Source organism: Xenopus laevis, chromosome 9_10L (genome assembly GCF_017654675.1).
Source record: "Xenopus laevis strain J_2021 chromosome 9_10L, Xenopus_laevis_v10.1, whole genome shotgun sequence".
NCBI classification, from domain to species: domain Eukaryota; kingdom Metazoa; phylum Chordata; class Amphibia; order Anura; family Pipidae; genus Xenopus; species Xenopus laevis.
This window is the reverse complement of record NC_054387.1, coordinates 38,630,084-38,751,979: the sequence shown is the minus strand read 5'-3', so window position 1 is coordinate 38,751,979 and position 121,896 is coordinate 38,630,084. Positions and strand designations below refer to the sequence as shown.

At 42.1% G+C, this 121,896-nt stretch overlaps 4 protein-coding genes and 1 long non-coding RNA gene across 11 annotated transcripts; 2 read left to right on the top strand and 3 right to left on the bottom strand.

The window, feature by feature from the left end:
* Window positions 1–2,947: 2,947 nt before the first annotated feature.
* On the bottom strand, window positions 2,948–12,101 carry tgif2.L (TGFB induced factor homeobox 2 L homeolog). Of its 2 annotated transcripts, none has more exons than XM_018241212.2 (3): window positions 11,621–11,990; window positions 7,505–7,734; window positions 2,948–7,000 (listed from the first exon to the last, which is right to left on the bottom strand). In XM_018241212.2, the coding sequence occupies exons 1-3, from the start codon at window positions 11,631–11,633 to the stop codon at window positions 6,440–6,442; spliced, it is 804 nt and encodes a 267-aa protein (XP_018096701.1). In that variant the 5' UTR covers window positions 11,634–11,990; the 3' UTR covers window positions 2,948–6,439.
* Window positions 8,487–15,119, top strand: LOC121397900. The gene is made up of 2 exons (XR_005964021.1): window positions 8,487–8,821; window positions 14,807–15,119. It is a non-coding gene; the product is annotated as an uncharacterized LOC121397900 (long non-coding RNA).
* Window positions 15,120–29,066: 13,947 nt separating this feature from the next.
* On the bottom strand, window positions 29,067–38,267 carry myl9.L (myosin light chain 9 L homeolog). Of its 3 annotated transcripts, none has more exon segments than NM_001093547.1 (4): window positions 29,067–29,668; window positions 29,969–30,130; window positions 31,939–32,143; window positions 38,214–38,267. In NM_001093547.1, coding segments are annotated over 3 exon segments (519 nt in total). In that variant the 5' UTR covers window positions 32,123–32,143; window positions 38,214–38,267; the 3' UTR covers window positions 29,067–29,495.
* On the top strand, window positions 38,110–58,077 carry lpin3.L (lipin 3 L homeolog). Of its 4 annotated transcripts, XM_041577424.1 has the most exons (21): window positions 38,123–38,188; window positions 41,267–41,370; window positions 46,315–46,509; window positions 47,495–47,590; window positions 47,673–47,908; window positions 48,115–48,210; window positions 48,628–48,733; window positions 48,842–49,034; window positions 49,307–49,391; window positions 49,476–49,627; window positions 49,789–49,882; window positions 50,039–50,108; window positions 50,196–50,279; window positions 50,714–50,769; window positions 51,069–51,153; window positions 51,396–51,544; window positions 53,627–53,713; window positions 55,342–55,494; window positions 55,798–55,909; window positions 56,872–56,975; window positions 57,587–58,077. In XM_041577424.1, the coding sequence occupies exons 3-21, from the start codon at window positions 46,318–46,320 to the stop codon at window positions 57,738–57,740; spliced, it is 2,304 nt and encodes a 767-aa protein (XP_041433358.1). In that variant the 5' UTR covers window positions 38,123–38,188; window positions 41,267–41,370; window positions 46,315–46,317; the 3' UTR covers window positions 57,741–58,077. The 4 variants fall into 4 exon arrangements, with proteins under 4 accessions (XP_041433357.1, XP_041433358.1, XP_041433356.1 ...); XM_041577423.1 differs by lacking the exon at window positions 41,267–41,370 and having other exon boundaries at window positions 38,110–38,188; XM_041577422.1 differs by lacking the exons at window positions 38,123–38,188; window positions 41,267–41,370 and adding an exon at window positions 41,551–42,183 and having other exon boundaries at window positions 48,631–48,733.
* Window positions 58,078–60,310: 2,233 nt separating this feature from the next.
* Window positions 60,311–73,631, bottom strand: emilin3.L (elastin microfibril interfacer 3 L homeolog). The gene is made up of 4 exons (XM_018241229.2): window positions 72,849–73,631; window positions 67,714–67,836; window positions 66,557–66,819; window positions 60,311–65,552 (listed from the first exon to the last, which is right to left on the bottom strand). Exons 1-4 carry the CDS (start codon window positions 73,031–73,033, stop codon window positions 63,766–63,768), a joined length of 2,358 nt encoding a protein of 785 aa, XP_018096718.1. The 5' UTR covers window positions 73,034–73,631; the 3' UTR covers window positions 60,311–63,765.
* Between the last annotated feature and the right edge of the window lie 48,265 nt (window positions 73,632–121,896).

Sequence of the window (121,896 nt, the reverse complement as noted above, 5' to 3'; positions counted from 1 at the left end):
TTCCACACAGACACCCCAGGTTTTGTGCAGCCCGATTCCCAGCTCATTTCAGCTGCTTTTCCCTCTGACAGATCTGTGTCGGATCACCCTCGTTTCCTGCAACATCATTAGGATGGGTTCATCCATTTTAATTGGCTTTTCAGAGGCAGGTGCACTGCTGAGTTTGATGTATTCTTTCTTGTTTCGTGTGGCTCTTTTATCTTGGGGTGACGAGAGCGGCAACCACTGCATCTTTCATGCTTTTTATTTATGCTAAATTCTCATTTCTTCTTCTATAAGCAGAGAGATTAAAGGGGAGAATTGCCAGCAGATGGCAAACAGCATTCCACAAAAGCCCCTTCCTTCATCAGGCATAAAACAGGACATAATGGCTCTTTCCCCTGCTACAAGCCTGGAAGCCGGATCACTTACAGTGGCTTCTTTTAACAGTCCACTCTATCCTTCCATTATTGCTCAACCATTCCAAGTAGGATTTTGTGTTGGTCCCTCACATTAGGGTGAATATTTATTTTCCTGGATATATGCCTTCCTATCCATTATAACAATCCCTCCTCACTTATCTGCAGGCATATGATAATTAATTTTAAGGTGATTTAGGGCCCTCATTTCTTGTTAGTCACACTTGTATTGCTGTTTGCTCTATTTACTTCAGATCTGCTCATACTAAAGCCAAGATCCTCTAGCTTGGCAAGGTCCCCAAAGAGACAGATCTCTGCCCTTTTTGGTCAAGTGCTGGGCCAAATCAAGCTTATCCGATTACTGGATCATAAATCGGACCTATAGAGACCTGTTGGGTAAGGAATGCATTGATGCCCTGATGCGGACCTCGTCCAATGGGATACTTTTTGGCAGGATATCTGCCCCAGCCCCCCTTATAAAAAACTTTTATCAACCTGTGCATGGCCAACTTTACTCTTAAGGCCCCCATACATGGACAGATATAAGCTGCCAACAGATTAAGTCTACCAGAGCTGCTTTAGAAAGGTGAAAAATTAGACTTTATGCCCCCATACACTAAACGATAAAAGCTGCCGACAGACCAAGTTGTCAGCTTATTGGTGTTGGGCCATCCGACGGGTGTCCCCGATCGATATGTGGCCAAAAGTCGGCCAGGTGCCGATCGGGCAGGTTAAAAAATCCAGTCGGATCGCGGACTCATCTTTTCGTTAATGCGGTCCTGGGATCCGACTGCCCATTTGGCCTCCATTCTGATCCGATCGTTGGGCCCTAGGGCCCACGATCAGCCCGATAATGCCCACTTCATTGTGGACATATCGGGGAGAGATCTGCTCGTTTGGTGACAGGATCTCTCTGTGTAAGGCCACCTTACATTCAATATTAGAAAAATGGTCATTCATAGAAAATTGAGATTCTATTTCTATCTGAAACCAACCGAACTGAAAATAGTGTTGGAAGGTGAAAACCCCCTTTAACAGATACAAGTCACTTTATCTCTTTCCCCATTCAAAGTGTAATTGTGGCCATAAGAGGGAAAGGCACCTGATGCAATTGCAGCCAAATACATTTAAACACGTGTCTATACGTGAGGAACCCTTGAGCTTTAGGGTTCTATACTCTCAGCAGGTAGGCATGGAACCCGACCGTGCGGAATTGCAAGGAGCAACTTTGGGTGCAAATACCTCTAAGGGGGGTGGCAGATGAGGCTACTGGGGGAGATTAGTTGTGTAGTGACAAATCGCCTCTTCTTCGGGAGACTAATCTCACCTAAAATGCCTTCCCACCGGCTGGAATGTAAATCGCCAGTGGAATAGCACTCCGATCGCTTCGGCTTTCCGAAGTCGCCCGTTTCGTTGTGAGGCAACTTTGGGTGACTTCGGAAAATGAAGCGTTCCAATTGCCATCCCACCAGCGATTTACATTCTAGCAGCCAGGAAGACAGTTAAGGGGAGATTAGGCGCTGGAAGAAGAGACGATTTGTCGCTGGGTGACTAATCTCCCAGAGTAGCCACGTCTGCCACCACCATAAAGGGGTTGTTCAAGTTAACTAGTATGGCGTAGAGCAGGGATCCCCAACCTTTAGAACCTGTGAGCAACATTCAGAAGTAAAAGGAGTTCGGGAGCAACGCTAGCATGAAAAATGTTCCCGGGGTGCCAAATAATGGCTGTGATTGGCCATTTAGTAGCCCCTATGTGGATTGTCAACCTACATTGAGGCTCTGTTTGGCAGTACAATACATCTGGTTTTTGTACAGCCAAAACTTGCCTCCAAGTCTGGAATGCAAAAATAATCACCTGCTTTGAGGACACTGGGAGCAACATCCAAGGGGTTGGAGAGCAACATGTTGCTCACGAGCAACTGGTTGGGGATCACTGGCGTAGAGAGTGATATTTTGAGGCAATTTGCAGTTGGCTTTCATTTTTTATTATTTGTGGTTTTTAAACTATTTAGCATTCACCAGTTTACAATTTCGCCAATCTGGTTGCTAGGGTCCAAATTACGCTAGTAACCATGCTTGAAAAAAATCAGAAGGCGGCACAATTAAAAAACCACCAATTGAAAAGTTGCTTAGAATTAGCCATTCTTTAACATACTGAAAGGAAACTTAAAGGTGAAGCGCACATTTAACAGGTGACAACAGTTTCCATTCTAGCATGTGTGTTTGTGGGTGAGTGGGGGGGGGTGCTGGGTTTAGGCTATGACCAGGGTGGTGGCCCTTGTGGTCAGATTCTCTGGTAGGCCCCAGATACCCATGTCAGACATTGGCTTGGCATCCTCAGATCAACCACTCTAGCTCCGTACCTTAAGTCTCCCTTGCTAAGAGCAGTTCTAACCAATTGGACACCAGAGATAAACAGTTACGCAGGCCCCGTAATTAGTACACTTCATCGAACTCCACCCCCTGTCTTATTCCACACGTAGGGTGGTCTTACATAGGCTGTCCTTCCCGTTAGCCGAATTGGCAAAATAAACAAAACGCTGGTCTCATTTTAGCTTTCCAAAACACTTTTTTATTACAAATCTTATAAAAAAAAAGATGCACACAGACATAATCTGTTAAAACATTCATACAGCTTGTACCATAAAAACCAATATATGAGATTTGCAGGCAACAGGGCGTGCGATCGCCGGATGAAAGACACCCCGATGCTTCACCCTATGCTGGCGTGCCTAAACGTCTCCCGGTTTATATAATTTAATGACTTAACGGCATGAGAAGAAAAAAAAAGAAGAATCAAATGTTTATTCTGAAAGAGGTAATTTCAGAGGAACAATGAGATTTGTTCCTTTTCTGATCCAAGATGCAAAACTATTCTACCTCATCCTATTATTACCATTAAAAAAAAAAACACACATTGCACAGACACAGACCCTTTATCAACAGCCTTTTTAGAAGAGGGGCTTATGATCCCAATGGTAATGAGTGGCCTTAGGTGTGCACAAAAGTCCTTCTCTGCCAGTGAGTAAGAGGGGCTTGACTTAACCATGGCATTCTCTTTATAGAGGTGAAGGAGGGACTGTAGTGCTCAATTAAAGCTCTGCCATTTAAATCCATATTCACTGCAGGGCAGCAGTAGAGTTACAGCTAGCAATGCATTGTGCTAGGCTTCCTGCATGCTTGCAACTCCCAGCATGCTTCTCAACGGCTGTCATGGAGGTAGTGGGAGTTGAACTTTAACACTTTCAGGCCAATTCTCTTTTTCTATAGCTCATTCTATCCAAGAGGAAACAGATTTAAATGTTACTTGCACAAGCCTGTATTGCTAGACTTCACGCTCCATCTAGTGACCAATATTGGGTAAAACAAGTACATTGACTAGGCTTATACCCGCTTACAAGGAGTCAAAATGGCAGAGAGCTGGATGTATTTTAGGAAAGCCAGCCTTTACTTGTGACTCGCCATTCTGGCTATAGCAAGACTACAATTCCCAGGAGCCACTTGGGTTACTGCGAGCTGTAGCTTTGCAGTTTGATTGACTTGCCGAATGTTGTGAAGCCCTCTTTTAGTGTTGTGAAGGGTAAACACACCCTGTTTATAAAGGCAGACAATAACATGAGGATAGCTTGTTTTAGGCAAAGAACAGACCTACTTAAAACATGTAAGGGAGCTGCCACATTACTTCTGCTATAGATCATACTATTTAGCACCCGGAAAAAGCAAACGTAGAAAGCAATATGGCAGCTACAATGAATGTATAAATACAAGTATTCTGCAATGGCATTAAACTCACACGGAAGAAAAACAAAGGCTACTGACAGACGGGACATTCCTGCTTAAATTTGGTGAAGGCGAGAACCTTTAATATATATCTCTGAATGTGAAGAACACTACAAGAAACACCGTAACTATACATCTCTGCATAAAAAAAAGGCATCAACAATTCATATATGATGCAGAACATAGAGGGCGAGTCTAATGGGAATATTTTCATCCTGTTACAGGTTAAAATGATGCTTTTTGGCAGTAACAATTAGGGATGCACTGAATCCAGGATTCGGCCTTTTTCAGCAGGATTCGGATTCAGCAGAATCCTTGTGCCTGGCTGAACCCGAATTTGCATATGTAAATTAGGATATGCAGATTAGGGGCAGGAAGGGAAATCAGGTTACTTTTGTCCTAGTACTCAAAAAGGTCAGTCTAAGGACTCGTGTTACCGGGAAATGTGCTGCTTCCCAAGGCACACTTCACAAATATCTCAAAAAAAATTCCCATAACTCAAACGTTGTAAATATGCTTACAATTTATTCAAAAAAATATATAATAAAAACATTTCTGAAGACTGACCCCATGCTCCTACACCTTACGCATTTCGTTCCCTCCGATACTTACTCAATCACCTATGAGTAAGTACCGGAGGGTACGAAACACGTAAGGTAGAGGTGCATGGGGTCAGTCTGCAGAAATGTTTATTATATATTTTTTTAATAAATTGTAAGCATATTTACAACGTTGAGTTAGGGGAATTTTTACTTTTCGTCACATAACAAGGTAGTAAAAAAAAAAAAAGGTTCCCCACTACTTCTGTTCAGTCCCCTAATTTAAATATGCAATTTAGGGTTTGGATCCGGTTCGGTATTCTGCCCGAATCTTTCACGAAGGATTTGGCCGAATCAAAAATAGTGCATTCAGTGCATCCCTAGTAACAATCAATAACATGCTGCTCCTGGGAGTATTTTGGGAATCCAATTCCACCTTGGCAGAAGCAATGCAAGAGGGGGTTCTGGGTATTATTCTACTTAGTAAGAGCAACTCACATGCAGTGAAGGAAGCACGTAACAGCGCCCCTAGTGGTCAAGATCTTGTTCTACATCTTTATAAAATGCTGCAAACAAGAAATAAACTGCACCTTCATATGTGTCTTTTGCATGAAAAATGACTTGGGACCCTATACCTCCCACCCTCCCTTTCCCTAATCCCTTCAGCTGTATATATACCCTGCTGAGGAGGCAGTAAATGACATATAATGTAAGGCAGCAAAGGAACTAAAACATTCCTCTGTCCTGCTTTCCAGTCTACATAAAGTCAGAAAGCAAATTCACCTTCTCTGCACCAAATACTGGATAACATAGATACGGAGTAATAGATACACTGTATTTACTACATATTCACAGTTCAAAATAAAAAAAAAAGGTAAACTCAATGTTTTTTTTTAAGACAACCTTGATCACCCTAACTGTTGGGAATCGACAACTCCCAGCATGCTCTCTGGGATGCCGGGAGCTGTAGTCGTTCCTTAACAGCTGGAGAGGCCAATGTAGTCAAACAGTGTCAGGAAGGAAGTTCATTTAAATGAGGAATAGTTAACAACATCAACATAAATCTCATCCCCTTTAAGCACACTCGGGTAATTACCAAACAACTGTGTACAGTGGTGCCAAGTATGACGGACTCAGCTCAGTCATTATAGTGTGCGGTCTAAGCAACTCTGGAAATCCAGCTGTAGTGGTGTGAAAGATACTCCATAGTCTTAGTATGCTGCGTAACTGGCGGCCATTTTGACCTATAAAGTGCACAAAAGGGGAAGGGGGTAGCAGCATATTAACACAGCACTGTGCACTTTGTTGGGAAGGAGTAAGGAAGATGCCAACCTGCCTGTCTTGCCCCAAGGTGCCTTATTGCCCCTAATCCCAATCTCCCCTCCAATAAGCAAAGTGAAAGACTGGGGATAAATACTGTAAACAGATAAAGTTTCTTTTATGTGAAAATATATTTGGACCTCTTTTTCACCTCCCAAACCAATGTGCAGCAAAGGTTCCCCTGAATTTCATTCACATCAGGGGATGTGCATTCTTTGCAGACATGGAAGCCATTTTTGGGCAGCATCTTTGGGGCCGGAATGTCCTTCTTGGTCACAAAATGTTTAAATTGTTATTTTTCCCAGCATCCATTGTAAGTGCCCCCAGCAAAACAGTCAATAAAGACGGGGGAAATTTAGGAATGTGACCCCCCCCATCTTTATTTAGTGGGACAGCACAACTCTAATTGAGGGTGCTGGTCGTGATTGGTGCAGCCTTGTACAATGCATTAAGAGCAGAGCGGGCAGCCTCTCTTTTTGCCTCTTCAGCTTCCATTTCTGCCATGCACATTGTTGCCACTTGGGCCAGAATGTTTAGTCGGCTAATACTTGCCCCTCCGAACAGCAGAGGGGGTGAGGGTGAAGGAGGTGGAGTGTTGACAAGTTCATCTGTTGGGCTCCGGGCCCGTTTCTTGGGCAATAAAACAGTTGTGCCACACTGTTCAGTCTTGATGGTGGGCACCATATTGGGCAAGATGAGGTCATGACTAACGGTTGTCAGGTTAGTCAGCGACTGTGCTACGGGGTACAGCAGAGGCATAGACACTATCCTTGCGGGGACAGTAGTTGTAGGGGGCATCACCAAGACACTAGGCAGTTGCGTGGGTGTTCTTGGTGAAGGTGAAGACATCTCTGGTGACTTCCCGCCTTTTCGTGAAATTGTGAATTGGTTTGGGTCTTTCCCATCCTTGCGCAGTAGCTCAGGTAAAATGCGTCGGCGGGCGTTTATAAACCAGTTACAGATCTGCAAAGGTAGAAGCACAACATGGATTTTTAGAGCTAAATTCCACTGACCTGTTGAAATTAAAGGGCCAAATAACAAACCGAATTCTAATTTGCATAGGCAAATTGGGAAGGGGAAAACATTTTTAACTTCCTGGTTTAGTGACAAAAAGTCACACGATTTGACTCCCTGACCCTAATTTGCATATGCAAATTAGGATTCCGCTTCGGTTCGGCCGGGCAGAAGGATTAGACCGAATCCTGCTGATAAAGGCCGAATCCTGAACCGAATCCTGGATTCAGTGCATCCCTATTTTTTTACCCAACTACCTCTTATCCTCTTCTTCATACAAGTCCTCAGTACCAGGTTGTTTGGAAGCCCAGCTTCCAGATTTAGCCTTATTCAAGCCACCACTAACTACAACTTTCCTGATCACCACCCATGGATATCCTATTGTGTTATAATCAGAAATCCAGGATTCAAAATGCCAACAACTGGCCATAACCCTACAACCAGGCCACTCACCTGCAGGACTGTGAGGTTGGTTTGCCCAGACAGACTCAGCTTCTCTTGCTCTGATGGGTAAGCGTTGAATCGGTGCTCATAAAGCCAATCCCTCAGGATTTTCACAGCCTCCTTTGGGAGGTTTCCCCTGCGTTTCCTCTTGGCACCTGAAATATCAAGCTCTGTACTGCCTTCATCTTCCCCGCTGTCCGTATGGAGGCTGGGGTCCATCTCGTGGTCTATCACTAGGCCTGCAGGAAGACACAAACAGTCACTAAATATATGAGCCATTTCAGGGCAACCGGTTTGAGATGGAGGAACTCTAGAAGAAGACTGGCCTAATTTAAATTTTCGTGCCAACTTTATTGTCCTGACATGCTGGCTGAGCGGTGTGATGCTCCCCAAGGTAGGTCTGTTAAGACTTTAGACCAAGCTTTCTAATGGCATTGAATCAGGCTGTATACCTTTAAAGGGGCCTTAGTAAGTTAGTGGTGTGCACAAAAGAATCTGCTGCCTTCGCTTTGTCCTCATTTATTCAGACTCTAATTTGCCTGCAATTTCATTCATAAAACACAACTGCTTGCTTTTGGCAGGAAGGAAGTAGGTGTTGCCTCATGGGTACCAGGAAATCAAGGTCTTCATGAGTGCTGAACCGTAACGCACTGTAGCCACACATCACTATATGATTTTTGCCCGAGTGTGTTTAGTTCAGGTATGTCATTTGCACGGCATCAGTCCTGCGCCCCCATATGCCTCCTATTGTATGTATTGCCACATTTAAAGTGAACTCGTGTATTATAAGGGATAATATACACCCTACTGTAAATTATTAGAAGTCACTGAGGGGGTTCTGTGACCATATTAAGGCTGAGTTATACAAGTAACTGGGTATTAATTGTGTAGTATAAGGGATAATGTACCCCCTACTGTAAATTATAAGGATATTAGAAGTCACTGAGGGGTTATGTGACCATATAAAAGCACAAGGCTGCAGGCTGAATATACAGGGAACTAATGTATCCCCTACTGTAAAGTACAATATTCAGAGTTCCTTGGCTTTCAAAATAAGTTTTGTTTTTAGTTTTTTGCAACTGCTGGCAAAGCCCTGAAAATGTCAATAAGAAGGGACAGTGGAACCCCCAATAAAGGAGTACTCTTTAATATTATTATTATGCTTTATTTATAGTGCACCGTCATATTTTGCAGCACTTTTACAACATTAAAGCTGCCCCTACGGTACTTAGTAAATGGATTAACAGAATTGCTTGACTATGCCGCATCTTCATTAAAGGCAAGTTTCAGTGTGCAGACACCAATACACAGAGCAGCATGGAGTCTGTAAGTAGAGATACTGCACTATTGTCTTGTGTTTGTTCGGGGGCTGGGGGGTTGGAAACCTTTTGGTTTAACACTGCATTTTATAACTCTCTGTCTCACCTTCCCCCCCACCTCTTCCTCTGCACCAGGGGGCGGATTTAGGCTAAAGGCACATATACAGATTTGGGACATTTTGTGTTTTCATTGAATCGTGGGGCACAGTTGGGGTGGTTTAAGCATTAAAACTCGCCAGTACCACTTTATGCCATATGCCTTAGGCTAGGGCAGAGTAGCCGCAATATTATAGGGTCCCGGTTAAGGTAATGTCTATACAATTTGCAACATTTTGTCACACCATTGGTTTCTGTAGGTGGGGGAAAAATGCTAGAAATCTCCCCCCATTCATAAGGAATGGAAATGGCTGCTATGCACCGGGTCCTGCCTCGTCAGGCCAAGGCATGGCCAATAGTGGTGATTCCCATTCACTTTAAATGGGGGAAAATTCTTGAAATTTTAATAGCATTTTACCAGAAAATGGAGCAACACTATTACATTAAAGGAGTTGTTTGCCTTCGAGTTAACTTTTAGTATGATGTAGAGAGTGATACTATGAGACAATTTGCAATTGGTTTTCATTTTTTATTATTTGTGTTTTTTGAGTTATTTAGCTTTTTACTCAGCTGCTCTCCACTTTGCAATTTCATCAATCGGTTTATTAGGGTCCAAGTTACCCTAGCAGCCATGCATTGATTTGAATAAGAGACTGGAATATGAATAGGAGAGGGTCTGAATAGAAAGACGAGTAATACAAAGTAGCAATAGTAATACATTTGTAACCTTGCAGAGCATGTTTTTAGATAGGGTCAGTGACCCCAGTTTGAAAGCTGAAAAGAAGTATCCACTATTTAGGATTCGGCCGAAGCCCCTAATCCTTCGCAAGAGATTTGGCCGAATACCGAACCCAAATCCTAATTTGCATATGCAAATTAGGGGTGGAAAGGGGAAAACATTTTTACTTTTTTTTTTTTAAACAAAAGTCGCGCGGTTTCCCTCCCCACCCCTAATTTGCATATGCAAATTAGGATTCGGTTCGGCCAGGCAGAAGTATTCGGCCGAATCCTGCTGCCCGAATCCCAAACCGAATCCTGGATTCGGTGCATCCCTAAAAAGAAGGCAAATAATTCAAAAACTATAAAAAAATAAAAAGACAAGTGGAAAAGTTGCTTAGAATTAGCAGAGACACATGTGGAGATTAGTCATCCGGCGAAAAATCGCCTCTTCTTCAGGTGACTAATCTCCCCAAACTGCCTCCCGTCGGCTAGAATCTGAATCGCCCATGGGATGGCACTCAGATGGCTTTGGTTTCCTTGTGAGGCAACTTTCAGAAAACAAATCGTTCCGAGTGCCATATCGCCGGCAATTTAGATTCTAGCCGACAGGAAGGCAGTTCAGGGAGATTAGTCGCCTGAAGAAGAGGCGATTTTTCGCCGGATGACTAATCTCCACCCACGTGTGCCTCTGCCCTTTATGTCTGGTTCTCCGTTAAATTAACTTTTATTATGTTATGGAATGGCTAATTCTAAGCAACTTTCCCACTTTATTTATTTTTTTTATAGTTTTTGAATTATTTGCCTTCTTTTTAGGGATGCACCAAATCCAGGATTCGTTTCAGGATTCCGCCTTTTTCAGCAGGATTCGCACTCCCGATATTCACTCCTACCGCAATGGCGGTGCTGGTCCTCCGTTGACCCGGCATGGTCCCTTAGCAACAGCAATTTCGATTCACAGATCCACACACACAATTCTCTGCAGCCGGGGAAGTGGCCCCTCTTTTTATTGTTATATCACCAACAGTATAAACGTTTCGAGGGGTTTAACCTACATTCATCAATGAAGGGAGGTTAACCCCCCCCCCCAGAACGTTGATACAACATTAAAAAGAGGAGCCACAGAGAAGTGTGTGTGTGTATCGGTGAATCGAAATTGCCGTTTTCTTTACAAGAAAACATTTATCCCCTAGAAAATAATAACACCTCATAAACTACATTTTTTTTGTTCCCTTTAAACTGACTGAAACATTCTGCCTCACAAATCAGCCTCCCCTCCAGGACAAATACAAAAGTGTGTGCATAGGAGTTGGCTTCCTGCAAACCCACAACAATCCCATGCACAATCACAATAGAGGACCCCCACACTCTCTTGTCTTGCAAAAGACAAAAAAACGCTTCTCCCTCCAAAACAAGTAGAACAGAAGATCAATGCTGCCAATTCAGGAGCAAATGGGAGATTCCATTCTCTCCAACCCACCCCCCTATTCTTAAAAAGCATTTGTTGTGTACGTTCAACGAGGAAACGAAAGCGTTAGTTGTAACTTGTCTTTTACCTGATCCCCCGGGAATAAACAAGGGCCCCTCACACCTCGTGACTAAAAACATGGAACCCCTCCATGTCAGCAAATCTCTCAGCTCCGTCAATAAGAAGAATAATAATACAAGTTCAATGTGTCACTGAGGAAACTCGATGCAACGGCTGTGATCTTACACACACCCCAAACAAAACAATAAATATTTATTTTTTTTATTTCCACAGCCCGTGTCCATGAAAGCAATAACTGTAAATACAATAAGGCAAGTAGTTTCCCGAGCGTCGGCCGCGGGCTCTCAAAGTAGCGTTGAACAGAATGGAACAAAGAGCACATGGGAAACTATCAAAGCTGCCTGTAATCAGAACATCCCTCCTCGCAGTGCAAATAGTAACTTCCTAAACCAAACTCCCGCCCACACGCTCCCAGGCCACAATACAAACTTCACATCCACTTACTGGTCGCCTCCATGTCTGAGAGGGGGGGGGGTCCGCCGAGTGATTTGTGCGAGGGTTCCCCACTTGTCCTCTTCCAAAATACTGTGTATGTGTGTGTGTCCCCTTTATAACTGACTCTTTTCTTTGTTTCAAACAGAAACAGGAACTTCAGGGCTCCCCCTCTCTCTATTCCCTCCCCTCTCTCTCTCTCTCTCTCTCCAGCTGTCAGTTCTGAGATCCAGCCTCAAACTAACTTTAGGATGGTTAGAAAAAAATAAATGCACGCAGACTGCCCCATTATGGTGCAGCAGGTAAGCAGCCAACTTGGTTGCACCCATGTTTCTGTTCAAATAAAACAAGGCTATCAGATTTCACACTGACCCTTTAACTGCTGCTCTCCATTATATCCCCCTTTAAAAGTGAAAACTTACTGTCAAAAGTAGAATTCATCATCCTTGACTCCTTCCTGGTGAGTTGAGCTTCTTGTCACCTGCCCCTCAGGTGAGTGAGTAGGTAGGTAGGTAGGTAGGCAGGTAGATGCAGCTGTGAGCAGCCAGCAGACTTGTGAGTTTATCTTTTCATGAAACTGCCAGACAGTGACAGATATACCCCCCTCTCCATCCAGGCTTCTTTGACAGGGGAGGGGCAGCATTTGAATTTAGGGTCTGGATTGGATAAGGAATGTGAAGGGGTGAGGGACAGTCTCAAGTTTCTGTCACTTGCTTCAGAATGAAACCCCTTTTTTCTTATTTAATTAGCCTGGATGAAATTGGTGTTTTTTAAGGTGGTGTGAAAGCAATTAACATCTTTCCTGGCAGAAACTCTGCTTTCCATATTATATTATAGATAATAGTTGCATATAGGCTCCCAGAGTGATGACATCTATCTCTCTACGTATCGCTTTATCTATCTCTTCTTCGCTTGTATTCTATATTAAGAACTATGGGATCTGTTATCCGGAAACCCATTCTGCGGATTACGGGAAAGGCCATCTCCCGTAGACTTCGTTAGAGACAAATAATTCACATTTTAAAGATATATACTTTTTCTCTGTATAATAAAACATATACATGTATAACTCCACGGGCGGTTTTGGCGCAAAAACACAGGCGTCACGTCGGATGCGACTGAAATAAGGTAAGTAATAGCATTGTCAGATGGTGTCGCATCGTTGATCCGACGAGGTGCGACTGTTGGATACAGACGATGCGACTTCATCCGACATTTCCATCTCTTACCTTATTTCCATGGCATCCGACGTGACGCCTGCATTTTTGGCGGAAATAAGTTAAGAGATGGAAATGGATGAAGTCGCAACAGTCGTCATCTGACAATGCTATTACTAACCTTATTTCAGTCGCATCCGATATGACGCCTGCTTTGTTGCACAGCGCGTCGGATTGCGCTGAAATCGCCCGTGGAGTTCCTCCCTTAGATATAATTCATCCGTATTGGTGTCAAAACAATCCTACTGGGTTTACTTAATAATTAAAAATTCTTTTTTCAGGAGTCATCAAATAAACGGACTGTTGGCTATACACCCATAAAACCCTTTATAGGACTCTAAACTTTTTTTTCAGCTGAAAGTTTAAATTGTTGTTAAATACTGTTGAGAACTGATGTGCTTCAATTCTTAACTGTATGGAAAAGCATAATGGAAACAAATTTATAATGTGATAAAAATAAATAAAAACATGAAAAATTATTTTTTAATTATGGGGATCCAAATGACAGAAAGATCCCTTATGCAGAAAACCCCAGGACCTAAGCATTCTGGATAACAGGTCCCATACCTGTATTTAAAATGCAGCAGCGCCCACTAATACCCTGTATAAAATGTCTAAATATGCTCTCTATATACTGTTGTTATTCCCTAAAATGTGCCTTTTTTTAAATTGCTTAATTCTGTCATTGTATCCTCAATCTGTGTGTGCTGTTGGTTGGACTACGACTCCCAGTATCCATCAACATATAACCAAGTGCTGAGGCATGCTGGGTGTTGTAGTGCAACAGCTCTGAGCGATTTTCTCCCCAAGTACCCCTAAGGGCAGAGCCACAGCCCAGCGACAAATCTCCTCTTCTTCGGGGCGATAATCTCCCCAAACTGCCTCCCGCTGGCTAGAATGTAAATCACCGGCGGGATGGCTATCGGTGCACTTCTTTTTCCGAAGTCGACTGAAGTTGCCTTTACAAGGAAACTTCGGGCGACTTCGGAAAGCGATGTGAGTGCCATCCCACCAGCGATTTAGATTCTAGCCAGCGGGGGGCAGTTCTGGGAGAATAGTCGAAGAGGCGATTTATCGCCGGGCGACTAAATATCCCCGAATCTGAGTGTGTGTCTCTGTCCTAAAGCAAGTCTGTTTAGAGCATTGTTAAGGGTGCATTGTTTATTGTGGGACCCACAAAGCAGCATGAGGGTGGAAATAAACTACTCGGATGTATTTCTTTTCTAGGAGGGGGCTGCAGTTGTGGGAAAGTGTTTTTAGCAAGGCAAGATGGAGTCAAGGGAATGGGCTGTGGTATAGTATGTATGAGATACATCTGTGTCCCCCTTAGTAAGAGCATGCTATAGGCGTGGGAACATTATAATGGAAAATCCAATAGGAGTAGGGATGCCAACTTTTCTGGAAAAAAATACCAGCCTTTCTATATATTTATCTTTTTTCCCTATTGATAACATTGGGATCAATCATCATTTTTACCGGCCAGGCTGGTAAAATACTGGCCAGGTGGCAACCCTAAATAGGAGTAATAAACCTGGCACACTGTCGTCTGAGTGTGAGAGCAGAAGCCCTAAAAAGAGATGCACTCTGTGACAGTGACAGCAGTCAGCCATGTCAGCCCCCCCATTTAGCATGTGCCTGCAAGCCCAGGTCTGTTCTAGTGGGGGCAGGAACCCGAGCAAGTGCTAGAAGAGGAAGAGTGGGATTAAACTCCTCAAACCTAATGATTTCCTAAACCAGCCATGTGTTACACTAATGAGCACACACACTGGGACATCTTTTTATGTACTGATTTTGGTGTGTATTCTGTCACACTTAGACACTTTATGGGTAACATTTAGCCCCCACTGGTTTTCCTTCTTTAATAAATCATATTTGCATTTATATATGTGAGTAGGAGCTGCCACACTGTTTCAAAGCCACGGCATCTACGTGTCATGTTAAAATGTCTGTCTCTTCTTATAAACACTGCTTTTCTTTATAGATGATTTCCCTTGTTTGGCAACCGGTGCCAAGGCTTCCACCATCGTCCCCCCTGCAATATGATTGTCATGAGGCATGCTGCCAACATTAGCAACAGAGAAGCAAGTGATGGACAGACTGGCATCCACAATATTCAGAGCTCCAGTCCTGTTGGATCTCCCAAGCTAGAAACTGACATTTTAATGACAGTTATTTTCTTTCGAATACAAAGTCCTTTTCTCGTTGGGCAATAATTGTTTTCTGTGCATTATCAGCTGCACAAGACTTTGTGTTTTTCCCTGTGGAGGGGGAAGACATTAAACATGCTCATTTCACTTCCTGCTGTCTTTGCTAGAGTTATATGTAACCCGGAAAAGACTGGACAGTGTCTCTGTGCCTCTAAGGCAGTGGGTAAATAGATATTTTGTAATATGTTCCTTGATATAAGAGAGCACACTATGCAATTGCCATATTCCCTTTAATTTCAGGTGGAATGCTGTGCCCTCGCCTCGCAGCTGGGTGCCCACTTTGCCCAACTTTCTCAGACAGTTGACATAATTCTCCCTGTCACAAAGCGGAAGGAGCAGTCAAAGCAAAGGGCATGGTGTGATGGAAGACTGGAGGTGGGAGAGATAGTCGCTAAATGTAGCCCCTGGGTGCAGGAAGCTACAGTCCTGGAGGGAGCAGAGGCAAAGACTATCTACTATCAGTGCTAGTGTCAGATTTCACATGTACTCTGCTCTAGGCATTATTCCTACATAGGAGGTGGGCAGGGGGGGGGGGGTTGTGTAAGGGAATTTGTTTGCTAAAAGAATTTGGGCTTCTTCATCTCCTGGCTGGACTAAACCGGTCAGTTGGAGGGTTCTAGTGATAACCCCTGAGGGGGTAGGAAAAGGCCTTAACTCCTTTGGTGCCAAGGGTCAGAATAAAGAAGCCACATGGAAACAAAAATAATGGCTTCCGTGCAAGCCACTGCCATATCCAGAGCAATGTCAGGCTGCCATGCCACCCGTTAGATGATTCCAAAACTAAAGAAGAGAAAATAAATAACCATAATTGTGATTTGACCCATTGCATTTCTAGCTTTTGTGACCCCCCATGACTTGCATAGTATATTGGTCCTGGACTATATGGTGACATTTATGCACACCATATACCCATACAGTTGTTATGACATTATTCTGAAAATAGAATTATGGGGAAATCCCCAGTAAATGTATATTTTTGTATGTTGCTGTATGTATATATATATTATTTTTTTTAAATATATCTCAGGCCTGCTTATCTTAGTCCCTGAAATAGCTGGGGGTTAGCCCTGGTATGGAAAGGGTTAACTGTCAACTCTCTTTCTAACTAATCCTTTCATGGGGACTTTTGTGTGTGTGTGTGATTCAATTACCAGCAAATGGTCCCTTCCCCCTCTCTATAGTCCCATGGTTCCAGTACTTACTGCCTGGGTTTTTTTTCTTTTGTAAATCTTCATGTTCTGATAGTGGAAGGAATGTCCCAGCTGCAGCACCTCTGGCAGACATTGATCTGCAACTTTGTCTATTGGTAGGATGCTGGGAGTTGTAGTTTATTGACAACTGGTCAAACAACTTCTCCCTTCATATTAGAGCTCCTTCATCGGTACTGAAAGCAAATCACTTTTAATTTCTTTGGCTATTAGTCAATTATTTATTTTTTTATTCATGGTAAGTAGGTTGGAGGGATGCTGGGAGTTATAGTCCAACAACAGCACAACAGCTTGAAGGAATGACCAAAATAATTACTATTTGCTTAAATGGATAAGTGTGAGATGAATAGTAGTATGTAATATATATATATATATATATATATATATATATATATATATATATATATATATATATATATATATATATATATATATATATATATATATATATATATATATATAATAGACAAAAACCATGAATATCTTGTAAATTATATCCTTATAAACGGTGACTTCTGATGTCATCGGTTATAAACGGTGACTTCTGATGTCATTTCTGTCACATGACTCACTGAAATTTGTGTATTATAATAAATAAAGTACCCCCAGTTGTAAAATATGAGGATATTAGAAGTCACCTCGGAGTTCCATGACCCGTATAAAAACACTCGGCCTTCGGGTAACTTATAACCTCCTTATGTTTTACAAGAGGGGGTACTTTATTCAGTATATATTGTATTGCAACTAGACAACTCTGTGATCTTTACTATAAAGAATAAACATATAATTGTACTTCCTGTGGTCTCACGTCACTTTGTCTAAAAGGGGATTCCATGCTACTACTACCCCTTCTGTGAGATAGCACAGAAGAGGCAGTAGCACACCTTGCCATGACACCCTTTAACTTTAAAGAATCATTATGCATATCTCTGCCTAGAATCATATATCCCAGCATGCTCTTGAAAAGACAGTTGCAGTTAAGACGACATACTTTGAAGACTGCCCCAAAAGTGAAAATTAGATGACACTCCCAGTTACTTGCATATTTGGCCCATTTCCATAGGTAGAAAAATGGGGGGCTGGCAGTTAGGCTTATTAGGTTAGAGGACTTGGTCACACTTTGTACTGTCTCAGTACATAAACTATGCTTGTTTCCATCTTAAAGGGGTTGTTCACCTTTAAATTATTTATGATTATTATTTGTAATCTCTTCCTTCCATCACGGACATTTACACCACTCGCTGCATCCGTAAAGCCACCAGCATTGTGGCTGATCCAACACACCCCTCACACTCACTGTTCACCAGGCCCGGACTGGCAATCTGTGGGTTCTGGCAAATGCCAGAGGGGCTGCTATAAGGTCCCATAGAAAGTAAATGTTTAGTGGGCTGGTAGGGGCTGTGTTGGGCCTCTGTGAGGGCTGATTGGGCCTCTGTGTACCTGAAATGCCAGGGCCTATTTTAATTCTCAGTCCGGGCCTGCTGTTCACACTCCTGCCATCTGGAAAAAGGTACGGAAGCATTAGGGCCCTCACTACCAGACTGTGTAACAGTTTCTTCCCCCAAGCCATAAGGCTCCTGAATACTCAGGGACCGGACAGATCTCTCTCACACACACACTCCATCTGACCTTACTATATACCACAACGTTACACACTGTACGCCATTGTATGGCTGAATACCCATTGGATATCGTTGTTTCCTATGAGCACATCTGCACTTTATCATGTTCTTGCTACTGTCATATCACAATGATACACCCATCATGTCTGGCGTTTAGCATTATTTACTTAATATATTACATCTGCTGAGTGTAATATGTCCCTGCACTGTCCTGTTCTGTCTTGCAGGAGTTGCATATTTTTGCACTTTTTGTCTGGTACATATATGTTGTGTTGTGTAGCACCATGGTCCTAGGGGAACGTTGTTTTGTTTCACTGTGTACTGTACAAACGTATATGGATGAAATGACAATAAACTCACCCTTGACTCTTGACTCTCTTAACTTTTGGTGTGATTACAAATTGCAATGTGTTTTAATTTTTGGTTTTTGAGTTATCTAGCTTCTAATTCAGCAGGTTTCCAGTTTACAATTCCATCTGATTGCTAGGGTAATTTGGACCATAGCAACCAGATGGCTGAAATTGTAAACTACATTTATTTAAATGAGAGACTGGAATATGAATAGGAGAGGGTCTGGATAGCAAGATATGTAATAAAAAGTAGCAATAACAATAAATGTGTAGCCTTACAGAGTATTTGTTTTAGATGGGGTCAGTGACCCCCATTTGAAAACTGGAAAGTCAGAAGAAGGCAAACCATTAAAAACTATAAAAAAATAATGGAAAAGTTGATTAGAATCGGTCATTTTATAATATACTATAAGTTAACTTAAAGGTGAGCCACTCCTTAAAAAGGGGCAATTCCCCTTTTAATAAACGTTTAGCATGATGTAGGTAGAGAATGCTATTTGAGGTAATTTGCAATTAGTCTTCATTTTCTGTTATTTGTGGTTTTTAAATTATTTAGCTTTTTTGGAACAGCTCCCTAGTTGGGAATTTTGACAGCTGTCTGGTTGCTATAGCCCAAATTACCATAGCAACCAGGAAATGGTATGAATGAAAAACTGAAATATGAGTATGAGGGTGTCTGAATATAATGATAAGTAATGATAAATAACTATAACAGTGAAATTGTAGCTTCACATAGTAACTGTTTTTACTTCTGGGGTCAGTGACCCCCATTTGAAAGCTGGAAAGAGTCGAGGAAAGCAAATAATTAAGAAACTATAAAAAAAAGACCAGTTTAAAAGTTGCTAATAAATGGCCATAGTAGGGGAATGCCCATTTAAGATGGCCATATCCTGGCTATATATATGTATGTGCCTTCCCCAACTTCCTTCCTGACAGATATCTGTCCAAAAACAGCCACATATCTAGCAGGCAGGTTTAACTTACTCATTAGACAACAACTGTATTAGTGCTTTGAGGATATGATAAGACTTTTGCCAAGAGAGAGAGTAAGAAACTGGACAGATTTGGCCTGGTGACAAGCCTTACATTGGCCATAAACAGGGAAAAGTATTATTTGTGACTGGAACAGGTAGGTCAATGAATAAAAACACATTTACAGTATGTAAAAAATAAATGCTTGCTACAGCCCAGCAAACATCTTTCCTTTTAATAATGGCAGCTTGGGGAATGAAAGCCATGCTGTTATTAGATTCTGAGAATTATAAATGATAATACTTATAATACACAAAAGCCATCAATATCATGTAAATTATATGCTTATAAACGGTGAGTTCTGATGTCATCAGTTACATGACTCACTGAAACTTGTGAATTATCATAAATAAAGTACCCCCAGTTGCAAATTATGAGGATATTAGAAGTTACCTCAGAGTTCCATGACCTGTATAAGGGCTCTTACACATGAGCGTTCTGACCTGCGCTCCCCTGCATTCTGTTTTTTGGCGTTCAGCCGCAGGGGAGCGCAGGAATAGACGCAAGTCATTATTTGAAATGGGGCTGTACTCACTCAGGCGCGTGTAGGCGCCGAACGCAGGAAAAATGCAGCATGTTGCGTCTGAACCTGCGTTTGGCGCCTACACGCGCCTGAGTGAGTACAGCCCCATTTCAAATAATGACTTGCATCTATTCCTGCGCTCCCCTGCGGCTGAACGCCAAAAAACGGAACGCAGGGGAGCACAGGTCAGAACGCTCATGTGTAAGAGCCCTTTAAAGGCCTTCAGCCCTGTGCTTTAATATAGACATGGAACTCCTTGGTGACTTATAATATCCTTATCTTTTACAATAGGGGGTACTTTATTCACTATATATATATATATATATATATATATATATATATATATATATATATATATATATATATATATATATATATATATATAAAATGGCAGAAAGGACCAGCACTCCGTGTTTCAAAAAAGTCAAAATGGTTTATTCAAAACTCACAGTGTCTCCAACGTTTCGACCCTCTTTGGGGTCTTTATCCTTGATAAAGACCCCAAAGAGGGTCGAAACGTTGGAGACACTGTGAGTTTTGAATAAACCATTTTGACTTTTTTGAAACACGGAGTGCTGGTCCTTTCTGCCATTTTCTATATAACCGTATTTGACCATGCACCCGGCATAAAAACGCATGTGAAGGAGTGCGGGTATTTTCTGTAATCCTGCTATATATATATATATATATATATATATATATATATATATATATATAGCCATGAATATCTTTTAAATTATATCCTTATAAACGGTGAGTTCTGATGTCCTCATTTATAAACAGTGAGTTCTGATGTCATTTCTGTCACATGACTCACTGAAACGTGTGTATTGAAATAAATAAAGTACTCCCTCTTGTAAATTATCAGGATCTTAGAAGTTACCTCTGAGTTCCATATTAGAAGTTACCTTCGGCCTCGTGTTCTTATATGGTCATGAAACTCCTTGGTAACTTATAATATCCTTATATTTTACAAGAGGGGGGTACTTTATTCACTATATAACTTTGTAATACTATAAAAATGGAGCTATGGAGAAAAAGAACACTCTCTGTGCAGAATAATTTGCAGCAATACTTTACAATAATCGTAGATCGTAAATGAATGTTATTAAAACATAGGGAGCATATTCCATTTAAAACTGGCACAATATAGAGGTTTTTATTCAATTTAATTGCAACTGCTCTTGGCCCTGTCCCATGACCTTATTCCTACATAAACCTGATATGTCTCATATAGCTGACATTGCACGTGCTGTTATTTCAGCAGTTTTTATTCCCAAACTGTGTAGGTAACACCTGTACTTCAAATGAGCCTTTCTGATACATGTAAATTTGTAAGGGGCTGACAAAGGCTGTAGCGCAGGGGGGGCATAGTGATACAAATGCGTGTGTATTTACAGAACAAAAGGCAGGTAATGCTGTGTAGATCTGTGTTTATGGGTTGAATACTGGGCTGTAGTGACACCTGACCCCCCACTGTTCTGTCTATTGCACCTGGAAAGGTGGTTGGCATTTCAAGACACACAACCAACGGGACATTGTCACCTTCTGTCTTGGAACCTTCAGCTCTATTGTTGTGCATGACAGGAGTTGGGGGTGCGAGATATAGGAAGACAATCAACCCTCTTTCATTCCTTACCTCCCTCTGAGCTGCCTCTGATTGAATTAATGTGTTAATCATTAACCCTTTCAGCACCAGCACAGTTACCTGTCACCAGTCTGGAAGTTGTCATGTGTACTTACAATCACTCCATACTTTTCATTTTCTAAAGCTGGCCATCGATGCAAACATCCGATCGTTCAAATCCTCGAATGATCGGACTTCCCCATTTCCCGACCTGCCACTAACCTTTCAGATCAAATAAAGTAGTAAAAGAACAGATCAGCCGATGTTCTGCCCCTGACAGCAATCACACGAAAGTTATGTCCGACAAAAGCTAGTGACAGTCTCCCACTGAAGATCGTCAAATACATGCAGAGATATTATCGTCAGCCGACAGAAATGTTCTAACCTGTGCGATCAATCGGTATGGCACTACAGAGGTCGGGACACTGCACACGCGATCCGAAAATCGTACGAATCGAGGATTCGTACGATCGGATATTTGCATCTATGGGCAGCTTAAGCCACGTTTTTATTTTGAGAGTAGTTTTTCGGGAATATTGTAGGAATAGAAGTTGCCATGTCTCTTGCCAGACACATTCGGCACCTCTACTGGTCGTATCTGGGTGGCAGATGTTATAAAATGGATCATATATATATATATATATATATATATATATAATATCAAAACAGGGGGGTTGTGGGAGCACTCTAAAGGCTTTAAAGTATATATATATATAAGTATAATAAATGCTATTGCATATGTACCCAAAACAGGGGTTATTTTGTTACAAAGTTATGATCATAAAATTGATAAGCCACCATACCACGTCAAGGTAAACCCTGAATGGCGGTCCCTAACTTGTTTTATATTTTATGTGCATTTTAGCATTACCTGTAATCAATGTCCGTTGAGCGCTGTTTTTTCACTGAGGGCTAAATCCTCCCCAGCCAGCAATCAGGCTTTTAAAGGAGAGATATTCCCAAAACAAACGCCCAATTTTAAAAGCATAGGATCACCACTAGTTAAAAGGGGGGGTATGGGGTGCTACAACCACTGAAGCTATGCCACAGCTCCTGGCGAAATATACAATATCAAAACAGGGGGGTTGTGGGAGCACTCTAAAGGCTTTAAAGTATATATTTATAAGTATAATAAATGCTATTGCATATGTACCCAAAACAGGGGTTATTTTGTTACAAAGTTATGATCATAAAATTGATAAGCCACCATACCACGTCAAGGTAAACCCCGAATGGCGGTCCATTTATATATATACTGTACATATATAAATACAAACCGTGAAGCAATATTCGTTACACAGAAATCTATAGCCTGATATGACATTGTCTGTTGAAGGGAAATCATATGGAAGTTAAATGCCTGTTTTTATATAGTTTACATTGACAGTTAATATTTAATACGGTATGTAACCATGACAAGGGGAATTTCATATTGAAGCAAGTTTGCTCTAGATAGGTGCTCCTTTCATACACAAAGGTTTTTGTTTTTTTTACGAAACCTCGAATTTATCTAGTCGGGCTATATATGGGAAAAAAAATTCTTGGAAAAAAAAAAACTTCACATTTTTCTAGATTTACTAAATCCGCTATCTCAGCCCTGTCAAGGTCCTGTATAAGTCAATGGGTTTAGCCCAGAAATCGAGCAAAACCCCTCCAAAAAATCAAACAATTCGGGAAAAAGGACCAAAAAAATCAGACAATTATGGTTTTCGCGCAATTTTATTGTTTTTTCCCCTGATCTGATTGATTTGAGTTTTTTAATTAATAAATGAGGTCAAATTGGGCATGGGAGTTTGGTTTTGGTTTCTTAATAAAATAATGGGATAAATTCAGAGTTTAGTAAATAACCCCCAAAGTTCCTTTAATACATAAAACATTATATCCTGACATTTTATAACAAGTGGTATTTTAATAATGCACATGTGACACAAAAGCACCAATTTTAATCGATGACTGGTCAATGTCCATGTGGAGATCACTGAGTCTGTCTACTCTTTTCTCAGCTACAACATTGCCCTCTGCTGTGTCTATTCAAGGATACAAACTTCTAGCCTCCCTCACTATACAGGACTTTCTATGACCGTGTCCTGCTATGAACATCAGCAACAGTTATATATGCTTATAGGTCGTATAGTTTTGTATTATATTTCCCTTCATGGTATTTGTTTTTTTTAAATTCTTTATTTTATTTTTTTTTCCAGAAAAAAAAACAATACAGCATAAAATATATCATATCAATTTACACCGTCAAAAAAAAAGAAAAACAAAGCAAAAAGGCAAGAAAAAAATACCAGATAATTAAATAATATACATTAATATAAAAGCATATGCTTAAGCCAGAAGTATGTTCCATATTTAGTTCCATATAGCACAACAGTCTATCCATTCTTTCAAGGTCTGATTACTAGATATGGGATCTGTTATCTGGAAACCCGTTATCCAAAAAGCTCCTAATTATGGGAAGGCCATCTCCCATAGACTCCATTTAATCCACATAATCCACATTTTTTACATTTCCTTTTTCTCCGTAATAATAAAACAGTAGCTTGTACTTGATTCCAACTAAGATTCCAATTAATCCTTATTGGAAGCAAAACCAGTCAATTTGGTTTATTAATGTTTATATTTTTTTCTAGTAAATCCAAATCCAAATATCCAAATTACAGAAAGATCCGTTATCTGGAAAACCCCAGGTCCAGAGGATTCTGGATAACAGGTCCAATGCCTGTATTAAAACTCTTACAGACTGTATGTTGTCTTCTCATAAATTCTGAATATCTTTATAGATACTAATAAAAAAAAATCAGACCAGTCTTTCCATGTTTAATAATGTTTTGTTACTCTTCCTCTCTTTTTTTGCTATGATCTCCTCCATACATCTTAATTTGTCTACTTCTTTGATCCAATTCTCCTTATTAATCAAATGTTTTTGTTTTCCAGTCACGTGGGATCATATTTTTAGCAATTGCTATCATAGATTTAGTCATGGGATCAGTAATAATTCTCTTATTGACAGAGTCAGATAGCAATAAGACACGGCCAACGTCTATATGTAGCATAGATATCTCCACCTTTTCAAAAATGTATCTTTACGTTTTTCTATATTAGCTTTGCATATTTGATTCTACTTTTAATCTGATTCAAGGAGAACTAACCCCTAAAAATGAATAGGGCTAAAAATGCCACACTGTATTCAAACTTTCAAATTCAAACTTGTCACAGGGGGTCACCATCTTGGAAAGTGTCTGTGACACTCACATGCTCAGTGGGCTCTGAGCAGCTGTTGAGAAGCTAAGCTTAGGGGTCGTCACTAATTATCAAGCAGAAAATGAGGTTGACATGTAATAAAAGATGATGCTACAGGGCTGATTATTAAATGCTGATGTTAATTGCATTGGTATCTGTATTAATTACCAGCCGTACAGTATATTGTGACATTTATATTCTATGGGGCAAATTCACTAACCTGCGGAGTTGCACTAGCGCATGCTTCACCACACTTTGCCGCACTTCGCCAGGCGCTGCTAATTTACTAAAATCCGAAGTTGCGCTCAGGGAGGTGTAAGGTAGCGAAGTTGCGCTAGCGTTAATTCGTCAAGGAAAGCGCAGTTACGCTAGCGATGCCAAATTTGCATACGGCACCAAGTTAAAGTACAATGGACGTTTATGTAGCAGCAAATACATTACACTACACAAGCCTGGGAAAGCTTCATAAGATAAAATAGAGTTGTTATTTTGCCCTACACATGTGCCCACTGTATAGTTTAGGTGCCATATATTAGTAAATGTAGGGGGGAAGGAGGGTACCCCAAAAAATGTATGATCTTTTTCAGCCCTTAAAAAAGGAAAAGACGCCAGCGTTTTTTGGGACATAGAAAAAATGTCAACTTTTTTTGAAGCAATCCCTATCTACTCTATTGCACTTCTCCTGGTCTGAGGTGGCGAAGACAAGTCTGGCGCAAGAGGTAATGTTCAGTAAAATGCTCAAGTTAGTGAATTACCGTAGTTACGTCCCTTCGTCATAGTGCAACTTCGCCTGGTGTAAGGGTGCGAAGTAGCGCTAGAGTAGGTACACTTCGCTAGCGAATTTACACCAGCACCCGTTAGTAAATTGGCAAAGTAACAAAATGACGTCACGCTGGCGAATTTGCGATAGCGTTAGGCACTTTAGTGAATTTGCCACTATGTGTACTGTATATTGTGAGTGGGTCCCTAAGTAGGTGACAGCAGCACAGAACATGTGCAGTGAATCAGCAGAAAACAAGATGGGGAGCTACTGGGGAATCTTTGGAGACACAGATCTTTACTACTAAAGGGCTGTGGTTGCCTTGGGCTGGTACAGAAACCCAAAACATAATGTACAACATTTCTATCCTACTTCTTTAGTTAAGCTTTAGTTCTCCTTTTAGATACATATATTTCTTCTACATTTTGCAAAAACCCTGGTCTACTATTGTACTGTTTCATTAATTCACTATAGACTTGAGAAAGGCTCGGTTGTAGTATAACTCATTTGTCTATACATTTTTCAAATCAGGTAAAAGGTCTCAATTTATTAATAATTTTTAAGGATTGAATAAAGTGAGTGATCTGATTACGTTTCCACTCTAACCTAGGATGATGGTCATATTTACATTTTTTTAAGATCACCTTTTCTTTATCTATAAAATCCCTAAGCCTTAATATTATTATTATTATTATTATTGTCTTCTTGTCCCGGCAAGGAATCAGGATTATTACATATGGGAATTAATACAGAAGGGTATGTAATAATATTTCATTTTCCATTTATTCTTATCCATATCTTAATTGTAGGATTCACTGTTATTTCATCTGTATCTCAGATCTAATTTATTCAACAATATAATGGATTCATCTTCAACAACCCATCTTAATACCTTTGATAAACAAACAGCTTCATAATATGTAAAAAATATATGAGAAACCTAACTCCTCTACTTTTTTTATTAAGTTTGAGTGGGATATACTTGGTGATCTATTTTTTCCATATAAACCATGTCAGAATGCCCTTCATTTTATTAAAAAAAACTTTAAGGTATTTATATCCTGGGGAGAATCATCATTTTTATTATATTCATTCTTCCAAACCAGGATATACTAATATGTTTACATGTATTCTCATTGTACCATTTCAAATAAAGGAGCATAATTCCAAACATATATCGGTTTGTCTTGTACAGTAATTCGGGTCCCAAAATAGTCAATAGCCATATAAGTCCTCTTTAGTGGACTTTTATTTTTTAACATCCACTTCCTCCTTATTTAGATTCATGTTTAATGATTTTTATTATAATTAATTTTGAAATTAGATATCAATCTAAACCTATCTAGCAAGTCATAATATTGTGAATTGTTATTATTGGTTGTGTTACATAAAATACGAAAATGGATTGTCAGCAGATGCCGCAACTTTATGATGATTATTTCTAATCTTAATACCTTATATATTTTTTTCCCTCTAAATGCAATAATTAAGGTCTCAATAATTAACACAAATAATATTGTGGACAGCGGGCATCCCTGCCTGGTACAATTTAAAATATTAATTCTGTCGGATAAGGCACCATTTACTCTAGGTGCTAGATGTTGGTAAAATGACATTATTTTATTTAACACTGATCCCCCAAACTGCATATATTGCAATACAGTTTCCATAAAGTCCAATGATAACCTATCAAAGGCTTGTTTAATCAATTGATATAATCACTGCTTTCTTTTTATAAACTTGAATCAAATTTAGAGTTCTATTTATGGTCTTATGCCTTCTCTTTTAGGTACAAATCCACACTGATTCCAATGGACCATCATTGGTAAGTATTTTTGTAGCCCATTCGCCATAAAGTTGGCAAACATTTTTCATGGTATTTATTATACCTTATATTTGATTATATCAGGGTTCCATTAGATATAGTGGGGCCCCATACACCTACCTGGCCATATCCTTGAGCCACCCAACTCCATTCCTGATGTGACCCAACGGCACCCCTCTGCAGTTGCACTGGTTCCCTAGTTAATGTGCATTACATGATTATATGACACATTATTCATTCTGGTATACCACTTGGTATGACAAGTTTGGCACTTTTTGTTTATTATACTTGTAATTTAGTAACTAAACACCTTCATTTTGGTGCCACTTCTTGGGAACTGTTTATCATCTGGGATAAACCTTTCTATATCCTTGATAAAACACCCTGGCACTAAAGGTGGCTGCACTCTGTCACCTTTGGTCACCCAAGTGCAATGTTATCAGCTATGGATTATACAGTAGGTTCCATGGGGGTCCGTCGGACAAGTACCAAATCCTGTAATGGATAAATAAGATGTGAGGCCCCTAAACTGCACTTTCCACATGCCCCCCTAACAATGCTATCTGGGTCTGGAAGTATAAGTTAGATATGGAAATATAAGTTATATATATGGAGTGGAACTTTATAGCCCATGGAGCCACTTTTATAGTGCAGGCAGGGGTGGATTAATGCACGGTGAGTAACTCCCTCTTGAGCCGGGTCAGGGTTCACGTGTGCACCTGGAGACCCATCTAGCTTTTATTTTCAATTATCATTTGTATTTTCTTTTATATTCTTTTCTCTCTGAATCCATTGATAAAATCACTGCTTTCTGGTTTCTTTTTTTTGATACTTCAATCAAATTTATAGTTTAATTATGTTATTTTTCCCTTCTCTTTTAGGCACAAATCCGCATTGAAAATTTGCAATTGGTCAGCACTCACCAAACATTCATGGAAGAAAATCAAAAGGGTGCAAGTGTAGAGCTGTTCACTTCATCCGACTTACCAATGATGGTCCATCAGGATCAGTGTGGCTTTGCATCAATAGATGTCACAGTACCTTCCGTAGGATCAATTTAAAAAGCCTTTATTGTTTTACATGGCTGGGATCTCCAACAAGCAACAACGTTTCAGACCCAAACACTGACATCTTTTGATACAAATCCACACTGATCCTGATGGACCATCATTGGTAAGTATTTTTGTAGCCTATTTACTATCAATTTGGCAAAAATGTTTCGTGGTATTTGTTGTACCTTATCATTGATGATATCAGCGGGGCCCCATACACCTACCTGGCCATATCCTTGATTCCTTAAGTGACCCAACGGCACCCCTCTGCAGTAGCACTGGTTCCCTAGTTAATGTGCATAAGATGATTATATGACACGTTATTCATTCTGGTATACCACTTGGTATTACAAGTTTGGCACTTTTTGTTCATTATCCTTGTAATTTAGTAACTAGTTATTCACGTGTACACCTTTAGACACATTTGTATTTTCTTTTCTCTTTTATATTTATTTGCATCTGTGCTGTGATGGGTCGTTGAGCGCTCTGGGCCCCAAGGCTATAGCGTAGGGTAACCTATTCATTAATTCCCTTCAGACGCCATCAATACGTTGATGTGGTCCTTGTGTGGAGGGATTTTTAAACCTGCTTGACTATGTGCCTGATTTTAAGGCAGATATCGGACAGGCAGGCCCATTTAGTGGGCCCTGTACATGGGACAATAAGCTGCCAACTAGGTCTGGAGGGACAGAGTCAGCCATTTCATTAGCCGTGTGTGGCAACCTTTAATTTATATCTGTAATATTTTAAAAGATGGATTGACCAATGGATACCATACAAGTGCAAGGATACATTCTCACTTCTGTTTATTTAGGTGGAAAACCCAAAAATCAGAACTGCAGGAAGAGGGGATGTGGCAGATACAATGGTGCCGTCAATTAAGATAAAGCTGAATTTACCTTATGGGGCTGTTTTTGGTGTTAGGAAGGGCACATGGTAACAACAGAGCAGGCTACGTCCTTGTTCCACACAACTCTTGAGTAAATTCATTTATTTATATATTAATATGACGTCTTCCCTTTAGAATGGCTAAGGTGACAGGGGTGAGGAGTGGGCGCATTACAGTCATTTTTGTGGAGGATTTTAAATATGGCCACTGCCACAATTTGCTTAGCATGGGAAAGCTTCTCATATTACATAATTACAAATTTGGAGACCTAAACGCTGCCCATCATTTGTAGAGCATCTCTTTCATTTAGGGCCGCAGGGCATTGCCTTCTAGTCGTCTTTATCCTTGGCTCCATGTTTCAGGATGCGGGTGAATTCCACGTAGTTGAAGTTGCCTTTCTTGTCAATTGGGGCCTCTCTGAACATCTCATCCACCTCCTCATCTGTGAAGCGGTCTCCCATCGTAGTGAGGAGCTCTCGTAAGTGGTCTTCATTGATGAATCCTGGATTAAAAGATGCGGGGATGAGTAAATGACTATTTAAATGGTATTAGGACAGCGCTTTGCAACCTCTTTCCAGGCAGTTATCCAATATGGACAATATTAGAATAATTTTAACAATGAAATTAGAGAAGGAGGAGCAAGTATATATATATATGTTTATATATATGTGTATATATACTGTATATGTATATATGCATCTCTCTCTCGCTCTCTCTCTCATGGTAGACCACTAATATCTTCTCTAGTGAAGATGATGTATTCTAGGTCATCAAAATGTGTCTCTTTGCTTTTTCTTTGTACCTGAAGCCTCCTCATCAAAACAGGCAAAGGCATTTCTGATGACATCCTCAGGGTCTGTGCCATTCAGTTTCTCTCCAAACATTGTCAGGAACATAGTGAAGTTGATGGGTCCTGGGGCCTCGCTCATCATTCCATCCAAATATTCATCAGTGGGGTTTTTACCTGTGAAAATCATCAAAACACTCAGTCCAATGAACGTCATAACAGCCCTTCTACATTAGCGTTGGGCTATTCAGAACTGTAAATCAGCAAGCACCCAAGTTCTAAAGTTGTGTGTGCAGACTGTAATATTTGGGAATGTAAGTGACAGCTAGTGGTATATATACTAAGCACCTGATGAAGGACATGTCTGTCCGAAACATGTTGTGTGTCTGAATAAAATACACTGAATTCAATTTGGCTCTCCAGAGTGAATTTTGCCTATACCTTGGATGTTGTGTGGCTGGGACGGTGCCACTGACTCTGTTTGATAGAGCCCTGATGTTTCTGGAGTGAGGGACCACCCGACTAACAATTGTAGTAGATATACTAAAACATACATATACAGGCTATAAGATCTCATTCCAGCTGAGCCAGAACTTACCCCATCTTCTCACATCCAAAGGCATGGGGGATTTTATCTTTGCTAAGCCAATTGGAGAGACCGCACACCTCACAAAACCCAAAGCAGCGTATCCTGGTGCCCGGTGGTAGGGGAATCGGCAACCTCCCAACCAAGGTACGTAGAAAAATCACCGGCACACAGGAATTCAGTAAGCAGGGCAAGCCCTTGCACATTTTATTAATGCATTAATAAAATTGCAAGGGCTTGCCCTGCTAACTGAATTCCTGTGTGCCGGTGATTTTTCTACGGATTTTATCTTTTGCTACAGACAGAGAGCTTCAGGCTGAACGTCCCTCAGAATCCTGTAACAAAAGCCTAAGTGAAAAATGTAAATTTGCAAAGAGAACAAATTGCGAATAAAAATGTGCAATTTTATATTCTCCATTAGGCTTTTATTGCATTTTTAATTGGGCGCATTGCGAACTGTTAACACCTGCTTGAAGGTGGAGTAAAGTTTCGGAGCATATGTAACAACTTTTTCATTAAGAAGTTTTATTATATACACTGCGCACTATCGCAAACTATACAATTTGCAATCGCTAGCTTACTGTCGTGTAAGTGTTCGAAAAAGGCAAAATTGTTCACTTTGAGAACATTTATTTGCAATTTTTGCGTTAGCGACCAATGTTACATTCTCCCCAAAAGGTGCCCAAACACGAGCCGATAAAAGCTGCTGACAGATGATGTTGGCAGCTTATTGGCCCATGTATAGGGCCCTCCGACAGCCTTCCCCAACTGATATCTCACCAGATATTGGACAGGTTACAAAATCCTAGCAGATCAAGGACCGTATCGATTTGTTGATGCCGACCACCTGCATAGCCATTGTTGAGGCTAACGGACACTTTACAATATCCGGATCTTTCCCTGATATGTCTCAAGGTGGGTACATTGGGGAAATATTTGCTCGTTTGGTGAGGTGAGATGTTCAAGTATATGTCCAGCTTTTGGCTGGAGGAAACCTGGTATGTAATATCAGACAGTCATGTTACTAAGGGGCACTGTGTTTTTTACATATCTCCTACAATTTCTTTATAATATGACCTACTGTCTTGAGCCTTTATGTGGGTCAGAACTCCTTCTAATATCCTTATAATTTACAGTAGGGGGTGCATTATCCCTTTTAATACATGACTGATACTCAGGAACACTGTAACTGTCAACACCCTACCAATTTATAGTAGAACATGCATTATCTTACATCCAGTATAATACAATATTATGTTTAGTTGAACCCTGTATTTCTGAGCTGCTTTCTCCCAACATGAGCATATGCAGTTAATAGTGCCTTGGACACTGTGTTGTAGTGTATTTGCCCATAGGTCCAGCATCTGCAGACATTAGTACTGTGTAGTTGTGTATTTACCCATAGAGGCCAGCATGTCGTGCAGATCTTCCTTGTCAATAAAGCCGTCTCGATTCTGGTCAATCATGTTGAAGGCTTCCTTAAACTCCTGTATTTGGGACTGGTCAAACATAGCGAATACATTGGAAGTCGCCCTCTGTGGACGCTTCTTGGTAGTCTTGGCTTTTGTCTTCTTGCTGGACATGGTTGCTTGTGGTTATGGAACCTGTATATAGGCAGTACAGAGTGAGGAACCAAGTCTCTATAAAACATAACTGTCTATTTCTTACGGATGTGTTGGTACAGTGTGTGCAGGATGGTATTACAGACCATTCTCTGTTCCAACCATTATACCCCATTTTATGATGTTGATTTCTTATAAAGAGGTGCTGAATCCCAGCAACATGCTTCCTTCTGCCACTCCTGCTGGAAACCCATTGCATGAATTCATTGCTATTTCTGTAATGCTGCCCTTCCAGCCATTTCCCCTGGGTCTGCAGACTCTGATATCAGACAGACTCTTACAAAAGCAAAAATATCTAGGCCCTGAGCCCAAACTGAGTCTAATGGAACCTAGGGGAAATATTTCAAATGGGGACGTAAGGGTAGATGCTTATAACTAGATATCCACAGTAGGGGTGCACCGAATCCAGGATTCGGCCTTTTTCAGCAGGATTCGGATTCGGCCGAATTCTTCTGCCTGGCCGAACCGAAGCCTAATTTGCAAATGCAAATTAGAGGTGGGGAGGGAAATTGTGTGACTTTCTGTCAGAAAACAAGGAAGTAAAAAATGCTTTCCGCTTCCTACCCCTAATTCGCATATGCAAATTAGGGTTCGGATTTGGTTTGGTATTCAGCCAAATCTTTCGCGAAGGATTCGGGGCTTCGGCCGAATCCAAAATAGTGGATACGGTGTATCCCTTATACACAGTGATGGGAGTAGCCTTTATTTACTAGAAGCAAACCATATAATGAACTTTTAATGGCTGTAGAATATAAATTTTGCATGATTTTTCTTGTCCAAGGAGAATATTTGGGTTATCATTGTTTAGGATTCCAGGAATGGATGATCTTAATATACCTGTACCCCCATAATGGCATGCACAAGCAAGGTGACAAAATGCATGTGGATTTTGCACTACACTGCAAAGGAATTTTTCAACAGCCATAGATGGCACCAACCTTGAAAGGCTTACATCGATCAAACACTTTTAACCCAAAAACAAATACCATTCCTTGTGGGTCATTATTTACCACAATTCTAAAAGACAGTAATAAAGCTGAAAAGACAATATGGAGCCCACAATGATTACTCCCCAGTCAAAAGTAGACCAGTTCAGAAATATGAACAAATGACACTTGCGGCTGAGGACAAGAACATTAAAATCTAAACCTATAGCCCTAATAAAGTTGCCGACTCCTAAAACGTAGATAGACAGAGTACCCAAATGGCCACTGAGGTGACTTCTAATATCTTCATAATTTGCAACAGGGGGTACTTTACTTATTATAATACACAGGTTTTAGTGTCATGTGACAGAAATGACACCACTAAGCTCTGATTATAACTGATGACATCACTAAGCATCGTTTATAAGGATACAATGTTTCAGTGGGTGTGTGCTGGGTTTCATTTGGAAGGGTTGAACTTAATGGACTTTGTCTTTCTTCAGCCCAACTTAACTATATAACTAACTATGCAATGCAAATACCATAGGGCTAAGGGACAACCTTGTTGGTTATTTTCTATGATCTCTCTCTCTCTCTATATATAATAGCAAGCCTATTCATTAAAGGCCTGCAAGAAGGTTGCTATCAAAAAATTGTTTGGATTGTGTCCTGGTTCTTTCTGGAGAAGAACTGGTAGCATGAATGCTGAGGTTTCACAATGGAACTCCTCTGTTAGGTCTTTAGTTCTGTTGCTGCTGGCATAATTGTTTTGTACATTGTTCTCCACCTATCTAATTTATACTAATCCGGTCGGATCACTTGACATTAAATATTCTTTGTTCATTGTATTCTATAGATGTTTTATATAAAGCCGGTCTGATCACGCTACCTTAAATTATTCAGGAAGGGTGTGTATAGCTTGTACACACTTTTTGTTAGTGCTAGTGCCGTGGATAGGCTCAAGGATGTGTGATAGAAGAACAACAAGGCTGCTTGCTAATGGTGGTCATACACTGGGAAATCCTGGACAGTATCTGACCAACCAGTGTGTAGATGAGTTGGCAAACAACCACTTTCATGGTCTCATGCCAATCAGATATCAGTCCTGGAGGCCATTTTTGGTCACATACCAGATTCAATAAGCTGCTGGTGTAGTCAACAGTCACTATCAGCCCTTGTATGGCTTAAATCTTTAAAGAGTCACATGCCAGCTCTTATTTTCCAGATTTTAACTGGTCGTTTATAAAAGCACCAGAATAACCCCACATTTAAAACTGTTGTTTTTGGAACAAATTTTCTCTAAATAGAATGATTTTCATTATAATAATGTACTATTTTATAGTACTAACTAATAAGGAGAGATTGTGCCTGTAGTAGCAATGGGGATAATAGTCTCTGGGAAGGGACTGTGGCATAGCAGGTATAGTAGGGAGAGATGGTTCCCTTTAGTAACAGTGGGATAATAGTCTCTGGGAAGGGACTGTGGCTGTGAGATAGCAAGTATAGTAGGGAGACATGGTGCCTATAGTAAAAGTAGGATAATAGTCTCTGGGAAGGGACTGTGACTGTGGGATAGCAGGTATAGTAGGGAGAGGTGGTGCCTATAGTAACAGTAGGATAATAGTCTCTGGGAAGGGACTGTGACTGTGGGATAACAGGTATAGCAGGGAGAGGTGGTGCCTATAGTAACAGTGGGATAATAGTCTCTGGGAAGGGACTGTGACTGTGGGATAGCAGGTATAGTAGGGAGAGATGGTGACTATAGTAACAGTGGGATAATAGTCTCTGGGAAGGGACTGTGGCTGTGAGATAGCAGGTATAGTAGGGAGACATGGTGCCTATAGTAAAAGTAGGATAATAGTCTCTGGGAAGGGACTGTGGCTGTGAGATAGCAGGTATAGTAGGGAGACATGGTGCCTATAGTAAAAGTAGGATAATAGTCTCTGGGAAGGGACTGTGACTGTGGGATAACAGGTATAGCAGGGAGAGATGGTGCCTATAGTAACAGTGGGATAATAGTCTCTGGGAAGGGAGTGTGACTGTGGGATAACAGGTATAGTAGGGAGAGATGGTTCCTATTGTAACAGTGGGATAATAATCTCTGGGAAGGGACTGTGGCTGTGGGATAACAGGTATAGTAGGGAGAGATGGTGCCTATAGTAACAGTGGGATAATAGTCTCTGGGAAGGGACTGTGGGATAGCAGGTATAGTAGGGAGAGATGGTGCCTATAGTAGCAGTGGGATAATAGTCTCCGCAAAGGGACTGTGACTGTGGGATAGCAGGTATAGTAGGGAGAGATGGTGCCTATAGTAACAGTGGATAATAGTCTCTGGGAAGGGAGTGTGACTGTGGGATAGCAGGTATAGTAGGGAGAGATGGTGTCTATAGTAGCAGTGGGATAATAGTGTCTGGGAAGGGACTGTGACTGTGGGATAGCAGGTATAGTAGGGAGAGATGGTGTCTATAGTAGCAGTGGGATAATAGTGTCTGGGAAGGGAGTGTGACTGTGGGATAGCAGGTATAGTGTGGAGAGATGGTACCTATAGTAACAGTGGCATAATAGTCTCTGGGACGGGACTGTGACTGTGGGATAACAGGTATAGTAGGGAGAGATACATGTTCAAACAGAAATGGTGCCTGACAGTAAATACATAAGGTCACTCAGCACTGTCAGGTGTGAGAGAACAATAGTTTAGAAGGTGCAGAAGAGATAAAGTGAGTCCATTCACACCCTGCAGCCCTATTATATTTCAAATACTCCCCCCCCCCCACTGGATTGGTGCCATCTGCTCTGGTCTGACTTATAGATATAAAAGCACTTTGCACTGCTATCACTGAACTGAAGCTTGTACGTTGCACCCCCTGCTGACCCAGTGTTAAGAGGCCAGTACATTAAGTAACTGGTAAGTAGATACTCATAGCAGAATTACATAGGGATGTTATACAGTGAGAGTGGCTGAGGGAGTGGCAGTTTCTGCTTGTGGGCGCAGGTGCATTAGGCACAAAGTGCCTCCCGTTTGTTCTTCATAGTGTGTTGCTATAGAAGAGCTGGTGTGTGGTTGCGCATGACAAACTCTCTTATACAGAAGTAAATGATGCAAAAGTACACACTAAAGTACACACTTACGCAACAAATAAGTATGAATTTTTGATCAACCTGGTGCAAACCGGGCCAGTTATCTGATAATTGCGGGCCTGTCTAAATTAATTTCATGTCATACAGATGGAAGCCCTGGCAGGGAGGAGGCATAGAATGCAGTTGAGAGCCACATACTGCCTTCTCTATGCAACATGGCACTTCCTCCTGCTAAGTACTGGGTACCCTGTTATTGCTATATACGCAGATATGGAATTTACAGTAGGACTGCACTTATTCCCATATATGTACATCCTCTGTTCTTGTATGTAGGGGGACCCTGCTTTGGGAAAGGCACAGAAATGGTCCCTAAGGAGCACAATAAGAGGAATGGCTTATACAGAACCGTGGGTGTTATAGTTTAGGTCCCTACGTATGGGTAATGGCATATGGGGTTATTCTGCACTTTTGTTTCCCATGCATGTAGTGGGTGCAGGCGATTTGCATAGGAATTGATGTGTGGGGGGGTTGGAGTGGGGCACAGGCCTCATCATTTTATACATATTATGAAATGAATCATGACACATACAAGTGACATCACTAAACATTAATTGTAACGGATGACATCACTATACCATTTATAAAGTTATTGTGTATTATAAATCTATATGGCACAGCCCTATTCAGAGCTATACTCCCCCTAAACTACAAGAGCCTCTTGCGCAATCATATATCAGTAGCGTGTATTTTTCCAGGCAGCATCCTCCCCGCCCTAAAGATAAATATCTACTCTCCAGCTGCTTTCATACTCCAACCCCCAGCGTTGCTTGGCCCTGTCCATAAAAGAGAGCAAATCGGCCCCTCCAGACCAAAATCGGCAGCTTTTAGATCTGAAGGGGCCTGCACAACTGATATCTACCCAAAAAGCCGACAGATTTAAAAATGCCATCTGGCAAGGACCACATAGCCGTATTGATGCCCGTGTTGACCCACCGAATGATCCAATCACTCGTCCCTTAAAGGAGAACTAAAGCCTAACTAATGAAGTAGCTAGAAATGTTGTACATTATGTTTTGGGATTCTATACCAGCCCAAGGCAACTACAACCCTTTAGCAGTAAAGATCTGTGTCTTCAAAGATGCCCCAGTAGCTTCTCATCTTCTTTCCTGCTGATTCACTGCACATGCTTTGTGCTGCTGTCACTTACTCATACACTCATACAGTATGTCACAATATAAGGCTGATTAGTAATTAATACAGCAGCACAGAAAGCAGTGCAACTAGCATCAGAATTTACTAATCAGCCCTGCAACATCAGCTTATATGACAGGCCAACCTCATTTTCCGCTTGATAATTTGCAACGACCCCTGAGCTTAGCTTCTCAACAGCTGCTCAGAGCCCACTGAGCATGTGAGTGTCGCAGACACTTTCCAAGATGGTGACCCCCTGTGACAGGTTTGAAGTCCTGGATCATTGCTGCTATTGAGAAGCTGAAACTTTAGGCTGGTGCAATAAGTTCAATATATAAAATATGGCATTTTTAGCCATATACATTTTTAGGGTTTAGTTCTCCTTTAATTTGCACCTCTAGTATTAAATTGCATGGAAAAGATGGTTTATACGGCAACAGAATTCTGATTAAAGATGATAACCATATGTGAATATTCCTTTAAAAGTCTGCTGAAAGTAACAGTACAAGGGTTCAATGCCCCCAAGCACAGTGTAACTACACCTGGGAGCAAATAGACTTACTATATATACCCGAATCCCTGACATTCCTCCTCCGACCCTTAAATTCTGCTCTATGCAACCCAGCATTCTGCCATAGTTCTTGTTACCTTCTTTGCTTGCAAGCCGAGGTGTCAGGGATGTGAGTAGTTGTAGCATGTGAGTAGTTCAGCAGTAGTGGCAGACAAGAGCTGGGTGAGTAATATTAGTGAGAATGAGGAAGTGGAGGGGATCCAGTGGAGGGAGAAGGCGGAAGGCAGAAGAGTGTTGTGCTCAGTACTGAGCCCAGAGCCGGTGAGTACGTGCCAGTGAGTCTTACCTGGGGTAGGTGTGAGTGCTGCTCAGAGTGGCTGCCGCTCAGTAGCCAAGAAAGATCTGCACTAACTTTCTCCGCTCCTAATAGCAACAGAGGAAGGCAGCCAATGTGGGATGTGGCCCTAACTCTCCCCCCCGCCTGCCCTCCCGCCTGGGATTTGGCCATACAAGGAGAAGGAATTTGAGGAGGATGCGGGGATATGAGGGACAGGGAGATCCAAACCCAAACACAGGATATTCTGCCTTTTATAGCTGTGTCAGCCCCACTCTGGCAGCAGGGGGAGCCCCCTATACAAGGCTGTGTAACGGCCGCTGCGCCTTATATGGGGCAAAAGTGCGATCCAGGCGCAGCAGTCCTGATGTACAAGAGGCGCAACTGTGCAGTGATTGTGACTTGTACTAGTGCTACACGTGTACACAAATGTCACAGCCTGCTGCAAGGGACACACAGATGTGTATTGAGGGATGGGGCCCCTCTATTTACAGGGGGTACATTTTTTGGTGTGGGTAACAGCTGTAGAGGAGGGCAATGCCGCCTGGCTGGTATTCTACTGGCCTGGCCTGTAAAAATGATGGCTAATCCTAATGTTATTAATAGGGAAAACAAATATATATAGGAAGGCCGGTGTTTTTTTCCGGAAAAGGTGGCAACCCTAGAGGGCAGGCAGAACTGGACTGGCAATCTGTGGGTTCTGGTAAATGCCAGAGGCAGGGTCGGACTGGGGGGCCCTGTGGCCTGTAGCCTCAGGCCCCCCCTACACCATCCCCATGCCCCCTGGTTCTGTGTCTCAGATACCTCCTGCAGCGTTCCCATCCCCCACATGCGAGCGGGCACTCACGTGCATACCTCCCAACTGTCCCTTTTTCAGAGGGACAGTCCCTCTTTTGACAGCTCAACCCGCAGTCCCTCATTTGTACTGGAAAGTCCCTCTTTTCTCTGCACTGAGCAGCCAGAAAAAGAAACAAAGTTTCTCACTTAATTGGCTTTTAGCAGAGAGCCCAGAACAGCCACAGGTGCAAATAAGATACTTTGTAACAATTTTGAGACACAAAAACACAGTTTAGATAAGGAGAAATATTTTCAAATTTTCATAACCTGCCAAATTTTGTAAAACGAAAATGGTAATTAGGGGGTGTGGCCACAGAAAGGGTGTGGTCAAAAAAATTGCTGCGCTACGTGCGGGAAAAATTTTTTTGTCCCTCTTTTTACTTCCAAAATGTTGGGAGGTATGCTCACGTGCGTTCTTACCTTTACCAGCGCTGCAGCGAGACCAAAGTGAGTGTAGGAGCGGGTCTGGGCCGGCCGAGGTATCTGATACCCCCTGCTCGCACGCATGTACGCTCACGCGTACCTTTGTTTTCCAGCGTTTCCGCATGAGTGAGTGCAGGAGCAGGTCTGGGCCAGCAGGGCCCAAAAGACTCAGAGCCCACCGGGTTTTATCCCGGTGTCCCGCCAGCCCAGTCCGACCCTGGCCAGAGGGGCTGCAATAAGATGCCATAGAAAATCAGTATATAGTGGGCTGGTGGGGGCTGAATGAGCCTCTGTGTACCTGAAATGCCAGGGCCTAGTTTAATTCTAGTATGGACCTGGCAGGGCCCTATAGTGCGAAGGGGCAGTTTTACAGGAATGAAGTACCAAGTCACAGAGCTCAACTCTCTGTATTGAGATATCAGGGGACACAGCAGCATAGAGAGCTTGTGGGGGCACGACTGTCATTGATAGGGGTGGGACACAGCACTCTGGGTGCAGGGGGGCACACAGTGTTGTTTGTACAAGGGGGTACACAGCTGCATAAAATGTGATGGCCAAGCACAGTGTCTTGTATGTGTGAAATGGTGAACACAGCTGAGTAAAAGATGCTAGGGACAACTATACTGTGTGTGCAGGAGGGAGGGGGAACACAGTTGTATAAAAGGTGCTGGGGGCACAACTATGCTCTGTATGTGTAGGGGAACAGATTTGTATAAAAGGTTCTGGGACACAACTATAATGTATGTGCAGGGGGCATAAACAGGGCCGAATTTACATAGCGGGCGCCCCTAGGCCCACTGCTGTTCTTCGCCCCTGTAACCTCCCCTTTATTCGTGCAAATTGTTATCATCGGAACCGGAGCAATTTCAAAAAAATTATTGTATCTCCAGCACATCCCTAATGTTTTTGAACTAATGTGGGTGTGTTTAGGAAGCATGCTACCCCCTAAAATACTGCCACCCTAGGCCCGGGCCTTGGTTGCCTTTCCACAAATCCGGACCTGGGCACAAATTTGTATCAAAGTTAGGGGGGTAGAACAATAGTATGTTGCAAGGGGGCATAGTTGTACAGTAAAGCAGAACGGGAGAACTACTCTTTCCAGCCCCCATCAGGCAAAATACTTTGGTAGGTATTGGGGTACAGGGGTATACACAGCAGGAGCAGTGGGGGACGCATACAGAAGTAAGGGAGTTGCAGCTGTATATAGAAGTACATATGGCGGGAGTACTGCTGTTTATATAGATAGACAGAGCTATATAGAAGTTTATTATAAGCATGCACTGCCATTGCCCAAGAAATACAAATACATACTGCGTGCAATGGATTGAACTAAATGATGCCATAAACTGATCCCTCCTTATGTAAGCAGCGGCTCTTTCCATTCATTACTGCAGTCATGACAAACTTACAAGCCTCCTGCTGTTTAAAACTACAACTCCCAACATCCCCTAACAGCCAAATGCTGAAAAAAAACCTCACCTGTTTAACATAAACACCCTACTGCATTTTGCAGTACAAATGCACCAAGGCATACTAACACTCTATATCGAGAGTGCCGGCTTCTTGTGGATTTGTTTATATATATATATATATATATATATATATATCGAAAAAAAGACCAGCAACACTGGGGTTTTCATACAAAACTCAATATATTATTATGTTATGTGCATAATTCAACAAGAAACTATATATATATAGATATATATATATATAGATATATATATAGATATATATATATATAGATATATATATATATAAAACACAAGTGCACACACACAATACCTGTGTTTCTTTTCCGGTAGGGACAGGAAAGTGGGACGGGGCTGGGTGAGATCACCTGTGACAGGTAGAGGGCGGGAACCAGGAAGAGACAGGGTGCTCTTGCTGAGCTCAGGCACACAGACAGGTAAGACTTTAACCCTATGTTACAGGGGTGGGGCAGAAGGGGGTTCATTGTTTATTTAACTTCTACAATGTCCTAGTTCTGCTGTAACCCTTCTATGCTAACATTTCATTTCATCATTGAACAAAAAGGAGAAAGACCTCTGGATTAATTCCCTAATCCAGTGTGGTTCTGCACTGCATGTGTTGTATGTTTTTCTGTGGTTGTCTTGCTGCAGTTTTGTATTTCCCACTGTTGTGCCCTTTATGAGTTTTCTGTGAACGTTCAGTATTAAAGTGAATGTGTACCTATTCCACTACTACTAGGAGCTGCATGCAGATTTGAGGGTAACTGTAGCTTTAAATTCTCTGAGCTGCAAATAATAATTGGCTCAGGGTTGTATTTGCATTATAGTGATGCCTCCCCCAAAACAGAGTTGTGGTGATCCTTCGAATAATTACGCATGCATTATGGGGTTTCTCCGTTTACACAGCTGGATTATAGTCTCTGCTATGGGGGTGGGAAAAAAGTGGGGATATTAGGCATGTATTTTATTATTTTCTAACCTCCAGCCCTATAGTATAAGTGTAAAATCACCATGTCGCCATGGCAGGTACCCTGGTTATTATCCTGTGCAGCATCACCCCATTAGAAAAAAAGCCTTTGTAGCATTATTTAGATAAAGGCTGAAATTCCACCTGGGGTAAGACGATCCCCCTGGCATCAGTACTGGGCCTTTACTCTGTGCTTGGTGATGTGAATGAGCTGGGCAGGCTCAGGCACAGGGAAAGGGAAGGCACAATGGGATGGAAGAATTTCAGGAATCTGCGGGTGGAGGTCAGTAAGGCAGGGTGTGACTGTAGCTGGGGGTAAGATTAGATAATGAAGCCCTTAGGCCAAAGGATTCTCCTTGTAGTAACCATACAGGATGTGACATCCTAATTATAATTATTATTATTAACATGTATTTATATAGCGCCAACATATTGCGTAGCACTGATATGATAACTTTCATTTTTAGTTCCCTTTAAAAGGGTTGTTCACCTCTGAGTTAATGTTTAGTAAGATGCAGAGATGTAATGAAACAATTTGCAGTTGGTTTTCATCTTTTATTATTTGTGGTTTTGGGGTTATGTAGCTTTTTATTCAGCAGCACTCCAGTTTGCAATTTCAGCAATCTGGTTGCTAGGGGACACATTACCCTAGCAACCATACATGAATTGAATAAGAGACTGGAAAATGAATAGGAGACTGAGTAGTAAAAAAAGTAGCAATAATAAATCTGTAGCCTTACATAGCAGTTGTTTTAGATGGGGTCAGTGACCCTCCCTCCATTTAAAAATCCGGAAAGAGTCAGAAGAAGAAGGCAACTAATTAAAAAACTATTAACATTAAATAATGAAGACCAACAGAAAAGTTACTTAGAATGAGTCATTCTATAACACACTTAAAGAAAACTTAAAGGTGAACCACCCATTTAACATTATAGCACTGCAGCCAAAATACTAGATGAAGGGTGCACACAAAACAAACACACATTGGTAACTAAAATGTGATAATGAAGTGTCTGTTTCACTGGAGTGTATAGACTTGGGCAGCATGGCAGCACCCACACAAGACAAATGTAGAGAAATAATCTCTCCTAGCTATGTAGGTATGTCCTACCACCTCCCTGGATGTTATATACATTATGCTGACTGTATGGGAATGCTGGGGATTGTAGTGTAAGTAAATGCAGTAGTGTGCTTTAATCATGGCAAGCTGGCAGATAAACCTGCATTTGACTAAAGGGAATTCTCTGTGCTTTTTGTTTTATTGAAGCAATTTGCAAACCCAGGCGCCATGGACCGGTCTATAGGAGGCAGCTAGGCAAGCTGGGTAATGTAGTTCAGTGACAATAACAGTGTTAAGCTTCACCCAGCCCCTCTTTTCATCCTCCTGCTGTCTGTAATGATGTAATACACAGCAGTCGATGTAGTCTGCAGGCAGGGGGCCATAATATAACTTGGGAGGGGGCACATCCGACCCGGTCCTTTAGTTGGCCAGCCCTACTCCCTTCCTGTTGGGCCCTTTGATGTATTCACTTATCTGTCCCTCCCCTGTGCTTTCATCAGTAGAATGTCTTGCAGGGGCCCTCTAGTTGGGAAACATTTATTAAGCAACAAATGCGGATTATGGTGAATTTCCTAGCTTGCAGCACCCCCTGGTGGTTAATGTCAGCAGTATCCAGCAGAGGGTGCTATTTCTCTGTTACATTTTTTTTTATATATATATAATTTTTAGGTATTTGACCGAAACCATCTGTTTCACGCTATAGAGATTGCACATGAATTGTTGAAAAATCATTGGTTGATGTACTCTTTAAGTAATCTGTATCTACTATTGGAGTGCCTTCCAAATTGACTGGCAGACCTATCTCAAAATGATTAACATTAAGACAATTATTTTTTATTGTTATTATTATTATTATTATTAACATGTATTTTTAGAGCACCAACATATTGTGCAGTGCTGATTTCTTATATGTTTAAGTTATTATAACCGAAATTAACTTTGTTGTGTCCCTTTTACTGTATTATATTGAACTGTATGTCTTCCATGCTTTCTATGCACTAAACCTGTGCCAGGGGGTGTTTGGCACAGTATCAACCAAAATGCACACTTTCTTGCCAGCGTATTGCCTGATGCTAATATATCCCCTAAACATCTATGCACCAAGTGCAACAAAGTATGGGTGCGCCAAATATCTGCTATCCCTGACTGATTGCTCAGCTGCACGCCATTACCCAGCACCCTTTGCAAGAGGCACAGTCAGCGTGATCACAAGGATTTCTAGCATATCAAGTGGTGCTGGCACAGGTTTAAACAATTTCCAATCAAAATGCTCAAGAAGCATAATTCCTTCTGAAATACTTCAAACATGTTGGCAGAAGAGAAACCGGTGGCGTATCGACAGCCATATATGACCACTGATTGGATAGGGATTCATTAAAGAACCCAACTTTTTTTTTCTTTATTTTGGGCAGAACAATTAATAGTGCCACGTCTATCTTTTCCATTGGTAGCCATTCTTTCCACAATAAGGCCATGTGCCGTGTTCACTTGGGATGGCTACTCCACTTACAGTGTCTCCCCAATATTTCAGCACACTGCAGTTCTTTGCCTGTAAGATCTTTTGGTTGTGCTTGTTTTGTCCCTTCTATTACTAGTACATACCTTGCTGACATTTTGGCCACACCCACTATGTAACCACACCCCTAACTAACACGTCTGAGGTGGGTTGAGAAACCCCCAAATTATTAGGAATAAAAAAAAATGCCTTGTTAACTTTATGAGCTGAAATTCCAGTTTTTAAATTGAAATTTTGACTCTTCTAGTGCTAAGAGCACAAGTGGTTCCTTGTAATAATGATGAGGCCCCCCTCAACCTGCTTCAGAGCTTAGAAAGTATGAGTGGAGAGGGGGCACTAGGTGCAGGATCGGTGCTGGTGGCACCAAGATCTTATGATGTACACAATATGTGACCCCCAGCATTTATGACTGACACAATATGGCACCAAAATTTCATGTCACAGCCTAGCACCCCAGCATTTCATAGGATCGGGTACCCTCGGCATTTCATGGCACAAAGTAACACCAGCATTTCATGAATTCTCCCTGCCCTTGACATTAGTAGAGGTCATTAAGCACTCAGCCAATAAATACTGCGGGATGTAATCACAAGACAGTGACGAGACTTGGGTTTACGAGGAATTGGGCATTTATATAACTATCTGGGACCGTGAGAGGGGGGCTTTCCAGACTATGCAGCGAAAATGAGAACAACTGGGAGAAGTCTGGCTACATACCAGGCAGATCTGAGTCGGCAGCATATTTGGTCATGTATAGGGCCCACTGAAAGGCCTGCCCAACTGATATGTGGACAAAAATCATCCAGATATTAATCATCCAGGTTTGTAAATAATGTCTGATGGGCTCTTTGTGGGGCGGGTCTCCGTCTCAGTAGGCCCAAATGGGTGATCCAACTATTGGCCCTATATCAGCCCGATTTGGCCATCTTGATTGGATCTGGGCCCTGTATGACCACTTTTATTATATGCATTTTATAACTGTGTTGCCCTCCCACCATATAACATTGACATTGAGTCAACATTGATTTTTGGCCATGTCCCATTATGCTCAGAGCATTTCACCTGACTACACCCCATTCTCAGCCCCCATCAGCAGTAAAGAATACGTTTGACCAATGACAAATACAGGTCTGTTATTGATTTCTTGGCCCCTGCAAATTAAGATATATCTGGTGAATGTGCCAGTATTTGTACTCCGCAGTCGGTAGGGCACCAGCTTGGCTTTGAGTAATTTTGGATCTTGATTGTAACAGACATTGCAGCCATAATGCTCTGGGGACTGGGAACAATTTCACTAAATCACAGACATTTAAATGAAAGATTGTAAGCCGTCAGCTGAAAATGGGAAACATATAAATCTTCCTTCCCCCCCTTTCATTTTCTAAACAAGGTCTTACTAATCAGTTTTCTCTTCCCAGAGCCCCAGCAGCCAGACACATGTAGGTTTTGGAATGGAGATGGCTACAGGTCACGTCTGGAATTAAATGGTGACACCATAACTGTAGAAGCTGCCATGTTTCCTGTGTATCTTCCACCTGGGGATCAAGCACAAGCATGGACAACCTTTGTAACTCAAAGCAACCATTCAGCAGTTGGCTTACATTGGTCTAATGCAATAATGGTAGAAAGCATCTGATTGGTTGCTATGTAGTAGTACAGTAAATCCATGGTTTGCTAAAGTTGGCCATACACATGCGCTGATGTTGGGAGGTTACATTCACTCTGGAGAGAAATAGAATATAGAATATTTCACTTGCAGTACCAACTGTCACCTGTTGCCAGTGGGAACCCAAAACAGGTATCTTGACCATGCTGCTCCTTTCTCTCACTATTCTTAGAGAATGAATTACGTTGGACAGCTGGCTGGCTCTGTGCTGGGTCGGGTACGGGAGCTGTATAGTGGTGTCAATCCAGCCACACTTTCTGGCGCTATTGATGTGGTGGTCGTCAGGCAGCAAGATGGCTCTTTCCGTTCCTCACCTTTTCATGTGCGTTTTGGGAAGCTTGGAGTACTGCACTCTGCAGAGATTGGGGTGAGTGTGCAGGATATCTACTGTCTAGGTTTGGGGTCTCCAACCTTTTTTACTCGTGAGCCACATTTAAATTTAAAAAGGCTTGGAGAGCAACACAAGCATGAAAAAGTCCATGGGGGTGCGAAAAAAAGGGCTGTGATTGGCTGTTTGGTAGCCTCTATATGCACTGGTAGCCTACAGGAGACATCTGTTTTTTAAACAACCAAAACTTGCCTCCAAGCCAGGAATTCAAATATAATCACCTGCTTTGAGGCCAATGGGAGCAACATCCAAGGGGTTGGTGAGCAACAAGTTGCTCGCGAGCTACTGGTTGGCGACCACGGGTCTAGGTTGTGGTCTAGTATTGCCTATAATACCTATAGAATGTGATAGCACACATCTTCATTAAACTAGAAATGGGATATTTAGGTGAATTTTATGCTCAAAAGAGTTTAAAACAATAGATTCTCAAAAATGTTAATGCTGGTCAGTGACACATGATCATCTGTCAGTAACACAAGGGGTATAAGTTAGTAATACAGGGAGTGCCCATCAGTAATACAGGGGGTATCATTATAGTCTGTAAGACAAGGAGATCAGTCCATAAAACAGGGGGATCAGTCTATAAGAGAGGAAGGATCAATCCATAAGATAGGGGAATCAGTCCATAAGATAGGGGGATCAGTCCATAAAACAGGGGGATCGGTCCATAAGACAGAGGGATCAGTCTGTAAGATAGGAAACACTTTGTTATACAGGAGGGATCAGTTTGAAAAACGGGGATCAGCCGTATCACAGGGAGATCACTCAATACCAAAAGTCTTACAGATTCTCATTAGTCTACTTATTTACTTGATGGTGGGTCAGATGACAGCTTTAGAAAAACAAAATTGTACTGAGATGATGGAGACATTGCCTTAGAATAATTCTTCATTTTATTTAGGGTGCAGTGTTGAACTAGTGGTCACTTGAGTCCTTTCTTATAAGCAATTGTTCCTCTCTGCAGGTTGATATTGAGGTGAATGGGGAGCCTGTGGATCTTCAGATGAGACTTGGAGAGAATGGAGAAGGCTTCTTTGTCCAAGAGGTGGATAGAAGTGAGGTAAGAAAGGAAATCTGAGTGGAGAAAACTGAACTATTGTCATTTGTTGATGACATTTCCTGCATGTCTATATCTTTTATAGAGCACAGAAGCCCCCTCTGTTTCCATCACCATACCAACAGTGCATCAGCCCTCAACGCTGCTTCCAGAAAGGAATGAATCGTCACTGGCCCCCATAACCCCCAAGTCCATGCACACAACACCTGTTTGTGACACCCCCACGAGGAGGCAGCACTGGGTAAAAAGTAGGATGAGAAGGAAACAGGATGAAGCAGCAGGAGAAGTTGATGATGTTGGCGAGTCCACACTTCCAGCTTGGTGAGGGACAAGGGCTTTATCACTGAGCTTTGTGTACAAACAATACCAGAGGAATAAATGGTGGGAGAGCACTGGCATTTCTGCATTTCTAGTTTTTTAAATCTGTTTCACCCATTAGAATGTAGACTTTTAATGTATTTATATACTAACATGTATATTTTTTACATAGTGGTAATGTTGCAACTGGTCTTTTTTTCCCATATCAGTGATTCCATATATTTCTCCTTTGTGGATATGCCAGAAGACATCTCTCATGAGCCATGTGAGGGTTCCTTCCCAGATTCTGAAGAAGAGCACAGGAGGTAATACAAGAAGTAATTGTAATCTGTGACATTTCTATCACACCAAAGCTTACCCTCCCATTGGCTGTTCCGTTTCCTCCTTGTTGGGTGCTTGAACCGCAGCGTCCCCACTGCTTTTACACCAAAGCCAAAAAAAGTAGACGGCACTCCGTTCAAGGAGATAGCAGGTTTATTGCAACTCCCACAAGGATCTCACACCCTACTCGTTTTTAGGCCTATGATTAAGGGATTGAATCCCGAAACGCATAGGGCGTGAGATCCTTGTGGGAGTTGCAATAAACCCGCTATCTCCTTGAACGGAGTGCCGTCTACTTTTTTTGGCTTTGGTGTAATCTGTGACACTTCCATTATGGGATCATAAATACATTAATTGTTTAGCAATCATGTCCTTGCAGTAATTCACATTCTGTATCTCAGCAGCCGTTCGCCGTCTCCAAAAAGTGATTCTGAGCTGGAAATGAGACCCATTCATTCTTCCACTTCTGAGCAGTGCATGGAGTGGGACTGGGGAAGACTGCCACAGGTGAGATGGAAGAAAGACAATACGTACACATTTTGTGGATTTAGCCTCTGAAGAACTTTCCAGTATGAGTCAAAACAAATATCAATTCTCTATCAACCTTCTTTTAAGGTCAGCTGGTCTGATTTGGGACACCAGAAAACCCAGTCTGCTCCTCCAAGTCCCACCAGCAGAGTGGCCCCTCAACTCCCTGGCATTGAACTAGGCAACAACATCACCTCTCCCATAGTGGAGCTGATAAGAGAAGGAGCACCTCATTTCAGTAGCCAGAGTGACATCTTAGGGCTAGAGAACCATAAAGAGGGTCAGTGAGAAGTGTCCTTTTATATTTCTTGTTCTTCATCTCCCTTTCAGGCCGCTCCTCATCATGTCTCTCAAGCTGGCCTTGTAGAACTACTAGAACTTCTTATTTTATTTATCCTCAAGATGATTTCTACATCATAGTTGGTCAGCCTCTTTGTCTCACACACTTAACTGTTCTTCTGTACAAAGGATCATGTTAATTTCCACCTACTTCTCTAGAGGTTTCTCTCAAAAGGCTTCTCTTAATCTTTATCAATTCTCTCCTTTCTTTAGACCTCTCCAATGGGCCTCCAATGCTGGCTCCAGATGATGTCTTATCTCCAGCTTCCCAGGAAGTCTCTCTCTACTTCCCAAACAGGTTAGTCTATGAATCCAGAGAAACACTGTAAACCATTGCTTTAACACTGATATTAACACTTTCTGTTTTTTTTTGTTTGTTTAGTGATCCATACCCATTGCCACCACCTGTTCAAAATAATGAAAACAACGATAAACACATTAATGAGGACCCAGAAGAACTAGGGGAGCCCCAGGAGGACTGTGTAGCTCTCTCACTATGTGGAGGTCTGGCACAAAGCTGGGACATTCCAGAGGGTGAGTATGGAGAAGTGGAAGAATGTGTATGTAAGAGTGCTGTGGGTAAAGGACAGTAGAAGAGAATACTATACTGTATATTTCTCCAATTTATATTCTGTAACATCCATATGTCATTTCCTGTCTTTTCCTGATCCTGATTCCCCCTTTCCCCCATCCAGACTGGTTCTTGAAGCATCAAATCTCCTACTCTGAATTCTGCCAAAATCCCTCAATCATGGAAGATCCCAGGCTGGTGCTGCGGATACACAACAAGTGGGAAACCTAATACTTTTCCTAAATTTACCCAGTGTCTTTGTGTACATGTCTCCCTTCTCTTTTAACTGTGCTGCTATCCACTTCTTTCTGTGCATCCATCGGGTATCCTATTTTTTAGCCCAGTTTTCACCCCACCCCCTTCTCTTTCTGCAGATACTATAACTGGGCGACCGCGGCCCCTATTATTTTGTGTATGCAGGTGTTTAACCGAGAGCTGCCACAGGTAACATCACTTTTCGCCTCAAAGCAACTCAATTCAGCTCTCTCACACTCGCTTAAATGCAATATCTTTACTAATTGCCTTTTTTAGGAGGTAATTAATCAGGTCACACAGCAGAAGATGCCCAGAAATCGAAGCTGGTGGTTTTCCTGGCGCAGACGCAACATTGGTCCGGTATGAAATGCATGAAAGGGATGATGGGAAGGCAGATTCCTGAGGAGGGGGGTAGGGTATACTAAGCACTGTCAATGAACTCTTTACTGAACTTTGGTATTTCCTTAATTTTAACATTCCACCCTGCTTCCCTCCTTTCTTTGTTTTGTTGAATTGCTCTCATGCCTATCTCTGCTCTCCCCTTTTAACGTCCTTCCACCCTATCAAACACCTGCTCAGAATCTTGTCAGCTGTCCCCCCACTTTCCTTGTACTTTTGTTCTTCTCTGATCTCCAGCTGTTCCTGAGCTTCAGTAGCCACCAGCCAAGTTCAACAACAGCTGGGCAGCCACATGTTGGGTACCTTCCCTTTAATTTCCTTGACACGCAACCCAGCTCTTTCTCTTATCCCTTCATCACGCCATCTCACCCCACTCTCTCTCTCCATCCATGCAGCCAGTCTCCAAACCTCCAGAATGTGGGGAGCAGAAGGTGGAGTCCAGCTCCAATCGGTGAGCCTTTGTATTGTGCAGTCTTTCTCTTTCTATTTTATCAGGCCCCCCTAAGGTGCTGGTGGGACCAACAGCCTAGAATAAGTTTTTTATGGTACTACCATCACCCTTCTTACTACACACACATAGCTGTATATGTATATTAGGAATGTCTTCTAGAAAATCTGAAAACCTGAGCAAATGGTTTCACCCCAAAAAGTTTACATTTGTGTCTGAAAACAAGAAATAAATTGTAGTGAAATAGAGTCATTTTTTGGCAACCCATGCATAATTGCTTTGGTTTTATGTCTTATTTCCAGATTAAAGGAGGATGATGAAGCCAGAGAGGCTCCAGCACAACCTTTAACATATCAGAGGTCCTTGCGCTTGACGTCTGAGCAAATAGTAAGAAAGGGAGGCTGTGTTCATTGACAACCTTTTTAGAGGGAGGAAATGATCAATGTTCCATTAGCGGGGTGAGTTTGTGGGCTCCTTTTCAAACCCATTTCTATGTAGTGGGGCAAGTGTTTGCTTTCTGAGGAACCCCTAATACCTGCCAGGTTAGGACAAGATCAAACAGTTGGCTGTCCACAGTGTGTAATCCTTGTAAAAGGAGAATCAGAATCATAATAGTCTTTCTCATACAGAAACGTTTAAATCTACACAATGGAGCCAATGACGTAGTGTTCAGTGTCTGCACAAAGTTCCAAGGGACGTGCCGTAGTCGAGCGCAGATCTACCTGTGGGATAGTGAAGACCGGATCATTGTCAGTGACATTGACGGTACAGTGACAAGGTCAGAAGCATCCCCATCTTTATTAACATTAACCTGGACCTCTTGTTCCCAGACCATTCTTTTCTGTAACATCAGTCTCCTTGGTTTTGTGTCTCTTTCTCACCTTGGTCTCAAGTTGTGTGGAGCTGAATGTGAACAAGGCTTTGATAGCATCAGGCTACATAACACCAGATTAATGGGAGACGAATGGGGGCAGGGCATCCCAATTACAAAAAAGAGAATAAATTCTCATTCCAATGCCGGAAGACAGTCAGAAAAATGGCATAAACTGGGTGCCATTTATCTACTGGGTGGTGCTAGGGTTCCCCCGAGTCAATAGGTGCACTAGGTGCACATGATTCATGAGACAAGAACAGCGGCACTTTTAGCTGACACTTGCAGTATCGCTTTCTACCACTGCCTGCAATAGAATAGTACCAAAAGTGTCAGACTCCTTGTAACCAGATGCAAGAGCTCTCAAACGTATATTTTCAGAAAAATAAAATACCCAATTCATTACACATTATGTTTATGTTTCTTTGTTTTTGTTATTAATGAGTTTTGTGCTTGGCCAAAGCAAACCCTAATTGGAGCAATTTTACATTGGTCTCTAAATGACAATTTTCACCCTGCATCCTGCTAATCAATCAATGGCACGGGCCTTCATAGGATTCCGGGTTTGAACCCATGGTGGGAATTCAATCTTTTGCCTCCTACAATGCATTCCTTTCTTTAATACATAATTTTTCTCCTGCCCTGCTGTCATGTTCTTTGCTGCTCAGATTTCCCCTCGACTTTAGTAATGTAAACACAGCGCATGTAATAGGCAATTACCTATGTACGGCTCCAGTACAGCAGACCATATTTGGTTGGGAGCATGGGATCGAATGAGGTCCTTTAGCAGCAGGAATTCCATACTGTGATCTTGCCTTAAGCCTTATTGCTAATGATTTCCAGCCGGCAAATCCTCCAATGGGACTTATGGTTTATATAAAGGGAAAACAGCCAGCAGAGTAAGTAAACGTCTCTTGTCTGTGTGGCTGAAGGCTTATGTACAGGTATAGATAAAGGGTAGAACAGAGAAAATATGTGTCTTGGACCCCCAGGGCTGATAGGGGAACCCTTGGCCTTAAAATCCCAAAAGCAAATGTAGATATTACATTAGGGGTCATTTACAGATCCCCAGGGCTGATTGCAGCTTTTATTTGCTTACTGGGTTCTGCTTTCAGATGACCCCTATTATTCACTAACTGATATCCATAGTAATCACCTTGAGGGTAACTAACCTGCAGCCCAGGTCCGGACTGAGAATTTAAATAGGCCCAATCAGCCCACACAGAGGCCCAAACAGCCCCACCAGCCCACTAAATACTGACTTTCTATGGCACCTTATAGCAGCCCCTCTGACATTTGCCAGAACCCACAGATTGCCAGTCCGGGCCTGCTGCAGCCCCTACACCCAAATCTAACTAATGCAGAATAGCATATTGCTATTTCCTTTGCCATCAGTGTGCTCTAGTCAGGCTCAGTGCTGATGCTCATTTTTATGGTAATGTCCTGTCTCTTTAGAAATGCAATGTCAAAAGGATCCACATGCTGCAGAACTGAATAATAGTGTTTTTGTTTAAAAAGCAGTGACGCCTAAAGCATGCATTATATGTGATTATTAAACAGACCTGCAGCATGGTCATAGGACCACTCCATTACAATCCCTAGCAGTTGATAGAGGCTCCACTCAATTTTATTTGGTGTGTGTTCACTCCTAATCAGAGGTGAAAACCCTGCAAAGCAGGTACAGTTTTCTCTTGGAAAATGACATCTAAACAAATAAGGCAGAAATCCGGAGTAGCAGGCAGAGGTTTAACCTGTTTGATCGAGCTTACAAGCATTTACTTACCTGGTTTTAAAGGTTATCTTAGATAGACCTTGTTGGAGGTATTATACATTCTACTTGGGCACATTATGCCAAACAGTCTAGTTTAAACTTACTATCCATCTAGAAATGTGTTATTTTCTAAAGCCCCATCTACAAACCCACATAAAATTCTCTGTTCTGCTTTTTCCTGTCCTCCCCATAATGACAAACGTATCTCCCCCTCTCAGGTCAGATGCTCTTGGTCACATATTGCCACAGTTTGGAAAGGACTGGACACAGCCAGGAATTGTTCAGCTATACCATGCCATCCACACGTGAGTGCCTAAAGCTGCCCATAGATGTACAGGTTTTAGCCTCATATCGTACAAACAATCTTTAGACCTGCAATTAACCATTCAGATTAAATACAGTGCTAGGCCATTCATTCAAAGACAGCAATCGTACGAATTTTATGTTTGACAAATAGTAGTAATTGATATCATCAGATAGGCAATACATGCAGAGATATTATCATTAACTAACAAAAATTGGGACGATCCTCACACGGTCCGAAAATTGCACAAAAGAATTTTCGTGCAACTTTATCTTTGAGTCTATGGTCAGCATTACATACATGTTTATGTCTCACACCTTGGGAAACCCAGCCTAGGATTTTCAATATCACTATATATCTTTAGTTTTGTATACTGAATGTATCAGTAGTTTCCTGTGATGGTGATACTATCTCAGTTTGCAGTTTTGCAAATTGGGGTTGACTTGCTACAGCTTTCCTTATCATCTCCCATAGCCCTCCTATTGTGTTGTAATTCCTTTACCATAAAGCCGGAAGGGCTGTGTCCTGGCAGCACTGGTAACATGGTATGATAGTGTGGGGGCATGACCAGACGAACAGGGCTATGAATTGAATTCTGAATAGCTGACATAATCCTCCTTAATGTGGCCATACACGGGCAGATAAAGCTGCCGATATCAGTCGTTTAGACCAATTTGACAGCTTATCTGCCCGTGTATGGAGGCTTCCGACGGGTCTTGCAGATTGATACCTGGACATGATATCGATCGGGTTTGATTTTTCTCCTGGGAGCCCATTGTGCTCGTCGTAATCCAATTGTTCGGTCATAGGGCCGAACGTTCAGATTACCACTGATATAGCCCTGCCGTTAGTGGCATATCGGGGAAAAGATCCGCTCGTTTGGTGATGTCGCCAAACGAGCGGATCTTATAGTGTATGGACACCTTTAGTTTGCTCATGGCCGGTGCAGAGAGATTGCTAGATGGCCAGGCTGATAAAAAGCTTTTGTGGCTTTACCCAGTGATTGTATTTGACTTGCATACATATGGGGCTACCCTTGTCCCACTAACAAGGACAGAACCATACACAGCAAATAAACAATATCAGTTATTTCCATGAAATTACTTTTAGGGCAGAGACACGTGGAGATTCGGGGAGATTAGTCGCCCAGTTACAAATCGCCTCTTCTTCAGGCGACTAATCACCCCTGAACTAGGGTTGCCACTTGGCAGGTATTTTACCAGCCTGGCCGGTAAAAATGATGCTTGATCCCAATGTTATTAATAGGGGAAAAAATAAATATATAGGAAGGCTGGTATGTTTTTTCCAGAAAAGGTGGCAACCCTACCCCGAACTCCCTTTCAGCCGGCTAGAATTAAAATCGCCAGCGGGATGGCACTCGGATCGCTTTGTTTTCCGAAGTCGCCCAAAGTTTCCTTGTGAGGCAACTTCGCGCGACTTTGGAAAACGAATCGCTCTGAGTGCCATCCTGCCGGCTATTTAAATCCTAGCCAGTGGGAGGGCAGTTTTGGGGAATTAGTTGCCCGAAGAAGTGCCGATTTGTTGCCGGGCCACTAATCCACCCGAATCTCTATGTGTGTCTCTGCCCATAAGGGATCTTGTAGAGCTGTTTCTTCTTGTCTCCCCTAGGAATGGCTATAACTTCCTGTACTGTTCTGCACGCTCGGTGGGTCTGGCAGAGCTCACAAAGGGTTATCTCCGTGGGGTGAGTGAGAGGGGCTGCACTCTACCCCCAGGACCACTACTGCTTTCCCCCAGCAGTCTCTTCACTGCCCTGCACAGGTGAAGCCAGTAAAGAACTCTGTCTGCTTATTTGCCCTTCCGACTGTTGTTTGTGGGGTGGGCAGAGGGGCATTTGCTCTGTGTCCTTTAGATGGGTCTCTTCAGGAGGGACAGTGATAAAAGCAAGATGACTAAATGAGTCCAACAATAGGATCACATAGGGAGGGGAAATGCAGCACTGTCAGCCGAAGACCACATCCACGACCAACTATGATATCCTCCTCTCTTCCATGCTTCCCTTCTATCTCCTAAGCTTCACTTTCCATTGCTTGTGCATCACTGCTGTTCTGCTTCGTTCCCAAGGGAAGTTATAGAAAAAGCCCCTGAGCGCTTCAAGATTTCGTGCCTCTCGGATATCTGCCAGCTCTTCCCGGAGCCCCAGCCATTTCACGCTGCTTTTGGGAACAGACCCAATGTAAGTAAGCAAGAGGCACACCAGTATACTAAGAGCTTTGGGACATGGGTGAACTGAAGTGTGTGTAAGTATGTGGGGGGTAAGTGAATGCTGACATTTCTGGTGCTTGAGCAGAGAAAATATGACCTTCAAGGCCATTTGCTTGTTCTCCCTAAAGATTCAGTGAAGGTATCAGCTTTGGCCTAACTGCCATTGTCTCAGACCGGCTGCCCATGTTTCCTTGTCATTTACCCTACTGATCCATTTGTGTCAGAATAAAGTCAGAATAGGGGGTGACCAAGCAACTAAGGGGGAGTGGCATGAAGCCAATGGGGACAGGCAACCAAATGAGTCATTAATGGTACTCTTCACAGCAGGGGGCAAGTTTCTTCCTAGTTTAGGGCTTGTACAGAGGGAAACATGTAATAAATATACGAAACACAGGAAATGATTTCAGGAAAATGTAAACATGTATTGGCCCTGGTTTTATAATGTGAATCTGAATTAATTCCTAATCAGTCTTGTATCCTGATTTTATATTCTATATTTTATATATGTTTTATATTGTGAGTGGGTCCCTAGAGAACTCTGTGTTAGTGACTCCCTAGAGAACTGTGTGTGAGTGACTCCCTAGAGAACTGGTGCACCCGCTTAATATTTTTCAGTGGTGGACGAGGAGTAGGCTGCTTATGAGGTACGTACCTGGGCCTCCAAGCTTTGCACCCTAGTCACATGCCTCTTCTGCCTACCCCTAGTTCCAGCCCTGGCAGCAGGAGATTCATGGTGGAGGACCAAACATCATGATTGGAAGAGGAATGAGCATTTGTGCTTATGTATATTCTGATACATAATGTTCTGCCTACTAATAAGAATATATTTTTACTAAGATGTTACTAAGATTTTCCTGACCTGTATAATATACCCTGCACTATTTACTCTCACCTACCATATTTATAAAGATACTTCTCATCCAATCCCCGCAGGACGTCTTGGCCTATAAGGAGGTGGGAGTTCCGGAATCTCGAATCTTTACTGTGAACACAAAGGGAGAATTAACTCAAGATCTGAATCCCAGTTTTAAATCCTCGTAAGTTGGTGTATCTGGTTAAAGGATTTTATTATGCCTTTGAAGTATTCCTCCTTCTAAAAAATCCCCTTGATCCTTCCCATTTTCTTCTTCTGGATACAGATTATTATGTAATAGATGTTGGTAGTGGTGTACCAGCCCACCAGCTATAACTGTCAAGTCATAAAGAAAACATGTGTTGGTGAAGTACAAAAAAAAGACTGTTGAATTTTGATTGGGCTGTTAGCTCTACTGGGCCAATATTTAGAGCAGAAAGAGGATGATTGAAGGGCCTGGGAATTAAAAGGGAGAGCAATAATTGTAACTATAATTAGAAGGAGCGCTTAAATTACTTTAGAATAGAGCAACAAGAATCAATGCTTGTAATGTGGGTATTAGAATATAATACTGGTGCACAGGTGTATCACTGTAATGGGCACATACAGTATGTAACAGGTAACTATGTAACAGGTAACAGGCAACAGGGTATTGCATATCTCTCTCTGATAGGGGCACTGATAACAATAATATGTGTAACCACTTTCCCCCATATTCCTTTATTCTTCTTTCTTATCCTATCACTAATCTCTTCTCTACTCTCTATTTATTCTCACTCACTATTCTCCCTCTAGGTACTCTGCATTAAGTGAATTGGTCAATGTCATGTTTCCTCCAACCACGTGCTGTTCTGTTTCTGCGCTGCTTTCCCCAGAGTTCAGCCACTTTTCCTTCTGGAGGGATCCACTGCCCAGTCTCAGCGAGGAGGAATTTACACAGGTTTCCTAGCACTGAGAGATCTGCCACCTGCTGATACACCTGTTGTTTTACATAAGGACATGTAACTCCTCATTTATATAAACAGACTTTCCTATCAATGTGCAGCATGGCACCTCCATTGGACATTGTAGGGTTCTGCAGGCAGGGCCAAGATGGTGCCATTTGAATGCACAGTTCTGCTTGAGGTCTTGTGGAACCTAGTAACATTACTGCCTCCTGTTCTGCAGAAAGCAGAGCTGCTCCTGGCTTCCTGTGTCTTCCCTCTGTGCCCCTCGTGCTTGTGTTGAGATGCGGTCAGGGGTAAACAGTTATTGTGATTTTGCACTATAAATACATATCTGCTTTATATGGCTGTTGATTGGTAACTGGTCCAGGGGCCATGAAAAAAAATATTAAAGGAACACACACCATTTATAAAGCTATTTGTTCCCAGGGTTGCCACCTAGCAAGTATTTAACTGGTCTGGAAACATACCTGATGCCTGTATAATTTATATGGAAGTAAAATAATAGAGTTAAAAAGTCTGTTTTGGAACCTAGTCTTACAGGTTCAAGCACTGTGGCTGTTGGATAGCAGGTTTATTACGGAGAGATGGTGCCTTTAGTAGCAGTGGGATAATAGTCTCTGGAAAAAGACTTTGGCTGTGGGATAGCAGATATAGTAGGGAGAGATGGTGCCTATAGTAACAGTGGGATAATAGTCTCTGGGAAAGGAGTGGCTGTGGGATAGTAGGTATAGTAGGGAGAGATAGTGCCTATAGTAAGAGTGGGATACTAGTCTCTGGGAAGGGACTGTGACTGTGGGATAGCAGGTATAGTAGGGAGAGATAGTGCCTATAGTAAGAGTGGGATACTAGTCTCTGGGAAGGGACTGTGACTGTGGGATAGCAGGTATAGTAGGGAGAGATGATGCCTATAGTAACAGTGGGATAATAGCCTGTGGGAAGGGACTGTGACTGTGGGATAGCAGGTATAGTAGGGAGAGATGGTGCCTATAGTAGCAGTGGGATACTAGTCTCTGGGAAGGGACTGTGACTTTGGGATAGCAGGTATAGTAGAGAAAGATTGTGCATGTAGTAACAGTGGGACAATAGTCTCTGGGACGCAGGTCCGGACTGAGAATTAAAATAGGTCCTGTCATTTAAGGTACACAGAGGCCCAATCAGCCCACACAGAGGCCCAAACAGCCCCCACCAGCCCACTAAATACTGACTTTCTATGGCCCCTTATAGCAGCCCCTCTGGCATTTGCCAGAACACACAGATTGCTAGTCCGGGCCTGCTGGGAAGGGAGTGCGAGTATGGGATAGCAGGTATAGTAGGGAGAGATGGTGCCTATAGTAACAGTGGGGTAATAGCCTCTGGGAAGTGACTGTGGGATAGCAGGTATAGTAGGGAGAGATGGTGCCTATAGTAGCAGCGGGATAATAGTCTCTGGGAAGGGACTGTGACTGTGGGATAGCAGGTATAGTAGGAAGAGATGGTGCCTATAGTAACAGTGGGATAATAGTCTCTGGTAAGGGACTGTGGCTGTTGGATAGCAGGTATAGTAGGAAGAGATGGTGCCTATAGTAGCAGTGACATAATATAACCAAATACTTTGCTTAATACAAGTAACTCCTGCAACAGAAATGCCAGAATGAAAACATAATATTCAATGTGCACAATAAGCTTTGGCCAAATACTTTCTTGTCATTCTATTAATAACCCCTGTCTATAAATAGGACATTATTTATCCTGTATGGGGCACTTTCTGCTCATCTCTCACCAGCCTTTCTATAACACTGACTCTTATTACATTATAAATAACAAACGCTGAATTGCGTTAGTTTCACCAAAGACATGTTTATTTCAAGACCAGAGAGACACTTCATATGAAAACATATTTAACAAAAAAATACAAAAAGAACCCAACATTTCATGTAAATTGTTTTTAACAAATAATATTCAACATTTTGTAAAAAAAAAAAAAACAAGAGAGAGAAAACCATGAAACCCACAGGATAAACCCCATGGCTCCTGTGTTAGTTGGATATTCAAGTCTGAGAGACTGGCATTTAGTGGAGTAACGTTGCGGGGTCCCTGCTAATGAAGGGACTGAGTGATCCAGAGCTTCTTCATATGGCAATATTCTAAGGTCACTGTGTCTCAGCCATGGGTTTGACACCCTCTGCACATGCCCTTAAATGCAATTAGTCTTTTTTATTTAGCAAAAAATTCCAGGTGCTCTCCAGGTTTAACACTGAAACTATTATCTGGTTGCTAGGGTTCCCCTGACCCTAGCAACCAGACTGTTAAAGGGATACTGTCATGGGAAAACATGTTTTTTTTCTAAACGCATCAGTTAATAGTGCTGAATACTGCACTGAAATCCGTTTCTCAAAAAGGGCAAACAGATTTTTTTATATTTCATTTTAAAAATCTGACATGGAGCTAGACATATTGTCAGTTTCCCAGCTGCCCTCAGTCATGTGACTTGTGCTATGATAAACTTCAGTCACTCTTTACTTCTGTACTGCAAGTTGGAGTGATATCATGCCCTCCCTTCCCCCCCCAGAACAGCCTAACAACAGAACAATGGGAAGTGTAACCAGATAACTCCCTAACACAAGATAACAGCTGCCTGGTAGATCTAAGAACAACACTCAATAGTAAAATCCAGGTCCCACTGCGACACATTCAGTTACATTGAGTAGGAGAAGCAACAGCCTGCCAGAAAGCAGTTCCATCCTAAAGTGCTGGCTCTTTCTGAAAGCACATGACCAGGCAAAATGACCTGAGATGGTTCAAGAATTAAATTTTACATGGTAGAGTGAATTATTTGCAGTGTAAACAGTGTAATTTAGAAATAAAAACGACGCCATAAAAGTACCTATGGCACATGTGGTATTTTGACCACTGCAGGGCTCTTAAAGGAGAACTGTGGAAGTCCAAACACCCTTCAATGTCTGTCATTGCTTCCTGCTGTAATATAATGGAAAACACTTTGCCTAAAGGTGGGTTATATGCTCAGGTTTGGCCGCTTTTGACCATGCTGACTGTTCATCTGGGCATGTATGGCTTGTCGTGGGACTGATAATTCTGCAGTGTTGGTGGATAGAGGATTATCGGCCCTTACAGACATTTCCTGCTGGGGTCAGCCGCAACCCCAGTGATAAGGTTGCCATGCAAGTGTATAGTATCCACTCATTTGTCCAGCATGTCAATCTGTTGGATACTATGCCAAAGGTAGTAGTAATGTACAGCTTGGGGAATCTCCCTATCATCTATTGTAATATCAGAGATTATATCAGAGGGGTACGGCCTTTCACAACACTAAGGAACAGGAAGACCAACTGTGGAGCACAGATAAAAGTTACTGTGATCTCAGCCTAACCCAATGTAGATGCCAGGGCATCAGGCCAACCCACTCAATCCTTTGGTATTGAGCCAGCAGTTGCACGCCTACAAATTGTGACTTCCCACCTATTGCTGATCTATAAGTCCTAGCATCGTCCTACAGTAACTGCTGGAAGCAGTATTCAGTATTCAACTCTATATTTACATAACTGGCTTTTTGTAGAGAGAACTGAGCTTTGGTAACAACCATTCATTATTGTGCAAATTAGATGCCATCAAGCATTCACTCGGTTCATCTTTGGGTCAGGGATGCATTTGACAAAGGGAAAGCCTAATGTATAGGGCTGAGAGAACCCAGGCTTCGTTATAAGGGATTGTGCCTTGGGTGCTCTAGTGGAGTGACTTTCGTGCAGTTGTTGAACTGCAACTTCCAGCATGCGCCAACTGAGGAAGACTGAAGGACTGCAGTTAAAAAGTGATGCTAAGAATTCAATGTTGGATTTGTACATTGATTCCTGGCTTTGGGTCTTTTACAGATAACCAAGTGAAGCCCATTACCTGATATCTCTAGTGACCTGCTCAGATCTTCTGCATTTATTAAGTGACCTTTCTGGTTTAATATCAGACTCTCTGTGTACAAAGAGTGATATGCATCTACTTGCAGTCCATTTGGCTTTCTCCATAGAAAACACTGTAACCTGTTTTTCTGCCTGCAAGAAATCAGTTGTGTAAATGCTTCACTTAAAGGAAAATTATACCCCCCTGAATAAATACTTAACTAACAGATTATATCATATTATATCATACTAAGTGACCAATTAAACAATTTTACCAAACTGGAATATATATTTCACTAAATAATGCTCTTTTTCCTTGAGCCAGCATTTTGTGTTGGTCTGTGTGCTCCGTCAGAGATCACCTGATCAGAAATTATGCAGCTCTAACGGTAACAGAAAGAAGTGTGGGTGTAAAATACTGAATTTTATTCAATAATTAGCTCATGTGACCTTGTGTGCACTGTGTATAGTATGGTCTCAGAGGGCAGCCCTTAGTACTTATAATGGCAGTTTTTTTTAGGATTGCCCAATGGCACACATAAGTAAAAAGGTATATTAGTATGGAATTATTTATTTAGATTAAGCTGGGTTTTACATATGAGCTGGATTATGCAATATTTTATTTATTGAGACCTAAATTGTTCAGGGGTTATAGTTTTCCTTTAAAGGTATGTTATAGTCTCTCAAGATAAAATTGTTACTTAAATCTAGTGCGACTATGAAGATTTTTTTTTTACCTATACTAGATATTAAATCTAGTACATTCAACAGACAATGGGGCCCAGTTACTAAAACAGGGCAAATTTGTTCCTGGGCAGTAACTCATAGCAATCAACCAATCAGGAGGTACTGGCAGCCACACCTGATTGGCTGCGGTTGGAAACTTGAGCAGTTTAACTTATAGGTAAATGGGCTTTATTACATGATATCCACACAAGTACTCATATTGATATGGGTTCCTGAAAACTTGGAATGTCAATGTTGTTGATGAAATAGGATTTTCCTATTAATTATCCTGCATCGACAGTAAAATCTAATTTAAAAGTGGGGATGCTGCTCATTAATTAATTACCCTGTGTCCGCAGTAAAATTTAATTTAAAAGTGGGGATGCTGCTCACTAATTAATTATCCTGTGTCCACAGTAAAATCTAATTTAAAAGTGGGGATGCTGCTCACTTTGAATAAACAAAGGCTATTCTTAATAATGCAGGTCACTTATGCATACTGTATAGTCTTATGTTCCTGAGGGTTTAAAGAACATTACATTAATAAAATGCCTCCATTGTTTCAGATCTTGCACAATCCAAATACATAAAGAGAAAAGGGCTAATAAAAGGATTTGTTTGGCCCAGCTCAGGTGATCAGGAGGCAGTAGGGGTGGTTACCCTTTGGCCTATTAAATAATTAATCCAACTGCCGCTCCAGGCACACAACTGTCTGTTTTATCACATATTCCAGCAGGGGGCACCTGTGTTACACAGAAAGATATGAAATACAGATGAATGCTATTTATTAGCCGGACCTGAAGCTACCCATACGTTGCTGAGGGTGCTGGGAGTTCTATCTTAGCAACAGCTGTAGAACTATGGGTTTGGCATTCATGGTCTTTATGATATAAAGAATTACAGACTATGGGAATGTGCAGAATGGGCTGATAGTGATCTATTATCTGCAAGCCTTCAGCATGCCAGTCCTGGCACAATCCCGGCGTCACTCTTTTGTTTCCCCCAGACGTGTTATTATATCTGAGTTTCCTTTTGCATTGTGCTCCCCAAGAAAAACAAGCTCATTACAGCACAGTGTTCTAACAAGGCACCGTGCATTAAAGTTTACTTTTAGATAAATAAGGGGGCAGAGAACCGCAATGTGAGAGTCTATAGATAAAGGCACAGCTGAGAAATACCCCTTTATACAGATGTATAATGCCCTAGCACCAAACAGCACTTAGAACCTCTTCTTTCTCCCACGCAGCAGGTCTGTCTGTCCACTCAGTCTGATATTTCTAACCACAGTATCAATGTATGTTTTCTGTTTAATGTTCCCTCCTGTGTGCAGTTCCCCACTGGTGCCCATCAATGCATAACCCCATAGTTCTTTCTGAGGCACTCAAGAATGTTACATCCACCTGGTTCTTTCCAGCTACTTTTTCCCTGGTGTGGCAGCAGTGGTAGGTGGCAGTGCCAGGCTTGGTGCCTGCTGGTTGACTGAGTTTTGTCCCTTTCTGAGGGAAGCCAAATCATGCTCATGGGAGGCCAGGGTACTGTTAATACGGTCCAGGAAGTTTAAGAGGCTTGTTTCTTGCCCATGGCAAGAGCTCTCCACTTCCTTTAACCTGTGCTCAACTTGAGACACCTCTCCCTTTAGATCACGAGCAATGACCTGGCAGGTTCCCATCTGCCCTGCAAGGCGAGCCTTAATCCTCTCCATATCCCCACGCAGACCCATAAGTTGTGTTCGACTTGTTCGGATCTGTGAACCTTGCCCTTCTACCTGGCCTTGCACAGTAACTAACTCTTCATTTAGACGGCTTCCCCGTTCCTCTGCTGTGGTGTTTACCTGGACAACAGCATCTGCATACTTAGTTACTGTCTCCTCTAGGCCGTGTAAGGACCTTCCAACACTCCGCAGGTTTACCTGTAGGAGAGTGATTTCTCCTTGCATAGCCTCTTCCTTCTGAATTTCAAGATGCCTTTGAATACCCAGAATAGTGTTGTTTAGGTGGTTCAGTTGGGTGCGAAGGTCTTGACCTTGTTCACGGCATTGCAAAAGTTCATTGTGGATGTCAGTGATGGACTCGCCACCGGGCACAGAGCATCCAGCAGCACACAGTTCCTCTACAGCAGTCAACCGACTCTGAATTCCTGACATGCCCTCCATACCCTCCCTACGCAAGTCAGAGATCTGAGCGTCAAGCAATGGCATCACAGCCCCATCCAGTGGAATTGTGGCATTGCCCAGCTCTCCTACTGCAGTAAGCAGCCTCTCCTCCAAAACTCTCATCTTGTCATCTACAGCGGCTTTTACTCCATCCAGTTCAGCCAGGAAATTACCATTCTCCCCTCCTTCTTGGCAGCACCTCCTAATGCCTTCCTCTGTAAGGTTCAGTCTGCTTTCAACATCATCTAATCTCATATTAACTTGAGGTTCTACCATAATTCGTGCAATCTCCACATCCAATTTTTGGCTCAGGCTATGGTGCTCTTCAGTGAGCTGTCGCAAGCCACGTTCTAATTCTTCTACACGTTTGATAAGACTCTCAACTTGTCCACAACATCCTTCAGGGGCGCTAAACCCAATCACTTTGGAATTCAGAGCGGACATCTCCTTTCTCATCTCCACTTCCCTTCCATCCATTTCCTGCTGAATCCTATAGGATGCAGCCTGCTCCCCATCTATGCATTCTTTCTTCACTGTTTGCACCTTAACATCGCACGCCCCCTGGAGGATCTGTAGACGTGTCTCAAGTCCTTCCAGCAGTTGTGCTCTGGACTCAGCTAATTTACCCTCTAAATACTGATCCAGTAGTTCAGTGGAGGTGAGAGGAGATGGCTTTGCTGCTTCCAGCAGGTGCTTTAGTTGAGCTTCATGTCCCATCACCATTCCATTGACCTCATCCAGCAGCTCAGTCTTGGTGCGCAAAATATCAGATACTTCAGCTACCTTTCCTGAGATGTCTCCGGGTATGTGGGGTGCTTCAGCAAGTGCATCAGGGATCACTCCAAATCCCACAGAGGACTGTGAGGCAGAACTAGCACTGTTGATAAGGGTACCAATCATCTTGTTTGTATCCTCTTGGATAGAAAGGCGTAGAGAATCTCCCAAACCGGAGACCACTCCCTGCAAACTTTCATAGGACTGAGAGAGGCGTCGGACCTCTTCCTCTATGCGGTCCATACGTTCTCCAAATACAGAAGTCATCTTTCGACCTACAAGGGGGAAAACCAGAACCTTATTAACAACACTGTAGAAATGTGGTGATAAGAAGGGATTTGTCACAGGTCTATATGAAAAAGGAATCTACAGCACACATACACAAGCAACAATCATATCCACTTTAATTTTTTTCATCAGAGTTAATTTGTTAATGTATTTATAATATTAACAACAGTTTATCTCTAGCCTTGTAGTGTGGATGTCAAGGGTGCTATATTATGCTATACTGTACATTATAGACCAAGTTGTAAGTAACCATATGCTACATCTCACATCTGGAATTACAAGACCATACTTAGTGAGACAAATGCTAGGAACCTTGGTAGTAGTCTATAATAACTTTTGCTCAGGGCTCTTTAGTGCAAAATGAAATTTAGTATGGGCAAATTAAATAGAAAGATGATATTAATCTAACAAGTCTACTGAGTGGGTCACAGGTTGTATATTGGCAGGGGAGACACTTTATGCCTGATTACATGATCCCAGCCATGAGGTTCGGAGGTGTTCTGATGTGGTGTTAGCTTTCGTGGTATGTTCTGAATCTGCTGGCTGGGTTACTTGGATCCCTGAACGTAATGTTGCACATCAAAGCGCTAGACAATGTGGAGCTGTCAGTACTGGCCTGAACTCGTACTTACATGATCAGACATGGCTTGAAAAGGTCAAGGCTGTGAGAGCTCAGTGTACCAACCACAAACCCAGGGTCCTTTTGTTGTAACCACAAATCCAAACATGTGCCACACACATTGCTCTGAGTATGGCCGAAACATGAGAAAGAAATGAGAGGCTCTTTAAGTTTGCTCACATTTTGGGGGTTTATGTCACAGAGTCTCAAAACTAGCTAAGAATTTTGGGAGGATGCAGCTACCAATATCCTGACTGGTTGGGGATACTGCAAGTTTCAGTACAAAAGAGTTTGAAGTCTCCAGGAGAGCTAGTGCTTCACTAATTTAACTTGTTTACCAAACCAATAAGTTGTGTGCATTATACTACTTACCAAAGCCGTTTTTGCTTGGTGGAATGGGGGCACCGGGAAGACCCTCTGGCTGCAAATTATTGTATGTTGGAGGGCTCTTGGGTGGAAGAAAAGGTTTGTGTGCTGGGCCAGCTTTAGGTCCTTGGTAGGGAGGCAGGAAACCAGACTGAGGGATGGATCCATCTTGGCATGAATCTCCAGTGTTTCCAGGGCAGCAACGCCACTCTAGTTCAGTTACCACCTTGTACCCAATCTTGTACTTGGGCCTGTAGAGCGTCCTATACCTTTAAGTGAAAAAAATTATGGGAAAAGACATTAAGGTGAAGAATTCCTTCCCTATATATATAATCATTTAAAGGAGAACTAAAGCCTAACTAAAGAAGTAGGCAACCTCTAAGCTTAGCTTCTCAACAGCTGCTCAGAGCCCACTGAGCATGTGAGTGTCACAGACACTTTCCAAGATGGTGACCCCCTGTGACAAGTTTAAAGTCCTGGGTCATTGCTGCTATTGACAAGCTGAAACGTTAGTCTGGTGCAATAAGTTCAGTATATACAATATGGCATTTTTAACCATATTCATTTTTAGGGTTTATTTCTCCTTTAAATATGCAAAGCCACAGATAGCTTGGAAACCATTTGAATGTGTAAGGTTTATACTGGCACATGCTAGTCTAGGGACAGAACCAGTCAGATGTTTGTTCTCATTGCTCCGACTGGACTGAATTTCTGATTATGTTATGTTGAAATGGGGAAACTTTGTACATCCCCAAAGAAAAGAGGGTTGTAGTCTGCACAGGAAAATTATTAGTGGTGTATTAGTGGTGTTAGTCTATTATTCGCACTGAACATCTAGAGGAAGAAGGTGGACCTTGATCTTATTATTATAACAGCTCCCCATTCCTTTGGTTATAAGGCCCAGAGACAAATTGCTTGCCCTTTCCCACAATTCCATGGTGTAGGAATCCTATATGCATTGGCTTTATTGTGGCCATGTTGGTTTTAAAGCAACATTGCAAATTCCTTTTTATTTTACAGAAGGCCCCTTTGTATTTGTGAGAGGGGTGAGTAAAACTACATATATCGGCACCTGCTAGAGTGGAAGGAGCAGTTCTTTACATGGTTACCTGGGTTAATTGAGAAATCCTTTGCAGGTTAGTTGAGCAAATGTATGTACTCACACAACGGTCCCTCGACATTTGGGTCCCCAGGTACATTTGAGATACTCGGCCTTGATATATGGTTCCGTTCCATCCTGCTGTGTGCAGGTCACATTCTTCTCTACAACATACACGCAGAAATTCCTGGAACAATAAGAGAGTGTGATGGTTACAGAGGAGGTAAAGAGGGGAGATATGCAAATGAGGATGCTTGGGTATTGGTTACTGACCAGTGTACTTAAGGGCTCTTACAGATGAGCGTTTAAAGCTGTGCTCCCCTGCGTTCCGTTTTATACGTTCAGCCGCAGGGGAGCGCAGGAGTTGACACATTCAGTTTTTTTCAATGGGGCTGTACTCACACAGGCGCATGTAGGCGCCGAACGCAGGTTGAGACGCAACATGCTGCATTTTTCCTGCATTCGGTGCCTACATGCGCTTGTGTGAGTACAGCCCCATTGAAAAAAACTGAATGCGTCTACTCCTGCACTCCCCTGCGGCTGAACGCATAAAAACGGAACGCAGGGAAGCGCAGCTTCAACCGCTTGTCTGTAAGAGCCCAAAATCTCAGACCTTAAGATGGGCAGGGAACATTTGGGGTAAAAGCTTCATATGCATCAGACTAATGTACATGAGCACTATGCAATAAGTAAAAGCAAAGCCAGACTTTAATAATACTGGGGTACATATACACTGGCATTGTGTAACAATACTGGGGTATGTCTGTACTTAAAATAAACACACCGCTCAGTGAAATTAAACTGGGGTATGTATTACATTAAAAGATACCTGGGTACTTATACATTCAAAATGAACGCACTGCTCAAAGAAATAATATTGTGGTGCCACTAAAATTGGGGTGCTTATATACTGATAATGTATATACTGCTCAGTCTACTGATACTGGGGTACTTATATACTGATAATGAATACGCTGCTCAGTCTACTGATACTGGGGTACTTATATACTGATAATGAATATGCTGCTCAGTTTACTGACACTGGGCTACTTATATACTGGTAAGGTATACACTACTCAGTCTAATGATAGTAGGGTACTTGTAATAAAACTTATCATGAACACAGGGTTTCAGATCAGATCAGCACAGCTTTACTTATACAATGGGTAGAACACCAGATCCAGAGCATCCAGCTGTTCCTGAACTGTGGTTTTGGCATAGTGCATTATAATGATACAGGAAATAATACATCACTTGCCAGAAGCCAGTTTAATATATAAACCCTTACTATTGCATAGCCTCCCCAATGCATTATACTGGGTTCTCTATGTAGCTCAATGCTCTGCAACGTTAACCTGCCAGCCCCACTTGCATTGCACCAGCCAGCGGCTGCATGAGAGGGGTTCATAAGGGCTCAGAACACCTGGAAGACATTGGAATTACAGTGCTCGACCTGCAAACAGTCCAAAGTATGGATAATGGACATGTAATGTGATGATAGGTATCTACACACAGCAACACAAACATCAGTCCTTTACTTCTAGTGATTAGATCTTAATCAGGAGCATTAAATCGTTACCATACAGCTGAATGCACTTTCATCAAAATTGCCCCCTTCTGAGTTTAGAAACTGATTGGTTTCATTAAGGCAAGAAATAATATTTGTGTAATGATGCCCAGGGTTTAAAGGAAGAGAGTCATTATGTATTTATGGGGGGTAGAGGGAGAAACAGAGCACTTTGTTTCTTGTTTACCCTGGACCTGGCACTTTATACAAAGGTGTGAAACGCGTGGTTAACTACTCAGCTTTCTCCGGCGTCTGCTTTCTGCTGTGATCTGACATTGATCTTTGAAGAAAGGAGGCATGGAAGATTGCTTACACCTCTTAATACAATGGGCAATTTTAAGTCAAATTTGTTTGCCAAAGGCTCTTTCATCTTGCTGCGCCCATGTTGCTCCTATACATGAGTGAGCAGCGATGTTGATGAATCCCATGTCATTAGGGTGATAATGATCCAGTCCTGGGTCACACTATGTTCTAAGCCCAGCATAATTTTTTCTATTGAAAGCAAGCATCTAAAGGGTAGTTAAAGGGAAAATATTCATCATCAAAAAGTGAAGTTTGCTACATGAGAGATTGACTGTGAGACATATTTGTAAGTATTACAGGTATGGAATCTGTAACCCAGAATAGTCTGGACCTGGGGTTTCCAGATAAGTGGTCTTTCAGTAATTTGGATCTTCATAACTCAGGTCTACTAAAATTTTTTAAAGAAAACATAATTTTTACCATAGTAAGGATTCATCATAACTTTGTTGGGATAAAATACAAGGTACTGTTTTTTAATAATTTGGATCTTCATATCTTAAGTCTACTAGAAAATCATGTAAGTATTAAATAAATCCAATAAGATGGTTTTGCTTCCAATAAGGATCGCTTATATCTTAGTTTGGATCAAGTACAAGGTTCTGTTTTATTTTTACAGAGAAAAAGATTATTTTTGAAAAATTGAATTATTTGATTAAAATAGAGTCTATGGGAGATGGCTTTCCCATAATTCTGAGCTTTCTGGATAACAGGTTTCCTGATAAAGGATCACATATGTGTACCATGAAAAGGGGCTACCCTACTACCTTTCCTAGACTCTTTTACCAGCTGGAGTTGTAGGGGGCTGATCAATGACACAGTAGAGGTGAGAATTTAACATATTTGGTGAAAGCTGCTTTACATTGCTGGTAAATTTGTAATTCTGGTAAATTTGCCAACTAGGCTGGTGAATTATTGGCCTGGTGGCAATCCTACAAGTTAGGTCTTGTCTGATGCACAATTTTAATGTGCAAAATAGATCTTCCCCTAGTATTTGGGGTATTTGCTGTTCTAGTTACAGGGCTGGGTCAGCCACGAGGCAAGGTAAGAAATTGGCACCATTATAGGAATAGAAAATAGTCCACACTTGGTGCACTTCTGGATTTAAACAGTTAGCTTGGATTGGAAATATCTCAGCAGCAGTCCCTCCTCATGAGACAACTACTACCCTAAGCAGAGGAGAGGACAGAACTGCAACATTCATTCAAACTAATTGCAAATCATCTACACAAAATCAGTGAGTCCCAAAAAGAGGCTTTTCAATATGTAATCAAAGTTGACATAAAGCTCACCAGTAATTACGTGGGGTCTGGGTGCACATCCCCAAAACCTACAGCATGAGGAGGGCATTCATACCACAGAAGAAAAGGCAGGGATTCACAGATCCCACAAACAGGCTTATTAAATAAAAATGCTAACTTTTTTATTATGAGTCAATGCAATATACTGTACATAGCCTTATGTGTTTCGTGCACTGGGCACTTAATCATAGGCCAGCCTGTTTGTCGTATTTGTTAGTGTTTGCAATATACAGTAAGTTGCCAGTGTTAAAGCACTGCCACTTATAATTCATTTTCAAGCTATTAAGCTATAATGCTAAATATACAGTGTATATATATATATATATATATATATATATATATATATATATATATATACAGTATATATTCGTGTGTATCCCTATAAGTCTCTCTGAAGTGCAGCTGTGTCTCCTCTCATTTCTACATCTGCTGATGTTCCATCCACGCACTTGGAAGAGGCACCAGCAGATAAAATATTAGCTGGTCATACACCCTTGTTTGGTGTGGCCAATAAGTTACAGGCCCAATAGCCTATACATGTCCATTATCTGATTCAGAAGAGCCCAAGTAGTCTGATGGCAATGCAGGACAGTCTTTGGAAACTACCACCTGAAACAATGTGTATATACAAGCCTATGGTGTATATACAGTATGTGTGCCAAATACTTTGCATACATTCAGTGGGCATGCTGCTCTGCTCTGTATGATACTAAGAATATGATGTTGAAGAACTCCGAATGAGGATAATGAGCATAAATTGTGACTAGATATAAGTGTCCATTGAATTTATGACCGCAAGTGCAGTTGTACTCCCACAACTTTTCCTGCAGTGAGTTACCTGTTAAACTCCAATCTTGTGTCAAAATACATAAGCACTTGATATATATAAAACTACAACAAGAAGGTCTGCACTCTCAGGACTTATAAAAAATCTTAATATTTCTTATAAATGACTAACGTTTCGGATAGGTCCCTAGCCTTTCTTTTGAGACCTAGCCGAAACGTTAGTCATTTATAATAAATATTATGATTTTTATAAATCCTGAAAGTGCAGACCTTCTTGTAGTAGTTATGGATAATTTATTGGCACTGCACCCAGGCAAATTTAAGCAACTTTATCGAGAGTGCTGGCAACCCTTGGACTTATTTATATATATATATATATATATATATATATATATATATATATATATATACACACACACACATTAAATATATTTGCTTGCTGAATGGACACGCTGCTCTATAAAAGGAAAGTTTATATACAGTGAGACCAGACATGTTGCTCTATATAAAGACAGTACATATACAGTGTGACCAGACATGTTGCTCTATGTAAGGACAGTATATATACAGTGAGACCAGACACACTGCTCTATATAAGGACAGTATACTGTATATACAGTGAGGCCAGATGTTGCTCTTTATAAGGACAGCACATATACAGTGAAACCAGACATACTGCTCTGTATAAGGATAGTATATATACAGTGGGACCAGACATACTGCTCTGTATAAAGACAGTATATATACAGTGGGACCAGACATACTGCTTTGTATAAGGACAGTATATATACAGTGGGACCAGACATACTGCTCTGTATAAGGACAGTATATATACAGTGGGACCAGACATACTGCTACGTAAAAGAATAAAAGAATCTGCTCTGTACAACACTAGCAGTGGTATAACTGTACACTGATAATGGATTCCCTAGATGATGAATGAAGAGTACATAGATGTATGTCCAACATGTGACTCTCCGGCAGTTTTTGTACTACAACTCCCACCAAAGCCAATACTGGTAGTTGTAGGTCAACAACAGCAGAAGAACTACAGAATGTACATTCCTAGTATATATACTTGTAATGAACATGTTCCATTCTGTTAGCAGCACATACACCTACAGTATTTCCAATATATAACTGCACACAGTTGGTTTCTGCATATTCGAGAATTGAAGGATCTGGTAAGTACATTGTCAACCAATCAAGCTAATAAAGGTGCTAAATTGGTTCCCAGTCTCTTACCTGTGTTTCCCAATAGGCTTGCCATAGTGCTGAGGCTGGGAGCCGGAGGTATACAGGTTGTGAATGAATCTTCCTGCGGCTGGTGGTGGGTAATATAAGCCTTTGCCATCCACTAAGGAAGGGAGAATGGCTAGCCAGTAAAGGACGGCAATGCCAAGTAAGGGTCTTTGCTCTGTCTCCTTCATTGTGCCTGAAAGTGTAGGTACTCTACCTGGCACAGTCCAGAGGTTTGGGTTCTTGGACACCCCTGGTAGTTCACTAGACCCTTGCACAATCCAGGGACTTCTTTTCCTTGGAGATGCTGGGAGACACTCTATTCCCTTTGGCACGCTTACAGAGTCAGGGTTTTGTCCTTGATAGTAGCCTCAGGACTCCAGTGGTGAGCCAGTTGCCAAGTACTCTTCCCAAACTGCAACTGCTTGTGTCCTTGGCTCTGGCTGACAGTCTCTTAGTGTGACAACCTTGGTTAAGGTTGCTGGCTCATGCAAAAACTATGTGCATCTTTTTTCTTATCCCCCCCTCTCTTTTTTCTTTGCTTCCCACGTTTCGTTCTGTCACTATGTCTGTTCTTACTTTTACTCTCCAAGTTAATTTTGAATTCTCTCTTCCCCTCTCTTTCCCTCTCTCTTATTACACTTGCCTTATGCCTTTCTAATCAGCCTGCTTCCCCTCTCCCTGATTCTCTACCTCTTCTACTAATTTTCTCCCCTATGTCCTGTGTAACTCTCTCTTATGCTACCTCTCTCCTTCTGTCCCTGTGTCCCTGTCAGCTCCTCACAGCTCCCTCTATACCCCAGACCCAGTGTAGGAGGAGGGGGGATTGGGGTGGGATAGAGGTGGAGCCTGCACGAGTAGAATAATATACCCCCCCTACTCTGCCCTTTCCTGAAGCTGTATTACCTCTGCCAGCAGCAATATGAGAGCTGACACTCCATGTCACATTCAGGCGTCCTACAAGCAAATGCACAGTTAGAATGCACCAACGCATGCACAAGTATATATTCATGCACACGTAGACAAGGAAATTTAGACAACATATGTATAGATGCTCATATCTGCCAAGTATCCTAAATTTCCAGGAACTGTCCTGAATCCTGGCTCCCTGCCCCAGAATTCTCTTGTCCCCGGCCCAGAATCCTCTTGTATCAGGTTTTACAGAAGGATGCTAACCCCAAACCTTATGTAGGCTGCTGTGAGCCAATTTGGGGGAATGTTAAGTAGAAATCCCCCTTTTTCCAAGGCACCTAATAAACACATACTTGTTGCGAGTCTTTGTTGTTCCTTTAAGAAACCTTTGCTTCAACCCCATATTTATCACTCTATAAATTCCCCCTTAGCGCTTGTTATTAAACGATTCATAGACTCGTGCTCTTCCCGACACAGATTAACAAAGCAGTCGTGATTGCTGTAACTTTTTTCATTGGTTGGTGCTTCATAGTTACACATCATAGTAATAGGTTATGTTTGATTATAATTAGGACAGGTTGGGTAGAAACTGGGGTCTAAAGATGCCAGTCTAGAATGAGTTTTTTGGCACCCACCTATCCTTTTTTTATGCCGCCAACCCCTGCCCATTGGCTGCATTGCCTTCCCTGTGAAGGGATCACCTATAATGGGAATTAACTATGAAGCCCTTAAAAACGCCTCCCCACCATGATATTATAGAGCAGGTGGGGACCCTCTCACCCCCATGAAGTCTATCATGGTACTAAGCACTCTTAATGTTATGGCAGCATTGAAAAAAGTTGTGGGTAGATTATGGTCCAAGCACAGTTTGAGGAACTCTTTTTCCATAGACATTTTAGTAATAGAGTATAGTTTATTTTGTGCACAGAACAGACCTGAGAGTACTAACCAATAGCCAGTTTCTTTATTCAACCTTTCGCCCCCTACATTTGGACAGTGAGTGCAGTTATTGATTAGTACTGTACAGTATATGAAATAATTGAAACCGGCACCCAGGTTATTTGTTTTTCATTGTGCACCATTTCTGTGTATGTATGTGTGTATATATATATATGTATATATATATATATATATATATATATATATATATATATATATATATATATATATATATAGATATATATATATATATATATATATATGTATATAGTTTCCAGTTTTCAAATTCCTTAATTTATACTGCAGGCCATCGTGGCACACAGTGTGAACTGAACATTCCTTATTCCTATTTTTGTATTTATACAACAGTGGAACTTGGAAGCTGCTATGCTGCTTACTTTGGCAGGGCATTTTAGTTTTTCTAATAGAAAATAATTAACAACAGCGTCCCTAGCGGTCAGTTAGATGCTGCAGTTGCTTTTGCAGTCTATAGGGCAAACAGGATAGCAGCTCCCTATCATAGTCATAAAAGAAAATATGCAGAGAGGCTTGATTAGTGCATGATTTACAGCCTATTTGGGCAGCATTAAATGGAAGATAAACTCTTCTTATGAAAAAATGCTGCATCTGACACGATGTTGCCTTATTCTATGAAGGGGCCCAGTCAGCATCACTATAAACAGTGTATTCTATAAAAGTAAATGAGTCTTTCACTTTCCCCTGCCAGCTGCAGCACGGTACAAAAACACGGTGGCCCGTTTGTTCCAAGGAATCAGATTGTGTGTATGGGTTGAAAGGTGTAACACTGCCTGGTATCCACAAGGAATTAAGGGAAACACTAGTAAAATGCAGCTACTGTATATGTCAGTGGAACCTGAAGAAGCCACCCCTCCAACAAAAAACTTTGGGGGGGCCATCGTGCACCTTCAGGCAGTAGCCCAATACCTTTTGCACAATCTGTTTCCTCTACGGAGCATAGAAATAAAAGATAAGTGCAGGCCCGGACTGGGAATCTGTGGGTTCTGGCAAATGCCAGAGGGGCTGCTATAAAGTGCCATAGAAAGTCACTATTTAGTGGGCTGTGGGGGCTGTTTTGGGCCTCTGTGTGGGCTGAGTGGGCCTCTATGTACCTGAAATGCCAGGGCCTATTTTGATTCTCAGTCTGGACCTGGATAAGGGAGCACATCTATCAAATATAATAAACAAAAGATGGTGTGCAAGGTCAAGTGAGTTAATCATATAAAAGCACCAAATGATTGTATCTTCCCATCTATTACATCCGAAACCTCATGTGCATAATGTTAAAACTTAACTTTTAATAAGTAATTGATATAAAAAGTTCAGTGCGAATCATTTAAAATGAGGGATAGAAGAAGGGGGACAGAAAGGCAGAGGGTTGGTAACAACCATATACTCCTGCTATGTATCCGGATAACAAGCCTACCTAGTATACGTACTATGTAGTGATCAGGAGTGTATGAACCAGTAGTCTATTTAGGAACTGGCAGAGTCACTCACCCTCCGATACCACCCCTTTACCCATATAGAGTCCCCTCCCACGGCGATACAGTCGAGTTACCTATCAGGAGTGTAATGGTAAACACTCTAGGTCTACAGGCTGATTGTCACACGAGCTATATTGTGCCTCAGGCACACCTATGCAGTAAATGCCACTCCCAGGTAGTACTGACACTTGGATCCAATTCAGCCAATAACCCCTTCACCCACGTCGAGATCCCTCCAGATCAGTGTCATAAATTCTGCCCAGGATACATAGCAGTTGTATATGGTTGTTACCAACCCTCTGCCTTTGGGTATTCCGTCTTCCTGCTCCTAACCCTTATTTTAAATGATTCACATCATTAAATGATTTTATATCAATTATTTATTAAAATTTACGTTTTAACATTATACACATGCGGTTTCGGACGTAATAGATGGGAAGGTGAAATCATTTGGTCAGTTTTTTTCTCCTCTTTCTGCTCTTTATATGTTTCCTCTATAGTTATGACCCTGCATGAGACCAAATATACACCTGTTTATTCATATTCATGATACATGAACAAGCTCAGTAACATTCAATAACTCTTTTCATTGTATTTAAAGTATTAATGTTACAAACATAGTTCCATCGTAGATGAGCTTGAAAAAAAAACACGTCCATCAAGTGAAACCTGCCTTTGGGCGACTATTGAAAACGCATCGCCACGTGTGCATTAGCGCAGGCGATTTTGCGCTGTAGCCTATGGGGAAAAAGCGCTGAGGCAGTTCGGGGAGATAGTCGCACAAAAGACGTGGCGATTAGTCGCCAGACGACAAAACCTCCTCGAATCTCCTCGTCTGGCTTTACCCTTAGTGGAGGGAGCCTGCTGCAAGATATTTATATGGAGTTTCCTCATCTAGCCAGGTAAGTGAAGCTGGGTAAGTGGTCAAAGCCTTCTCTTTCCTCATACCTTCAGCAGAACACGATAGGAGCCATTACAATTGCACCCACAAGTGTGTTTGTACTAAAATATATGCAGATGTGTGCACATTGACACACTTCCTTACACAGTCAGGATCCTCACTGCTCATGCACAGTGCTCTTACCGTGAAGTCAATGCACGCTACGCACAAGTGTAATGACGTCACACAAGATGTGCCACACAATTTGGGAAGCACGCATAATTCCCAGGCACCATAGCACCAGGGGTTGACAGCTCTGGAACAATAACAGTTATGGGGGATTAATTGGGGTTGTAAGGAAAATGGCCCAAAATTATGATGTAAAATGAGGGAACGTAAAGATGGGGGGGTTGACTGTAATTGCATCAAGTGTCATTGGGTTTGTAAGCACTATATACTGTACATAATGGATTGTAATACATTGAATATTGCCAGCAGATGATTCCAGGTTCTATAGAGCTTACTATTTAATTTTGGTGTTTGGAGCACATGAATTTGAAGTGACTTGGCCGCGATGACAAGCAGATGGGAGTTTCTTGCGTGTTGAACAGTATGTATTTCTGTATGTATGTATCATGTGATTTGATTGAATACAAGCCATCATTTGTGGAAATTAAATTAGTAACCATAAGGTTATGATTTAATTAGCTGGGTCAGTTATTTGCAATCCTAAAAAGTCCATTGTTTATTCAGGGTGATATGCATTTAGCAGTTACTTGGGGGATACTGGGAGAACTGGAGGGCTGCCAGTTGGAAATTCATTGTTTTTTTCTGAATTATGGCCCCAGCCCAGTTACATTTAATTAGGCCCTTGGCTAAGTCTTGTAAGCAGATTCTTTACTGATCCATTATTAAAATCTACTCAAAGACATTCTTATCCATCAGGTTATTTCTATTTTTACAGTATGTCTGTTTACACATTATCCCACCCCAATGGACATTATGATGGGTAATACAGTTAAACGAAAGAACAAATTGCCTCTTCCTGAGTACAAAGGGATCAGCACTGGCTATAGGGACAGTTCCAAAATCCCATCACCTGGCCAAGACCTCAGCCTCCCCTATCACACACTCACAGTAAGTAGACATGGCAGATTGATGTGATTCCGTGGTATGTGTTTAGCTGGGTGTGCTGAGGACAGCCCCAGAATTCCGCACCTTACTGTCACCAAACAAAGACGTCTGTATCGTTCATGGCACCATCTCTTTTATCAGCTGATCAAACAACAGCAAACTGGGTCAGATTATTGCCACATGGGTTACAAGTGAGTGGAGGCCCTGGACTACAAAATGAAGGTACAGTGGAAAGGGCAATTGCAGTAACAAAACTATGTGTGTGTGTCGGGGGGGGGGGGGCAATTTAACATGAAGTCCCATGGTCTTAAATTTGATTCAACTAAATCCATACTTTGTACCCATCCATCAGCATCCTTTTGTGCACCAAATACCATATTAAGTTCAGGGTTTGACCAGTTCCAAGCCTTTTTCAGCAAGATTGGGATCCAGACAAAACCAAGTGCCTTGCTGAACCAACAGCATGAATTTAGACCAGTTGACAGAAAAAGCTCTTTTTTAGCACATGGATTTTTTTCTAGGATTTTGCTCATTTGCTTATGCAAATTAGGATTCCAATTAAGCTAACCCCTTTGTGGGAGATTCAGTATTCACCCCAAAATTTGAAAAAGTAGATTCAGTTCATCCCTAAGAGCTGTTGTACAAGATGTTTTGTCGCTCACACTCCTCTAGCAGGCTGATGAAACTTCCAAAGTTCCCTTCCCAACAGAGAAGGTGGAAAAACACATACATCACATAGTAGCGGGAATCATATGCAATGCAAATGTTCTCCCACTGGTGATTTACGTTACGTTGGGAAGGGAACTTTAGAGGTTTTGATAGAGGAGATTAAGGGGCAGATTTATCAAGGGTTGAATAGTAAATTTTCAAGTTTCGAAATTCACACATTCAACTTAATCCCCCTATTCGAATGTAAATTCAAATGTGAGATTTATCACACCTCAACCATGGAAACAGTCCTAATTCTAATGTTCTCCACCTAAAACCTGCCGAGTTGATGTAGAAGTCAATGGCAGAGGTCCATTGAGACATTTGGAGATGTTAATAGCCTTCCTGACATTTGAGGGTTTTTTTTCAGACTGAATCGAATATGATTAGAATTTTCAAGTCGGAACCATTACATCGAATATTAGACATTCAAATTTTTTCTTACAGAGAAGGAACTTGATTGGCGGATGTGGGTAATGAAAAAAACAACATAGCTGGTAATTTTCACATTATTCCAGTCTGAGAAGGTGTTTGTTTGTGTGAAAATCACCCATGCTGTTGTTTTAATACTGTTCTCATAGCCAGCAAGCACTGGGGATTTCAGGTGAATTGGTGCTACATTTTGCTCATGTAAAAATGTGTTAGGCAATGTAGTAAGATCACCATGGACTCAAAAGGCCTTGGTATTCTTCTTAGTAGGGTTGCCATGAGTAATAGTGCTCACATAGCCATGCCCCTCATTTGTCTAGACCAGTGATCCCCAACCAGTAGCTCGTGAGCACCATGTTGCTCCCCAACCCCTTGGATGTTGCTTTCAGTGGCCTCAAAGCAGGTGCTTATTGTTGAATTCCAGGCTTGGAGGCAAGTTTTGGTTGTATAAAAACCAGGTGTACTGCCAAACAGAGCCTCAGTGTGGGTTGTCAATCCTCATAGGGGCTACCAAATGGCCAATCACAGCACTTATTTGGCACCCCAAGAACATTTTTTTTTGTGTTGCTCTCCAACTCCTTTTACTTCTGAATGTTGCTCACCGGGTTCAAAAGGTTGGGGATCCCTGGTCTAGACCCACAATTTAAGCAAGCCCCACACCTTTGACTGGACCCTTGACAAGAGTCCTGCCTGTCACCCCTGATAATGGCCCTGCCTTTCAGAAATGTCCAACCTGCTGACCTCCAACCACTCCTGGAATAGAACTCCCAGCATCTCAAGACAGCTGGAGGTTTTCTTAGATTGCCTTGCCCTGGGGGGCCTCATTTTGAGCTCTAATTCAAATCCCTGCCAGCACAGAAAATAAAAGGAAGAAATACTATACTGTGACATCAACGTATGCTGGTGTCACCTTGATGAATAAACCAGGAGTCTGGCCCTGTACGATATAGGCGAAATGGAAGAACTGCACAGAATGCAGAGCTATGCCACTATAGTTATATTTTCAAAAGACCTAAATATTCCATGGGGGTGGGTGAACTTCCCCAGCCCTAACCCCAGACTGCCTGCTATTTCCTGAGATTAAAGCACCTTATAGAAAGCACTCAGAGAATTTCACTCTGTGCTCTGCTACATGCTTACAGTGCCCGTGGGGGCAGGGTTGAGAGAAAAGAGGGGCTGTAAGGGGGTTAACATACAGTTAGGCAACATAAGGATAAATAATAGCTGCAGATTATTTTAAAAAAACACACGTATGGTGTTCAATGTCACTAGAGGCAGATTTTGCTGCAATTCACAGAAAACAAACTCTATATTGTTGTGTCTACTTGCCAACCTTGAATTTTCAACATCAGGGTCAATAAACATTTTTGGCCAGCAAGAGTCTATTTTTCTGCCTGTTGAGATTTCTAGGCCTGTCACTGTGACCATATTACTATGAATTTGAAATCTTAGAATCCTGTTATTGTTACAAGACTGTATGACTGAATTACCTATGCCCTTTGGGAGAAAAGTGTCCCTTGTTGGCCTATGGGTGCTATGACAAGTTTCTGTCCATGGGGGGTACATGGCTATTTATCTTTGGACTCCACCTGTTGCCAAGGGTGGATGTTGCTGGGGAGCCTGGTGCAGATGACCCCAGTCATAAAACTGTGCCCTAAGGGAACCAACCCTTTAGTGGAGTCGGGGAGCAGGGACTTTGTGAATGAGTAGCTACAGCCATAAGATAGTCAGGGCAGCTTAACAAGAAGAATCACTTCTTATTTCTTCAGTCACAGAATGTGTTGTAGATCAACTATACCATCCCTTTCTCCAATCACCACCACAAATGCTTAGCTGAGAGTGACCATACAAAGGCACAAGGCTGCAGGCTGAGTTATACAGGTAACTCTGAGTATTACTCATGTATTATAAGGGATAATGTATCTCCTACTATAAATTATTAGGATATTTGAAGTCACTGAGGAGAACGCTTGAGAAGTAGGACCTATACTTGGGCACTGAACCCAGGGAGGCCAATGTCTTTTATTTTGAATTTGGAGGCAAAAACGTGCGAGATGACGTCACTTGCCAGCGAGATGACATCACCAATGTGGCCCATGGGCGCCACCATCTTGGATGCAGAGCCTAAGAGGAGAGGAGCGCAATCGAGAACTCCTTTCAGTAAAGCTTAGTATCACTCATGTATTAAAAGGGATAATGTACCGCCTACTGTAAATAAAGAGATTAGAACTCCTGAGGATATAATTTACAGGATAATAGCTCTTGTGTATTATATAATTGAAAATATACACCCTACTGATACATTATATAGATATTACTAGTCCTTGAAGACTTAGATCATGAGATTGTGAGTGTGTGTGGGGGGGGGGGGTGATATTGCAGCTACCTTTTATATGTGAAGCATGTTGCACATTCAGAGCAGATTAACAGCCATGAAAAAATGTTGACTGCAACAGTGTTCGAATACCCACCTTACTTAGCATTCCATATATCTGTAAGTGGATTATCTATCTTCCTGCTCTGATCCTTGGATGTCTTTGTATGTTATTATAAGCCTGCATTGTATTTCTTCACTATCACCCCTACATGTCTGCATGGATATCTGAGCCTTATAAATCCTTTTATAATATAAAAGTTGTGTATCATTTGGAATATGAACCTTTTGCCTGCTGACGATGCTCAATAGAAGTAATAAATTCTTTTATTGCAGAGACCACGACTCTATGTGTTGCGTTCATTTAAAATCTACAGGAATCATGGGGGGGTGCTAAAGGGTTAATAAACTCTGCTATTTAACATAAACCAAAGTCATTTCGCTTATTATAAATTGAGATTTTCATTCTTTGCATATTCCAAACATATTGGATTACTCCCTAGAACCTATGTAATTATTTATAACCTTCCTTCCTGACCAGTATGATCAATGTTTTTGTTCGTGTGATGGGATAGCTCAAATGAAATTCCTGGTGATTTGGGGAAGTCATTTGATTTCTAGTGTCTGTACCAATGCCTGAATATGGTATGAATACAGAGACATTTTCCAACCAGACCAGGTCAAACCTAGTTATGTCCAAGTGCACCTCAAACTAGATACTTTGTTACATTTCAGTTCCAAAATGCAAGACAAATTAGGTCACGGCTAGTTAAGGCCAGTCAGGGATGGAGATGACTGTGATACTGTCTCTGTCTAATTGTGGTGGGCTGCCCAGCCTAGATTTAGGGTCTGGCCACACGGGCAGATTCGGGGAGATTAGTCGCCAGGCGACAAATCTCCTCTTCTCCCCGATCTGCCGTCCCCTGCCTTCCGCCGGCTAAAATGTAAATGCCTGGGGGCAAGGACACAGATCGCTTTGTTTTCCGAAGTCACCCAAAGTTTCCTCGTGAGGCAATAACGGGCGACTTTGGAAAACGAATCACTCTGTGTGCCTACCACACGGGCAGATTCGGGGAGATTAGTCGCAAGGCGACAAATCTCCTCTTCTTCGCGGTGACTAATCTCCCCAATCTGCCATCCCCTGCCTTCCGGTGGCTAAAATGTAAATCACCTGGAGGCAGGTACACTGAGTGCTTCGTTTTCCAAAGTCACCTGAAGTTTCCTCGTGAGGCAATTACGTGTGACTTCGGAAAAAGAAGCTCTCTATCTGCCTGCCCCCAGGCGATTTTCATTTAAGCCAGCGGAAGGCAGTGGAAGGCAAATCGGGGAGATTAATCGTCACGAAGAAGAGGAAATTTATCGTATGGCGACTAATCTCCCCGAATCTGCCCGTATGGCCAGACCCTTAGTACTGTCCCAGGGGGGCCACCGTTTCTTGGACTGAGGGGGTGGGGGTGGGATTGCAATTGCATGTTCAACACTAAAAATCTAAATTTCTGTTTAAAAAAAATTTTCTGGCTCTAAAAGGGGCACTTTACCCTTTGTTCAGTGTGAGTGCAATGAATGGGGCTTGTACTGAACATACCTTTTGCCTATTGTTTTAATCATAATAAATCAAAGATTTAAGGTTATTTCTTCAGCTAAACAGGGATATTGAAGCTACTTCATATTTGGTCCATGCAAGGCAGGTAATTAGATAATCCCTTGCATATTGGACTGTACAAATATAGAGTAGCTCATGAAATAACAAGCACCACAGCTTTATGGTAAATAAAAGAACAGGCAAACGGTATGCTCAGCACAAGCCCATGTTAAACAAGCTGGGATGGCTCTTGCCTTGTGGCAGAAAAGAAACTGCAAGTTTTGGAGGATAACCTTCCACTCACACTATTTGATTTATAATAAATGGTAAGTACCTTTCTAATGGTCCTGTCTGTACTTATAACTCTATTTAATGTGTCTCAGTGAAGGGCAAACACAGAGTCTTATAGGATATTAATACAGTATGGTGCCAAAAAGATGGAGGTCAGTGGTATGAAACATTCCGACATCTTTGTGCATGAACTACATTCTCTGCATGTCAGTATTGGCAAATCTGATCACTCATCACCCCTAATATATTGAGAAGAAAAACTGGCCCTGGAATTCTAAGCACAAAGGGTCAAGTTTAGACTGTAGGCTTTATACCAAATAAATATGTACACACACCCTTAGTGGAGAACAATGGCCCCCTGCTGTGGCATAATGCCAGAATTGCTGGGATGCCTCCTCTGTGCCTCACGTTACAAGAATAACAGGCAGAGACAAGAATTAAGAAAAACAAGGACTAAATTAACAAGTCAGTAAAGAAAATGGCTCGTGCGAAACTTTCAGTGGTGCACAAGCTCCATATCATAAGCCTGTATAAGGACACCTGCAGGGTAATTATGGAGTTGTGTATTGATTTTGGATATGGTCCAGTGGTGCACACAGGGGGTGATTAGGCAGCCACACACAATCTCTAAAAGCTTTTCATTCGGCCTCTCTAGACCTATGCATGGGGCCTGCCCATTATCTGGTTGAAAATCGGAATGTTAGCATACCTCCCAACATTTTGGAAATAGAAAGACGGACAAAAAGATTTGCCGAGTGCGGTGAAATGGCCCCTAATTACCATGTCCATTTTACAAAATTTGTCAGGTTATGAAAATTTTGAACACATTTGTTGTGGTTTTTTAAACTGCAATACTGACACGTTCCTGTAAAAATCATAGGAACGTGTCAGTGTCAAGTAAATGCTGCACCTGTAATTGTTCCCCTTAAAGCCCCTCGCAAAGTAACCCCTAACCCCCTGCATTTATCCGAACATCGGACACTGCTAAAAGACCTTCTGAGCTGTTTCAGTGACGCAGAGCTTGGGGAGTCGTAATCCTTCCATAGGCTGATTACGAATGAAACAGGAATTCAACCTATGGAAAAATCCCTCCGCCCCCGGCTTTGTGGGGGGGGGAGGCTTTTCGGGGAACGATTATGGGTGCAGCATTTACTTTATACTGACACGTTTCTATGATTTTTATTGGAACGTGTCAGTATCGCTTTAAATTGTTACAAAAGTATCTAAGTATCTATTTTGGGCTCTCTACCAAAAGCCAATTATGTTAGAAACTTTGTATCTGGCTGTTCAATGCAGGAGATCAAAGAGAAAGTAGGGATATTTCAGTAACATACCCGGGAATGAGGGTTGAGCTGTCAAAATCGGGACTGTCCTGCAAAAAACTGGACAGTTGGGATGTATGTGTGGGTATGTGTGGGCCTCCCTAGACCCTAATTGTGGCCTTTGGGACAGTTGATCAGATCATCCCAAGTTGTCCCAATGAGTTGTTGGCAATATCAGGTGAAGATCTGCTTGTTTGGCCACCCCACAAAATGAGTGGATCTTACTGGGCATGCCCAGTCTTATAACAGCCAGTCCACCTAATTTTGGTACAGTAATGTAATGGAACAAATGAGTTGTATGCAGGGTCAGACTGGCCCAAGGGGGTGGGAGGGGGGTGGTAGCCACAGACAGAGTATGATTGGTGTGCGGTGTAGGGGCAATCTGAAGCAGTAGACATGGTGCAGGGTCCTACAGGTTTGGTTCCCTGTTGGTGGTGGGCCCTAATGACTTCAATCTAAATCCAATATGTGCCTGGTATGACAGTGGCTGTTAAATGAACTAATGCATAAACTGTTACTGTCTAGTTTCCTATATCAACCCAAATACTGTACCCCCCGTGCAAAATTTTTAATGCTCCAAAAGTGCACAATCTTACCAATCGTTTCCTTACCCAAAGATTACCATGTGATATCCCCTGTAGGGCCAATGGGGAGCCATTGAGCCAAGCCCATGAAGCTGGGCACAGTCTTTATGCCACCGAGGGCATCTTAATCCCACACACAACGTTATGTTTATCTGCTTTTGTATGAGCTGCCAAATTGTATTTTAAAAATAAATTCCATACACATCAATGAAGCAGCACTCCAAGTGGCCAAAGTATAATGGCTTTGCTGTATAATGTTTGAACCTCTCAGAAACAGGCGTTTTGCCTGCCAAAAAGCCAAACAGTGCTGCTAATGTTTTTAAAACCAGTAACTGCTTAGTCGTATACTCATGTAAATCAGCAGCAACTGCACTGACAAGCATTAAGAATAACTGGGGTTTACGTTTATATTTTGTTTATTGGCACAGGTCACACTGCCCAAGGGGCCTTATTTATTATAGAAATGAGCTTTAAATTGCTTTAATCAATACATATTTGTCATTTCACGTAGAGGGTCGGATTTAAACATTACTTGGTGCCAACATGTTCCTGAGGTTGATCATCATTCATTTTGATACTGTCCAATTTCACAGTCACAGAAGACAAACACAGGGAGAACATGTGAACACAATTCAGACAGTGGTCAGGATGAGATATAACTTTGGACCCCCCTCTTCAAAGTAATAGTGTTAACCAATGTACCACAATTAATCAGCAATTAGCCAACTGCAGTAATGAAAGCAGAATTATGATTGGTTGCTATGGTTCCTGTTTTTTTTTTAACTTTCCTACCACAGGACTCTATTGGCCTAGATATTACTGGGCCCCACAGTAAATTATTTTTCAGGTCCCCAAAATGTCTAGAGGTTGATTTGTTTTACCAATTTGTATTGAAATTGTAAATGAATTAGGGCCTCATGGGGCCCCTATACCTCCTGAGCCCCCCAGCAGCCACAGGATCAGCTAGTTACACCCCTGCTATTGGCCCAATGATTATGAAATGAATATTATGAATGCTATTGGCTATCTTTTGAACTGAGCATCAATCAAGCATGCGGGTAGCCTTTGCTCAGCCCTACAAAGCTGTTATTGTTTTCTAAATCCATCATTAGTTGCTATCCCATCAGATCTGGAAATTCAAGCAGGAAAGGATTCTGTTCACCATTGAGTATTGTTACTTCATATAATCAAAGTTGTGTTTTCTTGCTCCCTGGAAAACAAACTACCCCCCCCAGAATGCCTTTCATGTAAGAGCTCATTGAAATAAAATGTTATTTTCGTAATGAACTGTAGTTACTGTGTTTCCCTTCTCCAGCTGTCAGTTGAAGAGAGCCCATTAGACATTTCAGCTGTAGGCCTATTAGGCCTTTAATCTGACATTTAGCTCTGTTATGCTAATCAAGGCAGCCCCCTGTTAGACTGGCATTTCTGATAAATCTCTTCCTGCATTGCTCTATAGCCATTTACTGAGTTATGTTGATTTTTCATTGCAATTAACAATATATTGTTGGCAAGCTAAGGTAGGCTGGGGCCACAGCTTGAAGAGGGGGAAAGAAATCTGGAATGTCCAAGATGTGACCCCCCAGCTGTTACTGAACTACCCTCTTTTGGTTTTGGAACAGTTCATTTAAGATTTAAAATAAAATCCAGAAGAATGTGAGACTGTCTGCTCATCAGGCGCTGACAGGGGCCACAGAACTATGATGGAGCAGAAATGGCAGAAGGGGGGATTAAAGTACAACACATAGCTTTCTATCAAGCACTACAGGTAGTGGGCATGAAATGCTACTGCTAGCTTTAAATAAGTGCTACTAATAGCTGAAATCAAGCACTGACTCTGGTCATGTATTAACAACAACTGCAACCGAGTAGCAAGTAGCAGTGAATCAGTGATCATGTAAATCTTATAGCTGCAAACAGGTTATGTGTTCAAATACTGCAAACAGACACAATAAATTACCACAAGTAGTAGTGATCAAGTAACAACAAACAGCTCTGACCAAGTATTAAAAATAGTTGCCCAACTAGTGCCTACTGCCCATGCAAGAATGAGATTTAGTGCATTACTGTACAATACCAAGAAATGCATAATTATTCATTGGATGGGAGCCACCCCTCCCACAAGGGACTCCTGGATAAAGCTTGTCAACAATGTTATACCCTTGATAAAGCTCATATATGAAGCTAGAGGCACGTATTATGGAGCCCGCGGTGGGAATCAGGTCCTGGCACTCAACCAATAAATGACATGTGAATAAGGTAACCCAGTTGCAACTAATCACTTTATATGTATAGTCAATCCATAGTCAAGAAATAGCAAATATCATGTACTACTAAGTGCTTTGATCAAGTACTACAAATAGTGGCAGTCATTTGATCAAACTGTCATACAGTTACACAAGTTTTGCTGTAGGTACTAAAAATAAGAGCAATTGAGTGCTACCAAGGGTTGCAGACAAGTACAATAATGACGATCAAGTACTACAAACAAGCCTGTACAGAAGTAGAAGTAGGGGAGAAAGGGGAAGGACGGCTTTTATCAGGCTTAATGGATGAGTAAAAGGTAAAGATACAGGGAAAGACAGCTCTAAGCAGGATTGGGAGCAACCATTGAGCTGGTGGAGGAAGGCTCATCGACCTTGGTTGGGAGAAGCAGCCTGAAAGCCAGATAGGAAAACATTGGAGAGAAAGTCCTGGAAGTACATCTTGGAGGTCAATAAGAGCAAGATCTTTGAAGTCCTAAAGATTATTGGAACTATAGGTGGATCACTAATGCAATGCTTTCATGTGTTTACAAACTTTTTTTCAGCCTTTGCGAAATGTGGGGCCTCAACAACCACTGACTCAAAGGATCAGCCACTCAAGTGGCAGTGCCAGGACTGCTTGAAAGTTATGGGTGATAGGGGATTTCATTTGAAGGAAAGAGGATAAGGTAATTTGCACAACACAACACAACATTCTTGGCCTGATGCTAGGATTTGGTGATGTGATAGAAACGGTACACAGATAATTGAAATGAGCTGGCAAAGAACAGAAAACTTGGTACCAGTGATAGGGTTAATGGAGACCGAATATCCTTTAATAACTCCATAGCACCTCCTGGATAAAACTGTCTGCAATATTACCTAAGCATTACATCAGGAAGGCGGTGGTACATAAAGGAGATAAAGGGATCAAAAATTAAGGTTAAGGGGTGGTTCACTTGTGACACTAAAGCAGTAGTTTACTGTATAATATGCCCTTGCGGACTTGCCTACGTAGGGCAGACAAGTAGACCACTAAAAATCCATTTAAACGAGCATAAAAGTACAATACGCAATTACCAGCCCATTATTGTTCAGAAGACGAGAAAGAGACGAATAAAAAGAAAAGAGAAACTTCTCTCGCTAGGTATTACTTTGAAAAGGGTCATAGAGTTGCTCTATTGAGATGGCAGATATTGGGAAAAATTGGTATAAGTGATCAGCAGGATAATTAAAAACTGCTATTACAAAGAGAGTGCCACGAGATATGGGCTTTACACGCAAAAGTTTCACAGGGACTCAACGAGGAATTTAACCTGGCCTATTCTTCTTCTAACATCTTCTCTATGTTAGAGATATGAGAATTGAATCGGTATGTTGCAAGGGCAAGGTAAAAGCAATTTACTATATGTAACAATACAATATGTATAGATGAGGGCAAGGTAATGTTTTAAGCCTGGCTAATGTGATACATTGTTATAAATTTTTACTTTTCCCACAGGTACATTTTGTGATTATTACACTGGAATTTTTCTGGACTATATATATATATATATATATATATATATATATATATATATATATATATATATATATAATTGCATTTTTTTGGACTATCAAGGGTCTCTGGAATTTTTGGACTATCAGGGTTGTCTGATTTCTGGATTTATAATGGATAAATATGGACATTTTGCACAATTCTCTAATTAACTGTTGTGGAGGTGATTTAATTGTATGCTAATTAATCATGTAGGATGGTGGGTTAAAATGTTCACCATTGAAGGTTTTACATAGGATTTGATAGGAATTGTAGAATCTCTGCAATAAAACAAGACAGAAATGCTGATTTGTGAGAGAAAGGAAGTAAATGGCACTTTGCTACACAAGGCCAAAATTGACTAACTGAATATGTAACTAATATGTTACAAAACATTTTAGGCTCACATACAAGTGTAATGTCTAGATGACCCATTATAGAACATGATTGAGAGGATAGGCTATAACCAAAGGTATGCAGTGCTGTGCCGTGTGAAACCCCTCCACGCTGCATTTATGTGCTGCCCTTATGCTTGCCAAGAAAGTGTGGTGAGTTTCCATTCCGTGCTTACCTCTCCACGCTCTATAAACTTTATCTACTTTATATTACGTACAGCAGTCCAGGCACTTTTAGGGGTTTTTATATTAAATATTTCTGATGTTTCTTTTTCCATTTGGGTTCTCTCCAGTGAGTGTGTTGAAAGGTGCCTATTCACACGCAGCCCTGGAAAGCATTATGGCTTCAATGATAGTTTGGTGTACAGGAGAGGTGGTACTATGGCGGCAGAGCAGAGAGACTTGTCCATAAAATATTTTTGATTAGAATGGCATTTAACTGGATAAGCGTTGCCTAATCTGTGCTGTTCTGTGTGTTATTAAAATGTAGGGGACTCAACGAGTATATATCCCCTACTGCTGAGCAAGTCCCAGGTCTCTATTTTATGCCCTGTTGACGAGAGGCTTCCCAAATTGGCACAGGGGTTCTGTAACCAATTCCTATCCCAAGTTTATATAAAGAAAGAGTGCACATGGCTCATTCTCTAGTGTCTGTCGGGAAGCAGTGACCCCATAAATAAGGTAAAGCTAATGGTAGTCTGTCTGGAGTGGGATATTATAGATATAGACGATTGTAAGATATACAGGGCACCTTTCACTCCATTGAGGGAAAGTATTATGGAGTTAGGTGACACTAACTTAAGACCACTGTCTGGTTATTCTTGCTTACCAGTGTCAAGAAGTACCTTATTCAATACCTTACCTATACACTGTGACTTAATAAACCATCTGTGTGATCAAGAATCACTGGCATCTTATTCTTTCCTTCTGGTATATATGTTGAGAGCTACAGTTCACAAACACCTTTGCAAGGGGACAACTAAAAGAGAGGATTGCAATGTAACATATTGATCAGCAGCTGTGGTACAGGAAATACTTCATTTGACCTCCCCCTTCTACTTGTTACAAGACTATATTGCTAGCAACCCTCCATCAGAATGCTGTAAGTTGTAGTAGAACAACAGCTGGAGAGCGTAAGGTCAGAGAAACACTCTCTAGTTAAGCCTGTCTTTTATAAATGAGGCCCCGGATAGTACGTGCTTTATTTCTCCAAGACAATGTTTACGGTTGGTCTTGGTGTATTCAGTATGTACAGAGGCTGACTATATTAAAGGTAAAGTACCAATCACAATAATGTTTCAATCCAATATGACCAATCAAAACATTATACAGGTTGACGGCTAGTCCATACACAAGTTTTACTAGGCAATGATGATCATGATTTGTACGATAAAGTGACAGCTTGAGCAAAATGATTTGCATATGCCTCCAATGTAAAAGACACTGACTGACGCTGAGTAATTTGTGGCAGAAAATTAAACAAATAAAAATTAACTTTACCACTTCTGGTGTAATTAAAATGCACCGTCTCACAAAAATGCGTTGTCTCACAAAGATCCCATTCATACACAGGCTGAACAGAAATTCTAAGGGGTGGGGGGTGGAAAATGATGCAGCACTTTGTCTGCACATGGCTCATTAAACTGATGTGATGGAAAGAAGGGGGCTCACCATTCTGGGAGGTTTTGTTATGTGTTTGTTTTAACCATGCTGCTATTATTGTAAGTGTGACCACTTGCCCCCAGTGAATAACATGCCACTCTAGCTGGTATTATCCCCTTTCTGAACCTTGTGTGGATGCAGTCAGCTCCATCTTAGACTCAAGCTAGGCATGCAGATAATGAAGCAGCTCAGAAACAGCAAATACAAATACTACTGCTGATGAGTGGTAGGGCAGCCAGACCTCTTTTGGGAGGGATGCAAATGGGCAAATACTTTGGGTCTTGAGAGGGGATAGCAGATATAGTCAGTGTAGGACTGGCCCACAGGGATACCAGGAAAACTCCCGGTGGGCCCAGGTGTCAGTGGGCCCTCTTGCTTCTAACCATTTGGTCTATTTCATGGTCATTACTTTATGGGAAAAAATGCTTAATAATGAAAGAATAGAGTAAGTAGATATAAAAGACAAGGAGAATAAAGAGGGTGAGTGAGGAGAGGAGGAATAATAGTTTGGAAAGTGGGCCAATGGCATCCCAGTCCGACACTGGATATAGTTGGTTAACAGTCATACTGTAGTGAATATGACTAAGACCACTATAAGGAGACATACAAGTATTAATTTGTACATAGAGCATATATTGCCTTTAAAGGTGAACTAAAGCTTAACTAAAGAAGTAGAAATGTTGTACATTATGTTTTGGGCTTCTATAAAAGCCCAAGGCAACCACAGCCCTTTAGCAGGGAAGATCTGTGCCTCCAAAGACGTCCCAGTAGCTCCCCATTTCCTTTTCTGCTGATTTACTGCACATGCTCTGTGCTGCTGTCACTTACTGAGCTAAGCGACTCGCTCACAATATACTGTACACATAGAGTATAAATGTCACAATATAAGGCTGATTAGTAATTAATACAGATAATTACTACATGGCAGCACAGAAACCAGGGCAATTATATAATTTTTTATAATCAGCCCTATTGCATCAGTTTATATTACATGCCGACCGCATCTTCTGCTTGATAATTTGTGACAACCCTTAAGCTTAGCTCCTTAACAGCTGCTCAGAGCCCACTGAGCATGTGAGTGTCGCAGGCACTTTCCAAGATGGTGACCCCCTGTGACAAGTTTGAAGTCCTGGATCATTGCTGCTATTGAGGAGCTGAAACTTTAGGCGGGTGCAATAAGTTCAGTATATTTATAGCCATAGTCATTTTTAGGGTTAAGTTCTCCTTTAAGTCAGGTTTAGCCTAACCCACATGCTGACAAGTTGCCTGCTGAAGGCTGCAAGGTGAGCTGGTGGTGTCATGTGGCATTCTTTCAGTATAAAGCACTGCTATGTCTAAGAAAACTATAGCTGAAGTATTTTGTGACACACAGTGCGCATAGAAAAGTTTCCGTGCCTTGGCAGAAATGAAGATTTCCGAAATGTGTGTGCTATTTTTAAGTTGCTGTGTGGAAGAAATTTCTCTTCGTGCAGGTTTCTAGGAGCTCAGAGTGGTATAATCGTCTTCCCACAGGAAGCCAGGAGCACTGAGCTACTCTAGAACAGATTGCAGAAATGTGACTTGACTGCAAAATGGGTAAAACTATTACTGTTGCCATTTTACTCTGCTGCTGCCTTTGTGCCCTACTATACATTTTATCCCTACAAACACTGCTCTCTGTGGCCCAGAATCGGAGCCCCTAACAGCTCTGTTTACCCTTCTGACAGACAAGCATTAGTTGTCAGTGCAAATGTAGCCAACATGTGGAAGAATTGCCAAATGTCTCCTCCCCGTATTCTGCAATCACAGGCTCTGAATAACATTATGCCAACATGTGGTGGTGCTGAGGGGGGGGGGGTTATGTTTACTAAGACAAATTAACAAGTCGCAGGATCACATGCCCATCGAATTGCGTAATATACCAAGAAGTGATTTGTACAGAACAGCATGGGATTACGGTGCAGCTAATCCAAGCAATATCCCATGCACATTCCATAATATTCTATCCACACTAATTTGTTTTATGTATTTTAGGTATTGCCACAGTAACATCCCAAAACTTGACCAATGGTTGGCCAGCTATAACGCCAAAGGCACGCTGGGTGATTTAGAGTATTTTGGTCGAGGAGGAAATGAACCCCCAAATTAGAGCGTTTTGTCCTCAGACCTAAAGACTACAGCTGACTGTTGAATAATCTGGTTTGTCCAGTTTGGCGGCTCATATAGTGCCTCACATTCCCATTGAGAGTGACTGTGCTCAGAAACCACCTTCACATCAGAGTTGTCTGAATTTAACCTCTCCACTATGTAAATAGCTTGCTGTAAATATAATAATAATAATAATAATGGTTGTTTTTCAGCCTTTTCTCCTTGGGGAGATGGCAGTTTTGTGTTCTACTTGTCTTGCATTCTAAGTACTAAGCTCCACCCTCTAGCCTTGTATAAGTCACTGTGCTCACACACAAACCAAGGGCACGCATACTTGCTAAGTTACACCAGCCAATAAATGGACCAAGCTGTGTCTTTTACACCCACACCACTTCCTGTTTTAGTTAAAGCCTGCATTATTTCCTGAGGTGATCTCTGAGGGAATAGCTCTAACCACAGAAACCAAGGGCACACTTACATGCTACTTACATGTTACATCAGCCAATGATTGGACAGAGCTGTGTCTTCTACTCACACACATACGTCTTCCTGTTACAATTAAAGCTGTGTTATTTCCTGTCAGCTGACCTTTAAGGGGACATCACAAAATGGTGGCTCATGGGAAAATATGGGCAATATTTCCAGATATGTAAAGGCTAATTTGTAAGATTTTCTACTAGGGTACTTATTATTAGTTATCTGTTGGCTAAGCATTCAGAAGGTATAGTTTTCCTCTTTAAGATGAAGGTTCTGAATGAATACTTAACAAACAGATAAATTATATCCCAATAAATGACCTATTAAAGAATCAGATCAAATTGGTATTTACAGATCAGTACATACTGCTCTTTTTACAGACTTTTTCCTTTCAATGACTGTCCAGTGTTTGGTTAGACTGGGCCCCACTTAGCCCATACGCCACATTTATTAAAAGGCTGTTCATTTCTTCCTGCTGTAGTTCCAGTACCTGAAATACTTTCACCATGACCTTCAGCTGTGCCAACTTAACCAACTGAGACTCTGAATAGGCCCTTGTATATTAAGTACACACAGGCCCAAACAGCCCCACAGGTCCAATAAAACAGTGAGTTCCCAACCTTTTTTTACCTGTGAGTCACATTCAAATGTATAAAGAGTTGGGGAGCAACGCAAATGTGAACAAAGTTCCTGTGGTGCCAAATAAGGGCTGTGATTGGCCATTTGGTAGTGGACTGGCAGCCTACAGTACACCTGGTCTTTATGCAACCAAAACTTGCCTCCAAACCTGGAATTAAAAAATATGCACATGCTTTGAGGCCTCTTGGAGCAACATCCAAGGGGTTGGTGAGAAACATGTTGCTCCCAAGCCACTGGTTGGGGAACACTGATCTATGGCATCTTAAAACAGCCCCTCTGACATTTGCCGGAATCTACAGATTGCCAGTCTGGGCCTGGCAGTGTCCCTTATTTCCTGCTTAGTACCCCCAGGCCAGAGCCACATTTTGGGAGCTTCAGTAAAATAGAACTCAAAGCAGAGACCATTCCTTCCTCTCTGTGTTGCCATGATATTTGTTCTGGCTTTTTTGTTCTTCATAGCCTTCATCACAGTAGCACCCAGGACCTCCATCAGGGAGTACTGTAGTCAGGGTTGGGTTTTAGTATAATTAGGGATGCACAGATACCAGGATTCGGTTTGGGATTCGGCCAGGATTCGGCCTTTTTCAGCAGGATTCAGGTTCGGCCGAATCCTTCTGCCCAGCCGAACCGAATCATCATTTGCATATGCAAATTAGGGGCAGCGAGGGAAATCGCGTAACTTTTTGTCACAAAACAAGGAAGTAAAAAATGTTTTCCCCCTCCCACCCCAAATTTACATATGCAAATTTGGATTCAGATGGGTATTCGCCCGAATCTTTCGTGAAGGATTCGGGGGTTCGGCCGAATCCAAAATAGTGGATTCGGTGCATCCATAAGTATAATTAAGGTTGCCAGCATTACAAATATTCCAGCAGTGTAGTTCCTGGTAAATCTGTAAAATGTTTTCCCCCTCCCACCCCAAATTTACATATGCAAATTTGGATTCAGATGGGTATTCGCCCGAATCTTTCGTGAAGGATTCGGGGGTTCGGCCGAATCCAAAATAGTGGATTCGGTGCATCCATAAGTATAATTAAGGTTGCCAGCATTACAAATATTCCAGCAGTGTAGTTCCTGGTAAATCTGTAATACTCTCAAATCTCAAATTAAGCCTCTGGCCTGTCCACTTTATATAACTTAAGCCTCTGGTCTGTCCACTTTATAACTACTTAACTCGCCCTGAACACATCTGTCAGATAATAACCCCACCCACTTGAATGTCATTTCACCCCCTTGACCACCGACAAAATTTGAATAGATAGCAACCCTAAGTATAATGGGCATTACTGGGTGGATCAGGGGCATAGCACTAGCCATGAGTCCACAGGTCATTTTTTTTAACGGTAGTGCCATCTTTTATTGGCAGGGCCCTCTGTCCCAATGACCAGTGGGTGAATAACAGGGACCCTTGGGTGGTAGGGTCATGCTAACACCATTAAGATTGCCCAGTGCAAACTTAAATACAAATCAGACAAAAAAAAACACAGTTACACATTTACCCCAAAACAGCTTCCAAAATGCATTTTAATGAGATCAATACAAAATCCAATAACCAAAATCAAAAACTGGAAACTCTTCAGAGCCTCCTGCTTCTTTTGAGAGCCAAATTCTTAACAAAACCACATCCACATTGCATAATTACAATAGCATTCCATAAATTAAAGGGGGTCTCCACCCAAAAAGATTTTTCGCATTATGAAACAAAATATAATTCTAAGCAACTTTTCAGAAAACATTAAATTAAACATTTTCAATAGTTCTAAGGTTCTTTGTAAAAAAAGAAATTGCTCTATGATAGCTGTATCTGCTTATCCCTTTATGGTTCGCTGGTTCTGACCCTTTCAACAATTTAGCAGAAGTTATTTCTCCTCCAGGTCTGTTAAAGCAATGGCACATAGTTAGATTTGTCACCCATGGTAAAAATGTGCTACTGAGGCAGATACATCTCTCTAATACGTTTTAATAGAAGAACCCTCAGCTACCTTAATTTATATTATTTCAGGAGTCAGAACAAGTACTATCTGTACTACTTGGGATCCATTATTCAGAAACCCATTATCCAGAAAGCTCAGAATTACAGGGAGACCATCTCCCATAGACTCTATTTAAAAAATAATTACAATGTTTTAAATTATTTATTTTTTCTCTGTAATAATAAAACAGTACATCCCATTTAAAATATAATTAATCCTTATAGGAGACAAAACAATCCTATTGAATTTATTTAATGTTTAACATTTTTTAAGCAGACTTAAGGTATAGTGATCCAAATTAAAAAGACCCCTTATCTGGAAACCCACCGGTCCCGAGCATTCTGGATAACAGATACTATACCTGTACAGAGAATGTAAATACTGCTTTCAATTGGAATTACAATTACAAATATTTATAAATATTTTCTTTTTAAAAAGTGAATAAAGTACCCCCTCTTGTAAATTATAAGGATATAAAAAGTTACCGAGGAGTTTCATGACCATATAAAAATACGAGGCCCGAAGGAACTCCGAGGTAACTTCTAATATCCTTATATTTTGCAACAGGGGATACTTTATTTATTATAATACACAAGTTTCAGTGATACATGTGACAGAAATGACATCAGAACTCACCGTTTATAACTGATGACAACGGGACTCACCGTTTATAAGGATATAATTTACAAGATATTCATGGCTTTTGTGTATTATATAGTAATTAAAGTTATAGAGGAGTTTCATGAACATATAAAAACATGAGGCCGAAGGAACTCCAAGGTAACTTCTAATATCCTAATATTTTGTAACAGATGATAACAGATGACATCGGAACTCAGTTTATAAGGATATAATTTACAAGATATTCATGGCTTTTGTGTATTATAAATGTATATTGGCAAATAGCTAAGAATTACATTATATTTCATTATGCAAACAATTGTTTTTGGGTGGAGTTCCCTTCAAGCTTGTAGGGTAAAACTCCATGGGAGATTTTGATCAGATTTTGAGGATCAGATTTAATATGATCTTGCCATGCAACAACACTCAACAGCACAAGATTTGTAGGATCCTTTGAAATCTGATGCCCTTAGATCTGGAATATAAAGTCAGATCAGATAAAGTCGAATGGTGTAGCTTGTTCATGCATCTAAATCCAACAATGTTTTTCAACAAGATATAAAGTTGGCCAGACACCATCAAATTTTATGTCGTCAGATGAAGATGCAACATGCAGTGTTCCCATCTGACAGCCGTGTCACACAGAAAATTTTCCACATCAGATTTTTGTATCATTTCTATTATATTTTGACCCATGCAACTGCATCTGACTTGTAGTATGCATTTTGTCCATCCGACACCATCCTAAAAAATCTCCCATGGGTTTTAGCCCTTAGGGGTTTATGTCCTAGAAAGAAAAAAATAATATGATAAAGTTGAAAAACCAGAAACCATTAATTACAATTAACAAATGCTGATGGTTACACAAAAGCATTCATGTCATATTCCCTATGGTGTGTGATAAATTGATCTTATTATAATGCGTAACATTATTTTCGGTTGGTTAAAGAATGCAGAATTCATGGCCAGGCACGGACTGGGTTTAAATATAGGCCCTGGCATTTCAAAAAAACAGAGACCCAAACAGCCCCCACCAGCCCAACCCCTTGAATATTGCTCCCAGTGGCCTCAAAGTGCTTATTTTTGAATTCCTGGCTAGACGGCAAGTTTTGGTTGCATAAAAACCAGATGTACTGCCAAACAGAGTCTCCTGTAGGCTACCAGTCCATATAGAGGCTACCAAACAGCCAATCACAGCCCTTTTTTTGGCACCCCCATGGACTTTTTCATGCTTGTGTTGCTCTCCAAGTCTTTTTACATTTAAATGTGGCTCACGAGTAAAAAAGGTTGGGGACCCCTGGTCTATGGCATTTTACAGCAGCCCCCTGGCATTTACCAAAACCCACAGATTACCAGTCCAGGAGTGTTTATGGTACACACTCATTATAAACAGGGTATAGTTTCCATGTAGTGTCCTAAACATTGCCCAGGCCCACAGTGTCCTTCACTTTGCTCATTGTCATGGTTCTTCCATTTCCATTTGCTACTCTATGTTCTTGTTATTGATACAAATCTGGTTTGCATATTAATAACCCTCTATAAATGCATTTGTTTCACCCTACAATGTGTTTCCCATCACCCTGGAAGAGAGCGGCTTTCGGGTCCATGTAGTTATTTGAGTTCCTATAATATTTCACATTCCTCCCTGTCCTGCTCCCATTAGAAACAATATAACTGTTTCATTATCTGCACTCTTAGTATTCCTCTGCTATAAGTTGCTTATAGCGGTTGATCTAATTGGGTTAGTGCTTATGTGATTAATTAGCTGTATAGACTTCAGGCTGCTCATTGTGTGAGTGTGGTAGTTCACCCTGCTGGAAACACTGCATAGCACCACACACACATTTTGCCTTAGAGAATAGAAATATACTGTATATATATATATATATATATATATATATATATATATATATATGTCCTCAGAAGTAGGAATGCACACTGGGAAGTCTTGAGAAAGGTCCAAGCAGGGGACCGAAACGTTGACCTGTTTTCTTTTAATATTTGACTAAATAAAAGATTTTACTAAATTCCCAGTGTGCATTCCTACTTCTGAGGACTTGTATACGAATGGCAAGGACTAGCACCTGGGTTTGAAAGATATCTCTGCGCGGGAGTGCTTAAACCGTTGGAGTTTGTGTGTGTGTGTATGTATATATATATATATATATATATATATATATATATACGTGGTTTCCTCCCTTAATGCTGTGCATAACCTAAACTTATTGCAGTCACTTTGCTGCAGTATTTTTCCCCAGTCGGTTCTGTAGAATGTAATTTACAGGAAGCGACATAAAGAAATTTTTAAAGTTTTCTGCATCCATTTGCTATGTTTGGATTGAATGGAGTTAGCACTTGAGTAACGACAAACTGCATAGAGGTGCGACAAAAGCTTCTATTTATAGTGCAAAATCACACAGTCATTTTGGCACTGACGGAAAGTAAATGTCTGAAAGTTCAAAAAGGTGTGAGTGCCATTGGAGATGTTGCTAATGGCGGCAACTTGTTGCAGACAGTTAGAGGGCTTGATTTAATGAAAGATTCTGTAGGGTGGTGTCAGATTGACAAAGTGCATTCATATGTGATTGCATGGGTTACAATAATACAGGACTGTAACAAAAATCTGACGGGTAAACTACAAGAAACATTTGCCATTCGACACAACACACCTTTCGGATGGGAACGCAGCATGTTGAGTCTTCATCAGAAAAAGATAAAAATTGATGCTGTTGAAAGATTTTTTTTCTCGTTGTAATACACTAACTGTTAGATGTAAACACATGAACAACAGACTCCATCAGACTTTATCTGATCCAACATTACATTACAGTTGTGGGGGATCGGCATTCGTAGCAAAATCTTGTGCTGTTGGGCAGTGTCGCATGGCAAGATCAGATCTGACCCAAAAATCTGAATCTCCCGTGGAGTTTAGACTAGAAGGTTTCTACCCTTAGCATAATGGCACACAGTATGTGTTGCCACCAGTGATTTATCTACAGCCGGCAACAAAACTTCCCTTGTTTTCTCTCCACTGACTAAATGCCAGTGGGGAAACTTAAGTGATTCTGTGTAAGAGCCCTTAACATGAAGTGCTGCGAGTTGCAATTTTTGTTGTTTTGCCGCCTCCTGTAATTTATAAAGATATTTGAAGTCACTGAGGGAGTTTTATGACCAAATAAAGGCACAAGGCTGCAGGTTGGGTTCAACAGGTATCTCCGTACCACTCTCGTATCACTCATGTATTATAAGGGGTAATGTACCCCCTACTGTAACTATGAGGCTATTACAAGTAGCTGAAGAGTGTTGTGACTTCATAATGCCTTTATACAGGGCTAAGGCTATTAGAAGTCACTGATGGGTTCTGTGACCATATAAAGGCACAAGGCCTACAGGTATCTCTGAGTATTAATTGTGTATTAAAAGGGATAATGTACCCCCCTACTATAAATTATAAAGTTATATATATTTGAAGTAACCAAGGAGTTCTGTGACCATAAAAAGGCACAAGGCTGCAGGCTGAATTAAAAAGGTAACTCTGAGTATAAATGTATTATAAGGGATAATATACCCCTACAGTAAATGATAAGGATATTAGAAGTAACTGATGAGTTATGTGACCATATAAAGGCACAAGGCTGAGTTATACAGGTAACTCTGAGTATTAATTGTGTTTTAAAGGGATAATGTAACCCCTACTGTCAATTATAAGGTTATTCGGATTAACTGAGGAGTTATGTGACCATATAAACGCACACTGCTGCAGGCTAATTTATATTAACCATTTATTATAATGGTGGTGGCACAATTGGAGATTAGTCGGCCGCAGTAAATCTGAACATTTATTTCCACCAGCATTAATGTAAATTGCCAATGAGAAAGTATATGCTCCGCACAGTAGCTTCTGCAACTTCAGGCTACTATGCAAAGCACAGGTAACGTGTATAACACTGGCGATTTACGGTAATGCCGATGGGAAAGCATTTTCAGGAGATTAGTTGCCCACTGTAGTAATCTTAACATGTGCCATAGCCGTAATGAATGATATATAATGTGAAAAAAGCCTGTGATTAAGTGTCCCCATCCTTTTAGATGTAATGTAAAATAAAGTATTATATATTATTTATACTCAATTTTTGGCTCATGGATACTACTTTTGTTGGATGTTCCGGATTGGTGCCTGCCTAATGCTGTTTTGTTGTGAATAACTCCCAGGGCCGCTCCGGCCATGAGGCAAGGTGAGGCACGGAGCGGCCAGTTACCAGGGGCGGCAAAAAGCCGCCTCTGGTAACTTTAAGAGCCGAATTTCCGTTTTTTAAAACGGAAATTCGGCTCTTCTAGCGCAGCGAGCGCAATAGCGCTCACTGCACTAGCGATGCAGCCCCTCCTCCACCCGCTCCGACGCTGGTAGTTAGAAGAGCGGAGCAGGAGGAGGGGCGGCATTGGGGCTGCTGCCTCAGGCGGCAGCAGCCCCTGAAACGTGCCTGATAACTCCCCTATGCTGAAGGTCTGGGGCATGAGCACCCGGACCCAACTGGGAAAGCGGTAAGCTTATCCTAATGATTCGATAAATTTATGCTTTTCGTGATAATTTGGTTTATTGCATATAAAGGCCAGCCATAGGTCAAGTGGCAGTTATAAAGAGTATACTTTTTACAGATAATTCATAGCTCTTGTTAACTCTTATTATAGTGATACTACACAAAGAAAATAATATACATAAATATCAAAAATGATTCTGTCTATCTAAATGCAGATAACCTGTTGTGTTAAAGAGCGATTGGCATGTATGTTCAGTTTCACAGACAGACCTTCGCCTGTGGGACCATCTATGTATGTAAAGCTTAAGCTTTATCCTGCCATCCAGCTCACGGATGTTATTTTTGTCCCTTAAGCTTTTGTTTGCAGACTGACATTTATACCCAAGAGACAGACGAAGGGGAGCACACTGACATCTTCCACTATGCCTGTTACTGTTTAGCTGCTCCTGAACTAATAGTATGGCACCAAGTTAGAATTTTTTTTTACCATCTGAAGGCAATGAAGTCTAAGGATGTGCTAATGAAGGAGAAAGGTGCATTCAACATAGAGCCACGATAGTCACAATAGTCAGACAGCTGTTTACAGTGCAGTGTATTATCACACTTATAAAAAGCAAAATACCCTTTAATATCTTCCTTTGAGTTTGAGATCTTGACAGATCAAAAAAAGAGGCTCTCTGTTTTTTATGGACTGGCACAGGAAAGAACCACAGCTACATCCTGGTACCTGAAACTGCACAATCATAAATCTTTGGGGCAAATGGTTGAAGCCTTTTTGCAGTAATAAAAACAGTGATGAAAACACCTTCCGCTATAAATAAAAGGCTCAATGTTTGCCCAAGTGCAGTAACCCATAGCACAGTAAGATGCCTGTATTTACATAGGTGGTGACTGAATGCTACCTACTGACTACTGGTTGCTACAGGTGACTGGGTATTTAGTGAACTTTGCACATTTTATTACATGATCCCCACTTGTGGTATAGTAGCCATTGGCAGATGAAAAACCAATAGTAGTTTTCTACTATTTCAAGCTGATGCTCCAGGCTAGGGATGAATGATTGTTTTTACTATGACACATGAAAAACTGGCAAGTTTTCTCAGGGCTGAAAACATATTGGGTATTTGCATATACTGTAGGTAGATAAATTGCTGGTGTGGCTCAAGAATATGCCAGTAATTGTATATGGATGATAGTGTAATCGTACACAACAACCAGGACATAGCAAAACAGCCCCACTGAGCTAGTTTAGGGGCAGTGCCAGTGACTAACTGTGACTGGCATAGGGAATGAGTACAGCATGGCAGGACGCCATCACCATGAACTGAGATGAATCACGTTACACTGGGAAAGTAGCTCCAACTTTGACAGGAAGAGCGGAAGCCTGTGGGTTTACATACACGGTGCCAGTAAGGGTGTGAGAGTGTTGGCAGTGCATGGAGGGGTCACTGAGGGGTTTATGAATTGCAAGCTCTGGACCTTGAAATGCTGGTTTTGTACTACAGCTTTGCAATTACTTCTATCATTTACTGATGGTTGCTTACAAGTACACTGTAAGCCTGTTTACCTGTAATATGTGATTTTTGTGATTCTTTTTTCACTCTGTGCCAATTTTGAGTTCCTGAATGGGAAAGTCTAGGGCCCAACATAAGTAACTAACTCTCTCCATCACTGTACAAAGTGCAAACTCATTGTGATGTAGCCAGTTAATTCCTGATTAACTAAAATGCTGCAGGGGTGTGGGTGGAAACCCTATTCTTAGACATTGGTGCACTTTGTCTTGGGATCTTATTACCAGGCCCGAATTTCTACTTGAGCCACCACTAGACCAGAGGACCCCCCTCACAAGCGCCCGTAGCACTGGTGATTCGGTGCGTAGTAGTGCATCCCCCAGTGCTTCCGATAATATAGCCGGGCGGCATACAACCCCCAAAATCTTGCTGCCCTAGGGCCGGGCCTTGCCACAAAACCAGGCCTGCATATTACTAGGGTCAAGTAAGGCAAGGAGGCAGTCATCACTGTGATGTTACTGTCACCAGGAATGAGTAAAAACCACTGCAGAATAATCAATGTTAAGCTAATACATCATGCAGATAGCTAACGCATGATGTCTCAATGATAATACCCCACTATAATCCATCTAACACTGTCAGTAAAGGTGGCAACCCTATGCTGGGTAGGTCCATAACTGAACATGCACTATAGTTGCTTGTGTTTCACTTGGGAAGCCATTTTTTTCTACTCATAACACTTACATCCCATACATGTACCAGTAAAACAAACTATTATCAAACTTAAGCCTCCCAATAACCCTATATTTACTTTACAAAGTAGTGTTCTTAATATGGTCCATCACCTTTCTAACCCAGTAGGATTGGACCCCCTGACACCGCTATGGTACAATGCCAGGCTAGCCCCTTTGGACAGAGTAAATCCCCCTCAGGCCTGGTTAGATGCAGGGGTCTATACATTGGATCAGGTCTGGGACAAACAAGGAATGGTTTCGTTTGCTAATCTTGTAGAAACATTTGCTATCCCCCCCTACGCAAAGGCTGATATATCATAAGGTGAGAGGTTCAGTGAGGAAAGCCCTTAGGACCTGTGATTATACCCTGTCTAGTACACTTGTAGCAGAGGTGTTCAGACAAGATCAACCCAGCCATTAGATCTTCTCCTTTTACAAAGCTTTACAAAACACTAATATACTAAAAGTCCCACTGAAATCCAGGGAGCGTTGGGAATCTGATCTGAGGCTTTTCTCAGATGAACAGTGGCATCAGGCACTTCACATACCCCTACTGATCTCTCCCATCTACAAATACAGAATATTACAACTTTACCTACTGCATAGGGCGTACTACTCACGTTCACTGCTGCATAAGCTAAATCCAGAAATACCATCCACTTGCTTGAGGTGTGACACGGAGGAGGGAACAATACTTCATACCTTATGGTCGTGCTCCAAATTACATCCCTATTGGGTGAGCAGACAGGCTCGTATTACCAAGATGCTGGGGTTTGAGATACCATTGGATCCCCAATGGTTCTTACTAGGTATGGACCCCCAACTCCACTTACCAAATCCGCCCCATTGATGCTTCAAAAATTACTATTCCTGGCCAGAAAGATTATTACGCAGAACTGGAAATTGTCTGAACCCCCCACATACCAAGTATGGCTTAAGGCAGTCCAAGTCTTGCAAAAAATGGAGGACCTCATAGCTAGGCGGAAGGGTTCCTCTAACCTTAATATGAAAATATGGCAGTTGTGGATTTTGGAAAATGAATAAGAGTTCAATGGCTGATCTCCCGAATCAATGCTGGGATGGGAACAGCTAGAAAGGGTAATCCCGATCACTGACCATAAGTTGATGCAGGTTATTACGAATAGGGTCACGTGTACACAAAGGTTAACTACACCCTATTGAATAAAGTACAATAAAGCTGATGGGTAGATTGAAAAGACAGAAATATTGTAACATGCTTGTACAAGATTCAAATCATTTGTCGTTTTTTATGTAGTCACTGGATGCACTTGAATAGTTGTATTTACTATGATACATTACTGCTCTGACGCTGTTGAATATATGTTGATGCCAATCTGCGCATTGGCGAACTGTCTGAGTATGCTGAAATGTTCACTGTCTTGTGTCTTGTTTCAATAAACCTCACTTGAACCAAAAAAAAAAAAAAAATATCAAGTTTCTTTTAAAAAATGCTCTCCCTCTGCTGTGCTTCACCCATCGTGTTCTCTATTTAAGACAAATTGTAAAGCAATTAGAAGAATTTAATTATGTTTAATTGTAGTGGTATGTGGAACTGTCATATATGTATGGGGAATAATGTACCTTTTTTTGTGGATGAACTCTAGATGGGACTTTTTCCCTTAGGCAAAAGATGTGTATCTTTTTTCAAACTCATTTACATGTGACTATAAGTATTTTTAAATGTAATGATTATTGAAAGCAATGCTCTGTGATTGCCAGACCAGTAGAGTAGGAGAATCCTAGAACTGTGCAAGGTATTGTGGGACTGACTGGAGGAGATCTAGCTACTGCTAATTTATTTTAATCGTTCTTGCACTCAGAACCAGCAGTGTGGGCAATAGCAAAGGAACAGGCAAATACTGCTTTCAATAGCTTTAATAAAAAAACAAGTGTGAAGCACAAGATTTTATAAGTGTAAAGATAACACCAGGTGCATACACAGCAGGTAAAGCACTTAAGATTATAAACAATAAAGGTAGACTTGGGGTGCTCAGCCTTTCGTTTATGCTTGTCTGCTTGACTATAATATTGTGTCTCAGTATCAATATATATTTATTTAAACACTGTTTGTAAGGTTTGGGGTTAATTTGCAATTTACATCTCCTCCGTGGTGTCATCCTATACAGTGAAGTAAATGGTGGGGGAGGTTTGGGACTTTTTAATGCTTAGACTCTTATAGAATATTCATGGCGGATGTGGCCACTGGACGTACAGGCACCCCCACACACAAATATGCTCTTGTTTCATCCCTGAGGGAGGTGGAGTAGTATAAATGGGGGAGGTTTTGCAGAAAGTGCTTCATGTTTGTTCACAATAGACTTTAGAATGTCATCCATGGGTGACAATGTCACATGTAAACATTAATTTGTTTGCATCACAGACATCATAACTGAACCTCTTTGCCGTTATAGTGTTTAGTGTAGTGTGCTCTGATGAGCTCCAGCCTGTGTGGCCCTATTTAACATAGCTTGCTCTAAGGCAGGGGTCCCCAATCTTATTTACCCATGAGCCCCATTCAAATGTCAAAAAGTTGTAGAGCAATACAAGCATGCAGAATGTTCCTGGGGGTGCCAAAAAAGGCTGTGCTTAATTATTGGTAGACTGACAGCCTACAGAAGGTTCTGTTTGGCAGTACAAGTTTTTTTTGCCTTCAGTCCAGGAATTAATAAATAAGCACCTGCTTTAAGGGCCACTGGGAGCAACATCCACCATGTTGCTTGTGAGCCACTGGTTACAGCCCATGTGGCTTAATATAGAAGTAAAGAAGTAAATAGGAAAGAAGAGAACAGCATTTAAAAACTACAAGTCTGTTGGGACAGAAGTTGCATTCAATGAATATAAACCCTATAATAAATGTTGTAAATCAGCAATACGGAAGGCAAAGAAAAGAAATGGAGAGTGCATTGCAGCAGAGGCTAAGACTAACCCCAAAAAGTTTTTCAAAATATATCAATAATAAAAAGATGCAGGTTGAGAGTGTTGCTCCATTAAATAATGGTACCAGTATGATTGTAACAGATACAGAAAAGGAAAATGTGTTAAATAAGTTCTTTTCTTCAGTGTATACAATACAGGAGTCTGAGTTCACAGGCTCACTTGATAGCTGCACTGATGGCTCAGCTCAGTCCAGTAAGTGGCTGACTCAGGATATGATCCATAAAGCTTTAATAAAAATGTATGTAAACAAGGCTGCAGGGCCTGATGGCTTCCCCCCTGGGTTCTAAGAGAGCTTAGTTCGGTTTTAGACCAGCCCCTATTTCTGATTTTCTCAGATTCGCTTTTCATCTGGTATGGTACCTATGGATTGGAGAAAAGCTGATGTCATTCCTAAATTTAAAAAGGGATTACGATCTCAACCTGGCAACTATAGGCCAGTAAGTTTTATATCTGTGATGGGCAAATTATTTGAAGGCTTGTTAAGGGATCACATTCAAAATTTTGTCCTAGTGAATGGCATTATGAGAAGCAATCAGCATGGTTTTATGAAGGATAGGTCATGTCAGACAAATTTGATTGCTTTTTATGATAAGGTAAGTAAGAGTGGGGGGGCAGTAGATGTGATCTATTTGGCTTTGCCAAAGAGTTTGATACCATGCCCCACAAACGACTGCTTTCTAAACTAAGGTCTGTTGGGCTTGACGTCGTTTGCACATGGATAGGAAACTGGCTACAGGATTGGGAACAGAGGGTGGTTGTTAATGGCACAATCTCTACTTGGAGTAAGGTTCTTAGTGGGGTCCCTCAGGGCTCGGTATTGGGTCCACTTTTATTTAACTTGTTCATTAATGACTTATGGAAGGGTTTTGTAAGCAATGTATCAGTGTTTGCAGATGACACAAAACTTTCCAGCCCAATAAATTCCATCCAGCATGTGGCATCCTTGCAGCAGGATCTTGACAAATTGGCAATCTGGGCAACATTTATCAATGTTGATAAATGTAAAATCATGCACCTGGGATGTAAAAATATCCAAGCCACTTATACACTTAATGGGACTGCACTAGGCAAATCTATTATGGAAAAGGACCTTGGAGTCATTGTAGATGATAAACTTGTCTGTAGCAAGCAATGCCAGTCAGCAGTATCAAGGGCAAATAAGGTCTTGAGCTGTATTAAAAGGGGCATTGATTCACGGCAGGAAGCGGTCATTCTATAAAGGCTCTATAAATGCCCATCTAGAATATGCCGTACAGTTCTGGTCTACATCACTCAAACAGGACATTATTGAATTAGAGAGGGTATAGAGAAGGGCTGATAAAAGGTATGAGAAATCTTAGCTATGAGGAAAGACTGGCCAAATTGGGGATGTTCACGCTGGAGAGGCTTCAAAAAAGTTAAAAGGTTGAACTTGATGGACATGTGTCTTTTTTCAACCTAACTTACTATGTACCTATGTTGTCCTATCTCACATAACTTGCTCTGAGGAGCTCCACACTGTGTGGTCCACTCCACACTGTGTGGTCCACATCTCATATAGTGCCTATCTTCTAAAGCTTACTCTGAGTATATCCAACCTGGATGGCATAGCTTTTTCTCAGGAGCCAAAGCCCGTGTGGCCCTCATCTTACATAGCTTTCTCTGAGCGTTTTTTAACTTTTATATGGAAAAAGCTGGGGGGAAGGGGGTCTGATTAATTATCATTGGTGCCAAATCAGCACTTAGTTTTGCTCAGTCTACTACAAGATATGATGGCTCTACAGCTAAATATATGCTATGATATGGACCTTTGCCCTATATGGCCACCTTGTGCTGGGATACATTGCTCTGATATCAGACTGATATGGCCAGCATGTTCTAATCTGGGCAATATAATGCCGATGGCCTAATGATCAAACGATTTGATCATAGTAGGCACCTATGCTGTTTGTCCCACATATTCCGTACAATAAATGGGTTTATACAAAGAACATATAGAATTACATAGTTACCATAACTGATACAAAACATGAAGAGGGCCTTGCTCAAAAGAGCTTATAATAATATCCATGTTAGCAAATTAGTCCTTCTTTACAGTTCATAACCAGATAGTAGTTCATATGCAATAAACTGATATATATAGGCAGAAGCTATGTGCCAGTAGGTTTTTTCCTCCAGGTCTATGTATCGACCAAGAGTAGCAGATTTGTGTAAAAAACTATTAAATATTCACCTTGATCACTGAGCTCTACTGTCCTTGAAGCAATTACAATAGGAAACAGTGTGCATGGTGAAACACGAGACATACTGAATACAGAGCAGTTTTTATAGTTACTCTACCCAAGACTTATACTTAAACCTTAGAGTGCAGGCAAAAAGTATTCTTCAGGGGTTAAGTTCCCCCTCTCCTCTCTTCCCTCATCTCTGGGGTTTATAGCTGGGATTTTACATTTTCCACATTATTTGGGGAAAGAAATTCCAACCACAATTCCCCAACCCTCCCCCCAATACGGCCAGCACCTCTCTACTCTCCCCCCCTCCCCAATCCTGCAGCAGCTGGGAACGAGGTGAAATTTTTACACAGCGGCAGCAGGAACACCTCTAACTAGCTGCATATTTCTGGCACTGAGAGCGAGCTGGAAATAGTACTAATGCTGAATACAGTATCCGGCAGCAGAAATACTCCATAACTTACACACTTAAAAGGTTCAGGGCTCTTGTGGCAACAGGGATTTAGCTAGGCATGTAATGGGTTAAATAATCATCTGTAAGGTTGGAAAATCACAGAAGCCAGAGCCGGAATAAATTTGGCTGCATACATCTTCCCTGGATTGGAACATCTTCTTAGGATCATAAGTACTATGTAGGAGTAACAAACAGAAAGAGTTCAGAGCAGTGGCTTAAGGCACTGGTACATGGGGAAATTTTGGACATTTTACCCCTTGTGTATTTAGTATACCAGAGATGCAGAACAAAATAATCAGAAACTCTTTCAAGAGGCCGATGATATTAGCTTGAAAGCATAAGCACATTTATTGCATTGGTCTTCAGACATTTTTGGTTTGAGCCCCCTTTCAGGAAGTCCAACATTTGGTCCCCTTAAGTCATAATTCCAAGAATATCTAGAGAAGAAAAAGTATTCACACCCAATATAGTGGAATTCCGAATTTACCCTAATTGCCCTATAGACAGTTAAAGGACAGTTAGGGTGAGGGGCAGGGCGTTGGTGGCAAACAAGTGGGCATCCGTATCTTGGTATGTCAGTACATCTTGGCCTGGATCTGGTTAACAGGGTTGACTTGTGTTCAAGAAGAACCCTGTTGGATAGGTGTTTGTGAGCAATGGTGATATCCACTAATGTTCTAAAACCACTGGAGTCACTGTAACGTACTCGTCAATCAGGAACCTTTAGGAGGCGGCGGGTACACTCAGACGCACTAGGGTTTCTGGTGTTCACCAACACCCTTTTGGGGCCCCCGGGCTTTCGGAACCACAGAGGAAAACGTGCGTTTTAGGTACCGAAATAAGGTACCGGCAAGTATTAGGCAAAAAACTTAGTCAATCAGGCAAAAGGGTCTGGGCAGACGGCAGGAATCAAGGTCAAAAACAGGCAGGAGTCAATAATCCAGAGTAATCAATTACAATATTGACAGTTCGGTAGGATCTGTAAACAGAAGCTTGGGCACTGTCAAAATAGAGGATTGGGTTATTAAAGAGGATTTGGTGGCAAAATTAGAATCTGGCGTCGAAACGTGATGTCATGGCGCTATGCATCAAAACGCGAGCGTGAAATGCCCCTAGTGTGACGAACCTGTAAGTGTGCACATCCAGTCGTGGGGAGACGCCCAGGGAGGTTAGAGATCGCGGGCATCTCCCGGCACGTCTTACAGTCACACTGGCATATTTTAAAATGTAGTCCAAATCTGTTAAATATTAGAGCCAAAGACCAAAGAACTCCATAAATCAGATCCAAAACATAGGTAACCTAGTTAACATGGGACATAAATATGAATGTAGCTTTTAACATGTGATAAATAGCATTTAAAGGGATATGCAAGAGTGTTAACCCATGCAAGGGCTTTCAGTAGAATACATTTGACTGGGGTTGGCACCTGCTCACTGCTGGTCCTTTCCAGAAGATGCATGATGTCTCCAAAACTCTCATAGGGGTATATTTATCAAAGAGTAAAGTTAATAGTGAAGTTCCGCCACTAGAGTGAAATTCTGCCACTCTCCATTCATTTCTATGGGATTTTTATAGGTGTATTTATCAACGGGTGAACTTTCACTTTCACCCATTGATAAATACGCCTTTCAAAATCCCATAGAAATGAATTGAGAGCTGCGGAATTTCACTCTAGTGGCGGAACTTCACTCTTTGATAAATTTACCCCATAGACTGGTATGTAGAGTCAACTAAACCGTTGTCACTCATTCAGGACTGCATTACCCTACCAATGTGGTGCCATGCACACGGACAGCAGAAATGTAGATTGTATAGAGTTGTGTAGAAATGACAAAAAAAAACTACCAATTTTACCCCAAAGGGTCTACTCCACTATAGGAAAATGAAACCTTAAAAATGCCATTGTCACGGCCGGCACCCAATACCAGAACAGGTGCCAAGTACCCTGGTCTCGGCTCGACTTCACCAGTAGTGTGACCACCGTTGGGCTTCGGGAGGAGCCCTCAGCTTACTTGGGTGCCACCTGGACTTAACGAGGGGTACAAGGCAAGATGTTCTGGCTAGCAGAGGGGCACGGCAGGTAGATAGTCTTTTGGGCCGAAGGTCACGGTACAAATGGAGCAGGCAAGAGAATCGTCAGACAGGCTGGGTCGAGGCAGGCAGATATCAAGAATTGTCGGGCAGGCAAGGGTCAAACCGGGTTGTCAATCAAAGGGTTAATCAAAAGAGGTAGTTGTTAATCAATCAAGGGTCAGGATCCAGAAGTCAGAATAGTCAAAAGCCAGGCAGGGGTTACAACAGGAATCACAAACAGGTTCAGACAAAAATAGCTTAAGCTCAGCAGCACCAGGGACATGATGGGCTTTTATACAGTTTGAATTTCGCACCTTTGCGCGCTGACGTATGACATCAGTGCGCCTGCGCCTTTAACTGGAAGGAGGCGTGCCCTATGGAGGAGCCGGCGCCAGCGAAAACACGCTGGCGCGGCTAAGAGGAAGGAAGGTGCGGCGGGCATCCCTGCCGATGGCGCGGCGGACGACCCCGCCGCACAGGTACCTTTACATTATCCCCCTCTCCAGGGGGGGCCACTGGACCCCCAGGCCTCCCAGGAAACCTTTGATGGAATTGCTTCCTGAGAAGGTCAGCCTTGATGTCCTCAACTGAGACCCAAGAGTTCTCCTCGGGGCCATAGCCCCTCCATTTAATCAAATACTGGAGCTTACCCCTAACCAGGCGAGAATCAAGGAACTCTTGGATCTCAAATTCAGGCTGACCCTCAACCAACACTGGGGGAGGAACAGATGACTGCCGGATTTGTGAAGCTGGTTTGAGAAGGGAGACATGAAAGGAATCAGAAATTTTAAAATTACCAGGTAACTTAAGACGAACAGAGGAAGGGTTAATTATAGCAGTGATGGGATATGGACCAATGAATTTAGGACCCAGTTTGAGAGAGGGCACCTTCAAATTGATATTCTTGGCAGATAACCAGACCAAATCTCCCACTTTATACTGGGGTGCCTCTCTGCAGGATCTGTCAGCAGCTCTTTTTTGAGCTGATGTAGCTGCAGACAGAGACTCATGCACTTGAGACCAGACCTTAGAAAATAACTCAACAGAGGAATTGGCAGATAGGGGAACCAGACCCAGAGAACGAAAAAGCTTTGGGGTGCAGCCCATTGACAATAAAGAAAGGGGATTCCCCAGAGGAAGAATGAGTGGCATTATTGTAAGCAAATTCGGCCCAGGGTAATAGTTCCGCCCAAGTGGACTGGTTGTCGGACACATAACACCTGAGGTACTGCTCCAGAGACTGGTTCACTCTTTTGGTTTGGCCGTTGGTTTGGGGATGATAAGCAGTGGAAAAGGATAACTCAATCCCCACCAAAGAACAGAAAGCACGCCAAAACTTTGAGACAAACTGAACCCCCCTGTCAGAAACAATATTTTCAGGAAAACCATGTAACTTAAAAATGTGATTAACAAACAAATCAGCCAAGGTTTTAGCAGAAGGGAGGTGTGAAAGAGGAACAAAATGGCTCATCTTGCTAAACCTATCCACCACCACCCAGATCACAGTTTTACCCTGAGAAGTCAACAATAAAGTCCATCGAAAGATGGGACCAAGGTTTTTCTGGAATGGGTAAGGGAATTAACAAACCCTGGGAAGAATTTCGAGAAGCTTTGGATCTTTGGCAGATTGGGCAGGAATTAACAAAAGCCTTAGCATCCTGTTTGAATGATGGCCACCAAACATGACGGGATAACAGGGACACCGTCTTAGAAATGCCTGGATGCCTTGCCATCTTAGAATCATGAACATCTCTCAAAACTTGCTCCCTAAATTCCTGTGGTACAAACCATCTCCCCGACGGGGTATCCGTAGGAGCAGATGTTTGAAAAGGAAGCAAAAGAGAAGAAAGGTCAGATTCAAGGGTTGCTATGATAATTTCCCTAGGAATAATGGGAGTACACTCACTAGAGTCAGAAGAAATGGATTCGAAACTCCTAGAGAGTGCATCTGCCTTGGTGTTTTTAGTCCCAGGCCTGAAAGTCAGAGAAAAATTAAACCTTGTGAAAAATAGAGCCCACCTAGCCTGCCTAGGACTAAGGCGTTTAGCAGACTCTATGTATAGTAAATTCTTGTGGTCAGTATAGACCGTCACTAGATGTTTTGCACCCTCCAGGAGGTGCCGCCATTCCTCAAAGGCCCATTTGACTGCCAACAATTCCCTGTTACCTATATCATAATTCACCTCTGCGGGTGAAAACTTCCTGGAGAAGAAAGCACAGGGATGCAACTTGTTGGTAGTCGGGTGCCTTTGAGAAAGGACTGCCCCAGCTCCCACTTCAGAGGCGTCAACCTCCACAATAAAAGGTAGTGCAGTATCGGGGTGTCTGAGAATGGGGGCTGAACTGAATTCCTTTTTTAGGAAATCAAACGCTTGAACGGCCTCAGGGGGCCACATACTGGGGTCAGCACTCTTTTTAGTCAGATTAGTGATGGGGGCCACAATGAGGGAAAATTTTTTGATAAACTGCCGATAATAATTAGCAAAACCAATAAATCTTTGGGTTGCACGTAACGAAAGGGATTGGGTCCAATCCACCTCGGGACTCCTTGGCCATTTAACAGGCGCCTTAGATGGCACGCCACAGTGGCCAGGCCTTCCAGGAGTGGTTCTGGATGACCATTAGCATTAACTGGCTACTGCAGCTTGAAGAAAATGGAATCTTAAGCACGCCTCCAAGGTTTGCCAAAGATACCTCTCGGGATTTGAACTCGGGACTCTCCGGCCATTTAACAGACAACATAGCCAGCGCGCCACAGTAGCCAGGCCTTCCGGGTGTGGTTCCGGATGACCATTAGCATTAACTGGCTAATGCAGCTTGAAGAAAAGGGATTCTTAAGCATGCCTCCAAGGTTTCCAAAACATACCACCCGGGAATCGAACTCGGGTCTCCCCGGCCATGTAACAAGCACCTTTGCCGGTGTGCCACAGCGGCCAAGTGTCCCAAGAGCGGTTCCGGATGACCATTAGCATTAACTGGCAAATGCAGATTGAAGAAAAGGGAATCTTAAGCATGCCTCCAAGCTTTGCAAAGGATACCTGTCGGGATTCGAACTCGGGACTCCCGGCCATTAAGCAGGCACCATAGTCGGTGCGCCACAGAGTCCAGGACTTCCTGGAGTGGTAACAGATGACCATTAGCATTTACTGGCTAATGCAGCTTGAAGAAAAGGGAATGTTAAGCATGCCTCCAAGGTTTCCAAAGATACCACCAGGGAATCGAACTCGGGTCTCCCCGGCCATTCAAGAGGCGCCTTAGCCGGTGCGCCACAGTGGCCCATTGTACAAGCAATGGTTTTGGATGACCATTAGCATTAACTGGCAAATGCAGATTGAGAAAAGGGATCTTAAGCATGCCTCCAAGCTTTGCAAAGGATACCTGTCGGGATTCGAACTCGGGACTCCCGGCCATTAAGCAGGCACCATAGCCGGTGCGCCACAGTGTCCAGGCCTTCCTGGAGTGGTAACAGATGACCATTAGCATTTACTGGCTAATGCAGCTTGAAGAAAAGGGAATCTTAAGCATGCCTCCAAGGTTTCCAAAAGATACCACCTGGGAATCGAACTCGGGTCTCCCCGGCCATTCAAGAGGCGCCTTAGACGGTGCGCCACAGTGGCCCAGCGAGCCAGCAACGGTTTTGGATGACCATTAGCATTAACTGGATAATGCTGCTTGAAGAAAAGGGCATCTTAAGCATGCCTCCACGGTTTGCAAAAGGAACCTCCCGGGATTCGAACTGGGGACTCCCCGGTCATTTAACAGGCGCCTAAGCCAGGGCGCCACACTAGACATGCCTTCCAGGAGGGGTTCCAGGTGTCCATTACAACCGAACGTCCCATGGTGTCTCTTCATATACCAGGTAATGCCGGCAGGCTATTTTCTGCCTAATAGAGTCAATACGCTCCCTGGAGGCACTTATAAGGGAGACCTTCTCGATAGCCAAGTGGTTAAGGCATCCGCCCCCGGTGCACAAGGTCGTGAGTTCGATCCCCGGGCAGAAACTTGTCATCGTCTGAACAGGTCATTGGGTCGAAGAAGGGGATCAGATGGTGCGTTGATCAGTGGAAGTTACTGGCTGGTGTAACAGTGCCCCGATGGATCTGAAGAAGTTGCAGCCTGGAGTAAGAGTGGCCAATGGAACAGGGGAAATTGCAGCCTGGAGTAAGGGTGACCGATGGATCAGTGGAAGTCGCCTCCTGGGGAAAGAGCACAGCGTAGATCAAAGGAGGCACGATGGCCAAGGTGGAGGTGACCTGCCTGGGATGGAAAGAGGGGGTCTTGCTGAAAAAAATGGTGGTCGGCAGGTGCTCTTGCTGAATGAAACTGTATTTGGCTGGCTTTCTTCTAATAAAGGTTGCCTTTTTAACCCACTAAGGTATCTGCCTTGGGTGGGTTCCCCATCTGGCTTCCTATCCACTAAAAGGGGTTGTTCCCCTTTGAGTTAGCTTTTAGTATGCTGTAGAGAGTGATATTTTGAGACAATTTGCAATTTGTTTTATTTATTTTTCAAATTTTTTTTATTCAGCAGCTCTCCAGTATGTGGTTTCCCCAATCTGGTTGCTCTGGTCCATATTACCTTAGCCACCATGCATTGATTTGAATAAGAGACTGGAAAATGAATAGGAGAGGACCTGAATAGAAAGAGAAGTCATAAAAAGTAGCAGTAACAGTAAATGTATAGCCTTGCAGAGCACTTCTTTTTAGATGGGGGTCCAATGACCCCCATTTGAAAGCTGGAAAGAGTCAGAAGAAAAAGGCAAATAATTCAGAAACTATAAAAAAAAAATAATGTAGACCAATTGAAAAGTTGCCTTAGAATTGGCCATTCTATACCATACAAAAAAGTTAACGTAGAGGTGAACCACTCCTTTAAACTACCCATGGCATCTGCTTCTGGTCATGGGTTCCCATTTAAACACATTGCCCATACCTTGTGCTTACCTTGCCCATACCTTGACCTTTCTTTGACCTTACATTGCCCATGCCTTGCCATCACATCGATTTGGGGGAATCCCCATATAGCAAACACCTCCCCTGCTGCCCTCTTTTGGGGGTTTGCATAGCTTCAGCCCACGGCTAACCTTGAAAATTGCTTTTTCAGAGTAGTGTTCTGTACAGAACTTGAAAAAATATCGGGTTATCTGGGTTTAGTTATGCTGTGTTAAACACACAAACCAAAGTGATGTCGGCTGTATATACCCAGCCATATTGTTACACTGAACTGTTGCTTTAATGTAGCCAAATGGAAAAAACAACACATACCCCGGTGTGGAACAGACTAGCCCCAAGTGGGACTCAAATTTCAGCCTCTGTGGGGTGAAAGACATGTAAAGACATGCAATTTGAAAAGGAAATCTAAAGCATGCCTCCAAGGTTTCCAAAGGTCACCAGCCGGGATTTGAACTCCAGACTGCTCGGCCATTTAATAGGCACCTTAGCCAGCGAGCCACAGCAGCCAAGTGTTTCAGGCATTGTTCCGGATGAACATTAGCCTTAACTGGCTAATGCAGCTTGAAGAAAAGGGGAATCTTAAGCATGCCTCCAATGTTTCCAAGACATACCACCCGGGAATCGAACTCGGGACTGCTTGGTCATTTAACAGGTGCCTTAGATAGCACGCCACAGCAGCCAGGCCTTCCAGGAGTGGTTCTGGATGACCATTAGCATTAACTGGCTACTGCAGCTTGAAGAAAAGGGAATCTTAAGCACGCCTCCAAGGTTTGCCAAAGATACCTCTCGGGATTTGAACTCAAGACTCCCCGGCCATTTAACAGACGCCATAGCCGGCGCGCCACAGTGGTCAGGCCTTCCGGGTGTGGTTACGGATGACTATTAGCATTAACTGGCTAATGCAGCTTGAAGAAAAGGGATTCTTAAGCATGCCTCCAAGGTTTCCAAAACATACCACACGGGAATCGAACTCGGGTCTCCCCGTCCATTTAACAGACGCCTTTGCCGGTGTGCCAAAGCAGCCAAGTGTCCCAGGAGCGGTTCCGGATGACCATTAGCATTAACTGGCAAATGCAGATTGAAGAAAAGGGAATCTTAAGCATGCCTCCAAGCTTTGCAAAGGATACCTGTTGGGATTCGAACTCGGGACTCCCGGCCATTAAGCAAGCACCATAGCCGGTGCGCCACAGTCTCCAGGCCTTCCTGGAGTGGTAACAGATGACCATTAGCATTTACTGGCTAATGCAGCTTGAAGAAAAGGGAATGTTAAGCATGCCTCCAAGGTTTCCAAAGATACCACCTGGGAATCGAACTCGGGTCTCCCCTGCCATTCAAGAGGCGCCTTAGCCGGTGCGCCACAGTGGCCCAGTGTACCAGCAATGGTTTTGGATGACCATTAGCATTAACTGGCAAATGCAGATTGAAGAAAAGGGAACCTTAAGCATGCCTCCAAGCTTTGCAAAGGATACCTGTCGGGATTCGAACTCGGGACTCCCGGCCATTAAGCAGGCACCATAGCCGGTGCGCCACAGTGTCCAGGCCTTTCTGGAGTGGTAACAGATGACCATTAGCATTTACTGGCTAATGCAGCTTGAAGAAAAGGGAATCTTAAGCATGCCTCCAAGGTTTCCAAAAGATACCACCTGGGAATCGAACTCGGGTCTCCCCGGCCATTCAAGAGGCGCCTTAGCCGGTGTGCCACAGTGGCCCAGTGTGCCAGCAACGGTTTTGGATGACCATTAGCATTAACTGGATAATGCTGCTTGAAGCAAAGGGCATCTTAAGCATGCCTCCACGGTTTGCAAAAGGAACCTCCCGGGATTCGAACTGGGGACTCCCCGGTCATTTAACAGGCGCCTAAGCCAGGGCGCCACACTAGCCATGCCTTCCAGGAGGGGTTCCAGGTGTCCATTACAACCGAACGTCCCATGGTGTCTCTTCATATAACAGGTAGTGCCGGCAGGCTATTTTCTGCCTAATAGAGTCAATACGCTCCCTGGAGGCTACTGCAGCTTGAAGAAAATGGAATCTTAAGCACGCCTCCAAGGTTTGCCAAAGATACCTCTCGGGATTTGAACTCGGGACTCTCCGGCCATTTAACAGACAACATAGCCAGCGCACCACAGTAGCCAGGCCTTCCGGGTGTGGTTCCGGATGACCATTAGCATTAACTGGCTAATGCAGCTTGAAGAAAAGGGATTCTTAAGCATGCCTCCAAGGTTTCCAAAACATACCACCCGGGAATCGAACTCGGGTCTCCCCGGCCATGTAACAAGCACCTTTGCCGGTGTGCCACAGCGGCCAAGTGTCCCAAGAGCGGTTCCGGATGACCATTAGCATTAACTGGCAAATGCAGATTGAAGAAAAGGGAATCTTAAGCATGCCTCCAAGCTTTGCAAAGGATACCTGTCGGGATTCGAACTCGGGACTCCCGGCCATTAAGCAGGCACCATAGTCGGTGCGCCACAGTGTCCAGGCCTTCCTGGAGTGGTAACAGATGACCATTAGCATTTACTGGCTAATGCAGCTTGAAGAAAAGGGAATGTTAAGCATGCCTCCAAGGTTTCCAAAGATACCACCAGGGAATCGAACTCGGGTCTCCCCGGCCATTCAAGAGGCGCCTTAGCCGGTGCGCCACAGTGGCCCATTGTACAAGCAATGGTTTTGGATGACCATTAGCATTAACTGGCAAATGCAGATTGAAGAAAAGGGAATCTTAAGCATGCCTCCAAGCTTTGCAAAGGATACCTGTCGGGATTCGAACTCGGGACTCCCGGCCATTAAGCAGGCACCATAGCCAGTGCGCCACAGTGTCCAGGCCTTCCTGGAGTGGTAACAGATGACCATTAGCATTTACTGGCTAATGCAGCTTGAAGAAAAGGGAATGTTAAAGTGGACCTGTCATCTACACATAAAAAACTGCATAATGAAAGTCCTTTCCAAATTAAATATGGAACCCCAAAAATTTTTTTCATTAAAACATCCATACATGTTATAAAGGTGTTTAAATATCTAAACTGTCAATCAAATATTACCTGCCCCACCTCTATGCCCGTGGCATAGAGGAGGGGCAGTCAATTACTTTCACTTTCCATTCAGCACTTCCTAGATGTCACTGCTCTCCTCACATTCCCCCTTCCCTCCTCAGGCTCTATAATTGTGTACCGCACTGCACATGGACATTAGGTCCCTCATTCTGGTTCATAAACAAGATTTTGGGGTGATACACAATTTCCCTTAATAACCGTGTCCACAAAATGGCAGCTGCCTGCTTGCTGTGATTGTATAATTCCAAAACAGAAGGAAACCAAATTTAAATAGTAAATCCACTGTAAGTAAAGTTTATTTTGCTCAACTAACATGATAGAAAAGAATTTGAAATTATTTCTTAGGGTGACAGGTCCCCTTTAAGCATGCCTCCAAGGTTTCCAAAGATACCACCTGGGAATCGAACTCGGGTCTCCCCGGCCATTCAAGAGGCACCTTAGCCGGTGCGCCACAGTGGCCCAGTGTACAAGCAATGGTTTTGGATGACCATTAGCATTAACTGGCAAATGCAGATTGAAGAAAAGGGAATCTTAAGCATGCCTCCAAGCTTTGCAAAGGATACCTGTCGGGATTCGAACTCGGGACTACCGGCCATTAAGCAGGCACCATAGCCGGTGCGCCACAGTGTCCAGGCCTTCCTGGAGTGGTAACAGATGACCATTAGCATTTACTGGCTAATGCAGCTTGAAGAAAAGGGAATCTTAAGCATGCCTCCAAGGTTTCCAAAAGATACCACCTGGGAATCGAACTCGGGTCTCCCCGGCCATTCAAGAGGCGCCTTAGACGGTGCGCCACAGTGGCCCAGCAAGCCAGCAACGGTTTTGGATGACCATTAGCATTAACTGGATAATGCTGCTTGAAGAAAAGGGCATCTTAAGCATGCCTCCACGGTTTGCAAAAGGAACCTCCCGGGATTCGAACTGGGGACTCCCCGGTCATTTAACAGGCGCCTAAGCCAGGGCGCCACACTAGACATGCCTTCCAGGAGGGGTTCCAGGTGTCCATTACAACCGAACGTCCCATGGTGTCTCTTCATATACCAGGTAATGCCGGCAGGCTATTTTCTGCCTAATAGAGTCAATACGCTCCCTGGAGGCACTTATAAGGGAGACCTTCTCGATAGCCAAGTGGTTAAGGCATCCGCCCCCGGTGCACAAGGTCGTGAGTTCGATCCCCGGCAGAAACTTGTCATCGTCTGAACAGGTCATTGGGTCGAAGAAGGGGATCAGATGGTGCGTTGATCAGTGGAAGTTACTGGCTGGTGTAACAGTGCCCGATGGATCTGAAGAAGTTGCAGCCTGGAGTAAGAGTGGCCAATGGAACAGGGGAAATTGCAGCCTGGAGTAAGGGTGACCGATGGATCAGTGGAAGTCGCCTAATGGGGAAAGAGCACAGCGTAGATCAAAGGAGGCACGATGGCCAAGGTGGAGGTGACCTGCCTGGGATGGAAAGAGGGGGTCTTGCTGAAAAAAATGGTGGTCGGCAGGTGCTCTTGCTGAATGAAACTGTATTTGGCTGGCTTTCTTCTAATAAAGGTTGCCTTTTTAACCCACTAAGGTATCTGCCTTGGGTGGGTTCCCCATCTGGCTTCCTATCCACTAAAAGGGGTTGTTCCCCTTTGAGTTAGCTTTTAGTATGCTGTAGAGAGTGATATTTTGAGACAATTTGCAATTTGTTTTATTTATTTTTCAAATCTTTTTTATTCAGCAGCTCTCCAGTATGTGGTTTCCGCAATCTGGTTGCTCTGGTCCATATTACCTTAGCCACCATGCATTGATTTGAATAAGAGACTGGAAAATGAATAGGAGAGGACCTGAATAGAAAGAGAAGTCATAAAAAGTAGCAGTAACAGTAAATGTATAGCCTTGCAGAGCACTTCTTTTTAGATGGGGTCAATGACCCCCATTTGAAAGCTGGAAAGAGTCAGAAGAAAAAGGCAAATAATTCAGAAACTATAAAAAAAAATAATGTAGACCAATTGAAAAGTTGCTTAGAATTGGCCATTCTATACCATACAAAAAAGTTAACGTAGAGGTGAACCACTCCTTTAAACTACCCATGCATCTGCTTCTGGTCATGGGTTCCCATTTAACACATTGCCCATACCTTGTGCTTACCTTGCCCATACCTTGACCTTTCTTTGACCTTACATTGCCCATGCCTTGCCATCACATCGATTTGGGGGAATCCCCATATAGCAAACACCTCCCCTGCTGCCCTCTTTTGGGGTTTGCATAGCTTCA

Coding starts and splice junctions, on each gene's coding strand:
- emilin3.L (XM_018241229.2), bottom strand. CDS start 73,033: ATGAAGGAGACAGAGCAAAGACCCTTACTTGGCATTGCCGTCCTTTAC. Junction 66,820..67,713: donor AAATGTCGAGGGACCGTTGT/GTGAGTACATAC, acceptor TTTCACTTAAAG/GTATAGGACGCTCTACAGGC. Junction 65,553..66,556: donor ACCAAGCAAAAACGGCTTTG/GTAAGTAGTATA, acceptor TCCCCCTTGTAG/GTCGAAAGATGACTTCTGTA.
- tgif2.L (XM_018241212.2), bottom strand. Junction 7,001..7,504: donor CCAACCTCACAGTCCTGCAG/GTGAGTGGCCTG, acceptor CTACCTTTGCAG/ATCTGTAACTGGTTTATAAA.
- myl9.L (XM_018241210.2), bottom strand. CDS start 32,122: ATGTCCAGCAAGAAGACAAAAGCCAAGACTACCAAGAAGCGTCCACAG. Junction 30,131..31,938: donor CGACATGCTGGCCTCTATGG/GTAAATACACAA, acceptor TGATTTTCACAG/GTAAAAACCCCACTGATGAA. Junction 29,669..29,968: donor TTTTGATGAGGAGGCTTCAG/GTACAAAGAAAA, acceptor CTTTTAATCCAG/GATTCATCAATGAAGACCAC.
- lpin3.L (XM_041577421.1), top strand. CDS start 42,148: ATGGGATGGAAGAATTTCAGGAATCTGCGGGTGGAG. Junction 48,211..48,627: donor TCTGAAGAAGAGCACAGGAG/GTAATACAAGAA, acceptor TCTGTATCTCAG/CAGCCGTTCGCCGTCTCCAA. Junction 49,628..49,788: donor AAGCTGGGACATTCCAGAGG/GTGAGTATGGAG, acceptor TCCCCCATCCAG/ACTGGTTCTTGAAGCATCAA.